Source organism: Magnolia sinica, chromosome 6 (assembly GCF_029962835.1).
Source record: "Magnolia sinica isolate HGM2019 chromosome 6, MsV1, whole genome shotgun sequence".
In the NCBI taxonomy this organism is placed as follows: Eukaryota; Viridiplantae; Streptophyta; class Magnoliopsida; order Magnoliales; family Magnoliaceae; genus Magnolia; species Magnolia sinica.
The window spans coordinates 27,058,787-27,167,332 of NC_080578.1; the positions used below are offsets into that span (position 1 = coordinate 27,058,787).

General features: G+C 39.5%; 1 protein-coding gene and 2 non-coding genes across 3 annotated transcripts; 2 read left to right on the top strand and 1 right to left on the bottom strand.

Annotated features, from left to right (window-relative positions):
- The first annotated feature begins 27,273 nt into the window (after nucleotides 1–27,273).
- Nucleotides 27,274–29,080, top strand: LOC131248595 (aldehyde oxidase GLOX1-like). Its single transcript, XM_058248940.1, has one exon. The coding sequence runs from the start codon at nucleotides 27,312–27,314 to the stop codon at nucleotides 28,938–28,940; it is 1,629 nt and encodes a 542-aa protein (XP_058104923.1). The 5' UTR covers nucleotides 27,274–27,311; the 3' UTR covers nucleotides 28,941–29,080.
- A 33,671-nt stretch (nucleotides 29,081–62,751) lies between these two features.
- On the bottom strand, nucleotides 62,752–62,858 carry LOC131250334 (small nucleolar RNA R71). Its single transcript, XR_009173255.1, has one exon. It is a non-coding gene; the product is annotated as a small nucleolar RNA R71 (small nucleolar RNA).
- A 29,140-nt stretch (nucleotides 62,859–91,998) lies between these two features.
- LOC131250272 (small nucleolar RNA R71) lies at nucleotides 91,999–92,105 on the top strand. The gene has a single exon (XR_009173199.1). It is a non-coding gene; the product is annotated as a small nucleolar RNA R71 (small nucleolar RNA).
- Nucleotides 92,106–108,546: the final 16,441 nt, after the last annotated feature.

The following is a 108,546-nucleotide window of genomic DNA, read 5'->3' on the forward strand; positions in this document are numbered from 1 at the left end:
ACCATGATGTATGTGTTGCATCCAAACTATTCAGCCACTTGAAAGCTCATATTTTGGCATGAGCTAAAGAATGAGTCAGATCCATAGTTCAGTGGACCCCACCCTTGATGCATGTGTTGCATCCAAACTGTCCAACCACTTAGCGAGCTTATCTTAACAGGCTTGAGACTAAAAATAAGTTAGAACTAAAGTTTCAAGTGGACCCCAACATTTAATGTAGTGGACAATGACGTCCACCATTTAAAATTTCTAAGGGTCATAGTAGTTCCCTATTAAGCTGATATTTGTTTCCACTTCATCTATCACTATGATAACCTATGAACAGGTTGGATGGGAAACATATGTTATGATGGGCCTTAAGAACTTTAAATGGTGGAAATCATTATCACCACTCTTATTTGGTTGTAGCCCATTTGATGTACATATAGGGTCCGTTGGTGAGGCCCATCTGATATTCATAAGGCCAATGTGATTAAGCCCGTCTTGATGTATTTGTGGCCTGTTGTTGAGGCCCACTTTAATATATTTGAGGCCCATGTTATGAGGCCCATTGTGATGTATTCAAAGGCCCATGGGATATGACCCATTGCAATGTACATAAGGCCCATTGATGCGGCCCACTTGATTTATATAAGGCCCATATGAGGCGGCCCATTTAATGTATCTGAGGCTCATGGGTCGAGGTGAAACGGCCTAGCTATACATCCTAGAGGGGGGGTGAATAGGACTATGCCAAATTATAATTATAACAACGGAATAAAATAAAGAGATAGTCAAATAAAATAAATCAATTCACAATGTTGAAATAAAATCAACCTCAATAAACAAGTATTAAGAGGTTGATACGAATTCAGCTCTAAAGACAACCTTACACCATAAAAACTAAGGGTTTATGGCATGACAACCTTATTTCTAGAACGTCCTTTGTATCAAAAACTCAATCTGAAGAGAAATAAATAAATAGTAAGGAATTGAAATAAATTGTAAGAATTTAAATCTAAATTATTATAACATTCCACACACTTGCTTGAAATGTAAATTTTACAAATTCATATCCACACATACATCCCGTAAACTTGAATGATAAAAGATATAAAACTTAAGCAAGCATTCAAACCACAAGATAAAGAATTATAGTGGTTCACCTGTGTGTACACCTACTGTTTCATAACAGCCACACAGAATGCTACTCCACTCCTAAATCCTCACACAGGGGATATTAGCATTCACTAACAAAATAGATTTCAAAGGTTCATCTAAAACCTTCACAATTGTGTCTTTTTAACTTGGGCTTACACAATCCAAAAACCCACACTTTCTGAGTTTTCTGGCTTTCCTCAGATAACCACACAATGAAATTTTTCTAGAGAATCTTAAACAAAAACCAAAAGAATAGAAATTTTACATAAACATAAAATACCTGGATTTCTCCTTTTGTTGCAGCCCAGAAGAACCAATCGGAGTAGAAGTTCGAATCAACGTTCAATGTCCAATACTCACTTAAAATGGTTCTAAGTTCTAATTGATTTTAAATTAAATCAAATGGGCTAACTCTATTTGATTTTAATTCCAAGAAGAAGGAATTACAGAATTTTCCCTTTTCAAATCAAATTGGAAAGTAGATCAAAATCAAATAAAAATAAGCTAACAAAAGGAAATATTAATTATGCACAAAGTAGCTTAAAATGAACACTAACTTATCTCAGAGTGAAGCCTTGAATTTCTTTGAATTGAGTTATGAAATTTTGAGATTCGTGCTCAATTTATAGAAGCAGAAATCACATCTATGACTGGTCTTAGGGAAACTTCGACTGGTCGTAGCTTCAACGGCATTTTGAATTTTTAAGTGTGATCTTTGAAAACCGTTCTATGACTGATCGTGGGGTGTCTACAACTGGTCGTGGACCACCTACGACCGGTCGTAGATGACCCAAGGCTGGTCGTAGACAGCATGAGTAGGTCGCGGTAGTTTGAGTCAAGGACCCACGACTGGTCGAAGTTCGAGTTGTGAACACACCTACGACCAGTCGAAGGACCTCTAGGACTGGTCGTGGGCTAACCAAAAAATTTTAAAAATCTTCAACAACTTAGGACTGGTCGAGAAATTTTTTAGACTGGTCGAACCAATGCTAGGACTAGTCGAACAAGGTCCAGGACTAGTCTTAGAACAGACCAAATTCATATATAAACATATAGTTTAAATTATGTATCCGAAATGACCTACCCTAAGGTCAATCTAAGGGCAATCATACCTGGGACATGAAGTATGGACATTGAAATTCCATTCTATCAAATGATTGTTGACCTTTAAACTTTACAAAGCTTGAGATCTCTACTTGATGTGGCTTGATCTTGAGATCTTTGAAAGCTTGATATCAAACTTCAACTTGAGTTGCTCTTGAGTCTTGAAATGTACTTGAGTCTTGTACTCTTTATTGATGTAGCTCTGAACATTGATGTTTACAGTACATGGCTTGACTTGACTTGAAGTTGATCATTGTACTTAACTTAAAGCACTTGTGAAGTAGTGTCTAGAACATATATAACAACATACAAACACAAGACACAAATAGAGTTTTAGCATAACAAAATTTGACAACCAAAGGAGTATGAGACCATAGCACTTACACGAGGCCCAACGAGATGTCCTTAGGGTCCATTGTAATGTGTGATTCCTTCATGGTTTGTGTAATGATGTTTTATGGTGGGCCATGCCTTGAGAACAATATTGGTTTGACGTCCACATTGTAAGAATAATGTTAGTTTAATGTCCGCATTATAAATCCCCCTAGGGCCCATTGATAAGGCCATACTTGTTGTGCGTAAGCCATCTAGGCCCACCTTCATTATGAGGATAGTTTATCACCTTACAACATGCTTAGTATAACTCCACGACTCATGCCCATACACATCATTTGTAAGCTTGAGATGAGGAATGTTTGATCATAGCATAAGCCAGTTAAGCTGAGACATTTACGGGACTCCTTATGAGATGGAGACCACATGATCACGCGATACGCGCTGGATTGTTGCATGATTTAACGGTGTGATTCATGCATCTCGCATTTGTATGTCATGATCATTGTACGCCCTAGCGACATCAGGGTCGTGGCTCCACAGGCACATCGTAGATGGCCATATCAGATACTGAAAATACTTGGTTCTAGCACTGTGGGCACTTAAGATGTCCTTAGGTGAAAGTCCCAGAACCTTTTTGGTACCAAAAGTTGCTCCAACGTCTAGACCAAGTGGATACACGAGCGCTCGAGTGCCGAATACCAGTAGGTCACGTCTCCCACTGTGTCGTGGTCAGTTGGAAGGGGATGTGGCCTTATCCGCCCGAGTGAGGGAGCTATAAGCTAGGCTGAGTTTGACCAGCTCGTAAATGAGTCTGCTATCAATGAGCCGGGTAGGTATTGGTAGACTACTGGTCAGGCAGATAGTGAGGTCTATTCCACTTGCTTGGCTTTGCAGCTAGGGAGGAGGCAGTCAGTGTGAAGTGTATTAGACCCCAATGATATCCTAGAAAGAAACTATACTAATATGTATACTGGATGAGCACTGACATGCTTGCTTCACATCTTGCATATGACATTTGGCTACATAGGCCTCGCATCACATGGCCTTGGTATGGCCGATAGCATTCATGCCTTACATCATATAGCTTTGGTATAGCTGATAGCATTCACGGACTTACCACATATTTCTGCATTACTCTGATATTGTACACTTGGCGCTTGCCTTACGCGCACACTTACACCACCCTCTAAGCTTATGCAAGCTTATACATGACCGTTGCATGCAGGTGGCATTGGATTGCAGCAGCGCTGATGCAGGAGCACACGTCTGATTATTTTGGATTTTTTGATCACCCTGTATTTCCCTTCCCGCATTATACTTAAAGTTTTTGATATAGTGGATATGTGGTGACGTTGTTTTATGACTTGGTTATGCTTGTGGTTATGCTCTATTGAAAAAAAATCATATTGAAAATCCTCCTTGTAGGATCCTAGGATCGAAATCTGGCATGTGAGTACCGAAATCCGAGAATGGGGCACTATGGATGCTGTCGGCGCCGGACTCGGCGATCAGAAATTTTGTGAGCCCGCTTTCAGAGTTTAGGGCATGACAGAGAGAGTGCAGTTGGACGGTACCACTCGACTCGACTATCGTTACCGAGTTGAGCCGGGTTGGGTGAGGTGGTCTAGTTTAATCCAGTCACCTTGATGGACGTTTTGGCAGGAAAAACTCAAGAAAGGGATAAAGGAAAGGAGAGAGAGGAATGGGGGTGCTTGGAAGCACTGAGTTAACTTGTTGAATCAATGAGTTGGGTCAACTCAGTTGAGCTGAGTTGAGTTGCGAAGCAGGTCGTCGGTTCGGATTGAAGCTGAGTTGGACCACTGAGTTGACCAAGGTGAGTCCACCTTCTCCTTCCTGATTAAGTTATTCGACTTTAGTATTAATATTATCAATATTATCATTTGTAGGATCATAAACTTAAGCATGATTAACCATTAGTAAATTAGCTATACTAGTATTAGTTACTACGGATAAGTTACGATTATTAAATATAAGTGCTTTATTTCTTAAATATTATCACGGATAGTAGGGCATGCTATTTAATTTCATCACACGGATTATTAAGATCACATCAAACTAGGATAAATTATATCCTTAATGTTAATGATCACCGTGAGATTATCAATATTATTAGCGTATGGTCAAGTGTAAATCAATATTTTATTAGAGTTGGTCCTTATCATTGGTGAATATTCTACTATTAATACTTGTATTATTTAAGAGATTACTAGTCATTTTAGGAATATGAGATAATGTCGGTACATTTAAATATGAACTTATGAATCATTATTATTAATATCGGTGGACTAATACCCCTATTATGAATATTATTCGATCCATTATACAATAATAATATTATTAACAATACTAATAATAATTTAGTATTCAAATCCTAGAATCTAAGCATCGAAGTAAACTTTAAGATAAGACCCTAAAACCTAGGTAATCCAAACCTTATGTTAAGACCTTAACCCTAAATAATGTATAAAACTTGTATCTGACCATATGATTTTACAATGTATGGTAAAATTTGGTTCTAATGACACCTGCGTTTCCTAGCGACACTAATGGGCGACTCGACATGTAAGGTGAGGACTCACCGTTTGAGCTTCCCACTTAATTTCATAAATTTGGATATAGATGATGGCATGATTCCTCTAATTGAATTACTTACATTACTATTGAATAAGCTAAATTATTATGTTAGATAGTAGATATTTCTCTTTAATTATAACATGCATAAATGATTTGGTGATGACATGCTATCTTTAGTCGTACATTGTAAATTAATTATATGTCTGTCGTTTGTGATTGAGTGATGTAATGAATGAGACCTGTCATGAACTCACCATCTTGTGGTCCATATTTGACTTACGCGACTTGGATCACGCATCCTTACATGTCTTGGACCGCATATTTACCTTACGTGGCTTGGATCGTTTATTGCCCTTCGTGGCTTTGATAGGTCATTGGTGCCCTTTTGTGGCTTGATGGTGATATTCTCATATCTTGTTGTTTCCTAACCATCTTGCGGTGTTCGGTCGTATTGTGATTTCCAGGTGGGGTGTTCGATTGGCAATTTCCTAGTCATCTTGCGGTGTTCACATATGATACGACTTCCAGGTGGTCTAGAGTTTATATGTTGGTTTTCTAGCTATTTTGCGGTATTCAATCGTACCATGATTTTCGGGTAGAGCGGGTGTTTGCTTAGCGATTTTCTAGTCATCTTGCGGTATTCACCTATGATTTGATTTCTGGATGGTCTAAAGTTTGTCTGTTGCTTGTCTCTTCATCTTGCAGTGTTCAGTCGTACCATGATTTTTCTGTGGAGTGGGTGTTCGCTTAGTGATTTCCTAGCCATCTTACAATGTTCACATATGATATGATTTCCGGGTGAAGTAGACGTCAGTATGTTGCTCTCTCTTCATCTTGCGGTATTCAGTCGTATCATAATTTTCGGGTGGAGCGGGTGTTCGCTTAGCAATTTTCTAGCCATCTTGCGGTGTTCACATACGATTTGATTTTCAGGTGAAGTAGAGGTTTAAAGTTTGATTTTCTAACCATTTTATAGAGTTTGTAAGGTTGATTATTTGATTATCTGGACATATTCTCTCGCATTGCAATCGCTATTGTATTTTGCTTATGATGAGATTATGTTGATTGGCTTAATTTTTCAGTATGTGATCATAATTATGAATTACCCTGTTTAATATATATATCCTCATGACTTGTGATCTGTTTTGGATTATGAATGATGGGTGTGCAATCTTAGAGGGTGCTCCTTACAGCGATAGCCATTGACGATATCAAACCGTAACAGTTAAGACAGGTGTAGAGCAAGCCGATGTTGTTCACAGGGTTGCTACCAGATTTCACATCCCAATGTTGTTGTAATTTACTTAATTTCACGTGTAATATTATTTCATTTTGTAATTGTAGGAATGGGGGCATTGGTTTGTATAAGTCATTATGGGCAGCTTCTTGTATATTCTAAATGTAAATGAAATTTTCCTTTATGCTGATTTGTCCACTCTACGCTCATCTGCTTACTTTGAATGAATTTTTTTTTAAAAATGTATACTTAAATTTGACCATCCTTTAAGGTTAACACTCGGGTTTTTGGGAAATGGGTCATATATTCAGGTCCTAAAAACACGAGTCGTTACATGTAATCAGTGTCTTGACAGCGAGTTGACAATGGCAGCAACTCGGTACACAATCATACACCGTCGATTCTCTTCTCCTTCTTCTTTCTTCCTGGCTTTCGTCTTTCTTTTCTCCTTTCTTCATACTCTTGTTTTTATGCTTTCTAAGTTAGTTATCAAGGAGTTTGGCCTCAGATCCGACTCACCAAGCCCGGCCTGATTCAACTCAAAACTCGACCAACTCGGTTGGTCTAAATGTGACCTGACCGATGAGAGAGACCCAAGATTGAAGCTGAGTAGACAACAGCCTCCCTCAATTTCCTTCTTCTTTATCTTTCTTTCTTTATTCTCCCTTTTAGGTTCTTCTCAACTTGACAAAACAAGTCCGACTCGATCACAGCGTGTCGAATCCACTCAACTCGACAGCAACCCAGAACACACTTCCCCTCTCTCTTTCTTCTTCTTCTCCTTAGTTTCTCCTCTCTCCCTGTTAGGAGAACCTAGATGGGGCGTTGGACTTAGCCCGAACTCACAATGACTCGAACTGAGTCGACTCCGATGAGTGTGGCAATAGGAACGACGCCCTAACTTTCTCTCTATCAGTTGCTATTTTTAGCAATGGATGCCTTAAAAGGAAAAAAGGCTAGTTATAGTTTGACAGGAGCCTAGAAAGGTCAGCTACTAATTCTCTAGGATTAGTTGTGAGTATGGTTCTAATCTGAGTTGTGTGATCAATTTCTTTACCAAGTTATTGGTTAATCTTAATAGACTTGGTTTAAATGGTCGTAATTTGTTGTGATGAATGGTCATAATGTGTTGTGGGCCACTAGATTAAGGCTTCTGATTAGAGGATGAGACCCACTGGTCGATGATGGGTTCCTTGATCGGTTGAGGAAGATGAGATGGTTGATGATGGAGGATTACATCTCAATGGCTATTCCTCCGATCTGATTCATATGAATGGTGTGGATTTGATTAAAGGACACTATGGGACCTATGTTTTGGATGGACAATGATGAAAACTTAGTAGATACTTTAGTTTTTAAGTTGTGGCGGCTCTTTGATTGCGAAGGAAGCCCTAAAGTGTAGGGTGAATGGAGGGCTAGGATTAACTTAGGCATGAGTGGTTAGGATCTAAGGATGGAGAGCATGTGCGCTGCCAGCTGTCTTGAGAAATACACCGCATGCAACTCACGTTTTGCTCGAGATTGTGCATAAGTACATGATCAGTTAGGAGAAGAAAGTTCTTGGGTTTTAATTAAAGTCTCATGGGCTATATGATGGACAGTTAAGATCAATGATATGAACTAGAATAGCGACCCAATCTGGATCAAATGTCCAATGTACGTTCGAATCCTAGTTGTTTGTGATCGAACACATATGAGTTCCGACAAGTGCAAGACCAGGGTTCTTATCAAATCGACCCTCCGAACCAGATGAATGGTTCAAATCTTGATGATGTATTATGAGGTGGGCCACGAATCACGCATAAAACCAGCCTGTTTAAATGGCTTTGGCAGAGAAAATAGAGAAAGAATGAAGAAGTTTTCCTTCTTCGGGAAACCGTCGGGTCAAACTCGGTTTGACCCGACTCTACGTATGGTGCACATCGAGTGTATGTAATGCTCGTGTGTACTCAAGTTAAAAGTGAGGTCCACTGTGATTTTTTTGTGAGATCTAATCCACTCATTCACTTTGGAAGTCTCATTAGAGGCCTTTAACCAAAGATGAGGCAAATCCAAGGTTTAAGTGGGCCACATTAAGTGATTTGAGTGTTTCAATGGTTAGATTTGTTCCAAGTTTGATTCTGTAGGACCCGTATCCTAGTCCGTACTGTCCTGTCGACTTCCGCGATCCTTCCCGTCAAATTCCAGCAACTTGCGACCGATAATCGACATTTGCGCGTGACCCTAAGTCGTATCCTTTAGATTTGAGTCAGCATAATCCGAGACTTGTACCATTGCGACTGTACCGTCGCTACGATTCTAACGCCGCGACTCACGCACCGATCTGATACCCTGGCCAGGAGATGTGGTCCCACGTTCAGCTCAAGGAAAACGTCGCGCGTTGCAAAACCGAAGAGAATCTCTACAACATGTCCCATCAATCAATCAATCAATCGATCACTTCATGTCAAGTACACATCACCTTTCGCCCTATCCCCAAGCAACCACCAAGTCAACTCTTTCTCACCCTCTCTCTTACACACCCATACATGTCAAGTACACTATCACCTCACACCCATCACTCACATCCATCACCCATCTCTCTCTCTCCTTACAACCCCTTCTCTCTCTCTTTCTCAACACTTTATTCCAAGCAACAAAAAAAGAATCACACGTCCAAACATTCCATGTGAGAAAGAGTGATTTTGTGTGGTCCACTTTCCCATCTCAAACACATCATCCTAGCCATTCAAACCTCATCTTCTACCATCAAAGTGAGACATAAGGAGATTGGCTTTCCAATGAACCAAGAAGATCGAAGGTGGGTGCTTATTAGGCTAGGTTTTTTTTTTATTTTTCATGTTTTGATGATGGGCCTAGTGAGGCATACCGATTGATGGTATGGATCTCACTTTGGACCCTAGATGTGGCTAATGACCCACCTTGATTTTTATTATAATTCCATGATGGGGCCATTCTTCATGGACCCCATCATGATGTTTACTTCCTAGCTTAAAAAGGGTTCATCTAAACCTTACATCTTGGTGGAGAAAGGATCTCCACTGTTGATCTTCGATTTGGTGCGCTCACATGTATTAGAACCCACTCGATGTATGATTGAATGTAAGGGAGGGCCCATAGTATCAGAATCCCTCCATCACACGTGTCCCTCTTCCTCTCTTACTCTCTCCCTCTCTTTATATTTATTTATTTTTATATGTGATGATGTGACTGTGTGGCCCACTTGGATGTACCCCACCTTGATGTGTGCCTTATTCACACCATCCAACCATTGGTGGCCTATCTAGGCAGTATGCTTGCAGGTGGGGCCCACCTTAAATATGCCCCATATATAGATTGTCCAGGTCCAGGGACGCTGGATGTTGTATCACAAAGAGGAGTGCACTGACGTGCGGTGCACTCAGTGTAATATATATATATATATATATACACACACATATACACATACTTTCAAAGTATTTGGGTGGGCCACTCATGCAGGCCCCACCTTGATGTATAAATTCAATTCACATCGTCCATCCCTTTCCTCAGACTATTTTAGGCGTTGAGCCGCAAAATGGGGCTGATCCAACTTTCTAGTGGGCCATACTTCAGAAAAACAATGATTTTCACCGTTTAAATGCACCTACATTTTTCTACATGCCGAAAGATGCCCAATATTAGGCTTAATGGATTTGTTATGGTCTATAGAGACCGATGGCTGGGGTGGATCTACCTGATGCGGGCCCCACGTATGAAAAACCCCCGAAAAATGGGTTTTCAAAAAAAATATAAGGCAGCGCCTGCTGCTGCGTGTCGCGGGCGGACGATAGGGACCCACGGTCCCAGCCATGGGCCCCACTCTGATGTATATTATATATCCACCCCATTCATTTGGTGGGACCCTCCCTGAAGTGGGCCCCCTCCAAAGATTAGGCCGATCTGATGCTTAGGTGGGCCACATCATAGGAAACAGCGGTGATTGAATGGTTGCCATTAGAACCCTTTTGGGTCACCACAGAAGTTTTGAATCAATATGAAAGTTATTTTTCCCATTCATCTAGGTCCGTGTGACCTTATTAATGGGTTGGATTGCATATAAACATAATGGTGGGCCCCACATGGGACCCACAATGATGAATGTGTTTGTCTCCCACCGTCAAGGCGGACGGTGGAGCCCCCTATAATGTATGTGTTTTCTTCACACCGTCCAGGCGAACGGTGAAAACCCCCCAACACGTGTGTGCTTTATTCATGTTGTCCATCTATATGGGGTCCACCATGATGCATATGTTGCATCCAAACCGTCTATCCATTTTGAAAGATCATTTTTTGGCATGAGCATAAGAATAAGACAGATCTAGAGTCATGTGGACCACACTATAGAAACAGTGTTGGATTGAATGTCCACTATTAAAACCTTTGGATTGCAAGGTTGGACAAGTATGATATTTACTTTCCCTCTAAATCCAAGTCCTTGTGACCTTAAGAATAGATTGGACAGGGAATAAATGCTATAACGGGCCTTGGGAATTTTAATGGTGGAAGTCATCATCAACATTTATATTTTGGATATGGCCCATTTGATATACATAGGGCCCAATTGGTGTGGCCCATTTGATACACATAAGGCCCATGTGATTAGGGTCATTTTGATGCATTCTAAGGCCCATGGGTTATGGCCCATTGCAATGTACATAAGCCCATTGGTGCGGCCCATTGATGTGGCCCACTTGATGAATATAAGGCCCATGTGATATGACTCATTTGATGTATTTAAGGCCCAATGGGATGTACCTAAGGTCCATTGCAATGTGTGATCTCAACATGGTTTAGGTAATGATGTTTATGGCAGGCTATGCCTTAGGAATAATGCTGGTTTGACGTCCACATTGTAAGAATAATATTGGTTAAATGTTCGCATTATGACTCTCCCTAGGGCCCATTGATAGGCATGTACTTGTTGTGTGTAGGCCATTTAGGCTCATCTGCGTTGTAAGGATAGTTCATTACTTTATAACATGCTTAGTATAATCCCATGACTCATGCCTATACGCATCATATGTATACTTGATATAAGGAATGTTTGATCATAGCATAAGCCAGTTGGGCTGAGACATTTACGGGACTCCTTATGAGACGGAGTGCCCCATATGATCGCGCGGTACGCGCTGGATTGCTGCATGATTTGAAAGTGTGATTCATGCATCTTGCATTTGTGTGTCATGATCATTGTACACCCTAGTGACATCAGGGCCGTGGCTTCACAGGCACATCGTGGATGGTCGTATCGGATACCAGAAATACTTGGTTCTAGCACTATGGGCACTTAGGATGTCCTTGAGTGAAAGTCTCAAAACCTTTTTGGTACCAGGAGATACTCCAACGTCTAGACCGAGTGGATACACGAGTGCTCGAGTGCTGAATACCAGGAGGCCGCGTCTCCCACTGTGTCGTGGTCGGTTGGAAGGGGGTGTGACCTTATCTGCCCGAGCGAGGGGGCTATAAGCTAGGCTGAGTTTGACCAGCTCGCAAATGAGTCCGCTATCGACGAGCCGGGTAGATATTGGCAGACTACTGGTCAGGCGGATAGTGTGGTCTCTTCCACTTGCTTGACTGTGCAACTAGGGATGAGGCAGTCAGTGTGAGGTGTATTAGACTTCGATGATATCTAAAGAGGAACTGTACCAATATGTGTGCTTGATGAGGACTAGCATGTTTGTTTTGTATCTCGCATATGACATTTGGGTACATAGGCCTTGCATCGCATGGTCTCGGTATGACTGAGACCATTCATGTCTTGTATCACATAGCTTTGGTATAGCTGATAGCATTCATGAACTTACCGTATATTTCCGCATTACTTGGTACAGCTGATAGCATTCATGAACTTACCGCATATTTCTACATTACTCTAATATTATACATTTGGCACTTGCCTTGCGCATACACTTACACCACCCTCTAAGCTTTTGTAAGCTTATGCACGACGGTTGCGTGCAGGTAGCGTTGGACAGCAACAACGCTAAGGCAGGAGTGCACATCTGGCTATTTTGGAGTTTTTTATCACCTTGTATTTCCCTTTCCGTATTGTACTTAAAGTTTTTGATATACTGGATATGTGGTGATGTTGTTTTGTGACTTGATTATGCTCCATTACAAAAGAAAAAAAATTCATACTGAAAATCCTCATTGTATAATCCCAAGATCGAAATCTGGCATCCGACTGCCGGGATCCGAGAATGGGACACTATGGAGGCTGTCGGCGCCAGATTCGGCAATCGGAAATTTTGTGAGCCTGTTTTCCAAGTTTGGGGTGTGACAGATTCACACTAGAGTACATGGTTTTTGAGATTTGTTTAGTAAAGATTGCTTCAACTAAAGAGTTCCTGATAGCTTGACTTGAAATCTCGGTAAGTTAACTTGGTTGAGTTTTGAGTCGAAGCCCCTTATTATTGAAAGAAGGGGCATATTGAAGAGATAAAAACAAATAAAAAACAATTAAAGATATACTTAAGGTGCACTACAGTGTTGCTATCTTTACGGCAATATTTGAACCTTACCCATATTAAGGTATTTACAAGAAGAGGGTTACAATAAATCTACCTAAAACTTAGAAAAATTTTCGTTTTTATGGTGGCACAATGCTCCTCAAGGTGGCACTGTCGAGTTCTATCTAGGTTAGCTAAACTTCACACTTTAACTCAGTTAGACAATTTTTGTGGACCCAGAATCACTCATTTTGGTCTCAAACACATAGAAATATACACACGAATATGCAGTTATTTTTATCCCGAAAAATGAAGTAGATCTAGTTATTAGGTAGACCATAGCATAGGAAATAGTGGTGATTGACAATCCTACCATTAGAAACTTATTAGGCATATCTTAATGTCTCGATAGTATTTATTTACCATCCAATCTACGTATAAGGTCATAAAAACCTTGATGGAGGGAAAAAAACATCTATCAGGTTAATCCAAAACTTGTGTGGCTCATTAATGGACAATTACCACTGTTTGTTAGAGGTGGGCATTTTTTACTCGATCCGGTGGATCCGACCCGATCAGACCCGATCCGACCCATTCCGAACCTAACCGACGGCCTGGATCGGGTAGGATCGGGTAAGATCATTTAGATCCAACTAGTTTTCGGATCAGGATCGGATAGTGGTTAATCCGGACCGTTCCGATCCGAAAACCGTATCCGAATAGATCCGGACCATTCCGATCCGGCCAGATCCGGAGTAAAAAATCAATATTTTTCCTTTTTCTTATGGTGTGGTCCACTTGAGCTTTGAATATTCATCAATTTTGGGTTCAACAGCTAAAATAATTTGAAAAAACAAATGGACGGCGTGGATACACCACATGCATTCACGGTGGACCCCAACAAAGTTCACTCACATATGAGAGTTACTTGCACGGCACGTCAACAGGCGGGCAACAGCTGTTTACTTGCTTTGCAAGTCAACATGGTAGGTTGTGAGAGTATATATTAAAGTGGCTTAACCAAGTTACTTGGGCCCCACCATGATGTATGTTTTGTATCCAACCTTTCATCCATTTGGAGATATTATTTCAAGGCAATATCTAAAGAATGAATGAAATCCAAACCTCCAGTGAACACCAACATAGAAAGTTCCATGGACAGAGACGCCCACAATTAAAAACTTTTAAAGGCTACAAAAGTTTTAGATCAACCTGGTATTTGTGTTTTCCCTTATTTCTTTATTTTTCAACTTTTAAAGAGCTTGGATTTCAAATAAACATTACGGTGGGCCTTAGGATAGTTTCAACGGTGGGAATCATTCTCCCCACTTTTTTCTATGATGTGGTCTATCATAGATTTTTATCTACATCATTATTTGGCTCATGCCCTAAAATGATATCTCAAAATTGATGGACGGTGTGGATATAACACATACAGTGTAGTGGGGCCCACAGAACTTGGTGACGTTACTTCAGTAGCCTGCCTGATGGGACGTAGCTTGCCCGATGCGACAACACATGCAGCAGGTGTTGATACAAATTTTTTATAGTCATGTGGGGCCCACCTTGATGTATATATGTTATCTAAGCCGTTCATCCTTTTTGACATATCAATTTAGGCGTTGAACAAAAAATTATGATACATTAAAGATTGAAGTGGACCACACCATATGAAATGATCCGAATAGTGTCCAACCCGATCCAACTCGGTTTGTCTCACCAAGTCAGACTCGGATCGGGTCAAATAATTCAAGCATCGGATCTGTCCGAGTCAAGTGACCTGAACTCGGTCTCGGATCGGATCGATTTCGGGTAAACCCATTAGAATTTTGGATATGAGCGGGTTAGGCCGAATCCGGTCCGACCAGGACCAATGCCCAGCTCTACTGTTTGTTATGATAAGGTCAGCCTGATAATTGGATCTGCTTCATTTTTGAAATATTACCCTAAAATGCTTTAGAAAACTTATGGACAGCATGGATACGTAATACATACATCAAGGTAGGCCCCACGGTAACCCCACGGTAAGGGCCGCATCATCCCCAAAAATTTTGGGCGATTGGATCATCAGACGAGTCACACGTGTAAAAAACTAATGAATCGCTAACATAAATTTATCAATGTCTCAAACCGTCCAATAGATCGAACTGATTTTCAAGATTTGGAATCTCAATAGTGCAGATCGCCTGATTATCGGCTCCGATCTCACATAATTCTGTTCCGTTTCCACGTGTGAGGTCAGTACACTTACAAATTTCACTCGAGCGATGCACCCCTTGTGATTTCACCATCAACATGTATTATACAATGTATGAGAGTTTGTACTGGACGTTTGAATTTTCAATTGGTACAAATTGACCAACGGTCCAATGATCCAAACCGTTGATATGATATGTCTCACTGGGGATTGCCCATGTACAAAAAATACCCTAGACTTGGATATTCTAACTGTAGAATATCTTGACTTAATTTCATTCGAACCGCATGCTTTTTGGGCCATCTATTAAAGGGGTTGGGATTGTTTTACTTCTAGGAGACTTTATGCATATACCATCCATTATGGGTTTCGTCATAACAACGGTTTGAACCATTGAACCGTGGCTCGTTTCGATCCTGGAAGCCCAAGCGGCACTGTACAAAATTTCAGCCCGAACATGCCGTTAGTTCCACGCCACCGACCTCGACGGTAATACGTCACCAAGTTCTGTGGGACCCACCATAATATATGTGTTGCATTCACACTGTCCATCCATTTAAAGATATTATTATAGAGCATGTGCCTAAACATGAGGTTGGTATATCTGAAGCTCAAGTGGACCACACAACAGGAAGAGGTGGAATTGAACATATACCATTGAAAACTCCTTGAGGACAGCAGAAGTTTTGGATTCATCTGATATTTATCTTTTCCATTCATTTAGGTCATGTTACCTCCTGAGTTAGTTGCATGACAAATAAATATCATGGGATGGGATTCTAGGAAGGTTTTAACGGAAAATTATTTATTAGGTGACGTCAACACACCACTGAGGTCAGCGGTGTCTAGAGCTCCACGCAATCTGCTTCCAACGCATGTTTTGCATGGCGTGTAAAACAACTGACGTGGTTTGGTTAGTGAAGCCCAAGCCAGCTAGCCGATGCCAAAGCTCAGTGGGCCCAGTACAATTGATGTATGTGTTTTATCTCTTTCATTCATTTATTTTTTCAACTTATTTTAGGGCATGATATGAAAAATGAGTCAAATCCAAGTCTCAAGTAGACCATACCATAGGAAATGGTGGCAATTGAATGTATACCGTTGAAAACTTGTTGGGGTTACAGTAGTTTTAGATCAACCTTTAACTTTTCTTCATGACCTTATGAACATTATGGGTGGAAAATAATTATTACAGTAGGTCTTACGAATTTTTTCATAGTGGACGTTTAACAAATACTGTTTTTCTGTGGTGTGGTCCACCTGAGATTTAAATCCGGCTTAATTTTTTAATCATGTCCTAAAATAAACTAAAAAATGGAAAGACGGTATGGATAAAATATATACATCATGGTGGGGCCTACAGAGCTTTGATACAGGCGGGTGTTGGATCAATAGCCAAATCGCCTACTAAAATAACTGCCGGTGGAACGCATCATGTGGTTTATGTGAAATCACTCCTACGTGAGATTCTGTCCATGATCCGAGGCCACAGGTAAAAGCAGTAGCTACATTCACAACCCAAGTGGGCCACACTACAGGGAACCAGGAGATGGAATGCCAGTGATAGATTGTGTCAGCCCCTTCACTTCACGGTCATTTCTGCACATTTCACGGTCCAATCGCATCACTTCATGGTCATTTCCATGCATATCATACTCATTCTCAGCGATTCCGTGTTGATTCACGGTCTTTTCGGCGCATTTCACAGTCATGCCCCTTCACTTCATTGTCATTTACATGTATTTCAAGGTCTAATCGCCTCACTTCACATTCATTTCCATGCATACCACGGTCATTCCCGCCTATTCCATGTTGATTCACGGTCATTTCGACACATTTCACGGTCATACCCATTCACTTCACGGTCATTTCTGTGCATTTCACGGTCCAATCGCTACGATTCACGGTCATTTCCATGCATATCACGGTCATTCCTGGCGATTCCGTGTTGATTCACAGTCATTTCGGCGCATTTCACGGTCATGCCCCTTCACTTCATGGTCATTTCCGCGCACTTCACGGTCCATTCGCCAAGATTCACGATCATTTCCATGCATACCACGGTCATTCTCACCTATTCCGTGTTGATTCACGGTCATTTCAGCGCCTTTCAAAACAGAATGCGCGGATTGATAGTGAAATGCATGAAAATGACCATGAATCAAAACGGAATCGCCGGGATTGATCGTGAAATGCATGGAAATGACCGTGAAGTGTAGGGAAATGACAGTGAAATGTATGGAAATGACCGTGAAGTGAAGGGAATTGACCGTAAAATGCATGGAAATGATCGTGAAATGAAAGGGAATTCTCCTTCACAGTCATTTCCGGCGATTTCGTTTCATTTCACGATCATTTCCTGCGATTCTGTTTCACTTCATGGTCATTTTCATGCACTTCACAGTCAATTCCCTTCACTTCACGGTCATTTCCATGCATTTCACGGTCAAATCGCTTCACTTCACAGTCGTTTTCATGCATTTCATGGTAATTTTCGACGATTCCGTTTTATTTCACGGTCATTTCCATGCATTTCACGGTCAATTCCCTTCATGGTCATTTCCATGCATTTCACGGTCATCAATCTTATGGAATCTTGGAAAATAACCAGGTTAGTTGGCTAAAGAAGCTTTTCCTACCCCAAAATCATATAGAGTTCATTGCATAACTAATTTTGGTTTAGAAGATATACTTTTTAAATGAATAAAGAAAGAAATGAAAAAAAGTAAGGAAAAAAATTTTATATGCTTATAGATACATATTTATATAAATATGTGTTTGAGAAAATTGTAGGTAAAATAAAGTTCTCCATGTAAAAAATAAAATAAAAAAAATAAAATTTGCATAGATTGCTATGATTACATTTATAATCCGTAGCCATAGGGGCGCCAGATTGGCGTGGCCTCGCCGGATAAGTTAGCAACTGGCACGGGGGGCCGCTAGTTCGGCGCGTACCCGGACAAACCACTATGGCTACGGATTGCTATAGCTAGAGCTACGGTTATAATCCGTAGCTAAATCTCCTTGTAAACAAAAATAATAAAATAATAAAAAAATAAAAATCTGCTTTTTTTTTTTTTTTTTTTTTTACATAGAATCTTTGTTGTTTTTGTGGTCCCATCATGAGGTGTATGTTATATCCAAACCATCCATCTATTTGGAGAGCTCCTTTTAAGGCTTGTGACCGAAAATAAGACAGATCTAACTATCAAGTGGACCACACTGTAAAAGGCAGTGGGGATTTGAATGTCTACCATTGAAACCCTTTTAGGGGTTACAAAAGTTTTGGATCATTATGAAATTTGTTTTTCCTCTTCATCCAGGTCTTTGTGACCTTATGAATAGATTGGATGGAAAATAAATGTTATGGCGGGCCCTACAAAATTTTTAATGGTGAAAATCAATTTTTCCGCTGCTCTTTGTGGTGTGGTCCAGCTGATCTTTGGATTTGATTTTTTTTTATTTTTATAATGCTCCGAAATGATCTCGAAATATGGATGAACGTTGTGGATATAATAAATACATAACTGTGGGGCCCATGTAACGTTGATCTCTTTTGAACCGTTGGTACAACTCGGAGTCCAAGGAGCGTCAGCGCCGTCTTCCCGCTTGAAGGAAAAAAGCAGGGGCATTTTCGACCTTTGGGGAGGCGTCCGTACAGTTGGGGCTTATTCTTGTAAGGGAAAATGAGGTGGGCGTCATCTCGTAAATGGGCCATAAATGGGTCGTACAGTCGTAAATTTCTGATGAGAGTTTGCACTGGACGTTTGAATTTTCAATTGGTACAAATTGGCCAACGATCCAATGATGCAAACCGTTGATATGATAATGATATGTCTCACTGGGGATTGCCCATGTACAAAAAATACTCTAGACTTGGATATTCTAACGGTAGAATATCTTGGCTTAATTTCATTCGAACCGCATGCTTTTTGGGCCATCTATTAAAGGGGTTGGGATTTTTTTTACTTCTAGGAGACTTTATGCATATACCATCCATTATGGGTTTCGTCGTATCAACGGTTTGAACCATTGAACCGTGGCCCGTCTTGATCCTGGAAGCCCAAGCGGCACTGTACAAAATTTCGGCCCGAGTATGCCGTTAGTTCCTTCACGGAATGAGATCCTCGACGACACGGAAACGGATTGCGTGGTGTGCCACACACCACCGACCTCCACGGTGTGTTGGCGTCACCAAGTTCCGTGAGACCAACCGTGATGTATGTTTTGCATTCACACTGTCCATCCATTTAAAGATATTATTATAGAGCATGTGCCTAAACATGAGGGATATCTGAAGCTCAAGTGGATCACACAACAGGATGAGGTGGAGTTGAACATCTACCATTGAAAACTCCTTGAAGACCACATAAGTTTTGAATTCATCTGATATTTATCTTTTCCATTTATTTAGGTCTTGTTACCTCTTGAATTAGTTGGATGACAAATAAATATCATGGGATTCTAGGATAGTTTTAACGGTGAAAATTATTTATCTGGTGACGCCAACACACCACTGAAGCCAGCGGTGTCTAGAGCTCCACGCAATGTGCTTCCAGCACGTGTTTTGCACGGCGTGTAAAACAACTGACGTGGTTTGGATAGTGAGGCCCGAGCCAACTAGCCGATGTCAAATCTCAGTGAGCCCACTACAATTGATGTATGTGTTTTATCTCTCTCATTCATTTATTTTTTAAACTTATTTTACGGCATGATGTGAAAAACGAGTCAAATCCAAGTCTCAAGTGGACCATACCACAGGAAATGGTGGCAATTGAATGTATACTGTTGAAAACTTGCTCAGGTCACAGTAGTTTTAGGTCAACCTTTAACTTTTCTGCATGACCTTATGAACATCATGGATGGAAAATAATTATTACAGTAAGTCTTACAAATTTTTTCATGGTGGATGTTTAATAAATACTGTATTTCTGTGGTGTGGTCCACCTGAGATTTAAATCCACCTTAATTTTATTATCATGTCCTAAAATAAACTGAAAAATGGATAAACGGCATGGATAAAATACATACATCATGGTGAGGCTTACAGAGCTTTGATACAGGCGGGTGTTGGGTCAGTAGCCAAATCGCCTACTAAAATAACTGTCCGTGGAACGCATCACGTGGTTTATGTGAAATCACTCCTACGTGAGAATCTGTCCACGATTCGAGGCCACGGGTAAAAGCATTAGTTACATTCACAACCCAGGTGGGCCACACTACACGTTACCAGGAGATGGAATGCCAACGATAGATTATGTCAGCCCAAAACGCATAAACTTATACTTTATATATACCGTTTAAATATGGGTTCTCACCAGATGGATGGAATGGATTTACATGATAGGGGATTACTTGTTGAGCAACTCAATTTTTTAGGTCTGTGAGGCCCACCATCATGTATGTGTCTTATCCCTACCATCTATTCATTTTTCCAGCTCATTCTAAGCAGGAATCCGAAATTGAAGCATATCCACAGCTCGAGTGGACCACACTATGGGAAAAAATTGTGAATTCAACACCAACCGTTGAAAACTTCCTAGCCACATTAGTTATGAAAATTAGCACCATAGACGCTTACCTTTTATGCTTTTTTTTTTTTTTTCCTTAAATGAAAGACCGAAGACTCATGCAAAGAAAATATATTTTTAAGGTACGGAAAGAGGGTTTTAGGTAAAAATATCCTTAGGTTTTAGGGTACAGTAGCTGGAAAAATTAAGAAAATTTTCATCTTTATGTATGCATCAGTACCGGTAGAAGTCTAGGTTAGTAAGTTTTGTCCGGGACAAGTAAAGAAAAGATAGATGGTCGGTCGCGTGCGTTATTTTCCCTCGTCCGTATCTGCTTGACTTTATGAAAGGTTGGATGACAAATAAACATCACTATGGCCGTAGAAAGGTTTCGACCGTGGTTGAAGCTGGTAGTTGTACTTTGGCTTTGTCCATATCACTATCCCCACTGTTTCCTCCTGTGTGGTCCGGTGTGGTCCACTTGGGCGTTGGATATCCTTCAATTTTGGTCTTATGCACTAAAATGAGCTGTTAAAACAGATGAACGGTGTTGATAAGACACATCATCATATGTGGCCCCCACAGAGTTTACTATAGCGTACTCAATAGTCAATACGCAATCGTTTTCTATTTACACGTACAACACGCTGGTCCCAGGGCATTTTACCTGCTTAATTGCTGCGTAGAAAGCAGGTGTGGTGGGCAATTTCGGTTCTTCATCATAAGAAAAACATGAGGCATCTGCTCGGGTTTAGGTCGGATCTTTCCGCGCAAAGTACCACGCATGTGCACAACCGCTCGAGTGCTCAACGGACCATATCACAGAAAGGGGTTTGCTAGCCCCACATTCATCCTCTCCACACACACCTCCACACCACGCACATGTAGCAGAATGAGAGGTTACTCAGACATCTGATCAGTTCATAAGGTCCATCCCACGGTGAGGATGACTATACTCCAGGTCAAGCTGGTCCATCCGTCAGGTGGGTCACCCCTACAACAGAATTAATGTATAGTGTAAGGAACTTGACAATCTTTCATTTTCATAGTGAGTGGCATCTTATAGACGGCTCAGATTACTGACATGGTTGCCAGGTTAGTATATTTGCTGCGGAGAAATATGTGTGTGGAGAGTGTGCGCGTGGAACTTCTAAACCTCGGTAGGCATATGCACATCCAGTCACCTATGAGCTGGATTCGAACCGCATGATCTCTACCATCGCAACCAAACGAAGGAAATTAACTCCACGGAAATGATATGGTAGATCCGGTATCGCTGGAATACGGTAAGCCGCATGCCGTCCCTCTACAGTACACGTGGCAGTGTAGCCTATCAATCGGAACCTTCCATCTAATGGACCGTACTTCGGATGGCGTATATTTAAGAAAAAGAAATAGATTGGATTATCAAATCCTTGGTCAAAACCAAAATGATTAATGGTCCACATGTGCAGAATTTCAATGGCTAGGATTGTATGGCATGTATGTTTGAAAACTCGATGGACAGTTCATTGCTATGTTATGTGGCACGTGTAATGTGCCATTTACATGTTCCAAGGTTCGCCGTATCATTCTCCATGTTCCCATGATCTGTGGTTCCACACTCGTCCTTCTTCACATGCACCTCTACACGCAGCCCGTGTTCGAAGGTTAAAATATTCTCCCTGTGTGGGCGCGGATTAGATATTGACAGGGTCAGTGGCGACAAATCGCTACTGAAGTGACGTCACCAAGTACTGTGGACCCCACCATGATGCATGTGTTGTATCCATACGGTCCAACCATTTGTAGAGATCGTTTAATGGTATGAGGAAAATAATGATATAAATCTAAAGTTCAAGTGGACCCCACCATAGGAAACAGTAGGGACAGTGACATCCGCCTTTTAAAACTTCTTAGGGGCCACAGAAGTTTCCAATCAAGCTGATATTTATGTTTTCACTCATCTATCTCTATGTTAACTTATGAATAAGTTGGATCTCAAAAAAACATTATGGTGGGCTCTATAAATGTTCCAATGGTGGGTGTGACTGCTCCCACAGTTTACTGTGGTGGGTCTGCTTGAACTTTAGATCTATATCATTCTTTTTCCTATGCTATGAAACGATCTTTAAAAATGTTAGGACGGTGTGAATACAATACATGCATCATGGTGGGGTCCACAGAACTTGGTGGCGTCTGGCTACTCACCTTGTCGGTATCCAGTCCGCGTCCCCCTACGTTAGGTGGACATCAAGGTGAAATTGCGACCCGCGAAAACCAGGGGGGTCCAATAACTATGGGACGCGGATTAGGTACCAAATCACTATTGAAGTGACGTCAGCAAGCTATGTGGACCCACCATGGTGTATGTGTTGTATCCATACCGTCCATCCATTTGGAGAGATCGTTTTATGGCATGAACAAAATAATGAGGTAGATCTAAAGTTTCAAGTGGACCCAATCACAGAAACCAGCGGGGCAGCGACACTCACCGTTGGAAAATTTCTAAGACCCAACATGATGTATTCTTGATATCTAAGTTATTCATAAGTTAACATAGAGGTAGATGAAGTGAAAAAACAAATATAAGCTTGATCGGAAACTGCTGTGGACCTTGAGAAGTTTTAAACAGTGGATGTCACTGTTCCTACTGTTTTCTATAGTGGGATCCACTTGAGCTTTGGATCTACCTCATTCTTTCGCTCGGTCCCTAAAATGATCTCTTCAAATAGATGGACGGTGTAGATATCATGCATACATCATGGTAGGGCCCACAGAGCTTGGTGACGTTTGTCAGTATCTAATCGGCATCCATAACTATGCCGGTGACGTGTCAACGTTGAATTTAGACCGTTGGCAAGTGTTCGGGACGTCCGTTCTTTTCGTGTAGGGGTGGACCTGCTGATGAGTGGACTAGGTTTAAACTTGCATAGCGTCATCCTCAGATTTTTTGGACACGTGCCAAGCTGGCGTGTTGTGATGGGAGCGGGTTAGGTGCAGTCCTTAACGTGGTCCTATCTCGATGTATATATAGTTTCATCGACTTAGTTCATCCATTCTTCAAATTAATTTATGAAACGATAAAAAGAAGAAGTATATCTAAATTTCAAGTGGATTACACTACAACAAACATTGGTGGTTGATAATTAAAAACTTCTTGCCAACAGGTTGGATGGAGCATGAGCATTACTGTGGGCCTGGGATGTTTTTAATGGTTGGCATTCAATCACCACTGTTTGAGATTTGTATCTGCTTCATTTTTGGGCTCATGCGCTAAAATGAGCTAGAAAATTGGATGGACAGCTTGGATATACTACACATATACGAAGGTGGACCCCACTGTCGGGGCCGTACTAAATAACCTCCCGTTTTGATGCGTGTTGGATGGACAACTTGATATACTACACGTATACGAAGATGGACCCCACTGTCAGGGCCGTACTAAATAACCTCCCGTTTTGATGCGTGTAAAGGTTCGTGTGAGTTATACGGAAAGCTCTTTTACCACCACTAGAAAAGAGGAGGTGATTTGATACTCCGGTGGAGCATTGCGCTTGATACTCACGATATCGGAAATTGTACAGGTGGCATAAATTAACTAAAATTGAACTGAAAAATTGTAAAATGTAGAATTTACTGCCTCTAAGTCAGATAATTCCGTATATTTTCATTTTATTCGAAAGAGGTCCCACTGAATATTTTCATTTTTAACCGTTGGATGACCACTGATCCAATTTTCAGATAATAAATTAAGTGTTAATTCTGGTTAATTGAATTAATTGTATGCTACGTAAGTAATGTATAGGAAATTTCTAAGTGCCTGTATATCATCTATCATTCTCTCCAAGAGTATAAAAGTTTAGTTTATTTGAAAATGAATGAAAAGGAACGAAACAACTCTACTACGTGCAGAGTCTTCCTCCACCCAAGAAATGTTTTAGCTAAAAGCAATGGCATTAAAAGCCTTTACCTTCTTTTATTTATTTTATTTTTATAGTTTTCGTAATACAAAGCCTCTCCATGCATGCGAATACGGATGTGACATGTGAACATGATGTTTATACGCCATCCAAACCGTTCATTGGGTTCTTACACTCACATACACTGTAGAAAAGAATATCATCCTGATTACAAAACTTCTTTGGCCCCACAAAGTTTGCAATGGTGTGTGTTCAATCCCAGATTTTTCGTGTGGTGTGACCCATATAAGTATTGGATCTATCTCATTTTTGTGTTACTTTCTTATTGTGATCTCAAAAAACGGATGGACGGGATGTATTTACCATGCACATATCTGTGGGCTCCACATAGCTTCCGACCACAGGAAGTTCCATTGTCCAGGGACACAACCAAGTCGGGTCCTGCGAATATAGGGCTCGCATGGGCCTGCCGACGGAAATAGCGCGTTCAAAGTAGAGATGCGGCGATGTTTATATTTTTATTTTTTCTTATACGCACACACACTCCAGAAACTTACGCTGGGTGAATTTCACCATCTATGGATACTCGAACCCTTGACCGGGAGTTGAAACTCCGAGAGTCTACCACCAGAGGAAGAATAAGGACCTGATGTGGCAATGTTGTAAAGAGAGCTAATTACCGTGTGGGACCCATCTTGATGAATGAGTTTTATATTCATGCCTTCCATCTGTTTTTTTATCTAATTTAATTACATTATCTTAAAAACTTAAGAAGATTCAAATCTCTGGTGGACCATACAACTGAAAAAAGTGATGAATGATAATTAAAATATTACTGTAAGCCACAAAAGCTCTGGATATAGATAATCTATGTATTTCCCTTCATTCAGTTTTGATTAACCTTATCAACCGGTTGGATGTCAATATATATATATATATATATATATATATATATATATATATATATATATATATATATATATATATATATATATATATTACAGACATGATTAAAGTGCTTCATTCATCATTGTTTCTTGTGGTGTAGTCCACCTAAGATTTGAATATTCTTAATGCTCGGCAACGTGTCCTAAAATGGGTTGAAAAAGAAAATGGCCAGGGTGAATATACATCTCATCAAGGGAGGCCCTAAGGTAAGAATAACACCCTGTTTCCCAGCTAACACAACATCCTCGCCTATTGTCGTACACTTGTAATCAGTAAAAATTTTGATTTTGAAAAATTATAAAAATTTAAAAAAATTATTTTCCCACTTAAATGATTTTAAAATTTTTAAATAACAACTTATGATTTTGCTTTAGTATCACGTCAGAAACGATAAAACAAGTTATGACATTTATGTATAAAAGTGTGTAATATTTTTACTTGGAGTGTCAGAGGTTAAGATATATCACATCGAAACGTAATATGGTTCAGGCATGGTCAAGGGTGATGAGATGCTCCGGTTGTTTTTTTATTTTCTGGATATTGCGGAGCATTTTTCACGACACAATCTGTTTTGATATCTTCTCCGTTCATTAGGTGTGCCCTACGGTCATGATCCTCTCACAGGATCAGACCTTTAGGTGGGCCACGCTCGCATAAGCAAAGAAAATACCAAAGGTCTGTATAAGAAGACCACGTGGGACCTGCTTGATTTATCTTCCTAGATACCGCGAACGTACATTACCTCGGCCGCTGTGCGCTGCCGCTAGAAGTCCCGTTCCCTCCTCCGCCTCCCATCAGCTACGTGACATCCTATCTTTTACGTGCGTGGACCACCCAAAGGTCGTAGACATTCTAGAGTCCACATGCAGCAGTGTAATAGTTCACCACAATTTAAAAATGACGGTGACTTTTCAATCCTACACATACTATACTTTTTACGACAATCCAGAGCGTCCAAATTACAAAACTAATTATTAATGTAGCACAGCCAAAAAGTTGACACTGATAATACAATAGTTAACATCTTTGCTCTTAGAATTTGAAACACTCACAGTGTTACTTTCAACCATTCATTTTTATTACCCATCATTAGATGGTTGGGATTGATTTATCAGCGTGACTTCAGAATATGTTCCATCCACAATGTACACCACAATTTGGATGGTCTGGATAGCCTACATGAATGCCATGTGAGAAGAGATGAGCCATCACCATCTTCAAAACGATGGAAAACTATCTTCAGAGCCTTCCGCACATGCATGCCCCGGAAAAGATACATACTTTCCAAAAAAACAATTAAAAAAAAAAAAAAAAAAAAAAAAGCCTATTAAAGAAGGGAAGGGAATTTGTGCTCGCATCCACTTGTTTTCAATCATGCATGCATTAGAAAAAGTAATATTTCATACTTAAGAGTAATAATCCTTCAATAATACTCTGAAAGAGTGTGACGGTTCATACGCATGCACTCGGAAAATGCACAGTGCGTCACACACGTACATCAAAACTTGTGGGTCCCACTGTAGATAAGTCATAACCCCAAAATCAGATTAATCATCTCGTTTTTAGCCGTCTGTGAGATGTCCACCAATCAACCAGACTGTTAACCTATGACTCATTTAGTGCCCAACATTTGGACGGCTTGATTTGAGTGGAATCTACTCAATGTAGACAAATTATTAGTGCATGAGTATGAACCTTTACCGTATTCCAGAGTAATAACCATTCCTCTAAAAAGCACGCTTTCAAAAGCAATTATACATTGATTGAATACTAAATCGATTGGTTGTATCTTTGTTGGGTGGCCCACTTTAATGTTGATTTAAAGGCCACGAGCATTCCCCCCCAAAAGAGAGAAGGCAGAGAAAAACAGCCATGAAATCATCTATTCTTTTTTCTCTCTTTCTTGTAGTCTCATTCTTCAGCCGTTCATATAGTAGTGAAAGTAGTAACAAAGGAGTATGGAAGGTCGTGAAGAAAAATCTCGGCATTTCAGCCATGCACATGGCCCTCTTACCCAACGACATGATCATAGCCTTTGATCGAACCGATTTCGGCCCATCCAACATCACATTGCCTCATGGTAAATGCCGCCACGATTCACACGATCAAGCGCTCACCACCGATTGCTACGCCCATTCAATCGAATTCGATCCCAACAACCGCAACGTACGTCCACTCACCGTCCAAACCGACACATGGTGCTCGTCAGGTGCGTTGGCTCCTGATGGCACGTTGATCCAGAGCGGAGGTTTCAACGATGGAGATCGTTCGATAAGGACCTTCTCCCCCTGCAAGGATTGTGATTGGTTCGAAATTCAGAATGGCCTAACTGTAAGGAGATGGTACGCATCGAATCAGATTCTTCCAAGTGGCAAGATCATAGTCGTCGGCGGTCGGGACCAGTTCAATTACGAATTTATCCCCAAGACTTCGAAATCAGATCAGTCAGTTTTTAAGCTTCCATTTCTGAGAGAAACGAGAGGATTGTCGGCGGAGAACAATCTCTACCCGTTTCTTCATCTATCACCAGACGGAAATCTCTTCATTTTCGCAAACGACCGTGCGATCTTGCTCGACTACATAAACCACAAAGTAGTTAGAGAATTCGAACCAATTCCCGGCGGATACTCTAGAAACTACCCCAGCGCAGGCTCTTCAGTTCTCCTTCCAGTTCTGCTCAGTGATAAGAATGTGAAAGCTGAGGTTTTAATCTGTGGCGGCGCGCTACCGGATTCAAATTACAATGCAAATAGAGGGATATTCATGCCAGCTTCCAACACATGTGGCCGGTTGAAGATTACCGACGTGTCGCCCAAATGGGAAATGGAGGAAATGCCGATGAGACGAGTGATGAGCGATATGATAATTCTACCGACCGGAGATGTACTTATAATCAACGGTGCAGAGAAAGGGACCTCTGGGTGGGGTGTGGCGAGAGATCCTGTACTCACACCAGTCCTTTACCGGACTGAACTATCTGAGAATGTGGCTCGTGGGTTCGAGACCTTGAACCCGTCGAAAATTCCAAGGCTTTATCACTCTACCGCGCATTTGCTTCCTGACGGTCGGGTTTTAGTTGGAGGGAGTAATCCTAATAGTGGCTACAGCTTCACCAACGTGCTTTACCCGACTGAATTGAGCCTAGAAACCTTCTCTCCACCTTATTTGAGTCCGACGATTCGCCGCCCGAAAATCACATTTGTGAAACCTGGGACAAATCTCACTTATAAGCAGAGATTTTCGATTGAATTTGAGTCGAAGAAGGGTGACACCAATGGAATTTATGTGACGATGGTTGCACCGTCATTTACGACGCATTCTAACTCCATGAACCAAAGGTTGTTGGTCTTGGCTGTCGATCGTATCCATCAGGATTCTAGATCATACGCCATCGACGGGTTAGCTCCGGCGACACCGAACTTGGCACCGCCGGGCCATTACTTACTGTTTGTGGTGCATGATGGGGTCCCAAGTAGGGGTAAGTGGGTTCACATAAAGTAGTCTAAAGTTAGCAATGGTTGCATCTGAGGTTGGTTGGAGCAGTTAATTTGGCAATGTGTGTGACTATTTAGGTTTTTTTTTTTCTTCTATTGTTGGTGGGAATGGGTAGAATGGGCAATTGTAATTTATTTGCTTTGTTTTGTTCTTTTCCTTGTTGGGGTTATTGCTATTATTATTTTTCTTAAATTGCTTAGAAGGACATGGCTCTCTGTTGTATTAACATTTTGACAGTTTAGTCGTCCACATTTATGAGGAATTACTAGTTAAGAGTATCTTCTACATGAGGATATGCACCATCTGCTAGGCTTTTTAATTTGTTCAGTTGGGACCATAGTTCTGTAATCTAGTGCTTCGGGTGGTTGAGGGTCACAATCGCACCACTAGGTCGACCCTACAGTCCTGGCTGTACCGGGGCCAATGACAAGTGGCTCAGCCCAGCTCATTCAATCATCAAGTGGATCACCATTATTCAAAATGAATAAAGACATTCGCAATAAAAACACACATGTAATACTTGTGGATGAAGGGGATATGCCAAAAATAATAATAATAATAAATTCAAATTGAGAGATGCCCAGTGTTCTCACATAGCACTAGTGCTCCTAGTTGCATTGGGACACTTAAGAGAGTCCAAATATAATCCAGACTAACATGAGCCATTTGATCAATGATCTTTAATATGGTCAGTCTGCATAATTTACAAAATAATAGGACTAATGAACAATTTGATCCATCTATTTGTTAGGGTATGTTTTGGATTGCTTATAATTAAAAAGAATCAGTAAAATTAGACACCTATACTTCATCTCATCCATGGCTTTGAAAATGGATGACCAAGAAAAAAATAAAGGCCTAATTCAAAGATGGATTGGATCATATGATTAGTAATTTTGTTGGAAGATAGCCTATCAAATATATTCTTAACTTAATGGACAGTTTAGATCAATTGAATAGTGTCCAAATGAATCAATGGAACTAGGAGTACTAAACTTATGATGCTCTCACTAAAGCACTTCTATTCTAATCTTAGATTAGTTCACCCTATCTTAAGACAGGTAAGGCATTTTTAGTCCGATTTGGGCAATGACAGGCTGGGGCCCGGCTTTAATAGGGAGGACTCCGATCATGGGTAGAACTTACCTTTCTCTATTTAAACCTATAAAGTTAGTGAGAGTCCTTCTCTCATTGGGGGCGGTCGCTTCTTGGCACCGTAGATTTGGGGGAGATTTCAAATCCCTTGTTTGGCACCATAAAGTAATTAGGGGGTCTGAAACCCCGGTAATTACATCTAAAATCCTTTGAAGATTTGCATATGTCACATGTGTGTCACCAGACTATTAATCTATTGGGCACATGGCCCACTAATGATATCCCAAAACAATTAGATTATCAATTAATTCATCGCTATAATTACTTTAATATGATGATCAACGCCTCCCAAACATTGTCCATGTATATCAACGGTTAAAAATCGTTGGTTAGTCACTCCGAGATGATCTCATGCTTGTGGCCTATCCAAGACTAGGAATTTCATCATTTTCGGACAAAGTATATATTTCAGCGGGCTTATTACAACAATTGTGTCAAACATTGCATACTTCCACTAATTAGATATATTAAATTCAACCCCCGTAAATATACCATGTATAGCTACTATTGGTTTAATGCTGATTCCAAATCTAGGGTTGGATTTCAAATCCAAGTGGTTTCGAATCCCAAGGTCTGAATCTAGGGTTTCCAAATCATATTTTTCAGCTATTAGATTCTAAAGCAGAGGGTGGGTAAAAAGCGGAGGAAGATTGGGCTTGACATTGGCTTTGCAGCCGAGGATTCAGGTAAACCATTGTCTCTCAGATCATCCCAATGATCATAATGCAATGGTCCTAGAAATTCCTATACTTTCACATCACTGTCATAGGAAAACGTTAACCATTCAATATCTGGCCCACTAATAGACCGTCAAGGTAAGGGAAGCCCCAAACATGTCAGGTTAGAACTTATCCAGTACGTGTATGTAACTTGTGTTGGACCTAAGTATAGCCAGTTATTTAGTTGTCAGTCTCAGTCAATCCAGACCATCCATTGGGTGGGCCCTTCTGCAAACAGCCTATGGAAAAGAATACGAACTGACTATGCTGTACTTGTTATCTGATCTGTCTCCTGTGAATGGTCACTGTACAGAAATGAATTAACTGTAAAAATTCAAATGGGATCATCCTATTAATTGGATGGACATGATACTCTTTTGTGTGTACTTTGTAAAGTGGGCCCCACGTGATAGGGCGTACAAAATAAACGGTCCAGATACACCAAAGATATAAAACAATGTGGATGGATAGTATGTAGACCGGTTGCAGTGCAGTTTAGTCCAACCCATCAGACTGCAAAATTGTAAGAAGGCCATTGCTTGGCCATCATTTCACATTGATGGCCATCGAATGGGTGTTTAAAAAACACGATGGTTAACGATCCACATTTAATGAGGATAAGGTACTGAAGGAATAGCTAGTAGGCTGGTCCAGCTGGCTACACCGTATGGGGTATTTGTTATCCAATAGGGGACTTATGGCAGGTGGAGCAGTGGATCCAGACCGTTCATCTGGTGGACCGTTTCTGTAGATAATGAAAATACACAATGAATAATGCTAGCTGTCCGTTTTAGCTGTTGAATATCACCATGACCGTTTTGATCTTTTTGGTGTCCATTAATTAAATACCGGTCCTGAAATAGCCAGGATCGTCCATTTGTTGAGATGCTGAGCCGATGGGCATGCAAGACTAGGACCCACTGGACAGACGGTCAGGATTCATGAACCACCTACCATGTTTCAAGTTATGGCAGGTTGCTGTGAATTTCATTTTTTCATTTTTTTGGTATTATGGGTCATCTGTAGTATTGCCCGTTAGATGCACGGTGTGGATCGTTTCGGACACGTATTCATGTGGAGTCATCCATAGGTAGGCCACAGCAATGCACTTCAAGGCCGATATGATTGACCATATTTTCACTAGTGTGCAACCAGAGAGCTGGTGCTATGTGGGTGGGCCCCACTGCAGAGTGCCAACGGATGTGATTCCATTTCCTCCTTCATGCATGCCAGAAATGATTGACCATATTTTCACTCATATACCAGTAATTACTAAAATGGCATTTATTCACTGACGACTCCCTGCCTCCCCCAATCAAGATATGCTGCGCTGGCCCAGCGAAAACTTGGGCCGTACTCGTTTTAGCCCAGGTTTGTCCAAGCCCGGAACTGAATTTTCGGGTCAGCCTTTCTAAGGCTTAGCCGTTCTGGCCCACCCTGTAGTCTTGCTTGGCTACTTTTCTTGTGGGCCATCATCTAGGTTTGGGCCCGATTCATTTTCAAATAAGATTATTCTTAAGCTGTTGTGTGTGGGACCCACTAGTCTGTGTGTCATTCAACCTGTCCAATTAGGTCTACCGGTTAGAGTTGTACCCTAGAAAATAAATGTGAGCAAAATCCATTGCCATGTGGATGTCGATCTCAGCCGTAGATCACGATGACCTAAAATCCTAGGTGTAATATATAGAAATATTTTAAATATATATGAATTAAATAAATGACCGATTTCTCTAGTTGTCTTTGGAAACTTGATATTGGTACACAATAGTCATCCACTAAAGTAGGTTAAGGGAGTATTGTGGACTATAAATCTTCGTACCCTATTATACTATGATCATATACCAAATTTTAGGATAGACTCGTGGTTTATTGTTGTTGGGGCACAAAAAATACATGGGTCGATAGAAGTTTAATTTGTTTCGCATCAAGGATCCAATATAGGCAACCCTGCCCATTACGCGACCCTCTCTCTATCATTCCTCCCTGGAAAATCTACTGCGATGAATAGTGCCGCGAGGAATAGTAGCGCGGATGAGTAGTTACGCTGGATGAATAGTAGCGTGGATGAATAGTCACGCGGGATGAATAGTAGCACCGATGAATAATGTTGTAAGGAAGTAGCAAAGTTGCGCGGACCCACGCAACTCATCACGATTGTGAGAATTCGCGTAACTAATAATTGTGATATTTAATAAATTAGACCCATAGAATGCGAAATGGGCCCCATGGCACAATATTCGAGAGTTCACACGTGTGGAAGCCTATAAATACCCCCTTCCCCTCTCATTTACAATATTAGAAGTTTTAGAGAGGTGTCAGGAGTAGAGAGAGAGAGAGAGAGAGAGAGAGAGAGAGAGAGAGGGAAAGATGAGTTATGCGGACCCGCGCAACTTGAGTAAATTGTGTGCCTCTATGCAACATCAGCTTTGTCATGCAATGCAGTTTTGTGGGTTCTCTCCACACTTCATCTTCTGAAGAATACACTTCTTGTATTTTGCTTTGAAGTAAGGATTTTAGATCCGCACAACTCCTCTTTCGCTACTATGGATGCAAAACATGCCGAAATGCTGTTGAAATTGCCATTGAACTACTTTTCCTTTCAAGCTTGTACTAATTATTTATACTTTGTTTTAGAATCAAGGGAAATACAAGGATGTAATTGAAACTTAGAATTAATACAATCTATAATGTGAATGTTCTTCTATTTTCCTTGTTATTATTGAATGATAATTCCCCAAACTATACTCTTTCGTTTCTTATCGAAACAAAATGGCAACTCCACTAGGGAATGTTATTATTCAATGATAACTTACAAAATTTTAGTTAACTTTCATCACTTTTTGATGTCGAAGAGACGCCAAAACGGCGACTCTCAATGGAAACATTCTCCCATTTATCTCTAAAACAAAGTACAATTTTATTTAATTAAAATAACTGATACTTTATTTTGAATTGGATGTATTTCGGCTTTATACAACTGCAATGACTTTTATCCCAACTAACACGATTGTTTACTTCATACTTAAAAGGATTTGCACAAAATTGCATCGACAATACACAACCATCACCATAGAAAATACTAGAGAAATTTGAAGCAGTTACGATTTAAGATAGACGAGACTAGAGAATTCGGTATGACTGAATTGGTCTCTGCTTGCCAACGAGAAAGATGAATCAAATGACGAAGTCATTAGTCTATTGAAAGACTTGTGGGTATCATGTCGATATCTTCCAAGAGAATTGGATCAGGTCAACATTGGAGCCAGTATTATTACTACGGCTGAACTATTATATGATAATGCTCAAGCCCGAGAGTATTATGACGATCGAGTTATTGTTACAGTCGAAAGATAAAATAGTTAGATTGTGAAGATCCTCAGAAAAAATCTCACCCAATCAAAAGGGGGCAAATCAACAATAAAGCTTCAATACAAAGCTCCATACTCCACCCACAAACTTCAATATAGTAAGAATCAACCTGTTTTGGCTGGAAGTGACAAATCTTGAGCCACGGCCAAAGTCATAACCTGTGGAGAAATATATAAATTCATTGATAGATGATAAACTTTGGGAGCTTAGCTTCATGCAGATAGTTATCCGAAGAAAAGGAACAAGTGAATATGTGCCTAAACTCTATGGAAACGAGAATTGTATTCGGACTCATAAGCACCAACATAAAGACCTTTTGAAATCTCGCTACGAAAGCACATGCATTAGAGTTAATGGCCGAAAAAATGCCAGCGTTTAAAAACAGAATAGAAAGAAAAAGATCAAATAGATCAATGGTAAATATTATTGATCGGGAAAAGAAAAGAGACACCTCTCACAATAGATAAGAAACAAGGAGAAGAGAAGACTCGGATCGTTACAAAGGTGACGCAGGGATGAACGTGATGAGGATAACTACTCCGAATCCACGGAGCTTCTCTTGACTCCTCATAGAGACTTCTCGAATCCACGAGGAAAGAAAGCAGAAAATAGAAATAAATTCTAATAAATTTGAAATTGATTAATTGATTGATAAAAACGAGTTTACAACCCTTTAAATAGGGCTACCAAGCAATGGGAAAGAAATTAGAATCAAACTACAACTCAAACTCTTAGAATCCGTGACTTACTATAAATAGTAAACTTACTATTTATAGACGGTCGTGATGTCTACTAGTGCGCAAGGTTTTCGGCCAAAAATAGTAAGTGTCCTATTTGGCTTCACCAAACCGTTCTCCTAATTATTTTAAGCTCTTTTCACGTTGGGCGCAACTCCTAAAGCCCGATGGATGAAGAGTTATAATCAAACTAAAACTTACTATTTATAATAAAAATGAAATTAAAATAGGGAAACGATCGTCAATCCAGGGGTTTTTCGCAATTTCGGGCTGCGCAACCCAGCATAGCCAGGTTGGTTGGCTTCAATAGCTCGTTCTACCCCAAAATCATATATTTTACATCAGATAACTCATTCCGGATTGCAAGATACACCCAATTTAAGGTTTGATGGTCTGGATCACTTCTGTCGTCGACCGGGCCTCTTTTGATCCATCTTGGCCATGTAATTGTTCGCGACTCGCTCTACATCAGTCTCCTCCACTTCAAAAGAACTCGTCCTCGAGTTCTCATCATGCTCTGGTTCATGATACTCGGTCAAGTCCGCGACATTGAAAGTCTGTGAGATTGCCATATCATCTGGAAGATCAACAATATAAGCGTTCTCATTAATCTTTCGGATGATTGGGACGGGTCCAATCTTCTTATTTTTCAACTTGTTGTACGTCCCGGTCGGAAATCTCTCTTTGCGCAGATGGACCATAACGCGGTCGCCCACCTCGAACACTTTTTGTCGCCGATGCTTGTCTACTTGTTCCTTGTACTTCTCGTTCGAGGCATGTAGCTTGGTCTGCACTTCTGCATGGATGCCCATGATCTTGTCTGCCATATGTTCTGCTGCAATGCTCGTGCCCGAGTGCTTGGATAGAGGGACCAAGTCAAGTGTGTGGCGAGGCACTCATCCGTAGATAATCTGGAACGGTGATCTCCCTGTCGAGCGGTTCACCATGTTGTTGAATGCAAACTCTGCTTGAGACAAGGCCAAATCCCACTGCTTCGATTTTTCTCCTGAAATACAGCGAAGGAGGTTTCCCAACGTGCGATTCACAACTTCGGTCTGCCCATCAGTCTGTGGGTGGTAAGCACTGCTGAATTGAAGTCGTGTATCGAATCGATTCCATAAAGTCTGCCAAAAGTGGCTAATGAACTTCGTGTCACGATCGAAAGTAATGGTCTTGGGGACCCCATGTAGCCGAACGATCTCCCTGACAAATAAATTCGCCACGTGTGTTGCATCGAGGGTCTTCTTGCATGGGATAAAGTGCGCTATCTTTGAGAAACGATCTACCACCACGAACACCGAATCCATGCCGCGTTGTGTTCGTGAGAGACCAAGTACGAAGTCTATTGATAAATCCTCCCAAGGGCCGTTAGTCACAGGTAACGGGGTGTAGAGGCCCGTATTCTGAGATTGCCCCTTGGCGGTCTGACAAACATGACAATGTTGTACGGCTTTTTCCACATCACGTACTAATTACAGCCAGTAATACTGCTCTTCCACAAGAGCTCGCGTCTTGTCTCGCCCCAGGTGTCCACTAAGGCCACCTCCATGTAGCTCCTGAATAATCTACTCCCTCAGAGAACTTTGGGGGATGCACAATCGGTTCCCTTTGAAGAGAAAATTGTCCTGTATATGAAGGTCATTGGGGTGACCTTCTTGACACTTCATCCAAGAATCTTTGAAGTCCTCATCTTCAGCATACAGCTCTTTGAGACAGTCAAAGCCGACTACCTCGTTGCTCATTGTAACTAGTAGTGATGCACGACGGCTAAGTGCATCAGCCACCTTATTCTGCTGCCCTGACTTGTGCTTCAGAATGAACGTGAATTCCTGTAAAAACGCAACCCATCTAGCATGCACACGATTCACGTTAGTCTTACTATTAATAAACTTTAATGCTTGATGGTCAGTGTACAAAACAAACTCTTTTTGAATCAGATAATGCCGCCAATGTCGCAGCGCCTGAACAACTGCGTACAACTCAAGCTCATAAGTCGACCACTTCTTTCGGGCTTCGCTGAGCTTCTCGCTGTAGAAGGCTACCGACCTGCCTTCCTGTGATAATACTCCTCCAATTCTGACATATGAAGCTTCACACTCAACCTCAAACAATTTGTCGAAATTAGGAAGCACCAAGACCGGTGTTGTAGACAAACGATGCTTGATCTCATGAAAGCTCTTATCAGCTTTATCGGTCCACTGGAACGGTCTTTTTTCATGTAATCTGTTATAGGCGCGACTATGGTGCTAAAATCTCGCACAAATCGACGATAGAAAGTTGCTAACCCATGCAAACTCCTCAGCTCATGAATGTTTGTCGGGATCGGCCATTCCCTAATAGCTTGCACCTTTTCATCGTCCACATGAATGCCTGTGGACGTTACAACAAATCCTAGAAACAATAGGCTGTCAGTTAAAAAACTACACTTCTTCAAGTTGAGATAAACTTGTTAAGTTGTAGGACCTGTAGCACCTGCCTGAGATGTTTCCTGTGCTCTGCCTCATCTTGGCTATATATCAATATGTCATCAAAATATACTACCACAAATCGGCCAGTGAACGGTTTTAGAACTTGATTCATTAAACGTATAAAAGTACTTGGTGCGTTCGATAGGCCGAAGGGCATGACCAGCCACTCATACAACCCTTCCTTGGTCTTAAATACCATTTTCCACTCATCACCGGGTCGAATACGAATCTGATGGTACCCACTCCTTAGATATAGTTTAGAGAACACCTTGGCCCCTTCTAACATATCGAGCATGTCGTCCAACCGTGGTATTGAAAACTGATATTTGATGGTAATTTTGTTGATTGCTAGCTGTCAACACACATGCGCCATCTTCCATCTTTTTTTGGCGTTAATAATGCTGGTATGACACATGGGCTCATGCTCTCTCTCAAGAGACCCTTACGGATCAATTCGTCCACTTGCCCTTGAAGTATCTCACACTCCTTCGGACTCATCTGATAATGAGGGTGATTGGGCAGGCTAGCCCCAGGAACGATGTCTATGTGATGTTGGATGTCCCTCAAGGGGGGCAATCCATTAAGTAAATTCTCAGGCCAGACTTCTTTGAATTCATTTAGCAACAGTCTTAAATTTGGAGGGATGTTTGAGGGTTTCTCTTCCTCTCCTTTTACTATTACGGCGTATATCTCCCCAGTTTCCTTGGATTCCTCCATGAAATCCCGAATGGTCAAGAGGGAACTCCCCTCCACTTTAGAGGCTTCAGGGTGGTTCTCTGGTGCCATAGGGGCAAGAATTATTTTTCGACTATCCTTGACGAATACGTAGACATTATCTCTTCCCCGATGGGTCGCATCACGGTCCGACTGCCAGGGTCGACCGAGTAACATATGACAAGCTTCTATATCGACCACGTCACAAAGTATTTGATCCTTATAATTTTTGCCAATTGAAAACGAGATAGTGCATTGTTCAGTTACCTTGGTCTCATTCACCTTTTTTATCCAGCCAATAGAGTATGGGGAAGGATGTTTCATCATTGGTAGCCGCAACTTGTCCACCATTACTCTCGAGACAATATTTTTACTACTACCACTGTCTATGATCACATCATAGACCTTTCCGTTGACGGTGCACCGAGTACGAAATATATTGTGTCCTGTGGATGTAATTCCTTTCGTGGGGCATACAGTAATCGCCTCACAACTGAAAATTCGCCACGATCCTTGCCCGTCACTTCATCGTCACCTGCTATTTCTTTAGTGGTTTGTTCATGTTCATCAAAGCGATGGTCTTCTTCTGCGACCTCATCTTCAGTGCCTCCTTCGTTTATAGTCAAGTGCGTTGCGGGACGTTGAGGACAAGTGTTTGATAAGTGGCCTGGTTGGCCACAGCGGTAACAATTGTTCGACCTTGGCCAAGTATAAGCATTTGGAATCCTACTCGGACCTGCTGTTGTGGGTGCTGCACGTTGAGATCTGGATGAGCCGCTCCTCGTATCACGGTTTGCGGTTGTAGGAAGTTGAGGTATTGGATCTTTTCCTTGTAGCAGCACTGGATCCTGCGTGGGACCTGTCATGGGGGGTCGATTTGAAGGATATGGACGAGCAGGAGCTCTTGCAAGTTGTGTTTCTGCCCTACCCGCCAATTGAACTGCTTCATCTATGGTCCCGACTGGATACATCTGAACTCGATCCTAAATTATCGGTCGCAACCCACCTATAAATCATGCTACCTTCTGTGACTCAGATTCTGACAGATCGTTTCGTGTAGCCAACCGTTGAAATTTTTCAGTGTAATCTGTGACAGTTCGATTTCCTTGTCTGCAATTTTGATATTGTTGAAATAATATCTGCTCATAATCACTGGGGAGAAATCGTGATCGAAGAAGACGTCTCATCCGTGACCATGATGAGATGGGTGCCTTGTTCTGGCGGGCTCGTGAGAGTTGTAATTGTTCCCACCATGCAGATGCACCAGATTTTAATTTAAACGCTACCAATTTTACCCTTTTATGATCTGGCACGTCCATGTAATCAAAATATCTCTCTACTTCGGCAAGTCAATCGAGAAAATCTTCTATACGTAATAAACCGTTAAAACTAGGAAGTTCAGCCTTACCTCGATAGTCTCTTTCAGCATGATTTAGATGATCACCTCCATGGATTGGTCGTCGAGCAAAATCCTCATTAAGGTCCTCGTCGCTAGAACTTGAATCACTGGTGTAGCCCTACGGTTTGCCACTGGTAGTGCTCTACGAAAATCGGGGTTGTGTCGTACAGCAACCATGGGTGGTGGAGCCATCATGGGTGGTGGAGCACTACCTAGGGCTCGGGGCGGAAGTAGCGCATCCGCAAGATGGTCGAGAGTTGCCTGCAACCCTTGCATGGTCAACTGACTCTCCCGGTGGAAAGCTTCCATTCTTTCCGAAAGATAACGAATCCCTGGATCACCGTCCACAGGATTTTGATTCGTACCTTCGTTGTTTGCCATCGGCCCGAGGGGAATTCTCGCTTTGATATCAATTGACGTAGAGATGAACGTGATGAGGATAACTACTCCGAATCCACGGAGCTTCTCTGGACTCCTCACAGAGACTTCTCGAATCCACGAGGAAAGAAAGCAGAAAATAAAAATAAATTCTAAGAAATTCGAAATTAATTGATTAATTGATGAATAAAAATGAGTTCACAACCCTTTAAATAGGGGTACCAAGCAATGGGAAAGAAATCAGAATCAAACTACAACTTAAACTCCTAGAATCCGTGACTTACTATAAATAGTAAACTTACTATTTATAGACGGTCGTGATGTCTACTAGTGCGCAAGGTTTTCGGCCAAAAATAGTAAATGTCCTATTTGGCTTCACCAAACCGTTCTCCTAATTATTCTAAGCTCTTTTCATGTTGGGCGCAACTCCTAAAGCCCGACGGATGAAAAGTTATAATCAAACTAAAACTTACTATTTATAGTAAAAACAAGATTAAAACAGGGAAACGACCGTTGATCCAAGGGTTTTTCATAATTTCGGGCTGCGCAACCCGGCATAGCGGGGTTGGTTGGCTTCAGTAGCTCGTTCTACCCCAAAATCATATATTTTATGTCAGATAACTCATTCTGGATTGCAAGATACGCCCGATTTAAGGTTCGATGGTCTGGATCACTTCTGTCGTCGACCGTGCCTTTTCTAATCCATCTTGGCCATGTAATTGTTCACGACCCGCTCTACATCAAAAGGTCATGTAAATGATAAATGACCTCGATTATATGACTCTTAAAAAGGATATATCTTCGAAAAGGAAGATGTTTTGCCAATGATGGAGCAACTACAAACTGCCGGAACTATCAAGTTACTTTAGCTCAAATATCTAGAGGAAGTTGAGATGATAAAAGAAAAGAATTATTGCCGTTATCATCATTTTCTTGGGTATCCCACAGAAGACTGCTTCACATTAAAAAATGTATTGCAGAAAATGATAAAGCAAGGTGAGATAGTAATAAAAAAAAAAAAGAATGAATGAAAAGCAAGATAGAAAAGTAACTATAAATGTGGCGTCTGTAAGGGATCCATCGATCAAAGATATGGAAAGATAAAGGGAAATCTGTTATGACAAGAAAACCACCATTTGCTATATCTCATACAGCAAGTTCCATTAGAAACATTTATTATTATTATTATTATTCACAACTTCCTGCGTCATTTATTGAAGAAATCAGTCCAAGTGTTTTAGTTTCTATCTGTCAAAGACAAGACGAACCAATCAATAAATTCAACGATCAATATAGGATATTGGGGGCATCATGCTTACAACTAGTGAAAAATAAAAAAAAGAACAAGTCAAGTTGTGTATGGAATGCATAAAACTAAATATTGCAATGGGTCTTATCGGTCCGAATATATAGATCTTTCAAGATCTGATCGTATAAGCTTGCAATCTAGAAAAGCTCAGTATAAAGGTGTTCAATTTTTATATGAGCTGGCTATTTCAAGATTCTAAAAAGACTTCGACTGATAATGTCAAGGAAGAAAACTAAATTAAAAATTATCGAGTTGAACAAGGAAACTTTGATGAAGGAAATAGGAGCGGTCATACAACGAAGAAAGTGAAGAAAAGATTCAGACAATTCAAGAACTGTGAAAAGTATACATTCGAAGAAGATAATATTCTACAAAAGATAATTGACGATGGTAAAATTGTTATAAGGAAGACATATGAAATAAGAAAGAAGGTAATGGTGTATAATCCCGATTTTAAAATAGTCATTAAACAGAAAAAAAATAACATTCTAATAAAGACACGACTCTTTATATCTTTTCAATCGAAGCGTGAAGCCGTAAGAAAAGTATATTCGCTGGGGATATAAATTCTCATTGATATATACACCTGTCAATGCCCAATTTGTCAAAATATGTTATCCTTGAAGATGATCACAATTTTGATTCCGAAGATTATTAGCATAATACTTCAAAATCAAAAGAGGACAAGATAAGTAGAATAATAGAAAAGCGTCAAAAGGCAAATACCATGTATTCTTGGCTATTCTGAATAAAAGGCAGATTTTCAAGCATGTCAAGTTCAACCATGTCAAGTTAATCACCGATTATCACCAAATGCTGATATCAAGATTGATATAATCATCTATTATTGTCAAGCGCCAATGATTATCTCAAAATCATCAGTTATCACTAAGTGTCAATGATTATCCTGAAATCAACAATAATTATCTAAATTATTGAAATTAATATCATCGTCAAGCTGATACACTATCCTAACCATACATAAATATCAACAACGATGGCGATTTATCATTTACAACAATGGAATAAGCTTATAAAGCCAACCACATATAAGTAGTACGACAGTGATGACGATTTATCATTTACAGCAGCGCAACCAAGCCTATATAGCCAACCACGTATAAGTCCTACGACAGTGATGACAATTTATCATTTAAAATCCTCCAAAGTGCGCTAATCCTATATAGCCAACTACATAGAAGACCTGCCATCATCGGCGATACAATGAAATTATTTAGGTAGCAGTGGAAGCCTATGATCCTAAAATCCTCCAAAGAGCATCACGTGCACCCATGCTCGTAGTTGATGAAGCAATCACGTAAAACTTATGCCATCTGTATACTTTCCGACAACGTCACGAGGGTTGGCGAGAAAATGCCCTCTCGTGAATGGGTCTGACCTTCCAGATGAAGAAAAAGTGAGTCTTTGAAGCAAGATAACTCCCCTGTTTCTTGGATTGATTTCAGTAGTAACTCATGATGACAGATCTCTGAAGCAAGATGACCCCTCATTGATGGACTAGCGGCCCTGGATTTGGTATCCAAAGGTAGTCTTACGTGCCCAGTGAACTCTAGAGAGTTAATGTGGCCAACCCTATGCGTAAAATCCACCGAGTTCATTGCCCCGTTAGCTTCACTGGGTCCCTCTGATGGATCGCAGTTTTTGAACTCTCTCACCTCAATAAGTCCAGCGAACTCATAAGAGTTATAGAGATCATTCACATAAGACCCGACTCCAACCACTTAAGAGTCTGAAAAACTGTGATTGCTCCAATAACTTACGAGCTTAAACTGTGATTGCTCCAACAACTTACGAGCCTAAACTATGAATGCTCCAACAACTTAAGAGTCTAAACTATGATTGCTCCAATAACTTATGAGCTTAAACTGTAATTGCTCCAACAACTTATGAGCTTAAACTATGATTGCTCCAACAGCTTACGTGCCTAAACTGTGAATGCTCTAACAACTTATGAGTTTAAACTGTGATTGCTCCAACAACTTACGAACTTAAATGTTGATTGCTCTAACAACTTACGAGCTTAAACTGTGATTGCTCCTTGAGCCCAACCCAAAATCGGTAGTAAACTATAATTGCTCCTTAAGTTCAGTCAAGTTTAGTCAAGTCAAGTTAAGTACAGTCAAATAAAGTCCAGTAAAATCCAATCAAGTCGAGTAAAGTCAAGCCAACATAGACACAATTAATTAAAGTATGATCACCTAGAATTATACTTTCTCCAATTACTTAATAGCTTAAATTACGTATAATGCCACTAGAGCTAACTAAACTAAAATTCAGCTTTAAAGGAAGACTATAAGTCTCAAATTAATGCATAAACTCTGTAAATGCAGATGAGCATTTATCTTATATAGAAATGCACTACCAAAGACTACTGCAAGAAATACAAAATATTATATTTTCTCTTGAATCAGGTTCTAATTATAACATCAAGAACATTCAAAATGTTTGCAGTACTCTATTCAAAAGTTTAATTTTCTAGAACAACTATCAGTCTTCAATTATAGTATATTTATCCTTCCGATGAAAGTCACGAGGTCTTTTTGTCTCCTGTCTTCTTGACGATGAGGAAATATTATCTCCCAGAATCCTTAGAGACGGAGGAGAATGAAATTGTGAAGAACTATCACTTTCTTCTGGATGATTTTATGATTCAGATGTATTCTTAGAATTTCTTAAAGGAGTATCAAATGTTATCCATCCTTCGAGGGTATCACCAGGCTTTGCTTCACAAATATTGTTTCCCAAAGAAATATTTATGCAAAGCTGACTTGGACAGGGAGTATAATTCGCTTATTCAAAGTAACCTATGCCTTGGTCTTTCTGATAATTTCTTATGTGCGGCGGAAGAATATGTATGGCATAGTCTACTGAATAATAATTGCACACCAAACAATATTGATGAGCTTACCAACGCATCCAACAATAAGAAGCATGGACTGGATAGTTATAGCCGAGAATTATGAAGCGAAATCCAGTATTGACACTCAAAAGTTGCCTCCATATCAAATCCCAGTTATATAATTCGATGCCATAACTTCTCATTGTTCTAGTAATGATATTGCAAGTCTCCGGTACTATTTGGTCAAAATCGAATTGATGAGTAAATCGGTTAGGATAGTATGGTTCTCACCAGAACTTGTTACCTTTTTTCAATGGAAGAGTAATGGACCTGATGGAGACAATGAACGAATGTTTGTTAAAATATATGGAATCATTGTCGATAATTTCTATATCCTCCGAAAAGCTAATAAATGAAAAGAAGTGTTCTCTATTTTTCTGAATCAGCAAAGGTCCGTGGAAAATATACTCTTTGCCATCCTATGAAGAAATGCTAAGGAGCACAAATTAGAAAAGACTTAACGGTTGAACTTCTAAAGCCGAAAATGACATCTTTAAAAGCACGATATAATGAGCAAAGAATGCAACAAATGCAATGCAAAGCACACTGACAAGCACAAAGATGGAATGACCAAATCATTGTCATATTTCAAATATTATAAATCATTTAAAAGCTTTCAATTTATTTCAAAATTATCAATACTTCATGAAACTAAATTGAAAAATTATGATATCTTAATATACTAATTCCGATTAATTTGGCAGGAAAGATTACCATTTGAAATCTTAGACTATGTAGACCATGAATAAAGGAGACAATCGAAGAGATTGTTATAGGAGCAGCATTGAAAGAAAGTTTTCTGATTAAGTTACTCAAAGATGGAGTTGTCACAGCTGTTATAGTGGTAAGTTTCGATGAAAAGAGAATTGTGCGAATAAGAGAGTTAAAACTGTGAAGGATCCAATTGTAACCCTTTTCGTAAAAAGGCATTCTATCGGATTGATTGCTATGAAGATAAAGTGCTTTTGTTGCTACAATATTCTCCCTATTGAAACATTCACTCAGTGCTTTTGACTGGGGCCATTCAGTCTTCCATTCAAGCGCGATCATTCAATCTTTTGTTCGACTACAATCATTCATTCTTCCGTTCGATCGTGATAATTCAATCTTCTGTTCGAGCACGATTATTCAGTCATCTTTCAGTCACAATTCATTTAAGCTCGATTTCTTCGACCGTGATTCATTTGACATCAATCCATTCAAACATGATTCTTCTGAGCTTAATTCTTTCGAGTTCGACTCTTCAAATCTCCGTTCGAGTAATCCTTCTCTGTTATGCGACCAACTCTATTTTCATGAAGAATCCTTCTCCGACGTGAAATGATTTTTGTGCAGAAAGAAGATCGATCCCCCATTTGATTTCGTAAAACAATCAACAAAGGATCGAGGGGGCATATGTTGGGGCATAAAAAATACATGGGGCGATAGGAGTTTGATTTGTTGCGCATTAAGGATCCAAGATAGGCAGTGCTACCCATTACGTGACTGTCTCTCTATCATCCCTCTCTGAAAAATCTGAAGCAATGAATAGTTGCATGGGATGAATACTAGCACAAATGAATAGTATTACGAGGAAGTAACAGAGTTGCGCAGATCGGCGTAACTCATCACAGTTGCCCAAGTCCGCACAACTAATAATTGTAATATTTGAGAAATTGGACCTAGAGAATGCGAAGTGAGCCCCATGGTATAATATTCGAGGGTTCACATGTGTGGAAGTCTATAAATATTTCCTCCCCCTCTCATTTGCAAGATCAGAAGTTTTATAGAGGTGCCAGGAGTAGAGAGAGAGAGAGAGAGAGAGAGAGAGAGAGAGAGAGAGAAGGGAAGATGAGTTGTGTAGACCCGTGCAACTCAAGATGAGTTGTGTGAACCCACGCAACTCGAGTGAGTTGTGTGCCTCTATACAATATGAGCTTTGTTGTACATTGCAGTTTTGTGGGTTCTCTCCACACTTCATCTTCTAGAGAATACACTTCTTGTATGTTGGTTTGAAGCAAGGATTTTGGATCTGCATAACTCCCCTGTCGATACGATAGATGTAAAATACGCTGAAATACTATCGAAATTGCCATTAAGCGGTTTCTCTTTTCAAGCTTGTACTAATTTTTTATACTTCGTTTCAGAATCAAGAGAGATATGAGGATATAATTGAAACTCAGAATTAATAAAATCTATAATGATGAATGTTATTCTATTTTCCTTGTTATTATTGAATGATAATTCCCCAAACTATACGCTTTCATTTCTTGTTGAAACAATTGTCATCAAATAATGATAGATATGGTTATCCTAGGTAAGGGGACTAATGACGAGTTAGGATAAAATGTTTCCACCATCGAGCATGACTGTAAGTCAGCATGCCTTGACCCTACCCCACATGTGAGTGTAAATGTGTCATGGATACAAGATCCTATTATGGCCTTATTAAACACTTTTATTACTAGATTGAAATAAAGTTATTAGTATGGAGTTCTATTTACCTGGATTATGATCGACTTAAGCGTGCATTAGCATCTGCAGACTAATCCTTAGACCTGAGGACATGAGAAGGTTAAGGTATATATTATATGTGCTTTAGCTCACTCTATTAGATCATCTCATTCTCAATAAAAGAATGTGGCTGAGTACATTTTTACAAGATCCATTGGTCCTTGTATTGACCAACAAGGGATCTAATGATTTCTTAAAGACTTATTTATAACGTAAATTGGAAGAATTAGAAGTTCATTGAGTGATTTTTCCATTCGGCCTAATGCTTAAAAAGTTTTAAAATTCTTTATAAATATTTTTCAATCGCTAAACTTTTGTTTTAACCTTTAAATGTATTTTGATCTCAATTTATGATAATTTGATTGTGACCATTACTTACTCGGTGCCTTTAATAGATGGCCATGGCAATGGAGATAATGGATTAGACATACATATATGGATAAAGTGGGTTTACAGATTATTCATGTAGGGACCATGAAAAAAATAGAATATTGGAGTTACATGATTAGTGTACTCCTAAAATGCTAACCCCATTTATAAATAGATCATATCACATAAATGAGAGTACATGAGAGAGAGAGAGAGAGAGAGAGAGAGAGAGAGAGAGAGAGCTCCATCTCTTATCTCCCATCTTACATCACACATGCGTGGAGGTGTTGGACGTGTATATCCTTAACCCTATAGTGGGGCTGACATAGGTCACCACCCTGGTTCAACCGAAATAATTTGGGGAGAGATTTCCTATGTTAGAAGATCACCAACAGTATTTATCGTGTTAGATAAAATCCTTCATTTAAGTAAAATCTAAACTACTCATCGTAGAGTTTAAATATGAAATTATCAAAGACAAAAATCATTAGGGCTAATTAAAAATCTGTATTTTTTTGAAAAACCTTAAATTTTGCTATGTTCCATAAAAATTCAATACCACCCACTACATATGGTTTAGAAATTGGGCTGATTGAACTATCATATAAGCCACCACCTGAATTTGGAAGTTTTAAATAGTTATGTTTTATTTTCAATGGTAGGTGACGCAGGGATGAACGTGATGAGGATAACTACTCCGAATCCACGGAGCTTCTTTGGACTCCTCACAGAGACTTCTCGAATTCACGAGGAAAGAAAGCAGAAAATAGAAATAAATTCTAAGAAATTCAAAATTGATTGATTAATTAATAAATAAAAACGAGTTCACAACCCTTTAAATAGGGGTGCTAAGCAATGGGAAAGAAATCAGAATCAAACTACAACTCAAATCCTAGAATCCATGACTTACTATAAATAGTAAACTTACTATTTATAGACGGTCGTGATGTCTACTAGTGCGCAAGGTTTTCGGCCAAAAATAGTAAGTGTCCTATTTGGCTTCACCAAACCATTCTCCTAATTATTCTAAGCTCTTTTCACGTTGGGCGCAACTCCTAAAGCCCGACGGATGAAGAGTTATAATCAAACTAAAACTTACTATTTATAGTAAAAACAAGATTAAAACAGGGAAATGACCGTCAATACAGGGGTTTTTCACAATTTTGGGCTGCATAACCTGGCATAGCCGGGTTGGTTGGCTTCAGTAGCTCGTTTTACCCCAAAATCATATATTTTACATCAGATAACTCATTCCGGATTGCAAGATACGCCCGATTTAAGGTTTGATGGTCTGGATCACTTCTGTCGTCGACCGGGCCTTTTCTGATCCATCTTGGCCATGTAACTATCTGCGACCCATTTTACATCAGTCTCCTCCATTTCAAAAGAACTCGTCCTCGAGTTCTCGTCATGCTCTGGTTCATGATACTCGGTCAGGTCCGCGACATTGAAAGTCTGTGAGATTGTCATGTCATCTGGAAGATCAACAACATAAGCATTGTCATTGATCTTTTGGATGATTGGTACCGGTCCAATCTTCTTATTTTTCAACTTGTTATACGTCCCGGTCGAAAATCTCTCTTTGCGCAGATAGACCATAACGCGGTCGCCCTCCTCGAACACTTTTTGTCGCCGATGCTTGTCCGCTTGTTCCTTGTACTTCTCGTTCGAGGCATGTAGCTTGGTCTGCACTTCTGCATAGATGCCCATGATCTTGTCTACCATATGTTTTGCTGCAATGCTCGTGCCTGGGTGCTTGGGCAGAGGGACCAAGTCATGTGTGTAGCGAGGCACTCATCCGTAGATAATCTGGAACGGTGATCTCCCTGTCGAGTGGTTCACGATGTTGTTGAATGCAAACTCTGCTTGAGACAAGGTCAAATCTCACTGCTTCAGTTTTTCTCCTGAAATACAGCGAAGGAGGTTTCCTAACGTGCGATTCATAACTTTGGTCTGCCCATCAGTCTGTGGGTGGTAAGCACTGCTGAATTAAAGTCGTGTATCGAATCGATTCCATACCAAAAGTGGCTAATGAACTTCGTATCACGATCGGAAGTAATGGTCTTGGAGACCCCGTGTAGCCGTACGACCTCCCTGAAAAATAAATTCACCACGTATGTTGCATCGAGGGTCTTCTTGCATGGGATAAAGTGTGTCATCTTGGAGAAACAATTTACCACCACGAACACCGAATCCATGCCGCGTTGTGTTCGTGGGAGACCAAGTACGAAGTCCATTGATAAATCCTCCCAAGGACTGTTAGGCACAGGTAACGGGGTGTAAAGGCCCGTATTCTGAGATTGACCCTTGGAGGTCTAACAAACATGGTAACGTTGTACGGCTTTTCCCACATCACGTACTAATTGTGGCCAGTAATACCGCTCTTCCACAAGAGCTCACGTCTTGTCTCGCCCCAGGTGTCCACCGAGGCCACCTCCATGTAGCTCCTGAATAATCTACTTCCTCAGAGAACTTTGGGGGATGCACAATCGATTCCCTTTGAAGAGAAAATCGTCCTGTATATGAAGGTCACTGGGGTGACCTTCTTGGCACTTCATCTAAGAATCTTTGAAGTCCTCATCCTTGGCACACAGCTCCTTGAGACAGTCGAAGCCGACCACCTCATTGCTCATCGTAACAAGTAGTGATGCACGATGGCTAAGTGCATCAGCCACCTTGTTCTGCTGCCCTGACTTGTGCTTCAGAACGAATGTGAATTCCTGTAAAAATCTAACCCATCTAACATGTACACGATTCACGTTAGTCTGATTATTAATAAACTTTAATGCTTAATGGTCAGTGTACAAAACAAACTCTCTTTGAATCAGATAATGCCGCTAATGTCGCAGTGCCTGAACAACTGCGTACAACTCAAGCTCATAAGTCGACCACTTCTTTCGAGCTTCGCTGAGCTTCTCGCTATAGAAGGCTATCGGCCTGCCTTCCTGTGATAATACTCCTCCAATTCTGATGTACGAAGCGTCACACTCAACCTCAAACAATTTGTTGAAATTAGGAAGCACCAAAACTGGTGTTGTAGACAAACGATGCTTGATCTCATGAAAGCTCTTGTTAGCTTTATCAGTCCACTGGAACGATCCTTTTTTCATGCAATCTGTTATAGGCGTGACTATGGTGATAAAATCTCACACAAATCGACGATAGAAAGTCACCAACCCGTGAAAACTCCTCACCTCATGAATATTTGTCGGGATCGGCCATTCCCTAATAGCTCGCACCTTTTCATCATCTACACGAATGCCTGTGGACGTTACTATGAATCCTAGAAACAATAAGCTGTCAGTTAAAAAACTACACTTCTTCAAGTTGAGGTACAACTTGTTAATTTATAGGACCTGTAGCACCTGCCTGAGATGTTTCCTATGCTCCGCCTCATCCTGGCTATATATCAATATGTCATCAAAATATACTACCACAAATCGGCCAGTGAACGGTTTTAGAACTTGATTCATCAAACGCATAAAAGTACTTGGTGCGTTCGATAGGCCGAAGGACATGACCAGCCACTCATACAACCCTTCCTTGGTCTTGAATGCCGTCTTCCACTCATCACCGGGTCGAATACGAATCTGATGGTACCCGCTCCTTAGATGTAGTTTAGAGAACACCTTGGCCCCTTTTAACATATCGAGCATTTCGTCCAACCGTGGTATTGGAAACCGATATTTGATGGTAATTTTGTTGATTACTGGGATGTCGACACACATGCGCCAGCTTCCATCTTTTTTTGGCGTTAATAATGCTGGTACGGCACATGGGCTCATGCTCTCTCTTAAGAGACCCTTACGGATTAATTCCTCTACTTGCTCCTGAAGTATCTCACACTCCTTCGGACTCATCCGATAATGAGGGTGATTGGACAGGTTAGCCCAAGGGACGAGGTCTATGTGATGTTGGATGTCCCTCATGGGAGGTAATCCATCAGGTAAATCCTCAGGCCAGACTTCTTTGAATTCGTTTAGCAACAGGTTTAAACTTGGAGGGATGTTTGAGGGTTCCTCTTCCTCGCCCTTCACTACTATGGCGTATATGTCGCCGGTTTCCTTGGATTCCTCCATAAAATTCCAAATGATTAAGAGGGAACTCCCCTCCACTTTAGAGGCTTCAGGGTGGTTCTCTGGTGCCATAGGGGCAAGGATTATTTTTCGACTATCTTTGACGAATATGTAAACATTATCTCGTCCTCTATGGGTCGCATCACGGTCTGAATGCCAAGGTCGATCGAGTAACATATGACAAGCTTCCATATCGACCACGTCATAAAGTATTTGATCCTTATAATTTTTGCCAATTGAAAACGAGATAGTGCATTGTTCAGTTACCTTGGTCTCATTCACCTTTTTTATCCAACCGATTGAGTACGGGGAAGGATGTTTCATCGTTGGTAGCCGCAACTTGTCCACCATCACTCTCGAGATGATATTCTCGCTACTACCACTGTCTATGATCACATCACAAACCTTTTCATTGACAGTGCACCGAGTACGAAATATATTGTGTTGTTGTGGATGTAATTCCTTTCGTAGGGCATACAGTAATCACCTCACAACTAGAAATTCGCCACGAACCTCGCCCGTCATTTCATCACCACCTGCTATTTCTTCAGTGATTTGTTCATGTTCATCAAAGCGATGGTCTTCTTCTACGGCCTCATCTTCAGTGCCCCCTTCGTTTATAGTCAAGTGTGCTGCGGGACGTTGAGGACAAGTGTTTGATAAGTGACCTGGTTGGCCACAGCGGTAACAATTGTTCGACCTTGGCCGAGCATAAGGATTTGAAATCCTACTTGGACCCGTTGTTTTGGGTGATGCACGTTGAGGTCTGGATGAGTCGCTCCCCATATCACGGTTTGTCGTTGTAGGAAGTTGAGGTACTGGGTCTTTTTCTCGTAGCAGCACTAGATCCTGCGTAGGACCCGTCATGGGGGGTCGAGTTGAAGGATATGGACGAACAGGAACTCTTGCAAGTTGTGTTTCTGCCCTACCCGCCAATTGAACTACTTCATCCACAGTCCCGACTGGGTACATCTGAACTCGGTCCGGAATTGTCAGTCGCAACCCACCTATAAATCGTGCCACCTTCTGTGACTTAGATTCAGACAGATCGTTTCATGTAGCCAGCCGTTGGAATTCTTAAGTATAATCTGTGATTATTCGATTTTCTTGTTTGTAATTTTGATATTGCTGGAATAATATCTACTCATAATCACTGGGGAGAAATCGAGATCGAAAAAGACGTCTCATCCGTGGCCATGATGAGATGGGCGCCTTGCTCTGGCGGGCTCGTGAGAGTTGTAATTATTCCCACCATGCAGAAGCACCAGATTTTAATTTAAACGCTACCAATTTTACCCTTTTATGATCTGGCACGTCCATGTAATCAAAATATCTCTCTACTTCGGCTAGCCAATCGAGAAAATCTTCTATACGTAATAAACTGTTAAAACTAGGAAGTTCAGTCTTACCTCAATAGTCTCTTTCAGCACGATCTAGATGATCACCTCCATAGATTAGTCGTCAAGCAAAACCCTCATTAAGGTCCTCGTTGCTAGAACTTGAATCATCTGGTGTAGCCCTACGGTTTGCCACTGGTAGTGTTCTACGAAAATTGGGGTTGTGTCGTACAGCAACCATGGGTGGTGGAGCACCGCCTAGGGCTTGGAACGGAAGTAGCGCATCCGCAAGATGGTCGACAGTTGCCTGCAGCCCTTGCATGGTCAACTGACTCTCCCGGTGGAAAGCTTCCATTCTTTCCGAAAGATAACGAATCCTTGGATCACCGTCCACAAGATTTTGATTTATACCTTCGTTGTTTGCCATCGGCCCAAGGGAAATCCTCGCTTTGATACCAATTGATGCAGGGATGAATGTGATGAGGATAACTACTCCAGCTTCTCTGGACTCCTCACAGAGACTTCTCGAATCCACGAGGAAAGAAAGCAGAAAATAGAAATAAATTCTAAGAAATTCGAAATTGATTGATTAATTGATGAATAAAAACGAGTTCACAACCCTTTAAATAGGGGTACCAAGCAATGGGAAAGAAATCAGAATCAAACTACAACTCAAACTCCTAGAATCCATGACTACTTACTATTTATAGACGGTCGTGATGTCTACTAGTGCGCAAGGTTTTCGGCCAAAAATAGTAAATGTCCTATTTGGCTTCACCAAACCGTTCTCCTAATTATTCTAAGCTCTTTTCACGTTGGGTGCAACTCCTAAAGCCCGACGGATGAAGAGTTATAATCAAACTAAAACTTACTATTTATAGTAAAAACAAGATTAAAACAGGGAAACGACCGTCGATCCAAGGGTTTTTCACAATTCTAGGCTACACAACCCGGCATAGCCGGGTTGGTTGGCTTCAGTAGCCCATTCTACCCCAAAATCATATATTTTATGTCAGATAACTCATTCCGGATTGTAAGATATGCCCGATTTAAGGTTTGATGGTCTGGATCACTTCTGTCGTCGACAAGGCGTTTTCTGATCCATCTTGGCCATGTAACTGTCTGCGAGCCATTCTACATCAGTAGGTCCCACCGTGCTATCTAAGTCATGCATTACATGAGCCCCACACAAATGATTGGATAATGCCAATCAGGTATCTCCAACCATTAAACCTGCTATGCCTTAGAAAACAATAGACAAAAAAAGAAAAATAAATAAAATAAAATCTCCCAATTCGTGTAAGACTAAAATGATGGCTGGATATTGACCTGACTTTTGAGACATTTAGCTTTTACGGTGAAAAGATCCACCGGCTATGTTGGATGCCGTAAAACAAACAGTAATGGTCCCCATGCGCATCACTTTTAGGGCAAGGGTCTAAAGAGAAAAAGAAAAACGAAAGAAAGATTAAGAAAGTATGAAGTCTTGAGTCACAGCTGTTATCATGCGCGTGGACGTGACCCAAAAAAAAAAAAAGACAAAAATAAAGGACCACTTTAATGGCATTGTTTTGTGGGCCCCACTAAAGTACTGTATAAATTGGGGCCCACACTGATGATTAGATAATTCAAATCAGACATCTCTCCAACCATTAAACCTGCCATGCCATATAGAAAATTATAGATGATTATCATTAAAAAGAAAAAGAAAAAAAATTCTCTAAATACACTAACATGAAGTTTGATTTTTGGCACATATAGCTTTCATGTAAAAAAGATCCACCGGTACATTGAATGCCATGACACATGATAATGGTCACACGCACAGCACTTACAGTGGCGAGGGCCTAAAGAAAAAGAAAAACAAAAGAAAGGCTAAGGAAGCATGGAGTCTTTAGTCACAGCTGGTACCATGCACGTTGACGTAATCCCAGTAAACAGCCAAAAATAAATGACTGCTTTAATGGTATTGCTTTGTGGGCCACACTAAAGTACTGTCTAGATGGATGGTTGGGATGAAAGCATAAAGGCACAGACTTTTGAAAACTGTATATCACTACGAGGTGCGGAGTGGTTGGGAATGACGTAGCGTTTTTATTTTCTAACCGCCTGAATTATTCGAATATCATATCCGATAAACCCTAACATGCCACACGTGTGTGGCATCCAGGCCATTCATCAAGAGGACCCATGTGTGGTCGACTTTGGATAATTATCAAATGAACACAATAGGCTTTCTAAGAAAATTGGATGGCTGTGGTTTTTCGAGTATGGTCCATCCAGGGCCCCGTAGACCAACGGCTTGGATCTTCTAGCATAAGATGTCTTACACTTTGGCTGGTAGGCCATTGTTGCTAAAGTAGAAGAGCAAGAGCACGTGGATGATGTCATCACCGCTGTCGCTTTGGGGGACGTAGCTCGAGTTAGGTAGCCGGAGGGGTTACTCTCTCTAAATGAGAGCCATGTGAGTGTAGCTTTCATGAGATCCACGCCGTCCATCAGTTACGTTGCCTCATATTAATTATTTAAAATAAGAATAATGACCATTCATAACTCAGTTAGGCTAAAAAAAGGGAAACAGTTTAGATCGTCCACCACTGTGGTGTTTGTATACTATCCCATCCATGTATCTGATTTTTCTCATCAGAATGAAAGCAATAACCAAGAAACACAGTATTCCAAAACTCAGGTAGGTCATACCACGTGAATTTATATAGGTTTTAGGTACAATTTTTTAGATGGATCACCTGAGTGTAGAATCTGCCTGATTTCTGGGATCAAGGCAAAATATAGGGTGGCGTAGCTGATGGACGTCGTGGATTTCATGTACGTGAATGTTTTCCCGCACGTTTTAGGCAACTAACGCGGGGTTTGCAACCGTTAGTTCGCAAATAAAGAAGCGAATGCTTTTTGCCGTTTTTCTAGGTGGTACAGCTGAGCGACCAATTAGAAACGGTGTGATGATTACTAACCGATTGTAATTGCACCCGGATTCATTCGGGTCGTGAGCGCAGGGCCCACTTTAAGCGTATTTCATGTATATCCATGCCCTCCATCCTTTTTTAAAGATCATTTTAAAAGGTGGAAAAAAAATTCCATATCAAAATCTCAATTGGACCACACTACAGGAAACACTGGTAAGAGACCATTAAAAACTTATCATGGGCCAGAAAAGTTTTCAATGAAGCTGATATTTTTATTTTCCCTTCAATAAGATCTTTTTAACCTAATCAACAGGTGGGAAATTTTTTTTTACGATAGACGCGACTTTCTATACACGTCTCTTTTTTCGTCCTGATAAAACTTAACCTATCAATTCAGACTCCTTCCGATATAGTTAGACCAATAAAAATGAAAATACCTCTACTTTTTAGTTGCTTTCACCAAAACTCTTTTCTATGCCTTTAAAATATACTTTTATAATATAAGTTTTCAGCCGTTCAAAAGAAAGAAAAATGTGCATATAATGTAAACGTCTACAGTGCTATTTTTTTTCTCAACAGGTTGGATGGGAAATAAATATAACGATGGCCACTAGGAAGTTTATAATGATATGGTTCAAGCACCACTCTTTCTTATAGTGTGGTCGACCTGGGGTTTGGATCTACTTACATTTTAGGTTCAGGTCCTAAAATGAGTTGAAAAACCGGATGGACAGCGTAGATATACAGTACATACATCAAGGTAGGCCTTACTTATACGACTTAGACTGAAATTAGTCACGTCGTGACCTGACGGAATCCGCGCCATTGTAACTACTACAACCGCTTAAAGATGAGTTTGGTAAGAAAAAACGTAGAGAACACTGGTACTCCGGCCGACTGTTCTGGTTCATACGCATGCACCCAGAAAAACTAAAACGTGTGCTCAACTTTAGGTGGTTCATATGTTAAAATTTCAACGAAATGATCTTCCAACAGTCTAATTGGCAGGCACCTAGAATGGATGGTTAAGATGACAAACATTCAATGGTACAAATTCAACAAACATATGTGCATTAATCAAAGGATAGGATTATCCAATTTATTAAGGGCTATGATCTGTATACAGTGGGCCCACTATATGGATGATTTAATTTTAATTAAGTATATGCCACCTGTACAATTTCTAAATGCACGCTTATAAAAGATCATGCTCTGCCCCTGTAGAGAATAACTCGTTGAGACAACGTGAGTACGATACTCTTATTGTCATTGGCATCGTTGTTGCTGTTTTTGTCGGTGCGGTTCTGCGGCTGTTTTGTTGTGGGTGTTGCTATCGGTGGGCCCGCTCTTTATTCATACACTCGGTGGTTGAAGCTGATGAAGTAATCATAAGATGCTCATCCATAAAATTAGTAAGAAGAAGAAATAAAATCGTAGGATATACGGTCTGAGCTTGGGAAGAGGTTACTTCTATATTCACTAACGCGAATTGCGTACAGAGACTGCCGATAGCTGTCGCTACTTAAAGGTGCTCCGTAGGACGAATGATGCAGTCTATTTTGGATCATTATTGTAGGGGACGAGGTCGAAATCTCAGGTGGACCACACCACGTGAAAACGGAGGTTTTTAAAACAGCAGTGATTGAAGGCCCACTATTAAAAGCTTCGTACGGCCTACTTTATTGTTTATTTGCCATCCAACCTGTCAATTAGATCACAAAGACTTGGATCCCTACTTTATTGTTTATTTGCCATCCAACCTGTCAATTAGATCACAAAGACCTGGATCCAAAACTTTTGTGGCCACTATGAAAATTTTAATGGTGGGCATTTAATTTGTTGGGAACAAAGGCACCAAATTTTGAACTGGAATCAAACTATGAAAATTTTAATAGTGGGCATTCAATTTGTTGGGCACAACAGAATTGAATTTTGAATTTGAATCAAATTATGAAAATTTTAATGGTGGGCATTCAATTTGTTAGGAGTGACGGAAGCAAATTTTGAATTCAAATCAAACTATGAAAATTTTAACGGTGGGCATTCAATTTGTTGGAAACAACAAAGAAAATTTTGAATTTGAATCAAACTATGAAATTTTAATGGTGGGCATTCAATTTGGTGGGAACAATGGGAGCAAATTTTGAATTCGAATCAAACTCTAAAATTTTTAATGGTAGAAAATTTTGAATTCGAATCAAACTATGAAAATTTTAATAGTGGGCATTCAATTTGTTGGGAACAACGAAAGCAAATCTTGAATTCAAATTAAACTGTGAAAATTTTAATGGTGGGCATTCAATTTGTTGGGAACAATGGAAGAAAATTTTAAATTCGAATCAAACAAGTAAAAGATAAACATAAAAAAGCTTGTCTAAGAACTCATGATTTTTTTTTTTAAATGAAAAATTCTTTTACAAGAAAATCACGGCACAAAGCAACAAAAAAATTCACTGTGAAATGATTTGTAAGAGAGATTTACTTACAAATGCGATACTCTTCGGAAAACCCTAACCTCCCTTCGAAAATCTTCTTAGAATATTTAAGCTCTCTTAATCATATCATTATCCTACATTACACAAATATTTATAGTGTTTTATCTGGAATATGAAACGACTATGCAATTATGCAAAATCGCGCGCATCATCGATCTAAACACCGATCGATTGAGCCCCACATGATTGAGTGATTGAACATGCTCAAGAGTGTTTATGAATTTTACAAGTATTTTCTGAATTTTCTTAATCAATTGACCCGATAATTCGATCGATCAACACTGTCCAAAACTATCTAGAGACCAATTTGTGAAATCCAAGGCTCACTCGTTTGATTGACCAAGATGGTCAATCAATTGATCCCCTATTTCTTTCCTACAAATATTGAAGGCAGTGGATAACAATCTCTATTATAGCTTCAATCATTATGAACCACAACTCCAAGCTCCATTTTTAATCGTTTCCATCATATCTTCACCATTATTGTCACTTTTCGTACACAATCTTTATCAAATCTTTGTTAGACCTAGAGAAGTTGAGCAAAATCGAAACTTCTCTGTGAGAACCACCTTTATAAGCATATAGATTCACGCTCGTGTGCATCTTTTCAAGAGTAACTCCTCATTCCTTAAGCACTTGTCAGATGAAATGATGATGAACTTTAATATGTTTAGTTCTAAAATGGTAAACTAAATTATTTGTTAAGTTAACTGTACTATCGTTGTCACAATTAACCGATACAGTGTCTAGTTGAAGCCATAATTCATTCATCATTCCACACAACCAAACATCTTCCTTGAAACCCTCCATCACTACCATATATTCAGCTCCGGTTGTGGAAGAGCAACCACAAACTAAAGCTTCGACATCCAACTGATTGCTCCACTCGCTAATGCAAATGAGTAACTGGAAGTCAACATTCTATTGTCCATATTCCCTACGTAATCTGAATCAACATAGCCTACCAATTTTTTCTTTAATTTTTAAATGTTAAGATGTAGTCTGATGTACCTCATAGATAATAAAATAGGCATTTCACTGCCTCCCAAGTTGCTTGTTGAGGTTTAACATGTATTTGCTCATAGCATCGACTACGTGTGAAATATTTGGTCTCGTATAAACCATGACATATATCAAACTGTCAACTACGCTTGAATAGGGCACACGAGGCATATCATGCATATCCTTATATAGTAACAAGCCACGTGATCCAGGTAAGGACTCGTGATATAACATCGGTATCCTGACTTCACCAACCTACTATATGAACTGGAACTAATAATAACTTGGATAATCATGCATATCTTAGGATGTGTTGCGATTTGGCATTAAAGTCGCTTGTTAGGGAATGTTGGAATTTGTGAAATAGGCGTGGAAGTCACTTGTGAGGGAGTGCTGGATTGTAAGAAGCATGCATCATTACATCATAACATTAATATATTTACCAAATATAGTAGAAAACTGTTTGTTTGTTATGCCATCGTTACTTGTGTTTGGTTGTGTTGGTAACATGTGTAACTTTTTTAGTAGCTATGCGTTAAAGATAACATCTTTAGGTGTATGAATATGTATTCGTTGTGAATTTGTTAATCACTAAAATATCCCGAGCAACAATCTTGGGGATATTTCTACACTATGTTGGCGTTTGATGCCTCTTATTTGATATATGCAAATAACTCAGAAATACAACTAGTCAGTGATGCACTCGGGGTGCCTAATAGATCTTTAGTTTCTTACCACTTGGTAGTTATTCTTCTATTCTTATTACAATTATTGTGGTCCATATAATTCTCATATGGATGGTCACTACTTTTGTAACAGTAATTTTTGGGTGGTAACCCTATATTTTTGGATTTGACTATCTCTACTTCGCTTTGGTTCCATTAAGTTAAAATGCATTACTCTTATCATTTGTATATGAAATAAATGTAAATATGAATGAGGACACATGAATTTTTGTTAGGTTAACACCTGAGAATTCGGGATTGGAGTTTCTGTGCTCGGGTGTCGATTTTCAGAGAGTTACACTAATAGTATAGTCCTTTTGTCGGTGATGAAAGCTATTTTTTGTTTGTTGTATTTGTGTATGGCGATTTGATTATATCCCTAATATGCATTAATGAAGCTGAGGAGCATATACTTGGCAGTGTTGTCTACTAACTAGTCGATCCTTGGGAGGGAAATGCTATCTTTTGGACATGCCTTATTCAGGTTGGTATAATCGACACAAACTCGTTATTTTTCACTATCCGTTTTCATTAACACAATGTTTGCCAGCCAGTCGGGGTAGTAAATATCCTTGATAAACCTGGCCTTGAGGAGTTTGTTGACTTCTTTGCCGATGGTCGCGTACCTTTCAAGGTCGAACATTCGTTGTTTCTGCCTTACTATTTTGTTGTCAGAGTCTACATTCAGTCGATGGACCATAACTTTTAGGTCTATGCCAGGCAAACCCATGTTGACCTTGTGCAGTCATGCACGTGCACATGCCAGCTATAGCGGTCACAAGAAGACCATTCTGCTACATTCAAAGCAGTTGCAGCAGATTTGATTCCTTGGGCCGCACCAAACTCGATTAAAAACACGGTTTCTTGGGCCAAGATTCCAAGGGGAGTCTAATGGACGGAGTGGATTTCTCCATCGACATTGATCATGGGCCCACCAAACATCATATCGCAAGAAGGTGCACAGAGACGTGCGAACGCAAGTTGCGGATGCTGCCCGGCCTGATGTAAGATATTGTGCGATCATGGTTAGGATCGGATCAATGATCCAGACCATCCAAACTTCAAGAAAGGGGGTTTTGATCCTCCTTATGTTGTCAAATTGAGTGGATGGGATGGTTCTTCGTCTCAAAAATGAATCAAACGCAATCTATTCTTGCATTTTCGCTGCGCATAGGCAGAGGTTTGAAAGCAAGGTCGGTTCTCCAACTCTAGCCGGCCTACAACACTCCTATAAATAAAAGAGAGAGAGAGAAGGGATGTGGGCAAGAGGAGAGAGAGAGAGGATTGGCTAACTATTTCCATCAAGAGTTTTTCCCTTTTTTCTTAATTGTTTTTGTTATGTTTTTTTAGAGATTCTAGTTCAATCATGTCTATGATTGGCGAAACCTCTTAGATAGGGCTAAGAGGTGAAGCTTGTAGCGTGATGGGATGTTTTCTATGGCTTTGATTCATGTTGGTTGAATTCTCTTTGATTTTAGTTTAATTATAAGAAATACTTTTAGTTTTTAATGGTTCGTTGTGACTTAAATTACAATGGATTTGCGATAGCTTTGAGTATATTCTTTTTATTGAGATTTGTGAATTTAGGAAATCCTATTGTTCACCATCGTCTCCTAGGCATGGTTGGATGATGGAATCCTCCCTAACTTTCACAAATTCTCTCATATTGGTTGTGGATTGGTAAATTCTGTTGTTTGCTTTATCTCATGGGCATGATTTTGTGATGGAATCAATTCTAGTTCTCATACCTCTCATCCATTAAGAACTAAATCAAAGGAAGTTCAGATTTGACTTTTAATGAGATATCTTCCAATTGGATGAAGATGGGACTCTGATTCTAGTTGTGTTCGTGAATCAAGCATCGACATCCCTGATCTCTACAAGTGGATACTTGGAAACCCTAATTTTCCACCTTTGAATTTCTTAAGTTTTTCATTAAATCTCTCACAATTACTCTCTATACTTCCAGACTTAAGTTTTCATCTTCTTCTAGTTCTAGTTTTAGTTGCTTTCAGAAAACACACAAGATTAGTCCCTGTGGATTCAACCTTGGTCTCATCGAGAGTATTACTACATCGCAGCCCTACACTTGGGGTTGTGAACAAGTTTTTGGCGCCGTTGCCGAGGACAAACGATTGCGTTTTTCTAAGATTAGATAGTTTTAGGATTAGTTTAAGATTATGTTTTATATTTTAATTTTAGGATTAGGTTTCTTGGTTTGATTTTAGAAAGTAACCTAACTTTCCTGTTTTGTAGGATCCTAATAAAGACTTTCTAAATTGGTAATCTCTTTCTAATTTTTCTATTTTTAGTTAGGGTTTGTTTTCTATTTTTAAAAACTTTCTAATTCTAGGTTAGAACTTTTCTAATCAGTTTTTAGAAACTAGGTTGTTTATTTTTCTTTTTTGAAACTTTTCTTTCTAGTTTTAGAAACTAACCCATCTTTCTATTTCTTTTATTTTTAGAAACTTTTTAATTTTAGAATTTCTATTTTAGAAACTGACATGTTTTGTTTTGTTTACAAGATATTAATTTAAGAACATCTAATTTGGTAACTTCTTTCTAATTCCCTATCTCTTTCTATTGTTTAGATTTCTATTTCATTTCTCTCTTTTAGGTTTAGGTTAGAATCTAAAATTGAGGCCTGAGAATGTTTCATGCCCAAGTGGGTCCATGACAACACTCGACATCTTTTGAGTGAAGGAGGATTGGTTGAGGGGTTAACTATCCATCGCATGATTAGACACTACTCAAGATCCTCAGAGTTAACTGAGGTTATGGCTGCAAATCAACTAGCCAATCAACCTCCAAATCCACCCCAACTTAGGGTGGATGAAGTTCGGGATGAGAATGAGGTGCATCAAGCACTCCCGCCTCATACTTTACGAGATTATTTACAACCGGAGGGGGTGAGCACACCCTCATGTATGGTTTTTTCACAAAATACGGGACATAGATATTAAGCCAGTTGTGATCCAACTCTTTCCAAAATTTCATGGGCTTGAATTTGAAAATCCATATCTACACCTGAAAGAGTTTGATGAGATCATAGCCACTCCAAATTTTCCCAACGTGTCTGACGACACGGTCAAGCTGAAACTCTTTCCTTTTTCTTTGAAAGAGAAAGCTAAGACGTGGTTGCATTCACTACGTCCTCGATCTATTGGTAGATGGAATAACATGGCAAGAGAGTTCATAAAGAAAATTTTCTCATATCATAAGATGAACACCCTTAGAAAGTCGATCATGAACTTTGCCCAAAAGGAAGATGAAACATTCTTCTAATGTTAAGAGTGGTTCAAGGATCTTGTCAATTCATGCTCACAACATAGTTTTGAAATGTGGCACATCACAAACTTTTTCTATAATGGACTAACATCTCTCATGCGCCAATTAGTCGAGACGATGGGTAATGGAAAATTTATGAATAAAAGTGTCGATGATGTGTGGGACTACTTTTATAAGCTTGTTGAAAACACACAATCATGGGACATCTCCCCAAAACCAAGAACCATGTCTAGGCCGACTCAATCCAAAGAGAGGGGTGGAATGTATCTCCTGAAAGAGAACGATGATATCAATGCTAAAATGGCTTATCTCACCAGAAAACTCGAGGCCATGGAATTAAAGAAGGATAAGGGTAAGGAAATTGTTTGCGGCATTTGTGGTTGCAACATTCACACAACTAAAAATTATGAACAATATTTGCCTTTCAAGAGGTACTAAATGAGCAATCTAATCCCGTAAGTAATTACCAAAGACCTTTCAATGGGCCCACCTCTAATACGTATAATCCCAGTTGGAGAAATCATCCAAACTTCAGTTAGAGAAACGAACAAACTGCAACACCTCAAGGATTCCCTAACCAAATTCCACATCAAGGGAAACCTTAAGAGGATCCAGTTTTAAAGCATTTTCAAAATCAAGAACTTTTCAATCAGAGTATGCTACAAGCCTTTCAAGACCTTAAAAAGGCCATACAAGGACTTGAGACTAAAAGTGCGATTAGGAATAAGGGGAGCCTTCTAGCTCAACCTCTTTCCAATCCAAAACAACGATATGAAGTTAGCGACCCCAACTCTTCAAATCAGATGGAGCAAGCTAAATCTATCACCACTCTTAAGAGTGGAAAGACCATTGACAAAACCATTTCGGTTAGGGCTGAAAATCCTAAGGACCCGGAAGAGGACAACAATGATAGATCTAGTCATGCCCTATAAGAATTAGAACCGGAACCTCAAGGGAAACCGATTGCTTCATTTCTCAAATGGTTGGTTGCACCAAAACCTCTCTCTAACTCTTAGGACATTCTAGAGGTGTTGAAACAAGTGAAGGTTAATATTCCTCTACTCTATATGGTTAAACAAATACCTTGATATGCCAAATTTCTGAAAGACTTGTACACGACCAAAAGACGGCAAAATATTCAAAAGAAAATCTTCTTAACTGAGAAAGTGGGTGCCATGCTGAAACAAGATGTGCCACCGAAATTCAAGGATCCTGGTAGCCCAACCATACCTTGTGTAATTAGGAACTACTGAATTGAGTACACACTTCTTAACTTAAGAGCAAGCATAAATCTGATTCCCTACTCGGTCTACAGATAGTTAGGTTTTGGTGAATTGAAACCAACCCTAACCACATTACAACTTGCTGATTGCTCAGTTCGTGTACTGAGAGGGATAATTGAGGATGTGTTGGTCCAGGTTAACAGATTCTATTACCCAGTAGATTTTATCGTCCTGAATACGGAACCCATCAGTAACATGAGTACTCAAATTCTCATCATTCTTGATCGCCCATTCCTTGCCACTTCAAATGCAATCATTAATTACATGAATGGAGTCATAAGTATGTCTTTCGGGAATATGATATTAGAGTTGAATATCTTTTTCAACATAGGTAAACAGTTAGAGGATGATAACGATTTCCACGACATTAACATGATTGACTCTTTCGTGAAAAATAGAACACTTTTGACCTATTCCTCTGACCCTCTAGAGACGTGCTTGGCCCACTCCCATGATTTAGATGATGATATAATTAGGGAGATAGGTGTCATGCTTGATATCGCGCCGGTACTTGAAGTTAACTGGTGGAGGCCACAATTTGAAGAATTGCCCCAAACTGAATAGTGCCTCTACCATCTAGCTTCAAGGCGCCAAAGCTTGACCTAAAATCGTTGCTCTCAGATTTGAAATACGTCTATTTAAGTCAAGATGAGACACACCCGATCATGATTTCATCCCACCTTGAGTAAGAACAAGAGAGTATGCTCATATCTACTCTTATTGAGTATAATGGAGCCCTTGGATGGGTGATTGCGGACCTCAAGGGAATTGACCCTTCGGTTTGTACTCACTGAATTTATCTTGAGTATAATGCAAAGACTTCTCAGTAACCACAACGTACACTAAATCCAAACATGAAGAAATGGTTAAGGCCGAGGTTCTTAAGCTGTTAGATGTGAGTATCATATATCCTATATCCGATATCCAATGGGTGAGTCTAACTTAGGTGGTTCCTAAGAAGTCTGGAATCACCATCGTAGCCAATGTCAATAATGAACTCATACTAACTAGAGTTATTACTGGTTGGAGAATGTGCATTGACTATGGGAAGTTGAATACTGTCATGAGAAAGGACCACTTCCCTTTGCCCTTCATTGATCAAATCTTGGAAAGGCTAGCTGGTCACTCGTATTATTGTTTTCTTGATGGGTATTCGGGCTACAACCAGATAGAGATAACTCCCGAAGACCAGAAAAAGACCACATTCACATGTCCTTTTGACACATTTGCTTACCGAAGGATGTCATTTAGACTATTAATGCCCCCACCACTTTTCAGTGATGCATGATGAGTATTTTTTCTGACATGGTGGGATAATATCTGGAGGTATTCATGGATGACTTCTCTATCTTCAATCCATCTTTCAGCGACTACTTGGAGAATCTTAAATGTGTGATGAAAAGATGTGAAGAAAAGAATTTGGTACTCAATTGGGAGAAGTGTCATTTCATGGTTCGTAATGGAATTGTCCTTGGACATATCATCTTATCCAACGGAATTGAGGTAGACAAGGCTAAAATTGATCTTATCTCTACTTACCTTCACCCAAGAACATACGAGACATGCGATCCTTCTTAGGACACATGGCTTTTATAGGAGATTCATAAATGGCTTTAGTCATCTCTCTCATCCTTTATGTAATTTACTTCGAAAGGATACACCATACGAGTGAACTAAGCAATGCCAAGAAGCTTTCACTAAGCTTCGGGGCATGTTAACCACTGCACCTATCATGTAGCCACCCGATTGAAGCCTTCCTTTTGAACTTATGTGTGACGAGTCTAACTATGCTCTTGGGGCGGTTTTAGGCCAGAGATAAGAAAAAAATCCTACGTTATTCATTACGCACTAGGACACGGGTCTTACACTAAATCTTGTCCAAGTGAACTACTCAACTACGAAAAAGGAACTCTTAGCCATAGTGTTCGCTTTGGACAATTTTAGGTCCTACTTGATTGGATCCAAGATCGTCATTTACATGAATCGTGCGGCACTCAAGTATCTTCTTTCTAAGAATGATGCTCAGCCCCGCCTGATTAGATGGATCCTCTTACTTCAAGAATTTGATTTGGAAATAAAAGATAAAAAGAAAGTAGAGAATGTAGTGGTTGACCATCTTTCCTACTTTGATTTTCATAATTCCCTTGAGATGACACATATCAATGATATGTTTCCTAATGAATAACTATTCAAAGTCTCCCATTCACCTTGGTTTACTAATATTGCTAATTATCTTACCACAAGTTTCATGCTGACACATTTGATTGCGCAAGATAAGAAGAAATTTTTCACCGAGGTGTGCAAATTCTTTTGGGGTGATCTTTATTTGTTTAAATATTACCTAGACCAAATCTTAAGAAGATGTGTACCAGACAATGAACACCAAAGTATCATCTCCTTCTGTCACTCACATGCCTGTGGTGGTCACTTTTCTGCTAAAAAGACCACAGCCAAGATTCTGCAGTGTAGCTTTTACTGGCCCACTATGTTCAAGGATATTCATGAGTTTTGCAAAGCTTGTGAGTGTTGTCAGAAATTAGGAACATTGTCCCATCGAAATATGATGCCCTTGAACCTCATTCTGATAATTGAAGCATTTGATTGTTAGGGCATCGATTTCATGGGACCATTCCCCCAATCCTCTTAAAATCTATATATTTTGCTAGTAGTATACTATATCACTAAATGGGTCGAAGCGATTCCGTGCCGGAATAATGACCATCAAACGGTCATTAAATTCTTAAAAGAGAACATCCTTTCCCGGATCGAAACGCCTCGAGCCATCATTAATGATGGAGGCTCACACTTTTGTAATAGGGCAATTGCAAACTTAATGAAGAAATATGACATCTCCCATAAAGTGAGCACTTCATACCACCCACAAACAAGTTCACAAACAAAGATTTTCAATAGGAAAATTAAACACAATTTGAAAAAGACGGTTAACCCTGACCATAAGGATTAGTCAATCTGATTGACCAATGCCTTATGGGCTTACCGTACTGCATTTAAAACCCCTATTGGTATGTCGCCCTTTAGACTTGTCTATGGGAAGGCTTGTCACTTGCTTGTGGAGTGGGAACATAGAGCCTACTAGGCGATTAAAATTTTGAATTTCAATCTGAACAACGCTATAGCTCGCTACGCAAACTTCAGTTAAATGAACTTGAAGAAATCTGGAACGATGCATACGACAACTCGAGAATTTATAAGGACAAGATGAATGTGTTTCATGAACAACACATTTTTCGAAAATCATTCACACTAGGTCAGAAAGTCCTCTTGTATAATTCTCAATTACATCTCTTTCCGGGCAAGCTCTAATCTCGTTGGACCGACCCTTTCACTGTTACCAATGTTTATCCTCATGGGGCTGTCGATATTCAAAATCCAAATAATGGCAATGAATTTAAAGTGAATGGACATCGATTAAAGCCATTTGTTAAGAAATTTGATTCAGATGACATGTCCATACCTCTGACTGATCCTGTATACTAGGATTGACTTCCTAGCCTGACGGAGGTGTAGTTAGCTTTTCTGCTTTCCGTTTTAGGATAGTCGGCTTTATGCTGTTTAGGATAAGTTGCTTTCCATTTGTTTTAGGATAGTTTATTTTTTGTTACTTTAACTCTTGTGTTGACCCACCTTCACGCTGAGATCCTTTGGAAAAAGCTTCAAAAATTCCTCCATCAGGTATTACCTTTCCATCACTTCTCTTTTACCTTCGTTGTCTCATGTGCATTGCATGCTTATATCTTTTACATTGAGGACAATGTAGATTTTAGGTTGGGGATGGGAGATTAGGTTACTTAATCAGTGCTTTCTCAATCTTGAGCAAAAATTGTGAATTTTTGTTTTGTAAATTTGAGTGATTTTTAAGGATATTCTTGATTGAGAAGTATAAGATATTTAATGTTGGTGATTTGTGACTCTTGAATTCAGTTACTTGTTAAATTTCACAGTTAAGTTCGAATTATTAATCCATCATTAGAAGTTTTAAACATTGATTGAGTCATGATTTCACATGTCACACCTAGCTTACACAGTAAAGTGTCAGTTCGATATTGAATTGTTCACTTGGTAATCACTAAGCATGGAAGGAACCAACTCAGTGAATTTGTCCATCATGTTTAAAATTTTTTTAAAAAAAAAGAAAAAGAAAAAGAATACCTAGATAAAGAACAGTTATCATCGAAAACGGCTACTTATTAAAGATCTGTCAAAAGGTTGACATAGCGTGAAGCCATCGATGGAAAAATCAAAAGCTAGAAGAATAAAAAAGTTAAAATAAAAGGCAAGTTTCGGTTTAGGTTTGATTATCCAGAATGCTCTTTTTGATTATCAATGTTATTATAAAAATTGACAATTGGACCTTTAATTGTGATAAGTCAAGGTTGCACTCTTGACACATGGAACTCAATGTTTAGAATTGTTCAAATTGATGGATTAATACGTTGAACTTGAACATGAAGTTTATTGAGCACTTGAGTTTGGGAGAAAGTAAGACTCAACATTAATATATTTTAGAATTCTATTATCTATATTCACTTGAGCTTATAGAAATTGTCCTGTAATTCTCAAAATATTTTTCGCATACTTTACTTAGGACTAGCAAAATGTTGGCTGGGGATTGTGTTGAGGGTCAAATATTGCATATTAGACCCTAGTTATTACTTGGTTTTATGCACATAATAATGCTTAATGTTTTATTTTAATCTTATTTACATTGCAAGGTGAATTAAAGAGCTTGAATTGAAAAGGGTACTAAAGGCATGGATTTAATGCTCAAGAAACACCCAGTGATGAAGGAAAAGAATCAAAGAATTGAAGATAAGAAAGCCTGACAATCGTCTTAAATGCAAGATCAAAGGATTCCAATCATCCGTTTGGCACGAAACTTTATCTCTGGCCTAAGTATCATAAAGTAACCGTACATGTAAAATTGCAGCCCTTGGAACCTTGAGGAAGTGGTCTAACAGAAAGATCAACCATAAATCACTGATTTGGGTCTCACCTGATTTCTGGACGTGCCTCAATTTTGGACTCAACTCATTAAACCATATGGAAAAATGAATGGACAGTGTAGATTTCTCAGAAACACCACTGTGGACCCCACCTTGAGTCGTGTGCACATGCAGCACATGCACTCTGGCAGTGCACCGTATCTGTGAAGGAGTCAGAGTCGGTTTAACCCGACTTTCCTTTGTAAATGGACTCTAACCATTTTCTCATTACATAATGGACGAACAACATTCTCTTAAGAGATGCCATGGGCCACCATCATAGCCCACATGGATAATCCAAGCCGTCCATCATGCAGAGGGGCTCAAACCGGTCAAACTCATGTTAACCTTGTGCACTCATGCACACGTACATGCCAGCTACAGTGGTCATAAGAAGACCGTTCTGCTACATTCAAAGCAATTGTAGCAAATTTTGTTCCTTGGGCCGCACAAAACTCAATAAAAAACATGATTTCTTGGGCTAAGATTCCAAGAGGAGTCTAATGGACGGAGTGGATTTCTCCATCGACACTGATCATGGGCCCACCAAATGTCACAGCGCAAGAAGATGCGTAGAGATGTGCGAACACAAGTTACGGACGCCGCCCGGCCTGCTGTGGGCTATTGTGCGATCATGGTCAAGATCGGATCAATGATCTAGACCATCCAAACTTCAAGAAAGGGGGTTTTGACCCTCCCTATGCAGTCAGATTGAGCAGACTGGACGATTCTTCGTCCCAAAAATGAATCAAACGCAATCTGTTCTTGCGTTTTCGCTGCGCATGAGTAGAGGTACGAAAGCAAGGTTGGTTTTCCAACTCCAGCCGACCTACAACACTCCTATAAATGAAATAGAGAGAGAGAGAGAAGGGACGTGGGCAAGGGGGGAGAGAGAGAGAGAGAGGATTAGCCGACTATCTCCATCAAGAGTTTTTCCCTTTTTCTTAATTATTTTTGTTATGTTTTTAGATATTCTAGTTCAATCATGTCTATGATTGGCTAAACCTCTTAGATAGGGCTAAGAGGTGAAGCTTGTAGCGTGATGGGATGTTTTCTATGGCTTTGATTCATGTTGGTTGAATTCTCTTTGATTTTAGTTTGATTATAAGAAATACTTTTAGTTTTTAATAGTTTGCTTAAATTACAATGGATCTATGATAGCTTTGAGTATATTCTTTTTATTGGAATTTATGAATTTAGGAAATCCTGTTGTTCACCATCATCTCCTGGGCATGGTTGGATGATGGAATCCTCCCTAACTTTCACAAATTCTCTCATATTGGTTGTGGATTGGTAAATTTTATTATTTGCTTTGTCTCATTGGCATGGTTTTATGATGGATTCAATTCTAATTCTCATACCTCTCATCCATTGAGAACTAGATCAAAGGAAGTTCAGATTTGATTTTTAATGAGATATCTTCCAATTGGATGGAGATGGGACTCTGAATCCAGTTGTGTTCATGAATCAAGCATAAACATCCCTAATCTCTACAAGTGGATCCAAGTAAACCCTAGTTTCCCACTTTTAAATTTTTTAAGTTTTTCATTAAATCTCTCACAATTACTCTCTATACTTCCAGACTTAGGTTTTCATCTTCTTCTAGTTCTAGTTCTAGTTGCTTTCAAAAAACACACGAGATTAGTCCCTGTGGATTCAACCTCGGTCTCACTGAGATTATTACTACATCGCAGCCCTATACTTGAGGTTGTGAACACTCCCTTTCGTTGTTGACCATGCTTCGAGCGTGGGCTCGGCATGCCAGATTCGAGTCTCTACCCCCAACTGGTCCACCAAATATGGTGTATTTTTCACCAATCACTTCATTGTTGTTTTACTCGTCGTGTCGCTCTGAATGCCTGATCAGTTGGTCTTTCATTTCTTTGTTGAAGAAATCTTGTAGATGATCCTTCTAAATAAGGGATTCGATCTCTTCCTTTAGGTCAAAACACTCAATTATGTTATGGTCATGATCTCGATAAAAATGACAATACTTCCTCTTATCACTCTTTTCGGCGTCGGACTTCATCTTTCTTGGTCATATCAAGATTCTTTTGTCTCACACTTTCATAAGTATCTGTTCCAGCATTGTGTTCAAGGAACTATACCTATGGAAGTGACTTGCAGACATCGGTTGGGTCGCTGGCCACTGCTCTGGTCACTTTCTGAAATTGCGGTATAGACCGCTATAGTAGAAGTATGGAATAGGTCAAGGTGTCATAGAGGGGGGTGAATAGGACTTTATAAAATTTATTCCAATTTAAAATCCTATTTTCCTAATCTTGATCTATCATGCAATTAATCAAGATACAATCTTCTTAACTCTAAAGGCTTCCAAGCCAAGTAGAGGATCCAAACAATAGACTATTCAAGATTGAACAAGTTAAACAACTAGTTTATGACGGATCATGTATATGAGTATGCGTGTGGGATGTGATTCCTTTCAGTTCTAATTATTTAAATAATCATGCATCATTGTAAGCATCTAAGATAAACATAATCAAAAGAATGTGCAAACAGTAATTCCAAACACAATCATATATAGTGGTTCGGCTATGTGCCTACTCTACTCCCGGCAGACACACTCAACCCTTGAGTGTACCGGATTTCACTAACAGAGGTTTCAAATTAGGTTCACCTCAAACCGTTACAACCTAAACAAGGTTGACACTAGGACCTACACAAGGTTGACACTAAGACCTACACAAGGTTCCTAAGGATGTCTACACAAGGTAAATCGTCCTACACAAGGTTGACACTAAGACCTACACAAGGTTCCTAAGGATGTCTACACAAGGTAAATCGTCCTACACAAGGACTCAACAGTTTATGCCCTACACAAGAGCAAAGTCCTACACAAAGCACCTCGGTTTAGGCCACATAGGCCAAGGTCCTAAACAAGGGCCTAGGTTTATGCCACATAGGCTAGGGTCCTACATAAGGGCCTAGGTTTAGGCCACACAGGCCAAGGTTCTACACAAAGAACCTAGGTTTAGGCTATACAGGCTAAGGTCCTACATAAAGAACCTAAACGTACTATCCCGTCGGAGGTCTTCACTGAGGGCTTGGTAAGTTTGAGGTAGAACCTGTGACCCAATCCTATACAAGGAATGATCAACAAGATATTTGGACTCTAATGACTTAGATGAGCCCCATTCTGCACTTGATGAAGATAATCTCACTTGATGGTGGAGATTCTTCAGCTCCCTTAAACCACAACACTTAATGATGCTCCACTGTAAGTAGCCGAGGTTGGGTTAAGGTTTATGTTGGAATCTACTCTAATGAATGTTAATCATTCAAGAGATGGAGAGATTCCGGGGTTTATGTATGCAAGGGATTGCAACTTAATGATATGCCATTAAGAAGGTAACTGGAGGATCCTTGAATGGGGAAGTTCATTCACCAATCCACTCTTTTGAATATCAATGATTAAGAGATGATTAAAGGATGAACTCCCATGAGAAAAATGCAAAAGATGTTAGGTAAGCAACAACTCTCTAATAACTCTCTCTTTTTCTCAATGCAGCAACCAGAACCAAGCTCCTCATTATAAAGGTAAAAAAATCCAACGGTAACATAATAGTTGGAATCTAACTACATTCGATGTCATCGATTGTAGACATCGATGACATCGAGTGTCAGTTTGATGACACGAACTTTACTGATAAAGTTTGTTGGACACCTTTTGACTTATGATAGATGACATCGAACTTGATTCGATGTCATCGAAATTTGAATTACGATGTCATCGAATCTAGTACGATCCCTCAAATTTATGCGTGATTTTTCACCGGAGCTTACTAGACGATTCGAGTCCTTTGATTCGATGTCATCGAGGTTTGAATCTCGATGTCATCCAATTCATTTCGATTCCTCAAACTTTTTAGAAGATTTTCCATGAATGCTTGCTGGACATTCTTGTCCTTTTTCGATGTCATCGAACCTAGTTCGATGTCATCGAAGTTTGAATTCCGATCACATCGAGTCTAGTTCGATTCCTTGAGTATTTTCAGAATATTTTTTCAAGAAGCTTGTTGGACAAAACTCTAAGTTCTTCGATGTCATCGAATCACCATCGATGTTATTGAATACACATGTTCGATATCATTGAAGGTATGTTCGATGAATCGAATTTTTCGTCCAAGTATATATGTGGTTGCTAGACATATGAGGATCGCTTCTCGATGTCGTCGAACAAGAGTGTTTGATGTCATCGACCCAAGCTTGATGACTCGAAGTAACATGCAGAAAGCTTAGAAAATTTACCTATTTGTATGAAGTTTTCAAGCATTGAATTCCTTTATTGTTCTACGATTTTTAAAGGGAATTATATACCTAGGTATTTTTGACATAGGATGTGAGGTTTATTTACCTTTGAAGTTCCTGAATCACCCATCTGATTGAGGCAACGGCTTGTATGTTCTTCATAAGGGGCTCATTTTACTTACTGACTCAATCGTTATGTTAATTAACAAACAAGGGCACTCTCACTTTCCTTTTTCCTCTTGGTGTTAGCAAAGGAAGGCTCCTCCCTCCTTTTCGCTTTGTCTCTGGTCGAGCTGTTTCCACTACGAATGTCTCATCGTGCACTGAAGAGCTCCTTCGCATTCAAATATTTTTGAGCTCGGTTGAGCAGGTCAACAACAGTGTTCAGGGGATTCTTACCGATCGAGAATAGGAATTTTCCATGTTTAAAGCAGAGCTATTTAGCTGAAGCAACCATGAACCTGAATTGTTTCAACATTAAAGTAGACAATTTAGTCCCTTAGAATCTCATCCTCTCTCTGTGTTATCGTGAGAATGTGAGTTGTAGTCTTTATCTTATCTTTTCCATATATGAATTGAGTAAAGGACCTTACTAAGCTGGGTGAACGAGCTGATGAACCTAGGCTTCAAGTGTCTGTACCATTTTCGTGCAGCTCCTGACAAAGTCAGGGAGAACACTCAGCACATTACAAGTCCTGAAGCACCATGAAGCTTTTTTTTTTGTTAGCTTGTTAGTACACCCCACTATTAGTTCATACTTCACTGTTAGCCACCCCCACTAGGGGAAGCTCCATCCGCACTCGGAAGGATTCTAAGCTCTCGGCCGGATCTCCTGATCCTATGTAGGAAGTTATCTGAGGCATTCAGAACCCATATGGTAGTTGAGATTTCATGATGTCGTCTGTGAACAAGGGCTCAGTTTCTCTGAGCAGGGTATCCATAGAGGTACGGGCATTAACCCGACATGCCTGTTGGATGTCCTCGAGCTGATTTCGGATTTCCTTCAGTTCTGCCTCACACGGGACCTCGTTCTCTACTATAAGTTCAGGAGTTTTTTCTCGAACTCGCCTTCTCTTTTCCAGGGCATGTCGCAAATTAGACTCGGCGAGCTCGGTTGTTCCTAAGGTTTGCATTCATGTTGGCCGATCTTTTGCTACATATCATTCAGGAGGTACAAGAGGAGGGCGAGATTGCTCAATCGCTGCCCCCAATTATATGTTTTGGTCATCGAGGAGAGGGTGTTGCATGTATAAGATTCTCATGATTTGGTCGATGATGCCGGTCAGAGCTTCAACTTGATTTTCCAAATAGACAAGCCAACTTCCCCTGTTGCAAAATCTTTGTACGATCACCAGGGAAGGGGGTCAGGCTAGGGGCCTAATTGCAAAGCCTGAGGGTTTTCAGACTAACCTTCTAGTATTGGCTCCACGATAATAGCCAATGTCCTTCTTTTCCCTTAGCCATCTAGATAGAGGAAGTAGAAGATCAGTTGGACAACTATTTAATGGCTTTGCTGTCGCTTCCCACAGATGATGACAAATTGTTTATCACTCAAATCTGGTCGATCCTGTAATACCTCTTGTGAGCTTATGGGTACTTGTACTTTAATGGAAAAAAGAATGACATTGGGGGTGCCAGTTACGGCCAGAGAACCCTCTGATGCCTATGTCAGTTAGATGAACCCAAAGTAGGTGTGACTAGAGTTGGGATATTTGTGCCTACCATTTTCTTTAGACAAGGTGATGTATATATAAGTTTTCAAGGCAGCTTGCATATCTGTATAGATTTGCAAGATACACTAGAAGGGTTCATATTAGAGTTAAAATTTATCCTCGAGTATATCTCAAATTGTGCCTCAATTGGTGTGATCTTCGGCTAGGATCTTGCTGGATAATCCTACAGGTATACGATGCAAGATTCTCTCCAAATATTTTCATCACGAGCTTGATCATGTCGGTATCCGAGATTAGTATCCGTGGTCGAGGTCAAGGTCGACATCCGTAGACGAGGTCGATATCCATGGTTGAGGTCAATATCCGTGGTCAAGGTATGTCGATGAACCTTACTAGCAAGCTTGGTTGACTGATTTAGTTCGGTCGTTGGGTTTCCTTGCTCAGCTTAGCTTCCTTATCACTTCAATAGTTCAGGGAGTCTGCTTTGATGTTTCTTTACCATGTGTCTCATACGTCAGGTCTGTTCAATTTTCCCCATAACATCTAGAATACAAACGTTTAGATAATTAAAACACATTTGAGTGAGTGTTTGATTTTTTTCATTTCCTATGTAAATATAATTACATTATTACTTTTTAACTCTGCTTGAAATTCGATGAGTAGTTCAGTCTCAAAAATTAGTTCAAAAAAGTCTGACTTAAATTTGTGAGCCCTACCATGATGTATGTGACATATCCATGCCATCCATTTTACCAAAACATTTTAAGGCATAAGCCAAAAAAAGAAACAGATCCAAAGCTCAAGTGATCCAAACCACGGGAAATTGTCGTCATTAAACATTCAATGTTGAAATTTATTTATTTTTTTCCCAAGGCTCACAAGATTGTTTATTTGTCATATAACATATTCATAGTTTCACATACACATGGATAAGGGGATTATACAATAATCAGTTTGATCCAAAACTTAGGTGCCCAAGAAGTTTTTAACGGTAGGCATTCAATTTCCACTATTTCCCGTAGTGTGGTTGAGTTGAGCTTTGGATATGCCTTAATTTTGGGCTCATGATCTAAAATCAACCGCAGAATGGATGGACGGCGTGGATAAGCCACACACACTCAGTGGGTTCCACGTGAAATTCCCACTCATCGATTTTAGCTTAGTAGAGCAAGCTGTCAACCTGCATTGAAAATGGAGTGAGAATCACATTGGCAATTAATTATTAACCATTTACAAGAATTTACAGAGGTAAATTTATTATTATTAAAAAATAAATAATAAATAATAATTAAAAAAAAAAAACCTGAATTTGAGCCCTAATGGGATGACTTGAAGATGATGATGGTGAAGAAGAAATCTGCTGAAATCACGAGGTAGAAGACTTCAGTGGATGGCTGTTTGGCTTAGATCGTGCTGTCCAGTCCAGCATTATCACATGTGTTTGTTGTGTTTAAGGCATGTTTGGATGATTCCTAAAAATGAAAATGTGGAGGAATGAGGCCCACCAATATACCACATTTTGCCCGACAGAAGGATGCCCTAAGAAATGCCACCAAAAACATGAATGAGATAGTGCTTGGTGTCGCCTACCGTGCATGTGCTGTGGCCTAAAAATCTGGTCCCTACAATAATACTTTGTGTCACACGTTTACAAAGGATTGTATATGTATGTATCATATATTTTCAAAATTCCCTTGAAAACCCTAAACCAGCCAGGCCATACCAGGCTGATGGGCTCTTAAACAGCTTGAACCAAGCCCAATTAATAAACAGGCTAAAATTTTAGGATCGTATACGTCAAGTCCTGGAGCCTGATGGGCCCAAAATCATTACAAAGCTGCCTAGCTCATTGACGGCTGCAACCATACCACTCAAGTTCTCATATTTGGAAGATTAAAGCAACAACGGGCCTTTTTATCTAGTCGAATGTTGATCAGCTTTGCTGTAATTTCTCTTCGTGACCGTTGTCACAAACTGAAATGCTAGGATTCTCCCATAGAGGTGAATTTTCGGGGTCCACCCTATGTTGTGCCCTAAAAGCTAACTTCTATATTACTGAACTCTAGCCTCAGTGGGATAGAACATATCAGTGGTCTCTACATTACACTAGCATGGGCCCCACTTATCAGAATTGAAAAGACATGAACTCTTTGCGAAGCCTCGGGTGATTATCCCAATCATCCATAGGGTGGACCATAGCCAAAGAGTAACGCTGATCTAATGAGCCCAAACAATACACCAACCTGGCTTTTATCTACTCTTTGGATGGTGACCCTTCTACTCACGGCCTAATATGTGTACAGTTTGGATCATCCGTTTTTACACTTGTCTTGGTGCAACTCATATGGATTAATGAAATGCTTCCATCTGTCGGTAGTAAGTACGAATGAACGAAATCTCACTCGTGATTCGAAGATATCTTCCGATCCCATTTCCTTTGGTGACACATCACCTATCAAAATCATAACAACTCAAAGTTGTACGCATGTCTAAGATTAGGAAAAATAAGACACGGCAAGAAAGACATGTGACTGTCACATGAGTGGTACACGTGGTCAAGCAGCGTTCTCAACAAGCTTATAATGTTGTGCGGATGCATATCTTTACAATGCAGATGCATGGGTCATCTCACACAATTATGTCAAAAAGGAAATTTTCTAAGAGATAATCAGTGCTTTCATAAATACTACAAAAGTTTGGGAAGTAGATTCTTAATAAATTAGAAGGAAATTAAGGAACGCGATGAGAAATCCGAATCCAACTAGATTATGGCCCCGTAACCTTCGGAGATAAAAATATGAGCCAATGAGGAAACCTTGATATAGCCACTACCATTCCTAGTTTATATAAAAAGCACTTGATAGAGAACTCAAGACAACTAACCAAGCCAACACACACAATCCCTCTCACAATGCAATGTTTTCTATCTTGGTTTTAGCCTTAGGTCAACCATTTATGTTGGGCCCTTACCACAGTGAGTTCGGAGTCTAGCATAATTTAGATTTACTAATATCCAGTGACATCATTGCGATATACCATAAGAGTAATATAAATAATATTCATAATTTAGATTTACTAATATCCAGTGACATCACTGTGGTATACCATAAGAGTAATAGAAATATTCATAATTTAGATTTACTAATATCCGGTGACATCAATGCAGTACACCATAAGAGTAATATAAATATTCATAACCTTCGTCGTCTAATCCCCAATCAACTGAGTTCGAACCTGAAAGATTACATAGGTCATATCTTGCTGCTCGTGCACCTCAATTGTTTATTTGCACAACGATTGTAAATAATTATCTTTTATTTTTTCTGCTTATTTTAGTTTACCGTCCCATTCCAAATTAATAAAATCAATAATCTAGTCTGTCTTTAATTCTATTAATCTATTATTACATTACTGAGAAACCTCATAGCCGCGATTACTGTTGAAAGAAAAATCCTTAGCTCAAGGCAAAAATAAAAACTAAAAAATCATTAAAGGACTTACCCTCTCATTCCAATTCACGCGATGTTTGCACATTGGTGGCTGGACAATCAGATCAACCTTCACAGGTTTGATTTTACGGCTGATTTGGTGCCTAAGGGCGCAACTATTCAATCAAACTCAATTCGAGTACAACTTTGACACAATACTATCCTAATCAAACATATTTGACATAATACAAACTGTTTGTTAACACATGTAGTTTCATGTCTGATTAAACTACGACACATCCAACGAAGCAATCATGTGGGTCCTATTAAGATGGCAGATCCCTGGGGAAAGATGAAGCCCATGAAGTCCAATGGGCTTCAATGGCCTTAATGTAGTCTACGCTTGTGTGGCCCAGGGTCTGGCCCTAGGGTGGTAATAGGTCAGTTTTGGGCTGAGTCATGCTCGAGTCCGACCTATTTGCTAAATGAGCAAGAGTATAGTCCAAACCTGACCATAACGTTAAGGGTATGTACAAGGCCCAACCATAGTTCTAAAACTCGGGGACTTAACCAAGTCATCTCAACTGGCCAAAAATCTAGTCGAGTCACTATGGAACTTACTGGTGAGCTTGACTCAGTTTTGACTCGACATGACTTGTCGAGTCAGTTCGCATACTTGGACTCGACATGACTCAGTTCGACTTGAACTGAGTCACTTGCCATGTGTTTGCTTCATGATTTAGCTTGCTAATTTCTATACTTATTCGTTTTAAGTATCGATTATTAGTGATATATTATTTCTAGTTTAATTACTAAATATCTAGTGCAGCCGAATTAAGCCTTCATATCAATCCCACTAAGTAATAAATAAATAAATAATAATAGATGTTTGAGTTTTTAAAACTATGGGCCCAGCTAGCGACTGTAACCATAAAGAAACCATCTAGACTTTTCTCCTTTATTTGGGGCTTTGTCAAGTCATCTGGCCCAATCCATTGAAAACCTATGTGGGAGATATAGGGTCGGTTAGGGTTCAATCCAAGCCCGGTCCATTTACTTAAATGGAACACATTCCTAGCCCGAGCTCGACTTACAACCCATTTAGCTTGGCTCAAACACACCTCAAAAGTGAGCCGGGCTAGTTGGCCATCGGGCTGGCCTGACCCACTGCCACCTCTAGTTGGGCATTACCATCTATGGGCGTAAGTAATAAGCCTAACGATTTTAAACATGGGTAGGATTATAACAGATCCAGTGGGCTATTAAAGAGAGAGACTCCATCCAATACAAAGTGCATTATCTATGCGGTCAAAAACCATAGGCATGGAACACATGTACAATAGCCAGACTGTTTATTAGATGGGCCCATCAGTGACTGACGTCTGGTACCCTTAGTTTAAACATCATGTGGACCAGACATCCCTACTTTAGTTGTAGAAGCCTCTTGATTGCTTGGTTTTACTCGTCCTTCTAGTTCCCAATTGGTAAGATGCCCGATCTGAGTGCTGAGATTTCCCTGTACCTTGCGGTTTTGTTCTTTGGCAGGCTTCATAAGTCTAAAGCTTTCATTTTCTGTTGGGCTTTGGTTCAATGAGGCCCCCTCAAGAGGCGGAGCATTTGGCAGGGAGTTCCCATGCTAGGAAGCTAGATGGGGCCCTCCATGATGTTTGTGAGAAATCCACCCGGTTCATCCATTTTGCCAGTTTATTTTAGGATAAGAGACAAAAAATGACAAAGATTAAAAACTCAAGTGGGACATGAGAGGAAACAAAGGGAATTGAACGACCACCATTGAAACATTTGTTTGGCTATAGAAGTTTTATGTCAGGCTATGTTTTTAATTTAATTTATTTTATTTTTTTCAGTTCATCCCAATGGGAATGACCTTATAAAGGGTTTGCATAGCATATAAACATCAACTTGTACCTTAAGAATGTTTTAATGATGGGCATTTCCTTTCCCACTTTTTCCTCTCAAATGGTCCTCGAGTTTTAGATCTACCTCGTTTTTAGTCTAGTGTCTCTAAATGAGCTGCCAGCCCATTGGGACTCTCTAGCTTCTCAGCACAGTAACTTTTCAATCACGTCCGCCCCCTCATACTAGGCAGAGATCTGTCAATTATTAGGGCCATCTTTTCAAATAAAAGTTCGATAACCACGTCTACCCTTAATTCCTTGTATGGTTGGAGTGCAACTCAGCAGGTTGGGTATAGGGTCGAGGATAAACCCAAGCCATCCCATGAGCACATAACCTACAACTCAACTTGAACCCTTTTCCATCTTGTCATCTTAGAAGTATGTATGTACAAGTTTTTAACTTCCACGCATAAAGTTTGCTACATTTATGGGGCAATCGAAATCATGTATATAGTGGACCACCATGTGAAGTAGCTGTAAGTAAGAATTCACACCAATTGGACCACCTTAGATATTAGATTAGCATCCTGAAAATGGATGGTTAAGAAATAGTTGGACAAAAAGATGCGCAGGGGTCCACATTTAAAAGTGCAATAAATTGGAACAGTTTGGATCGTCATGAATCTAAAGTCACCACTATTTTTGGGCTATAGCATGTCAATATAGTGACCTACCCGGATCAACGATTCCTATTACTCCAGACATGTGTCCCCATTTAAGGAGATGCTCACCATCCATAATGAGGCCCACAATTTGGACAATTTGGATTAATGTACATTTCTGCCAGGGTGGATCCTCACCATTTAAACCCTGCAGTTTCATGCATGTGTCATCAGCCATCTTCTCTTCTAGTGCCACATGTCACCATCAATCTGTTGTCACCCACATGTGACAATATGCCAGTGTACAAATGTCTAACATGTGCAAAATGTACCACTGTCGTCTTCAAGTGCCCCTACATATGCTTAAATCCTCAAATGCCCCGCAGCCCTTTCTACATGTCCCATCATCTAACTTCTCCACAAGTCCCCACATGTTATCAATTGCTTGTTATCCCACGTATGATAATGTGTTAAGTGTCCATATGTCCAAGGCAAAAAGAAGAAAAGTAAATAAGGAATGGAAAAGCTGAGATAAATAAAATTAGATTTACGCGTTCAAATCCATATTTGAATAGTCAAATAAAAAATGAATCACTTAAATATAGGCTTAAGGCACGTTACGATGTCGCTATCTTTAAGGCGATATTCATACCCTATTGGCGATTAAATCAATTAGCAAGAGGGTTACAACAAATTAATCCGCCACTAGGATACAATAAGCCTCTTCTCCAAGACTGAAGAAATGTGAGTTTTGGCCTGCAAAACCGAAAAACCGTACCCCGAATACACTTTTATAGCATACAATCCTGACTTCTGTGTTGTTACAATTTACCTCCTGAAAACTGTTTGCAATTTACTTCCTGAAAACTATTTACAATTTAGCGGCTGAAAATTGTATCTTTCCAAATACCTTTTAAAAATGAAAATAGTGAAGAAGAAGAAGATGGAGAGGAGATTGTTGGAATTATGATTTCGGATTATCCCAAAGATGGGTTTATATAGTATCACAAAAGATGCTTAAGACTATTTTCATGAAAAGACATCTTCTTCCATGGTATCTTTTCAACAATGGTGGTGTCTTTTCAACAATGGCATCCCTCCATTTCAATTTCAAATGATGCTCACTTTACCAAGAGGCGCCACCATTCACAAATGAATGGTCACCAACAATCACTAAAAGCCACAACCATTTTCCTAATTTCTTTTATAAATAAAAATTTATTTTCTTCTTATTTTGAAAAAACCCAACAATCCCCCACTATTTTTCAAAATATAGAGGTCAGGATATGTAAAGAAAATATGTGCATAGGAGAAGGTACCTTATGGACTTGAACCTTCACTTAGTAAAACAAATCAAAGTTAAATTAGAATCCTTAGTGACTATGGTCTTGAACTAAGTATTCTATATGACGCAACCAGACATATTACACACACATATATTTCAATTTTCATGTGTTTTAAAATTATAGCATGTTAACGGCCTTATGTTCTGTCCTAGACTCATAAGTTCACGAGAGTAGCCAAAACTCTCGAACATCAGGAAGCGGCCCCACTTCCAATACTCATATAGGTGAGTCCTTATGAATGTCCCTATAACTATAGTACCCTTGAATGGACTCATTAAGAGCAACAGTTCATCTTCCTTTTTATCATTACAGATACCCAGTACTATACATACATCCAGGAATGAGACAGATAGAAAACGTACAGTTTTGCTTCAGATACTTCCTGTGAGGTACTTTGCTCATTGAACCTATTAATTTAAGTTAGGTTTCCCTTATCTGGTGTCTGTGAAATTGGCTTAAATCTCATTCCTCTTGATGTTCTACTGACAACATCCATTGCCAGTCTCTTAGTAAACAGGTCCACTAGATTCTGGATAAATTGTACATACTGTATTGTTATAACACTGTCACCAAGTAGTTGCCACACAAAACTGTGCCTTAGATTAATATGTTTGGATTTTCCATTATAAGTCTTGTTATATGTCTTTAATAGTGTCGTTTCACTATCACAGTAAATAAAGACTAGTGGTAAAGGCCTTACTAATAATGGTATTTCTAATAATAAGTTTCTTAACCATTCTGGCTCTTTACTACTAGCTGCCAAAGCTATGAATTCAGATTTCATAATAGAGTGAGATATGCAAGTTTTCTTCTTGAATCCTCAAGAATTAGCGGCTCCTCAAAGTGTAAAAATTCATTCACTGGTAGACTTGGATTCATTAGAATCAGTGACCCAACTTGCATCACTATACCCTTCAAGTACACTAGGGTAACCAGAAAAATGTAAACCATAGTTAATTATTTTTCTCAAGTATCTGAGTACTTTAAAGACAACATTCCAATGACCTAAACTTGGAATACTTATAAGCCTACTCAATTTACCTACTACAAAAGCAATATCAGTTCGAGTAGAAATTATATGAAACATAAGATGCCGATCACCTTAGAATACTCTAACTGAGATACATTATGACCTTCATTTTTAATTAACTTGATATTAGAATCAGAAGAAGAAAAAATTGGGTTCTTATCATAGTGATCAAACTTTTTAAGTATCTTTTCAATATAATATAATTGAGATAAGGTTGTACCATCATTATTTTTTAATAACTTATTACCTAAAATCACATTAGCTTCACCCATATCCTTCATGTCAAAACTAGATGATAAGAATATTTTTGTGTTATTTATAACTTCTAAACATGTACCAAAGATTAACATATCATTTACGTAAAGACATATAGTTACTCATTTATTATTAGAGAATTTCGAATATACACATTTATCGGATTCATTAATTTTAAAGCTATATGTTCACTCCTCAAGTATAGGGTAGTGATGTAGTAATAAACTCGGTGAGACCGAGGTCGAATCCCAAGGGACTGAATCCTGTACGTTATCTGAAACTAGGTAGAAATAGAACTAGCCTAAGATGAAATCGAAATCAAATATAAATTGATGAATAATGGTGAAATACTAATCTAAAACTTAAGGAATTCAGAGGAAGGAAACTAGGGATTCAGAGGATCCACTTGTAGAGATCAGGGAGATCTACGCTTGAATCATGAACTCAACTGGACTTTGACTCCCATCTTCATCCAGTTGGAAGGTATATCACTAAAGCACAATCTGAACTTCCTTGATCTAGTTTTCAAAGAGATGAAAGGTATAAGAATTAGATATGAATCCATCACAAATCCATGCCCATGAGACAAGGTAAACAATAGAACTAAACCAATCCACAGCCAATCAGAAGATATATGAATGTTAGGAAGGATTCTATCATCCCACCATGTCCAAGGGGCAATGGTGAACAACAGGGCTTCCTAACTGCATAATAACAATAAAGGAATGGACATACTTAAAGCCATCACAGATATATTGTAATTTAAGTCACAATACATCATTAAAAACTGAAAGCATTCCATAAAATCAACTAACATCAAAATCAATTCAACATGAATCAAAGCCATAGAGTCTTCCCATCATGCCACAAGCTTCACCTCTTAGCCCTAGCTAAGAGGTTTAGCCAGCCATGAATGGGCTAGAACTTGAACAAAAATAAAGCAAGAAGAAACAAACTCTCTTCTCTACTCTCTCTCTCTCCTCCTTTTGATGCACGTCCGACCACCCTATCTCTCTTCTTTTCTCTTCCTTTTATAGCTGAAAGAGGTCGGTCGTTGTGAAGACGCGGGAGGCAATTTCCGCACCTAGTCGATGGTCGTGTAAGCCGGTTATGCAGAGGGAATTACGCAGTGATAGATAACGCAAAACGGTTTTGCATTTTTCCAGCATTATCGGCCTATGAATGTTTAATACCCTAGATCCGAGCCATTCAAGCTCCTTAAGCTTGAACGGTGGCCCCCTGGAAAGATTTTGAGCGGAACAGATGGCCAGACCAATCCCTGCCATGATCATAGAATGGCCCAGACCGTTCTGGGTCTTCGGACGCGCGCAACAGAGCCCTCATTCTTATAGCTGTGTTGATGGTGGGGCTCATGATCGGGCTTTTCTGAGAAATCCAATCCGTCCATTGGAAGCTTCACGAAAAATCATTCAAATATGGTCGGTTTTGGATCGTCTTTGCTACGGTCCACCTTGATTGATCATGCGGTGATCATCAGACGTTCAACATGGTGAGCGCGATCTCCGGTTTCATCCCTGCCACAGTTTTCATGGTCTAAGGTAGCACGTTCGTCTGATTCCAGTGGACGGTCCAGATCGATCATGAAGATCACGATCGTGGTCCACAGACTCCAACCGCAATGCTCTGTTCGAGCGTTTCGCAGAGCGTGGAAATAGGAAAATGGAAATTTCCATTATTTCCTTGGATTCAGTCGGTCAAAGATCATATGACCATTTTTATTGGTTCGGTGCACTGCTAGTGCACATGTGCACTTTGCACATGTCATTCAAGGTGGGATTCAATGTAATGCTTGTGGAAGATCCGATCTGTCCATTCCTTTTCTCATCTCATTTAAGCTGTCTAGGTCCAGTTTGAAGAATATCCAGATCTCAGGTGTGACCAAAATCAATGGTTTATGGGTTGATCTGTCCGTTGAGCCACTTCCACAAGGATCCAATGGATAAAAATCGACGTGTATGGTTAATTCATGATTATTAGGCCTCATATAAAGTTTGGAGCCAATCAGATGGTGGGAACCCTGTGATCTTGCATTATGGACGTCTTTCAGGCCTGTTTGAAGTGAGTGGCTGGAATTTCTCTGATCTCTGGTGTGAAAATCCTCAATCTTGGTCCCATGGAGTCCCGTCCGATGCCTTGGTGATGCCAGAGCGTCAAATCTATACCTTTAGCATTCTTTTCAATCCATGCTCATCAATTCTCCTTGCATCACAAACACGATTAGAATAGCCCATTAAAACAGTATCATGTTCATAATTCAGGTAATAACTGGGGTCTAATATGTAATATTTGACCCTCAACATAACCCCCAACCAGCATTTTGCTAGTCCTGAGCAAAGTATGCAAAAAATAAGTTGAGAATTACGAAACAATTCCTGTGAAACCGAGTGATATTTTGAAAAAACCTAGATACAAGAATTCTAAGATTCATGAATGTTAGGTATTACTTTCTTCTAGACTCAAACGCATGGTAAACTTCATAATCAAGTTCAAAGTATTACTCCATCAATTAGAAAAATTCTAAACATTGAGTTCCATGAGTGTATAGTGTAATCTCGGCTTATCATCATTAAAATTCACTTCTTTATTTCAGGATATCATTGGTAACCAACAAGATAATTCATGATAACCAAAACTTAAACCAAAACTTGCCTCACAAATCATCTTTTCATCTTTTCATTTTTTTAGCTTTTGATTTTTCTAGTAAAAGTAACGCTAAGGAGGGGAATCAAATCCTCACTTATAGGGAGCAAACCTAAGGTAAAGACTGTACACCCAACTCTTTTTTCAAATATCATCCATGAGGAATCGAATCCTCACCCATAGGGAGCAAACCTATGGTAAAGACTGTTCGCCCAATCCATTCAATTTTTTCAAGTTGGTTCCTTTCATATTTAGTGATTACCAAGTTAATCCTTCAATATCGAATTAAACCCTTAATGTGCAAGCGAGATGTGTTTTGTGAAATCATGACTCAATCAATGTTTACAACTTTTAATTCCGAATTAACCATTCAAACTTAATTATGAAATCTAAAAGATACTGAATCCATGAGTCATAAATTACCAACATTATGTATCTTGAAATTCACAAGAAATTTCAAAGAAAAAATTAAAAATTTTCACAATTTTTGCTCAAAACCAAGAAAACACTGATTATGAAACCTAATCTCCCACCCCCAACCTAAAATCTACATTGTCCTCAATGTAAAAGAAATAAGCATGCAATGCACATAGGACAACGAAAATATAAGAGGAGTGATGGAAAGATAGTACTTGGACAAAGGAATCAAGAGGCTTTCCAAAAATATCTACGTAAGAGCGGGTCAGCACAAGAGAAAAACCAACAGAAGTAAAATAAAAATAATAAAAATAAAATCTTACCTATACCACTTTCACAGGTGCTCTCGATTGCATTTAGTGTATGCAACAAGCCTTTAAACCCTTAGGTTGCCCCTAGTGGACGAGTTGTAGTCTCGTGAGGGTTTGCAGCAATGTTACCCACAAACATTGAACTAACTAACTAGGAAAATGAAACGGAATGAAAAGCTGGGTTGGCTCCCAGGAGCGCTAAGTTTACCGTCTATCCTAAAACAGCATAAAGGAAACTATCCTAGTCCTATGAAAATAGGAAACCCTACCTATACCTCCATCAGACTAGGAGATCAATCCTGGTAAACAAGATCAGTCAGAGGTATGGACATGTCCTCTGAATCAAATTTCTTGACAAATGGCTTTAAGCGATGTCCATTTACTTTAAACTCTTTGCCATTGTCAGGATCTCTTATCTCAACGGCCCCATGAGGATATGCAGTGACCACAATGTAAGGGCCAGTCCAACGAGATCGAAGCTTACCTGGAAAGAGATGTAATCGAGAATTATACAAAAGGACTTTCTGACCAGGTGTGAATGATTTTCGTAGAATACGTTGGTCATGAAACGCCTTCATTCTGTCTTTGTAAATTCTCGAGTTCTCGTACGCATCGTTCCGGATTTCTTCAAGTTCATTTAATTGAAGTTTACGTAGTGAGCCAGCGTTGTCCAGATTGAAATTCAGATTTTTGATCGCCCAGTACGCTTTATGTTCCAACTCCACTGGCAAGTGACAAGCTTTCCCATAGACAAGTCTAAAGGGAGACGTTCCAATAGGGGTTTTAAAAGCAGTGCGGTATGCCCATAAGGCATCAGTCAATCGGATTGACCAATCCTTACGATCAAGGTTAACTGTTTTCTCTAGGATATGTTTGATCTCCCTATTGAAAATCTCAGCTTGTCCACTTTTCTGTGGATGGTTTAGGGTGCTCACCTTATGAGAGATATCATATTTCTTCATTAAGCTCTCGAATGGTCTATTACAAAAATGTGAGCCCCCATCACTAATGATGGCTCGAGGCATACCGGACCGCGAAAGGATGTTCTCTTTTAAAAATTTAATGACCGTGCGATGGTCATTATTTTGGCACGAAATTGCTTAGACCCATTTAGTGACATAATCTACGACGAGCAAAATATATAAATTTCTAAAAGATTGGGGGAATGGTCCCATGAAATCAATGCCCCAGCAATCAAATGCTTCTATGATAAGGATGGGATTCAAAGGCATCATATTTCGACGGGATAATGCTCCCAAATTTTGACAACGCTCACAAGCCTTACAAAACTCATAAGTGTCCCTGAATATAGTGGGCCAATAAAAGCCACACTGTAAAATCTTGGCTGCGGTCTTTTTAGCAGAAAAGTGACCACCACTGGCCTGTGAGTGACAGAAAGAGATGACACTCCGATGCTCATCGTCTGGCACACATCTCCTTAGGATCTGGTCTGGGCAATATTTAAATAAATATGGATCGTCCCAGAAAAAGTTGCCCACCTTGGTAAAGAATTTCTTCTTATCTTGTGCAGTCCATTGCATCGGTATGGAACCTATGGCAAGATAATTAGCAATATCAACGAACCAAGGTGAATGAGAGACTCTAAACAGTTGTTCATTAGGGAACATGTCATTGATATGGGTCACCTCAAGGGAATCAGAGGTATTAAGGCGAGAAAGGTAGTCGGCCACTACGTTCTCTACTCCCTTTTTATCTTTAATCTCCAAATCAAACTCTTGGAGTAGAAGCATCCATCGTATCAGGCGGGGCTTAGAATCATTCTTAGAAAGAAGATACTTAAGTGCCGCGTGATCTGTGTAGATAATGATCTTGGATCCGATCAAGTAGGACCTAAATTTATCCAAAGCGAACACTACAGCTAGGAGTTCCTTTTCCATAGTCGAGTAGTTCACTTCGGCAGAATTTAAAGTTCTACTTGCGTAATGAATGACGTAGGGCCTCTTATCTTTTCTCTGGCCTACAACCGCTCCAAAAGCATAATCAGAAGCGTCGCACATAAGCTCAAAAGGAAGGCTCTAATCGGGTGGCTGCATGATAGGTGCAGTGGTTAACATGCCCTTAAGCTTGGTGAAAGCTTCCTGGCATTTCTCAGTCCACTCGATGGTGCATCCTTTTGTAGAAGATTACATAAGGGACGAAAGAGGAGACTAAAGTCCTTTATGAATCGTCTGTAAAACCTTGTGTGTCCTAAGAAGGATCGCACATCTCTGATGTTCTTGGGTGGAGGTAGGTTAGAGATAAGATCAATTTTTGCCTTATCTACCTCGATTCCTTTGGACGAGATAATATGTCCAAGGATAATTCTCTTATGAGCCATGAAATGACACTTCTCCCAATTAAGTACCAAGTTCTTCTCTTCACATCTTTTTAGCACACATTTAAGACTTTCTAAACACTTGCTGAAAGATGAACCGAAAATAGAGAAATCGTCCATGAAGACCTCTAGATATTTTCCCACCATGTCAGAAAAGATACTCATCATACAACGCTGAAAGGTGGCAGGGGCATTACATGATCCGAATGACATCCTTCTGTAGGCAAAGGTGTCGTAAGGACATCTAAATGTAGTCTTTTCCTGGTCCTTAGGGGCGATTACAATCTGATTGTAGCACGAATACCCGTCAAGGAAACAGTAATAGGAATGACCAGCTAGCCTTTCCAAGATTTGATCAATGAAGGACAAAGGAAAGTGGTCCTTCCTTGTGACGGTATTCAGCTTCGTGTAGTCAATGCACATTCTCCAACCAGTAGTAACTTTAGTTGGCACGAGTTCATTATTGGCATTGGCTACGATAGTGATCCCGGACTTCTTAGGAACCACCTAAGTTGGACTCACCCATTGACTATCGGAAATGGGGTATATGATACCCACATCTAATAGTTTAAGAACTTCGGCCTTAACCACTTCCCTTATGTTTGGATTTAGTCTACGTTGTGATTGCCGAGCAGGCTTAGCATTATCCTCAAGATAAATGCGGTGAGTACAAATCAAGGGGTCGATTCCCTTGAGGTTCGCTATCGTCCATCCAAGGGCTCCCTTATGCTCAATAAGAGTAGATATGAGCATACTCTCCTGTTCTTTTTCTAGGTGGGCAGAGATCACCACCGGGTATGTCTCATCTTGACCTAAATAGACATATTTCAAATCAGAGGGCAAAGGTTTTAGGTCAAGCTTCGGTGGCTTGAGGTTAGACGGTAGAGGCACTACATCAGTTTGGGGCAACTCTTCAAATTGTGGCCTCCACCGGTTAACTTTAAGTACCGGTGCAGTATCAAGTAAGGCACACGTCTCCCTAATCATGTCATCATCAAAATCATGGGAGTGGGCCAGGCACGTCTCTAGAGGGTCAGAGGATAAGGTCAGAGGCGTCGTATCTTCCACTAAAGAGTCAATCATGTTAATGTCGTGGAAATCGTCATCATCCTCTAAGTTTCTGCTGTTATTGAAAAAGATGTTTGATTCTAATGTCATATTCTCAAAGGACATAGTCATGACACCATTCCTGTAATTGATAATTGTGTTTGAAGTGGCAAGGAATGGGCGACCAAGAATGATGGGAATCTGAGTGCTCATGTTATTGATGGGTTCAGTATCCAGGATGATAAAATCTACAGGGTAGTAAAATCTATCAACTTGGACCAACACATCCTCAATTATCCCTCTTGGTACACGAACAGAGCGATCAACAAGTTGTAGTGTGGTTAGGGTGGGTTTTAATTCACCCAAATCTAACTGTTTGTATACCGAGTAGGGAATCAGATTGACGCTCGCTCCTAAGTCAAAAAGTGCATGATCAATTCGATGGTCCCCGATTACACATGATATGGTTGGGCTATCGGGATCTTTGAATTTCTGTGGCACGTCTTGCTTTAGGATGACACTCACTTTCTCGGTCAAGAAGATCTTCTTTTGAATATTCTGTCGTCATTTGGTCGTGCATAAGTCTTTCAGGAATTTGACATATGAAGGTATCTGTTTACGACATCAAGTAGAGGAATGTTGACTTTCACTTGTTTCAACACCTCTAGGATATCCTGAGAGTTGAGAGAGGTTTTGGTGCGACCAACCGTTGGGGAAATGGAGCAACTGGCTTTTCTAGAAGTTCCGGTTCTAATTTTTGTGGGGCCTCACTAGATCCATTATTGTTGTCCTCTTCTAGTTCTTGATGCTTTTCGGGCCTAACCGGAAGGGTTTTATCAATGATCTTCCCACTCCTAAGAGTGGTGATGGATTTAGCGTGCCCCATTTGATTTAAAGAGCTAGGATCACTTATCTCATATTGCGGTTTAGGATTGGGGAGCGGTTGTGCAGGAAGCATCCCCTTTTCTATAACCGTCATACATGAATCTATCTTTTGCATAAAGTCTCGCATTGCATGGGTCAGCTCTTGTATCGAATTTTGAACCGGTTCTTCTTGAGGTTTCCCCTGATTTGGATTTTGATTGAAGAAACTGAGGGGTAGCAGTTTGTCCATTTCTCCAACTAAAGTTTGGATGATTTTTCCAACCAAGATTATACGTATTAGAGGTTGGTCCATTGAAAGGTCTTTGATAATTATTTACGGCATTGGATTGTTCATTCACCACTTCTCGAAAGGCGGGTATTGTAGGGCAATTTTCAGTTGTATGAATGTTGCAATCACAGATGCCGCAAACACTTTCATTAACCCTATCCTTCTTTCCTTCCATGGCCTCAACTTTTCTTATGAGCGTAGTCACTTTACACTTGAGATCATCCTCTTCTTTCAAAAGATACAATCCACCTTTCTCCTTTAATTGAGTCGGCCTAGACGTGGTGTTCGACTTTGAGTAATAGTCCCATGATTGTGTTTTTTCAGCAAGACTATCGAGGTAATCTCATACCTCGTCAACATTTTTATTAATGAATTCTCCATTACACATTGTCTCGATCATTTGGCGCATGGAAGATGTCAGTCCATCGTAGAAAAAATTTGTAATGCGCCACGTTTCAAAGCCGTGTTGTGGGCATGAACTGACCAAATCCTTGAACCTTTCCCAACATTGGTAAAATGTTTCATCCTCCTTTTGGGTGAAGTTCATGATTACTTTTCTAAGGGTAATCGTTTTATGATGTGGAAAGAATTTCTTTATAAATTCTCTTTGCATATCATTCCATGTGCCAATGGATCTAGGACGCAGTGAATGTAACCACGTCTTAGCCTTCTCTTTTAAGGAAAAAAGAAAGAGTCTCAGCCTGACTGTGTCCTCAGACACATTTTGAAAATATAAAGTGGCTCTGATCTCATCAAACTCTTTCAAATGTAGATATGGTTCTTCAGATTCAAGCCCATGGAACTTAGGAAGGAGTTGGATAACCCCTGGCTTGATGTCCATATGTCCTGTATTTTCAGGAAAAATCATGCATGAGGGCGTACTCACCCCCGTTGGTTGTAAATAATCTCGTAAAGTACGTGGCGGGGGTGCTTGATACACCTCACTCTCATCTTGAATGTCCTCCACCCTAGGTTGGGGTAGAAGAGGTTGGTTTTCAGCCATCACTTCAATTAACTCAGGAGATTTCGAGTGGTGTCTAGTCCTGCGATAGATAGTCAACCCCTCAACCAATCCTCCTTCAGTCAAAAGACGTCGAGTGTTGTCACGGGCCCACTTGGGCATGAAACACTCGCAGCCCTCAATCAAATTCGAAACCTAATCCTAAGAAAGGAAAAGAAAATCTAAAAAGAAAGAGAGGGTTGGAAAGAAGTTACCAAATTGGAGTCCCTAAGTTAAAAACCTGCAAAATAAAACAAAATAAGTTAGATTCTAAAAAGAGAAGAAAAATCCTTAAAAAGAAAGATAACAGTAAACTGATTTCTAAAAGAAAGAATTCCTAAAAGAAAGTGAAAATTTTTAAAATAAATTAGGAAAGTCCTAAACTAGAAAGTAAATTACTAAAAGAGAACTAAAAAATAGAAAGTAAAGAGAAAGCTTCCCGAATTAGAAATTTCTATCTTAAAAGCCTACAAAATAGGAAAGTTAGTTTCTAAACAAAAAGTCTACAAATAAAAAATTTCTAAAAATAAATTAGGAAACAAAGTTAGATTCTAAAAGAGTTAGAATTAGAAAGTTAATAAAAATATAAAGTTAGTTTCTAAAAAGGAAAGTTCCAGAATTAGAAAATTTTTAAAAATAAAGGAAAAATAGAAAGTTAGTTTCTAAAATTAGAAAGAATCTCTAAAAAAAAGGAAATAACTAACCAAGTTTCTAAAAATAAAAGAGGAAAGTTTCTAAAAATAAACTATTTCCTAAAAAAAAAAAAAAAAAAATATTAGAATTAGAAAATTTCTAAAATTCAAACCCTAATTATAAAAATAGAAAAAGTAGAGGAATTAAAAAAGGATTTCCAATTTAGAAGTTTATGTCAGGATCCTACAAAACAGGAAACAAGTTAGTTCTAAAAATCAAATGGAAATAAAAATCTAAAACTAAAGTTAGTAAAATCCTAATCTCAAATTAATTCTAAAACTAATTAATTTCAAAGAATCGTAACCGTCAATTCCCGGCAACGGCTCCAAAAACTTGTTCACTCCCCAAGTATAGGGTTGTGATGTAGTAATAAACTCGGTGAGACCGAGGTCGAATCCCAAGGGACTAAAACCTGTACGTTATCTGAAACTAGGTAAAAATAGAACTAGCCTAAGATGAAATCGAAATCAAATATAAATTGATGAACAATGGTGAAATACTAATCTAAAACTTAAGGAATTCAGAGGAAGGAAACTAGGGATTCAGAGGATCCACTTGTAGAGATCAGGGAGATCTACGCTTGAATCATGAACTCAACTGGACTTTGACTCCCATCTTCATCCAGTTGGAAGGTATATCACTAAAGCACAATCTGAACTTCCTTGATCTAGTTTTCAAAGAAATGAAAGGTATGAGAATTAGATATGAATCCATCATAAATCCATGCCCATGAGACAAGGTAAACAATAGAACTAAACCAATCCACAGCCAATCAGAAGATATATAAATGTTTGAAAGGATTCTATCATCCCACCATGTCCAAGGGGCAATGGTGAACAACAGGGCTTCCTAACTGCATAATCACAATAAAGGAATGGACATACTCAAAGCCATCGCAGATATATTGTAATTTTAAGTCACAATACATCATTAAAAACTGAAAGCATTCCATACAATCAACTAGCATCAAAATCAATTCAACATGAATCAAAGCCATAGAGTCTTCCCATCATGCCACAAGCTTCACCTCTTAGCCCTAGCTAAGAGGTTTAGCCAGCCATGAATGGGCTAGAACTTGAACAAAAATAAAGCAAGAAGAAACAAACTCTCTTCTCTACTCTCTCTCTCTCCTCCTTTTGATGCACGTCCAACCACCCTATCTCTCTTCTTTTCTCTTCCTTTTATAGCTGAAGGAGGCCGGTCGCTATGAAGACGCGGGAGGCAATTTCCGCACCTAGTCGATGGTCGTGTAAGTCGGTTATGCTGAGGGAATTACGCAGTGACAGATAACGCAAAATGGTTTTGCATTTTTCCAGCATTATCGGCCTATGAATGTTTAATACGCTAGATCCAAGCCATTCAAGCTCCTTAAGCTTGAACGGTGGCCCCCTGGAAAGATTTTGGGCAGACCAGATGGCCAGACCAATCCCTCCCATGATCGTAGAATGGCCCAGACCGTTCCGGGTCTTCGGACGCGCGCAACAGAGCCCTCATTCTTACAGCTGTGTTGACGGTGGGGCTCATGATCGGGCTTTTCTGAGAAATCCAATCCGTCCATTGGAAGCTTCACGAAAAATCATTCAGATATGGTCGGTTTTGGATCGTCTTTGCTACAGTCCACCTTGATTGATCATGTGGCGATCATCAGACGTTCAACATGGTGAGTGCGATCTCTGGTTTCATCCTTGGCACATTTTTCATGGTCTAAGGTAGCATGTTCGTCCGATTCCAGTGGACGGTCCAGATCGATCATGAAGATCACGATTGTGGTCCACAGACTCCAACCGCAATGCTCTGTTCGAGCGTTTCGTAGAGTGTGGAAATAGGAAAACGGAAATTTCTGTTTTGTCCTTGGATTCAGTCGGTCAAAGATCGTATGACCATTTTTATTAGTTTGGTGCACTGCTATGCACATGTGCACTTTGCACATGTCATTCAAGGTGGGATTCAGTGTGATGCTTGTGGAAGATCCAATCTGTCCATTCCTTTTCTCATCTCATTTAAGCTGTCTAGGTCCAGTTTGAAGAATATCCAGATCTCAGGTGTGACCAAAATCAATGGTTTATGGGCTGATCTGTCCGTTGAGCCACTTCCACAAGGATCCAATGGATGAAAATCGACGTGTACAGTTAATTCATGATCATCAGGCCTCATATAAAGTTTGGAGCCAATCAGATGGTGGGAACCCTGTGATCTTGCATTATGGACGTCTTTCAGGCCTGTTTAAAGTGAGTGGCTGGAATTTCTCTGATCTCTGGTGTGTAAATCTTCAATCTTGGTCCCATGGAGTCCCGTCCAATGCCTTGGTGATGCCAGAGCGTCAAATCTATACCTTTAGCATCCTTTTCAATCCATGCTCATCAATTCTCCTTGCATCACAAACACGATTAAAATAGCCCATTAAAACAGTATCATGTTCGTAATTCAGGTAATAACTGGGGTCTAATATGCAATATTTGACCCTTAACACTATATGAGGTGATTACTTTATCAAAATTTTCATATCGTTGCTTAGATGCCCGTTTAAGTCCATATATTGACTTGATTAATTTACAAACTTTATTTTCTTATCCTGGAACTATAAAACCTTCTAGTTACTCCATATAAACCTCTTCATTGATATTACCATTTAAAAAAGTTATCTTTACATCCATCTAATGGATTTCTAACTTAAGAATGGATGTTAGTGCAACTAAAATTCGGATAGTTTATATCCTTGCTACTGAAGCATAAGTATCGAAAAAATCAATACATTCTTTTTGTGTAAATCCTCTAACCACTAATCTGACCTTAAACCTTTCGGTAGTTCCATTTGGTCTTAATTTTCTTTTAAAAATCCGTTTACAGCTTCTTGATTTTGATCCTAGGAGCAGATCTACAAGTTTCCATGTTCCATTTTGCTATATAGAATCAATCTCATTGTTTATATATTCCTTCCAAAAAGAAGCATCCTGAGATCTAAGGGCGTCATCTATTATTACCAAATCATTTTTTATGTTATATATCAACACGGTTTCCTCTATTATGTTATCTTTATCTCCTTCTATTAGTAGAAGGTAAAAATCGGGTTCAAAAGATGTACCTGTTCTGATCTTCTTAATCCTTCTAGGTTCTATATCCTCTTTATCGAAACTGTTGATATTTTGATCAGTTGTTTGAGAACTACTGCTTATACTAGGATCTTAAGGTCTTGTCTCTTTTCTATTTATAAAAGAAAATGAGTTTTCATAAAACTCGACATCTCTAGATTATATTATAGTGTTTATCGGGATCACATGATTAGATTTTACAACTAGAAACCTATAAGCCTTGTTATTTTGTGCGCATCCTATAAAAATACACTCAAGAGATCTCAACACTATCTTGGGCATTTTAGGATCAGTAAGCCTAAGTAAGGATCTACAACCCCATACCTTGAAGTATAAGATATTAGGAATACTATTCTTTCATAGTTCATATACAGTCTTACAAGTCTTAAAGTGAAGTATCCTATTACAGATATGACAGGCAGTCAATAGGGCTTCTCTCCAAAATCCTAAACTGAAACCTGCATTATTTAACATAGAGTTTATCATATCTATGAGAGATCTGTTTTTCCGTTCAGCTATCCCATTTTATTGGGGTGAATAGGGAGTTGTACTTTGATAAATTATACAGTGAGTTTTGCAAAAACTCTGAAAATTCTAATGATAGATATTCTTCTCCCCTATTCGACCTTAGGATTTTAATCTTTCGGTATAACTGGTTCTCGACTTCTGCCTTATAAATCTTAAATTTTTGTATTACCTCATCTTTATTCTTCAATATGTATACTAGGGTATAACGAAAAAAATTATTTATAAAGGTTATAAAGTACCTCTTTTCCCTGTTGTTATTAAACTGCTCATTTCACATATGTTACTATGAACTAGGTGTACGAGTTGTGAACTCTTTCCACTCGTAGAAATGGTTTTCTAGTTATTTTGGATCGTACAAAAATACTACATTTGTCATTAGGTTTTATATACTTAAAGATTATATTAAGATTAGACATATTATCCACATTATCCACACTAGGATAACTAATATGTCCTAATCTAGCATGTCAAACATTATATGAATTAAGCATATAAATGGAAGAAGAATTTTCATTTATAAGGTTTAATTTGAACATTTCATTGGATACATACCCATTCCCTACATATACACTATTTTTAGACACAATTAATTTATCAGATTCAAATAGGAGTCTGAATTCAAACTTAATCAGTAGACTAGTTGATATAAGATTCCTTCTAATATTCGGTACATGTAGTATATCATTCAGAGTAAGGACTTTTTCGAAAGTTAGATTAAGACGTACCTTCTCTTTTCCTACAACCTTGGATGTGGAGGCATTCCCCATATATAGTTCTTGATTATCCCTCACTATTTCGTAAGAATTGAAAATGTTATAATTTCTACAAACATGTCTAGTAGTACCATAATCTAACCACCATTCAACATCCTTATTTACCATATTAACTTCAAAGAGGACGACTGCTAGATTCATGTCTTCCGTCATATTGACTTGCCGTTTCTTTTCTTGCATTTTCTTTTTGTATTTTCGGTAATCTTTCTTGAAATGATCAGGGCTTTTTCAAAAGAAGCATGGACCCTTCTTAGATGTGTTCTTTTTGAACCCTTGGTTATTAGATTTGAGATTGCCGATCTTCTTTATTGAAATGTGGCTTCTCTGATTCTCGATTCACACTATTCTCGACTACATTAGCATTACTTAGGGCCTTCTGTTGTTCTTCTTTTTTGTCATGGAACCTAGATTCTTATTCTATTAAAAAAAACATTAGGAAGTCCTCTAAGGACATTTTTTTTCTGTTTCAATAATTTTCTAGTATCTTTCCATTTAAGTGGAAGTTTAACAATAATGGTGGATACTTGGAAGGATTCGTTGAGATTAGTGTCATTGGCAATATCTGTTGTCATTGGCAATATCTGTTGGATAATGACCTATAACTTATATACTTAATCAATGACAAGTTTTTCATCCAACATTTTGAATTCTAAAAACTGACTTACAAAGAATTTTTTGTTGCTTTCATCCTCTAATGTGTATTTTGTGAGCAGTGCCTGCCACAAATCTTTAGCAGTCTTCTTTTAACAATAAACAACGTATAACGAGTCAGAAAGAGCTTTGAAGATGTGACCTTTGCATAGGTAGTCATTACGCTCCCAATTTTGTCTCTTTTGAATTTGTTCTAACGTATCATTGTTAGTGGTGAATTAGGATCTTGAGTAAGCACGTGATCCAACTTGAGTGATGTAAGGAAGAGATGTACCTTCGATTGCCATCGAAGAAAATTTGAGCCATCGAATAGTATAATTTAAACAAAATTGGGATGGCATATAGAAAAGGCCATAACATCACCTTAAAATTGTTATGATTGAGGCAAATAAATAAATAAATAAAATGAATTACTTAAAGATAGGCTTAAGTTGTGTTATGATGTCACTATCTTTAAGGCGATATTTGCACCCTACTGGTGATTAAACCAATTTGCAAGAGGGTTATAGCAAGTCTACCTCCATGATACAGTAAGCCTCTTCTTCAAGATCAGAGAAATGTGGATTTCGGCCTACAAAATCAAAAAATCGTACCCCGAACATACTTTTACAGCATACAACCATGACTTCTATGCTATTATAATTCCTCCACCCCCCCAAAAATTGTTTGCAATTTACTGCCTGAAAACTATTTACAATTTAGCGCCTAAAAACTGTATCGTTCTAAAAACCTTTCAAAAATGAAATTTGGTGAAGAAGATGAAGAGGAGATTGTTAGAATTATGATTTTGGATTGTCTCAAAGATGGGTTTATATAGTATCATAAGAGATGAATAAGACCCTTTTCGTGAAAAATATCTTCTTCCATGGTGTCTTTTCAACAATGGCATCCCTCCATTTCAATTTCAAATGATGCTCCCTTTACCAAAAGGCACCACCATTCACAAATGAATGGTCATCAACAATCACCAAAAGCCACAACTCTTTTCCCAATTTCTTTTATAAATTAAAATTTATTTTCTTCTTATTTTGAAAAAACCCAACACTTGTGTCTCTAAATAAGCTGCCAGCCCATTGGGACTCTCTAGCTTCTCAGCACATAACTTTTCAATCCAAGTCCGCCCCTTTATATGTGGCAGAGATCTGTCAGGTATTTTGGCCATCTTTTCAAATAAAAGTTCAGTAACCATGTCTACCCTTTATTTCTTATACAGTTGGAGTGCAACTCAGTGGGTTGGGTAGAGGGTCGAGAATAAACCTAAGCCACCTCATGAGCACATAACCTACAACCCAACTTGAACCCTTTTCCATCATGTCATCTTAGAAGTATGTACATACAAATTTTTAACTTCATTGCATTAAGTTTGCTACATTTATGGGGCAATTAAAATCATGTATATAGTGGACCACCATGTGAAGTAGCTATAAGTATGAATTCACACCAATTGGACCACCTTAGATATCAGATTAGCATCTTGAAAATGGATGGTTAAGAAACATTCGGCCAAAAAGATGCACAGTGGTCCACATTTAAAAGTGCAATAAATTGGAACAGTTTGGATGGTCATCAATCTAAGGTCACCACTATTTTTGGGCTATAGCATGTCAATATAGTGACCTACCTAGATCAACGGTTCCTTTTACTCTGGATATGTGTCCCCATTTAAGGAGATGCTCACCATCCATAATGAAGCCCACAATTTGGACAATTTGGATTAGTGTACATTTCTGCAGTTTCATGCATGTGTCATCAGCCATCTTCTCTTTTAGCCTCACGCGTCACCATCAATCGGTTGTCACCCACATGTGACAATATGCTAGTGTACAAATGTCTAACATGTGCAAAATGTACCACTGTCGTCTTTAAGTGCCCCCACATATTCTTAAATCCTCAAATGCCCCCACAGCCCTTTCTGCATGTCCCATCATCTAACTTCTCCACAAGTCCCCACATGTTATCAATTGCTAGTTATCCTACGTATGATAATGTGTCAAGTGTCCATATGTCCAATGCAAAAAGGAAAAGTAAATAATGAAGGAAAGGAAAAGATGAGATAAATAAAATCAGTTTTATGCGTTCAAATCCATATTTGAATAAGTCAATATCTCAAAATGGAATAGTTTTCCTTTTATGTAGATTTCAATAAGTATAAAAAAGAAAAAAAAAAAGAGAGAGAGAGAGAGAGAGAAATTATCTTCACCGTACAATAAATTTACAAATCTAAATTTCAACACAAAAATGTACACTTTTAAGCATTCAATAGATCTCTAGTTTCTAACATTAGTATGCATGCCTCTTAAAGCATTAATTAAAAAAAGATAGTAAATTGGTAGATTTAAGAGTAGTAAACAATGAATGCTATGTACATTCCGAACTATAATATCCAACGTATATAAAATTTGAAGGGACATGGAGACTTTTCTGGAGAGATACTTATCTGCCTCTTCAAAACATCAACACCCATTTACAAAAACATACACTCTTCCATGAAAGGACATGACCAATTATTTTTGTCTTCTTTTAAACCGAAACAATTATCCAATATTATGAAATTGCTACCCCCTATAACCTAAGTCCTAATCATCAAACTTGTCACCACGTGTATGACGTGTGTACAATTATGTCACAGTTATTCTCAATCAACAATACAGTTAAAACTTTAGACACCAATGTGCCAAATATCAGACCACCCTGATTCACTTTGAATTGCACCATGGCTCAGGTGGGTTTGAACTACATGTCCTTTGGCTAAACTCTGTTTCACTCCTAATTTTACTTTGGGTCCAAACCACATACCAAAAACCTGCCTCCATGCAATGATGCGGCCGTGCAAAGTGTGTCTAAGAAAGAGCCAAAAATCACCCAAGCAGCCCACAACTTATATTACAGGTGAATGGTGCAAACATGATTCTTGTGAAGATTTGATCCCTACTTTTTTTTTTCAAAAGGGGGAACTTTTCATATCACTATATCATCGAAATTTACATTCGAGCAGCCCCATAACACAAAAAGCTGGGGGAGCCTATCATGGCAAAAGACCAAATAATAATAATAATAATAATAAATACTACACAAAAAACATAAAACCGAAATGGGAAACATCAAGCTACCCTAATCATGCCCGGCCCAACCTTATCAAGGAAGAGAAGCCCTCTAACCTACTGGGTGAGCTCAAAAAAATGATCAAACTAGGAGAAAGATTGGGAGGCACTGCCTAAACGGGCTATGGAATCAACAAGGGAATTGCCTTCCCTGAAGATATGCACAAAGATAAACTGACCTCTGAGCTTCAACCGGTTAATCCAACTAAGCCAGGAACTCCATTTCCAGCCTGGTTGAGAGACCCCATTAAGAATATCGACAACCAGCCGCGAATCAAATTCTACACTGACTTGGAAGAAGCCTTTTTGGAGGCAATGGAATAGACCATCGTGGGTGGCACGCAGCTCGGCACAGGTGTTCGATCCCTCTTCATAACCTGCAGAAAAGGCAAAAAGAAATTTGCCCTTGTCTCCCCTGCGTATACCTCCGCCACCAGAGCTTCCCGGATTCCTTGGCGGATCCGTCCACATTATATTTTACCCATCCAGGAGAGGGGATCTCCCATTCAACTAGCAAAGCCCGACCACTGGGGCTCCCGCTCATTGACACCGCACCAGTCCCATGACGGAAAGGGCAGTTGGAGGCAGGGCAAGCGGATTCCGGGAAGGAGAATCTATATATGATATCCACCATCTGACTCTTGATAAAACAGCGGAGAAGGACACTAGCCTACCCTCAAATACTGAGGCATTTCGGGATTTCCAGATTTCCCATATGATTAGGCACGGAGACAGCATCTGAATAACTGATTTTCTCGGCCTGAATGAAGCCACACTCCACCACTGCGATAACCTGGCTTCAATGGATAACGCCGCCATCACGTTAATGAGTATTTGATCCCTAGTTTAGAAAGCAAAAAATCTCTCCTCTTGCTCGTTCTAATGAGTAATTAAAAAACAAAAGTTTATATATATAATAAAATATTTATTTTGAAAAAATCTTTATTTTTAAATTTATTTTATTATAAGAAACACAATACAACATGTTGCACATGTAACACCATCCTCTCCAAATGCCTCACATATGCCATATTTGCAACCTGCAATATTTGTAAATCTTCAATTGCCTCACAAGTGACAGCTGTAACTATCAATCCACAGCCCTATCCACGCCCACATCCTCAGTCAGGAATGCATGCAAGTGTCACACGTATCTATTCTTCCATCTCTGTTCTAATTGTATTCTACTAATAGTAGGTAGAAAAGAAGAATAGCCTATCTAAACATGTTTCAGATGGACCATTATGTCTAAGATGACTTAATGGCACACATTTCGATTCTAAAGGTAACCAAGTGGGCCCTGGATGCTCTCAAGGAAGAACAAAGTACCATTTGGGATGTGTGCATGACATCCAATCCATCCATCATGTAACCCCTCAGTTTCTCCTTAGTGCCTAGAAATTAGGTTGATCCAAAAAAAGTCAAGTGAGCCACACCACAGGGAACAGTTGGAGTGGGGACACCCACCATTAAAAGCCTTCCAAATTGTTTACGGGATGCCATGTTATGTATTTTCCATCCAATCCATTTCGAAAATGCTCCCCACATGGATGAATGGAAAACCCCAAAATCCAGCCATTATAAAACTTGAGTGTCCCATTGTAAGTTGCCACTCATTTGCCAGAATCCATATTTTTAGGGAATTTTGCTATTTAAAAAAAAAAAAAAAAAAAACTACTTACTTAGGAGTTATGTTCGGATACATTTTTCAAGAACGGTTTCAACAAGCTCCCATTAAATCAAGCAATTATCATTGGGGTGCCTTCCATTATATTTCTTTACAAAAGTTAGGCCACAGTACAAGGAAAGGACCTGCATGATGATTATGTGAAATCCCCCTTGAGCCACCCGATGTAAGGTGGGTGGACCACAAATAAGCACCATTTGTGAGGTGGACCACATGATTAGAAACACTGGGCGTGGCTCTCATTCTAAACTATTTTCCATGGTGTACTCACCTGAGTCATGGATGGGATTTTTTTGGGCCACTGGCTTAAATTTGGTGTGGCATTTAATGGTTGGAATGGATTTTAGATAATCATTATTATGGGCCTATAAAAAATCAAGAGTGGACATCTCTCTCTACTGTTTCCTTTGGTGTGGCCTACCTGAATCATATATCAGCCTAATTTTTTGACCATGGGCCTAATGTGGGATTAAATATTTAATGGTTGGGGTGGATTTCATATGCACATCAAATCACGCCCTTAAAAAATCATGTAATTTTATAGTATGCCCACCCTTTGAATTTTGTCTAGGCCCACCATGACATGTTTGTGAGATCCACTTGTAATCCTGGTATGCCCGCATTAAAGGAAACAGTTGGGAGAGAGCCGTCCACTCTTTATTTTTACAGGTCCACTGAAATGATTACATGACATCCACTCCAACCATTAATGCCACACCAAAAGTTAGGGGCTTGGGTACAAAACATCAGGCCCATCACTGATTCAGATGTGCCTCACCAAAGGAAACAGTTTAGAGGGTGAGAGTTTCCCTGTACATTGTTTCTAACCGTGTGGCCCACTAGAATCACGAATGTGGCTGATTTTTTGTCCTTACGCCTAACATATGGTGGAGCACCTGTTGGTCGTGGTGGATTTCATATGAACATCATGGTGGGGGCCACCCCAGTCCCCGGATGGACGGTGGTCCAAAAGCCAATTAAAACTGCAAGACCTAGCTACCAGTCCTTAGACCTTTTACGGTTGAACCAACTGTAGGGTAGTAATGGGCCGGGTTTTAGGCCGGCCAGGCTAAACCCATACCGGGCCCAACACTACAAGACCAATGCCTGAGCCATCAGGATCCCAACATGGGCCTATTACAGCAGACCAAACCCTAAGCCCAGAAAACTGGGTTAGCCCTGGATGGCCACCGAAAAACTAATAAAAATTCCTATTTCCCATACGAATGTTTCTAATCCATCCGTTCATCAGGTGGCCACACATGCACAAAGAAATAGACATGTAGAAAAACCAAACCGACGGTCTACATCCAAGATGGATGCATGTGTTGCCTAACTAACGAAAGGAATGGCATGATATGTACCGACTTCAAGATGTTTCCATGTGAAAAAACATGTTCTTTCACCCTAAGATCGAGAGATTCTCCTCAAAGGGTGAGGATTTGAAAATGAGCTTTTCAATGACCCGTTTGAAGTAATTTCGTTGAGATTCTCAAGAATTCGAAGCTTCGTATTAGTTTTCTTAAATTTCTTCATGAAGTGATTTTTCTAATGTTGTGTCCACAGTCCAGTCCAGAGATTTTCTGAAGGAATAATGCAATTTCATTAATGTTTTCTTTAGGTAAGTTTTCAGAAATTTCAGTTGCTTTTCGTTGGTGTTTCATGGAATTTAAAATTTTAGTTTATTCAGATTTTTTGTTAGGATAACTCGGCTCGGAGCAATTTTTTGGCAAGCTGTAAACGGATTTCAGTTTTACGAAGAATTTGAAGGATGTTGTGAAAGGTATGGCATTTTGCAAAACGCCTGAAAATGAGTTCATCCTGTTTTACTTGATCATAATTATTTATTTCTGATTAGTTTATGATTGTTGATTATGAAGATTGTTTTTATGTATTTATTATTATTATTATTATTATTATTATTATTATTATTATTATTATTTAAATCCCTATCTCTAATACATTATCACAATTAACTGAATTGATATGAAGTCACTTTTTAAGTGGCAACCAGGCAAGCCCTTAAGCTTTTGATGGAAAAGATGTGGGGCTGAGTGGTGTTTGCAATTTTTATTTATTATTATTTATTTCTTTAGCGTAGTTTTGATCCGTTTGTTAAGATGTGGTGCTGAGTGGTGTTTGCATTTAAAAAAATAAAAAATAAAAAATTAAGCATAGTTGTTTGTTAGTAGTTGTCTCAGACATTCAAGTATTATTGCTTTTCAATCCTTTTGATCATTGAGGTACTTGGTTAGCTATTTTCATTTTCCTTTTGGTGAGTTACGCAAATCCCACACGCTTGTGCAAGGCATACCTTTCTACACAACATGTACCAATGTGGCAGACAGGTTCAATACCTAAGCTGCCATCAGGTGGATCTGACAATGGAGATGTTCTGTCCTGAAAATTGGCCAGTCCAGTAAGTGGGCCACGATATTTGAAATATGTGGATGACTTGGAGAACGTTGACAAGTACTTTTGGTTGAACTTTTTGTTTGGATTTTTCGGTATAAATGCCTGTCTTTTAGGCCGTTTGTAAAGTAAGGATTATCACAAATCTATACATACCCCGTGCCGTATATTGTAAATGATTGAGAAACCCATAGTTTTATTTTGTGTATAGAGATTCTCTTTTAGTTTAATCTTTGAACTTAAACATTATATATTATTTTCAGGTCAATGGCAATTCAATGTTTATGACAGTTAACTTCAAAGAATTTAAGGCAATTCAACATGTACAAGTGTTTGTCTACAAATAAAAAATAAAAAATAAAAAAGTGTAGGAAATTGGTTATAATAGAGAAGTTATAAAATTCCAAACTGGGCATACATTGAAAAAAAAAAAAAAAACTTTAGCATGGATGTAGGTAATGTTAGGGGAGCGTGGAAGCACAGAGAGATGGATCAAGTAATCCAATCAGACCAAGCAAGCATAATGCAAACACTCCAAATTTAACATGGAAAAACTGTTATGGGAAAAAACCACGGCACAAAGCAACATAAAGCACTATGAAAGCAAAAAATTACAAGAGATAGAGAGAATACCCGATTTGAACAAGCCTCAAATCTCGTTTTACAAGCCATTGAAACCTTAGGAATAAATTAGAAAGACTTAGATACCTCTCAATCCTAATTACTCCTAAATATATAGCATCTAAGAGAATCCTAATCAAAATCGGAAACAAATCTTGCAAATTCGCAAATCTACAAAAATCTAGACGGAATCATTCGATGACATTGAACACACTTCAATGTGTCACACCCCAAACTCGGGAACTAGGCTCACAAAATTCTTAGTCACTGAATTCAGTAATGACAGCCTCCGTAGTACCCCATTCTTGGATCCAAGTTCCCACACGCCAGGTTTCGATCCTACAATTCTACAAAGAGGATTTACAGGGTGAGTTTTTTTTTCTTTTTGTAAAGGACCATAATCACAAGTGTACCCAAGTCACAAAATAACATCATCAACACATATCCACTAATATAATCTTTAAGTACAATGCTAAAAGGAAAATACATGATGTAATCAAAACTTAAAAGAACAGGCTCATGCTCTAGGCTCAATGCTACTAATACGCCCTAGTACTCCCTGCCATGTAAACAAACACACATAAGCCTAGTTCCCAAACTCGGGAACTAGGCTCACAAAATTCTCAGTCACTGAATTCAGTAACGACAGCCTCCGTAGTACCCCATTCTTGGATCCAAGTTCCCACACACCAGGTTTCGATCCTAGAATTCTACAAAGAGGATTTACAAGGTGAGTTTTTTTTCTTTTTGTAAAGGACCATAATCACAAGTGTACCCAAGTCACAAAATAACATCATCAATATATATCCATTAATATAATCTTTGGGTACAATGCTAAAAGGAAAATACATGATGTAATCAAGACTCAAAAGAACAGGCTCATGCTCTAAGCTCAATGCTACTGATACGCCCTACCACTCCCTGCCGTGTAAACAAACACACATAAGCTTCCTACAAAGCTCAGTAGAGTGCGTGTGTGTGTGCGTGCACAATGCATATAACAATAATACAAATATCAAAGTATGCTTAAGATGAAGGAGGGCTAAACTGCCAAATCCATGAATGTTGTCAGCCATATTAAGGCTATGCAATACAAGGCCTATGTGGCCGAATATCATATGCTAAGGATACAACGCAAACATGCTAATCATCAATTAGTCCACATATCAGTACAGTTCATATATGGAAACACACCGAGGTCTAGCATACTCCAACATTGGTTGCCGCACCATCACGCGTATGACCAAGTGAGTGGAAAAGACTTTACTATTTACCTTGCCAGTGGTATGCCAATGCCCACCCGACTTGTTGATAGCGGATCCATTTACGAGCTGGTCAAACCAAACCTAGCTTATAGCCCCTTACCCTCGGGTAGATAAGGTCACACTCTTTCAACTGACCACGATAAAGTGGGAGACGCAGCCTACTGGTATTTGGTACTCGGGTGCTCATGTTATACACTTGGTCTCAATGTTGAAGCATCCTACTGGTACTACAAGAGTTTAGGGACTTTCACCTAAGGAAATTCATAACGCACTAATGCTATAACAGATATTTCCGGTATCCAATCCGTTCATCCACGATATGCCTGTGGAGGCCACAACCTTGATGTCACTAAGGTGTAAAGTGATCGTGACATACAAGATGCGAAATGCATGAGTCATTCCATCTAAGTCATGCACCCAACTGCACATACCACACGATTATGTGGGGCAACCCTGTCCCATATAGAGTCCCCTAAGTGTCTCAAGTCGAAAGGCATTTGCTATGATTAATTGTTATCCACAACAGGCATGTGTATGATATCCATTATACTACGCATGTTATTAGCGTGTCTTATCAGGCCAAGCACACTAACATGTAGAGGTGTACAAAAATGAGCTAGCTCGGTTATTTCGCTCGACTCGACTTGGAAAAGCTTGATTCAACTCAGTTCGAATCTGAGTTCGAGTCGAATTGAGCTGATTTTTTGAGCTCGAAAATGAGTTCAAGCCGAGTTCGAGTTGACCCCAGCTCGACTCGACTCAGATCGAACCCAACTCGAATCGAACTCAAATCGAACCAGTTTAGTGACTCCGTTACTTTCATATTGATGTTGCTCACCAAGTGTTTGATGAAATGACTCAACGAAGTGTGGTTGGTACCAAGGAAGGTATGTATATAAAACCAATACCCTTTTTTTCTTGATTTTTATGTTTCTTTGAAGGTGTTTAATAAAATACCTGTAAAACCATTGCTACTGTCTTAAATACAGTGATATTTTGAAGGTGCAGTCTAGGTGTTTGTGAAAATGCTGCACAAGCGAACTCAGCTCGATCTTGGCTTAAACTAGCCCGAGCTGCTGACTGAACCGAGCCGAGCTGGCCAGTTAGGCTTGAGGATCGAGTCGAGTTCGAGCTGAGGCTAGCTAATGGTCGAGCCGAGTTTGAGCTGAGGTCAGCTAATGGTCAA

Excerpts from the sequence above, each read along its gene's own strand:
- LOC131248595 (XM_058248940.1), top strand. The coding sequence starts at position 27,312 with ATGAAATCATCTATTCTTTTTTCTCTCTTTCTTGTAGTCTCATTCTTC.